This window comes from Garra rufa, chromosome 8 (assembly GCF_049309525.1).
Source record: "Garra rufa chromosome 8, GarRuf1.0, whole genome shotgun sequence".
Classification (NCBI taxonomy): domain Eukaryota; kingdom Metazoa; phylum Chordata; class Actinopteri; order Cypriniformes; family Cyprinidae; genus Garra; species Garra rufa.
In genome coordinates, this window is record NC_133368.1 from 24,853,445 (window position 1) to 24,997,623 (window position 144,179).

Here is a 144,179-nt window from a genome sequence, read left to right on the forward strand (position 1 = left end):
CTGTTTCGACCAGAGGTCATTTTCTGGATAACGACAATCAATAGCGACAGAATAACATGCATAACTTAGATATCTGTTTGGGAGTGTTATTAAAGGACAAGGACAAGAATCTAACATAAAATAAACTTTATCTCCCACATCCATTCATTTCCTGAGACTGAGGCGATGGGCCATGGCCTCCCTCTCCTAGGCCGCCTGTATGCGCAAACATACGCAAAGAAAAACACTGCCAATGTCTCCTATGTTGTAGTTTGGTGGGGTATGTGTATTCTCCTGTCATGTGTGCTCAGATTAAAGACACGAAGCAAATACCATCACCCAAGTGACCTAACATTAACACTAGGACATCGACAGATATAGGTCGTGCCACAACAAATCACATTAGATTTAAGAGATTCACCCCAAATCATTTACTCATCCTCACATCCTTTCAAACATGAATGTTGGAAAACCAAACATTTTGGTAACTGACATCCAGTGTATGTACAAAAAACCAAGACATATCTTCTTTTATGTTTCACTGAAGAATGTCAGATTTGAACTGACATGTAGGTAAATAATAAAATTCACATTTTTAGTGAACTATCCCACTAAAAAACGCCGTTTCTAAAGGTGTTCCAGCTATAGTGCAGTAAGGCCTGACCTCTGCAGGTAAAAGGTACTCACTGCACTAAAAAAATAAAATAAAACAATTATAATAAAAAACAACAGATAAAAAAAGTAATTATTACAACTAAAATTATGTAAAAACTAAAAAAAAAAAAAAAAAAATCACTAACTTGCAGGTTAGCACTGGTTTTTCAAAAACCCAGTCTAAAAACCTGAATGCAGAAAAAAAGTGCATGTTATGACAGGAACAAATTATTATATTTTTGGACAACATGTGACAATAGGCTTTTTAAGTAAAAATGCACTTTAATGAATGCTGCACTGATACTGTAAAACGTCTCAGTGTTTCCTGTCAGCTACGGAAAAACATCCTGTTGTTGGTTTTGTGAGAGAGTCTGTAGATCGTCTTTCTTATTAGTTTCATATTATTCTTGACTGTTATTGAGATGTCACTCATAGCGTTGCATGATTTGTGGTTCAGCTTCATGGGAAAATTCCCGAGTATGCAAAAGACATGTCACTGCAAAGCACACTAAAGTTATGCCTGTGTTATATATAATTGCTACCTTTGTTTGAAACTTGGATGGCTCCGCTGGTAACAGGTTCTTCAGTTTGACTGCTAGGTGAATGCAAATTGTTCGGTGCCTGGTGAGAGATTGCGCTTGTGGCATCACAGTAATGAGAACGAAAAAGACTTCAGCCTTCATTAGCCGAATGATAGCAGACAGATTTATTTCTCTTGCCTGTGGGACCTTTTGACCAGCGACGAAAAAAGCAGGCGATGGTAAAGACATTCGAAAGATAATTTGACAATTTTCCCTCAGATCTTGACGGCCCAAGAATATTCTCAGAGCCTTCCCAACCACCCACATGAAATACTTTGCCTTGCAAACTAGGATTTTTTTAAAAAAAATATATTTTTGTAAAGATTTTCAAGAATGCAACGAGTCAAAAATAGTTTCCTGTTTTATAAATAGAGGGTTTGCAATTACCTCACGATTGGATGCGCGGTCATACTGGCCATACTCGGATGTAAACAACAGCATGGATTGCACAGGTAATGTACTTCTGAATACTTGTTCTGCTAATTTATGCTGTCTAAACCACAGAAAAAACTTGTGGAAGCTGCTAAATCATATTGAGAAGTACTTAGTAAGCAAGAATGGCCACAATATTTTGACAAACTAGGTGGTAAAGATATGTACGAGCAGAATTAGCCAAATATTTCGCCCACCTGACCGGAAATTATAAGGTAGGTGAAATACGGATGTTGTCAAGATTCTTGCCCTGGAAATCCTGGTTCACTTAGGTCAACCACAAACACCTTTTGTTCCTCAGACAGGTTTTTGCACTCTTCTCTTTGATTTGTCTTAACTTTTGGCAGTCTAGTACTCCAAATGTTTTCCCTGGTCTGACCGATTAGTACAGCCCAAAACATGACAATAATTGACCATTTTCAGCAGCAATAATCAGCAAAATATGCAAGTTTCATTCGGTTCAGTTTCTGTGAAAACACATATGTATGTAGTTTTAAGCAGTGATTTTTTTAATGAGTGAATCACTGTAAAATGGCCACTGTGTGCTAAATGACATCCAGTGTAATACCAGTTACAAGGAATACATATCTAGTTTCGCTGAAATTTAGATACCATAAACAATGGCATTCAAGTAAAAGCAAACATATTGATTGTGAACTTGTGGTAACTGTTATGAAGGTGTTCAGATAAGTGCTGTCTTCACGTGGTCTGGCAGCTGATGCAGTGTTGCTGAGAATGCAAAGAATGTCTATGTACCTCTTGCACTTTAGTTCTGTTTGACTGGAGCTCTATTAGTCGATGGAGAAAGCAAAGTGAAAATCCAATACCAAATTCATAGTCTTTACTGCATCACAGCATCACCAAGGCTACAATTCCATCCTGCACTGTTGAAAATATGTGAGCCTGGGAATAAAAGGTCTGCTTAGTGGAAGCAGAACATAAAGAGACAAATGTAAACTCATTTTCATTAAGGCTCTGTCTTACCCCTGTGGCACACAGGCTTGTCAGACAGAACAGGAAGTGCAGGGACTTCACTGGACCGGTCTGGGGATGAAGTAGGAAGAACCTCTGCAGACAAGGAATGTCTGGATCTCCTTAGTCCTAAAGGGTCCCACTGTCCTCCAAATGACTTTTGTAGGTCAGTCTATTCTCTCTTTTGCTTTTATTTCTTTTTTATTTCTCACCTTTTCCTAAAATACAGGACTGGATTTCTGTTTTTGCTGGGGTAAAATTGACCACAAAAGAAAACTGATATATAAGTTAAATTATATTGGGTAACAGTCTTATTTGAGAGGAAAATAAGAGGTTCATTTCAAAAATTACCCCTATTATGTTCTTGTTTTTGGAAAACAAATCTCTTATGCTCACTAAGGATATATTGTGTAATATTTTTACAATTTAAAATCCATTCTCTATTTGAAAATGTAATTTATTCCTGTGTTGGCAAAGCAGCCTTAAGTGTCACATGATCCTTCAGAAATCATAAACATTTCTTATATATATATATATATATATATATATATATATATATATATATATTATCAATGTTGAAAACATGTACACTGCTTAATATTTTTGTGAAAACTGTGACATACAGTGACAAAAGTTTACATACACCTTGCAGAATTTGCAAAATGTTAATTATTTTACCAAAACAGGTGGGATCATACAAAATGCATGTTATTTTATATTTAGTACTGACCTGAATAAGATATTTCACATAAAAGACGTTCACAAGTAAAAGTAGTCCACAAGAGAAAATAATATTTGAATTGATAAAAAATTACCCTGTTCAAAAGTTAATTCATAATACTGTGTTGTTTCTTGAATGATCCACTTTGCTTTTTGTTTAGTGATAGTTGTTCATAAGTCCCTTGTTTGTCCAGAACAGTTAAGCTGCCTACTGTTCTAAAGGAAAATCCTTTAGGTCGCTCAAATCCTTTGTTTTTTTTCAGCATTTCTGTGTATTTGAACCCTTTCCAACAATGACTGTATGATTTTGAGATTCATCTTTTCACACTGAGGACAACACATGGGACTCGTATGCAACTATTACAGAAGGTTCAAACGCTCACTGATGCTTCAGAAGGAAAAACCATGCATTCAGAGGCAGGGGGTGAAAACTTTTTGAATTTGAAGATAAGGGTAAATTTTACACCCCTGATCAGATCCTTTAAAAGTCATGGCATTCACAAAAGAAACAGAAAAAAATACACTGTGCTTTGTGATATAAATTATTTATTTACATTACAGAAAAAGGACCCCATCAAGACATACAAATTAACTATTGGAAATATTACCCATACATAACCAAATAACAGGACTTGTCCTATCATGGTGTCCTAAAATTCTCTGTTTGTGTCCTGTGCCACAGCTGCAAGGCATCGTGTGTAGAACCCATTGTCCTCCGTTATATCTGCACCATCGTCCTCCATCCCTCCATCCTATCATCCAGCAGGATGTAGTGTCTCTGTGGGGATGGAGAGCGAGTTTCTTATTTTCTGTTCTCTGTCCAAACTACGTTTCCCATGATTCTCTGCTCACGGGCTCAAATGAGGCGGGTGGAGGCGCGCAGGGTGTTTTCAGAGTTGTAGTGCATTGTGTTCTGCTTCTGTCGGTTGATTCTGTTGGTCCGTGGGCACTTCCTGCAGAGGAAGGAAGCAAAAAAGACATCCTTATCATAAATGCAACTTGCCTTCAACAGACAACTCTACATTGTCTCTAATCAAAACAGTGCCTGGAAGGAAAAATCTCATATATTTCAGAGCTTAAAAAAGCTTTTGCTATAAAAATAGCTTCTTATTTAGAGTTTGATCTGCGATTTTTCTTCTGTATTAGTATTCATCACAGTTTTCCACCGATATGACTTGAAGCAGCACAACAGCTCACAGAATCTTTGCCCTAAAGGGGCTGTTTCTTTTACTGGGAAAGAGAATGGATAAATGAATACTGACAATGAAGCTAAATTAATAATGATTCCTAACGTATATATTTCTCTGGCCCATACAAATTTATACTGACAAATACTTTCTGACTGGAGTCTTTAAGTAATGTTATTATGATTTTATTCATAACATCTGTCAAAAGTACTATTCATTATTTTGGTTGTAATATGTTTATCGCAAACCGTTTTAGCATTTAAACCTTTGTTCAGACTATCCATAAATATATTTAAAGATAGGAAAAATTGTATTTTGACGAGTGATAATTATAATTTGACTAGTCAGAATGACAATTAGATATCTGCAAATATAATTGCACTAGTAAGAAATCGGATTTAAGATATCTGTAAACATTTTGACTAGTCAAAACTCAATTTAAGATATCTGTAATGGTGTTATAGATATCTTTAAAAGACGCGTCATATATCCGCAAAGGTAATTAGAGATATCTCTAATTCCGTTTCGACTAGTCCCAAATATATTTGAAGATATCTGCATTGTATTTACTCCTAGTCGAATCTCCTGTTGCGTGACGTGAAACTACATTTCCTCAGCACCGCCCACAGTCAGTGTTGCCAGATTGGGTGGGTTTCCGTCCAATTTGGCTTCTTTTGATCGGCTTGGACCGGAGAATAAGGCATTGGGCGGGTAGACAAAATTTGGGCTGCTTTAAAAAAAATTAAAAGCCCAATCAGCCGCTTTTTACTTCGCTTTTATCATTAGTCATGTTATTTTAATATGTTCGAGCTCAAAGTATCACAGTAATATAATGTGTAGTGCAGTCATCAACTCATTTTTGCTTAACGCAACCCTAACTGGTTTAGTTTAACAGAGACCTGTCAATCAATTTACGCCTTTTACGTTAGTGAGACGTGATGACTTGTGAGTAACGGGGTTTTGGCGCTATAACGGGCAAGATTTTGAATATGCAGCTCATTTATTCATTTTAAGTAATTGCGATGGCAAAGTGGCCTAAATATAAGTTACACGATAAAAAGTCTAAGTGACTCAAATCTCACATCGTGGATTATACGTGGTGAGAGATGAATAGAAGACTTATAAATATAATTGTAACTGAAATAAGAAAACAATTTAATGAACAGTTAATAAAAAAACAAAACTGAATATGGGAATGATGAGTCAGAAGATCTTTTACACCGTCCAGACTACTCTGGTAAACTTGGCATTGGCTGCTGGACTAAACAACAGTTTATGTTCTGCATATGTTGCATTATGTTCTGAAATGTGTACTTCATGAAATACATGCTCTGTCTGAAGATAAGGCACAAGACAAGGTTTAGCACATTATTGTTGGTAATTGTTCTTATTATTTTATTTTTTCTGTTCGATTATCATACAGTATACATCAATGAATAACGCATTTTTGGCTGTCGTGGGTGTGTGCATGAACGTAAATGCCAGCTACATTACATTTGTTTCTAATCACTTTATTGTGCACTTTTTGCACAGAAATTAGCATATTTTTACTGTGGACACTGAAAATGATGCATGTGTTTTTCCAAGGGTTAAAGTCATCGGTTAATTTCCACTTTGAAAAGATTTCTGGACATTGTAAGCATATTTTCGGACTGTTTTGATCCATATTCCTGTGAAATTGATTTATCTTTATTTTATTTTGTCATTATTCTTTTTTTAAAGAGATAAAAATGGTCCTTATCAACCTTGACATGGCAATAGGGCTGCAACGATTAATCGAACGATGTTGTGAGGCGCGTTTAGTCAATGAAGCCGGTACTTTGATTAGTAGTAAATCTCCATCACGTGCGTTCAGCTGGAGCGGCAATTCAAACACCCCGCCGTAAATCACTGACAAGCCACGCCAAATCGCGCTCAAAATCGAATTCGATTTTCAGCGCGATTTGGCGTGGCTTGTCAGTGATTTAAGGCTGTGTGTATTAACTGCCGCTCCAGCTGAACGCACGTGATGGGGATTTACTACTAATCAAAGTACCGGCTTCATTGACTAAACGCGCCTCACAACATCGTTCGATTAATCGTTGCAGCCCTACATGGCAATACAATTCTATCACATTATTTTGGTGAGCTTTTGGGCTGGAAATTGTCAACCCGATCTGTCAACACTGCTTAAAGATTAAGGCGGGGCTTAGCAAAGGGGTGGTTTGAGTACACAATTAAGATATCTATAAAATAATTTTGACTAGTCAGAATGTTAATTCTAGATATCTACATTCAAATTCTTCCTAGTCACAAAGCTGAATGCGGATATCTCCAAAGAAAGATCCTCCTAGTCGAAAATCTGATTGAGATATCCAGAATTAAATTGCAGATATCTTTAAATAAGTTTTTACTAGGAAGAATTCCAATTCAAGATATCTCTAATCAAGTTTTGCCTAGTCAAAAATCCAATTCAAGATATCTGCAACTGTAATTCGACTAGTAGTAAATTATTTGCAGATATCTACAAATGTATTTGTGGATATCTTTAAAAATGACGAATTAAAGATATCTCCAATTGGATTACGACTAGTAAAAAACCAGTTAGAGATATCTTGAATTATAATTTGTACTAGTGGCAACTCAATTAGAGATATCTCTAATTTCATTGTCACTAGTAAAAATGTAATTAGAGATATCTCTAATTACAGTTCTGCCTAGTGAAAATCCATTTATAGATATCTTTAATTACAATTTCTACTAGTCAAAACTCATTTGTAGATATCTGAAAATATTTTCCAATGGAAGTTAATGGAACAATATGACTAGTCATAAAAGCATTATAGATATCTCTAATGGATATTACGACTAGTCAAATTAACATTGTAGATATCTTCAATGCATATTATGACTAGTCACAATAACATTGTAGATATCTTGATTGCAATTATGACGAGTCAAAATTGCAGGATAGATATCTGGAATTGGAATTATGACTAGTCAAAACAGAATTATGACTAGTAAGGAAAAGAGTATTTAATGCTAAAACGGCTTGCCATATATGTTTGAGTGGGTCATTTTTGTGCCACTAGTGACACCAAATGGAATAGCAATCTTTGAGCTGCCCGAGTGGGTACAACACAACATTTGCTCAAACCAGTGTTGTTTTTGACAACCATCTTAGATTTAGTCTTAGTTTTAGTCAAATTTTAGTCACTTCTAAATGTGATAGTTTTAGTCCAATTTTAGTCGACGAAAAGTCATAAAGGTTTTAGTCTAGTTTTAGTCAAAAAAGGGGGAAAAGTAGTCTTTTAACAAATTAATGTAGGTCAGTAAGTATTTTGCTGTTGGGTAGTGTCACTTATAAGTTGTGAAAATAGCAGATCTATAGTTCAACTCAATGTGAGCTTCCGGATCGACTATTTTCACCAATAATTACAATAATGAAGGAATGGTTTTAGACATAAAAGACATATATTTGAAATAATGTGCAAACTGCCGCCATCATGGTTAATCGTCTGTGACAACAATGTGACATGTTGAGCACGTTGTGCGCTGCACGCCAGGTGGTGGGCGTAACCAAACAAGGATAGAATGCTAAAATGGTTTGCCATAGCCTACTGGTATGGCAAAGAGTATTTAATGCTGAAACGGCAGATACTTTTTAGGTTGTAATTGGCATGCACAATAAGCAGAAATGTGGTGCATTTTAAACGTCTGACGGACCACCCACTAACATTTTTGTCTATTCTCGTCTCGTCAACGAAAACTCACACACGTCTCGTCATGTTTTAGTCATCAACGAGCCATTTTTATCTCGTCATCGTCTCGTTATCGTCATGAAAAAAAGTTGCGTCAACGAAATGATTTCGTCATCGTCATCTTTGACGAAAACAACACTGGCTCAAACAATGGCATGAGTTTGGACAGAAATAGCTGTTTTACCAAATCAGACAATCAGACTTTTTGGAACTATTGTTTTTTAAAGAAGTGTCTTATGCTCACCAAGGCTGCATTAATTGATCATGAATACAGTAAAAATAGTAATGATGTAGTGATAATGGCAGTGAATGGGTGTTGAGATTTTGAAGCCCACAAACACAAACGCATCAATCAAGAATGCCTTTATTATCCCTTAAGCGCCATGTGGAGTTCTTTTTATTTTATGGATGCAGTTTTTTGGGCTTCAAAATCTCAACACCCATTCACTGCCTTTATAAAACTTGGAACAGCCAGTAAATTTTTTAATATAACTCTAATTGTCTTCGTCCGAAAGAAGAAAGTCATATACACCTAGGATAGCATTTCTGCTTAATATTTTTGTGGAAACCATGATACATTTTTTGTATCTTAGATTTCTTTTTCTTGTTTTTTTTTTTTACATTTTTTATCTTTGATGAATAGAAAGCTCAAAAGAACCACAATTATTTGAAATATGAATCTTTTTCAACATTATAAATTACATTACGGTGTCCTTGCTGAATAAAAGTATTTGTTACTTTAAAAAACAAAATCTTACTGACCACAAACGTCTATGGAGAAAGCAAAGTGTATATGTAGTATATGTAGATTGAAGATGGTCTGAGGTCTAATAATCCATCAATCACTTTTACATCTCTCATGATCCATTAAAGGGATAGCTCACCCAAAAATGAAAATTTGATGTTTATCTACTTACCCCCAGGGCATCCAAGATGTAGGTGACTTTGTTTCTTCAGTAGAACATGAACAAAAATATTTTACTCAAACCATTGCAGTCTGTCATCATATAATGGCAGTCAATGGGACCCATGGCTTTGAGAGTCAAAAAAACATACACAGACAAAACCAAATTAAACCCTGCGCCTCGGTCTGTGCAAGAAACTGAACAGGATTTATATCTTTTTTATCTCTGACCCACTGTAACGTCCAACTGTCCTGAGCGCGTTCACAACAGACGGCGCGTATCGCTTCAGTGTGCTCTGGCATAGAAGATACATGCGCGGAAGCGATCTGTCACGCATATACGTCTTTCATTGTTTAAACAGAGAGATTGTGGGTATGACGGCTACTCAAAATGTTAATTACTTTTGTTTATCCTGATTGTTGCAATGGATTAAAAACTAAAAGATTTAGTTTGTTTGCGCAAACTCATTCAGGAGTGTTGACTTTTCACTGACTCCCAACTTTTGAGCCTGATCGACTGAAATTATGGTTGCTTGCTCTTAGTCACGCGCCGACTGTTGTGAACGCGCTCAGGACAGTTGGACATTGCGGTGGATCAGAGGTAAAAAAAAAAGATGTAAATACTGTTCAGTCTCTTGCACAGACCGATTGTTTTGTGTCTTAACACCTCAATGTATCGTCACGAGCCGCAGGGTTTAATTTGGTTTTGTGTGTGTATGTTTTTTGACTCCCAAAGCCATGGAGCCCATTGATTGCCATTATATGACTGACAGGCTGCAACGGTTTACGTTAAAAATCTTTGTTTGTGTTCAACTGAAGAAACAAAGTCACCTACATCTTGGATGCCCCGGGGGTAAGCAAATAAACATCAAATTTTCATTTTTGGGTGAACTATCCCTTTAATTAGTTACCCTTATGTTGTTCCAAACCCATTCGACCTTTGTTCATCTTTAAAACACAAATTAAGATATTTTTGATGAAATCCTTTCTGACCCTGCATAGACAGCAATGCAACTACCATGTTCAAGGCCCAGAATGGTAGTAAGGACGTCAATAAAACAGTCCATGTGACATTAGTGGTTCAAGTATAATGTTATGAAACTAGGAGAATATTTTTGTGTGCAAAAAAAACTAAAATAATGACTTTTCAATAAATCTTCCCTTCCCTGATTATAGAGAATTGTACATGCATAGGTCATGGTACTCTCATGAACTTGCATCAAAGTCTGACATAGAAGTGAAAAAAAAGTTGAATCAAGTTGTTGTTGTTTTTGTTGTGCATAAAAAGTATTGTCGTAGCCTTATAATAATAATAATAATTTGTTACATTTATATAGCGCATTTTCTAGAACTCAAAGCACTTACAGTATCAGGGGTATTTCCTCATCCACCACCAGTGTGCAGCATCCACCTGGATGATGCGACGGCAGCCATAGTGCGCCAGAACGCCCACCACACACCAGCTTACTGGTGGAGAGGAAGACAGAGTGATGAATCAGAATATGGGGATTTTCGGAGGCCATGATGGTCAGAGGCCAATGGGCAAATTTGGCCAGGATGCCGAGGTCACACCTCTACTCTTTTCGAAAGACATGGGATTTTTAATGACCACAGAGAGTCAGGACCTCGGTTTAACGTCTCATCCGAAGGACGGTGCTTTTTGGCAGTATAGTGTCCCCATCACTATACTGGGGTGCTAGGACCCACACAGACCACAGGGTGAGCACCCCCTGCTGGCCTCACTAGCACCTCTTCCAACAGCAACCTAGTTTTCTCCCATCCAGGTACTAACCAGGCTCAGCCCTGCTTAGCTTCAGTGGGCGACCAATCTTGGGCTACAGGGTGATATGGCTGCTTATAATATTAGGGTTGAACCACTGATGTCAAATGGACTATTTTATCGATGTTCTTACTACCTTTCTGGGCCTTAAACATGGTAGTACCGTTGCTGTCTATGCAGGATCAGAAAGCTCTCGGATTTAATCAAAAACATCTTAATTTGTGTTCCAAAGATGAACGAAGGACTTACAGTTTTGGAATGACATGAGGGTGAGTAATTATTGACAGAATTTTCATTTTTGGGTGAAACAACCTTTTAACACATTGAACACATTCACTTTTCAGATGTGTAAAGTAAATATTGCAGTAGATGGGTGAGTTAATGCTGCCAGTGATTTAGATTTCACTACCCCACACACACTCCCTTCAACAATGACCTTTTCACGGAGTGTAAAGTGTGTTATTCTGCAGACTCCTGCTGGCAGGAACTCTCAGTCTATAAAGAGCTGCGAGTGTGTGCGATCTACCCAGGAGGTAGCTGTCCTCTGCTTTCCATCGCAGCTGCACAACCTGTGTGATATAATGCTGCGGTGTGTGTTTATACTCACCGGGTGATACACAGCACCACTACACATATGATGGCCACCTGCAGAGCTCCAATGACAGACGCGATGAGGACATAGCGGAGCTTTCCCGAGCCAGGCACCACGTACAGCACATTGTACTCCTTAGTGTCACACTGTGGACCGCTGAATCCTGAGTGACAGCTGAAGAAAAGAGAAAGAAACAGCGTTATATCCTTGTTAGATTAGAAGTGTGTGTGTTCTAGTCCTCTGTGGTTGTTTAAAGAGTCTACTCTCTCTGTAATATCTCTCTTCACACACATACCGCAGTGTTTCTCTCTCTCAAAATCTTTCCCTCAGAAACACCTGCTGTTTTACTGCAGCACCTGCCAGAGAGACTCTCCTGTTCTGTCTTATTATTTCTCTCTAGTACCTTTCTTTTGTTTTTCGGTGACTTTAAAATAAGTTTCACAACTTGAACAGCCAATTATTTTTTAATAAGCTGATGTGTGCAGTATTCCTGTTTAATACCTTCTTCTGTCCCAGTTTAAGCTGTAGAAAGGACTTGTAGATTGAATTCCTTTAAAAAATGTAACACTCAAACAATTAGTGTGTTTACATGCACATCCTTAACCCAATTATGCTTACTAAGCCAACAATGCAGGTCATAAACGGCTTAAAGGGGACATCGGATGCAAAATTTACTTTTACATGGTGTTTGTATATAAATGTGTTTTAGCAGTGTATGGATGTAACCACCCCACAATGTTAAAAAATTATTCACTTCCTTTTTTATTCCCCATAAAAACAACATTCTCAATTATCAAGCCGTTTTGATGTCATACTGCTCAGGCCCCGCCTACGACTGCTGATGGACTGTCTCGTATTAGAATATTTCCACCCTCAGCCAGTTGTACGCTGTCCACCATTTTCTCTTTATTTTCTCCTGACATCAGAGCCACTGAGGACGCAGTGGATTAGTTTTGTTTTTGATGGTAGCACACCACCAAATACACAAAAAAATGTAAGAGAGGGGCAGAGCGAGCAGTAGCTCATTAGCATTTAAAGAGTCATGCACTGAAATGGGTCACTGTGAACAGAGCTGTTTTTGAAAAGGTAAAAAGGGTATTGTTTGTGATGAATTTTAGCCAAAGTATTTCACAGAAAGTTCATAAAAACTGTAAAGAATTATACCAACTTGTGTAAAATGGGCTTTCGATGTCCCCTTTAAGCATAAGCCAGTTGTCACAGCTAGATTTTTTTGCCTCCTACTCTGATTTTGCCCAACATGGAAATACATTAACCTGCTTTCTGTTGATTTATTGAAGTGTGCATGTGTGATATGTGACAGGAACACGTCCTTACTGCGGATTTAAGTGCATCCAGACAGAGCAAACATGACAAAATTAAATTGAGTTAGATACTCAAATTATTATGTTTTGACATCACTACCAGGAAATAAACTGTTTTATACATAGTGTTGTAAACTTGGTTAACTTGCATTGCCAGGTTAATGGTTTGACGTAAACCGGGCAACCTGATCTCATGACGCGAAATACGCAATGCCATGTATGTTTGTGACATATTCGATGTGAAATGTCCACTGAGTGGCGCTGAAAGAGTGTTTGTTTTTTTTCCCCCAGAACAGATGAACATATGGTACGTTTTATGTGACGTTGGTTTTGTACATGCCACCGCAATTCTGACTTGAAATGTCCGTTGAATGGCGCTATAAGTCTAATGCTCCGTGATGTTTTAAAATAACGTTTGCACTACACCTAAACCTACCCGATAGTAAGAACAAAAGCGAATGTGATGTAAAAACGCAATAGCAAACATGCCGTTTTAGCTTGTTTTTTGATGTCTCATCTTTCAGCTCTTTCATTGTAAGTCTTGTTTTTAATGGGATTTGACGGTATTCCACATCCTAAGTCCAATTCTGTGCCGGCGGAGCAAGCTTATGTCTGGAAAGCAAACATATGGAGCTGTAATCATAACTGTGTACAAAAACAATTACAAGTGCCCACTGTTTTACTGGCTCTAGTGTTAATTTCTGTTGGAAACGGCAGTGATATGTACTTATTGGTAAGTATTTCACATCTTGTGATAATGATCCCACAGGTACGTTTTTGTTGTGAGATCAGGTAGAATCCGGGACAACAGGCTATATCAATAAGCTGATTTTTATGAGTTATCAGCATAGTAGTGTGCATGTAAAACATCCTCAATGACTGTTGGAGTCTTGGGACGGTGCTATATGTTTGTCCTATCAATGAAAGACCAGGATTAGTATAGTTAACTAAAGGTAAAACCATAAAACTTAAAAATATTTTGTTTCAGCTAGTTGCCAAGAAAACATGTTTCATTTTCATTTAGTTGAACTAAATTAAAGTAAATAAAGCACTAAAAAAACTAAAATCATAATAAAAATTCATAAAAACTATACAGACATTCTAATAAAAAAATAACAAAAATACACAACAAAATTACTAAAACTTAAATAATGAAAATGACAAATTCAAACAGTTAATAAAAAATATAATAATATCTCAATGATACTACACTCTAAAAAATGCTGGGTGAAATATGGACAAACAAATGATTAGGTTGTTTTGACTCAGCGGTTGGGTTAAATATTTAACCTAACTATCTGGGTAGTTTTATTTAACTGAACTAATTTAACAATTACTATACTTCTTGCTTAAAATTAACCCAGAATAGGTTTGAAATTAACATTTATAAATATGTTCAGTAAATTTACATTTATTAATAAGTTGAATAAAGAATAATTAAATAATACACATTTTTAATTGCTTATTAATAAATATTTACCTTTTGATTATTGCTGATGCCTCTAGTAATTATGTGTCTAATTTACAACCTATTTTGAGTTCATTTTAAGCAAGCCATATAGTTATATTAAAACAATAGTTAAGTTACATAAAACTACCCTGAAGGTTGGGTTAAACATTTAACCCAAACGCTGGGGTTGTCCATATTATACCCAGCACTGGGTGGCATTTTTAGTGTAAAATTCACTTTAAAAAAATACTAGGTTATTTCAACCCAACTTTGGGTCAAATATGGACTAACCCAACTTTTGGGTTAAAAATTGTTAATAAAAAATTTAACCCAATGGTTGGGTTACTCCATATTTGACCCAAAGTCGGGCTAAAACAACCCAGCATTTTAAATTATTCTTCTTAGCTTGAACACTAGGGGGAGACAAAGATCCATGATATAGTGTTACATACACAATCATAGAAGGTTTGTGCCTGGACACACACACTGATTCACAACGTATTTTTGTAGACAGGATACGCTGGCGTGATCAGACACATCATGAGTGTGTATGAGTGTGTGTGTGTGTGTACCTGCAGGACGGTGTTGAGAGCATGTTGGGATATTCACAGTCTCCGTGAACACAATAGTTCTTATAGTGCTCAGGGCAGGGAATGTACAGCCCTCTCGCCACCTCTGAAACCTCAGGCTTCTCCTCTATAATTCAAACACAGTGGGTCAGAGCAGCAAATTCAAGGGCACTCCAGAACCAATATGACACATATATTAAAATCAGTTTAATAAACACACAGCCACCTGTGTAATCTGTCCTGGCATATTGTCCATCTCCTGCTTTGGTGCCTGTAATCATGTCGCCTACAGGATAGAAATGAATTCAGATGTAAAAATGAACAGATCTGCTGGTTACATAATACAACATTGTTTTTTCTCATTTGTGCATTGTCATTTTGAAGATGATATCTGGGAAATTGCTATATTCTGGAGACTAATGATCATATGAACATGAATGAACTTGATTATGTAAGAGTGATTTATAATGGTCATCTTTACATGTGTTCTCTGCTGTTGTCTTATATAAATGCAAATTGAATTGAAGACAACATCATGTAACAATGTAAGAAATTACTAGATTATATAAAGCAATCATAAACGATTGTAAATCTGTTCCTCTTACCCTGACAGTGACCCAGGAACTTGACCTCGATTCGTTCCTGCCGCTGACACGACGCCTCTTTTACCTGGCAGGGGTTGTCATAGGAGCGGCCGTCCGATGCGCACACAGGGTTAAAACTGATGTGGGAGCAGTCAATGTTACAGACGCACCTGTATCGTGAGAAACAGCATAGTAAATGCCAATTACTGACAAATCAAAGACCGTGAAAAAAATCATTAAACAAGTGTCACACCTTGTTTGATCAAGCTGTCAGCTAAGAATAACACTTCAGACATGCTAACTGGGGACTCAAAGTAATTGCTGCAGGGGATTTGGTGTTTCACATCTGATATTTATGCAAAAACGTCACTATTCAATTAAGATTTTTCAGGGCCTCTGGAAATAATGCAACCTTTTTGGCCTTTTACCAGTTTTTTAAATATATTAGGAGAAAGAGGAAAGGAAATGATGGAGGAAACAGTCAAGAAATGTCACAAAGCAGATTAGAAGGCTGGTCAGCCAACTTAATCTCAATCTCTATCTCTAAGCACTATAGCACAACTATGATTCAATTGTGATTCACAGGCTCTGTTTGGGCAAAACAGATTCATTTGGGCAGATATTTGAGTTATGATGTCAATTTTGTGTGCATGTGATTCAGTGTCCCTGCTGAAAAAACAAACAAACAAACAAACAAAAAAACAAAACAAAAAACCCCCAGCTAAACCCAGCCTAAAATGGTTGGCTGGTCTTAGCTGGTTTAAGCTAGAAGTAGCTGGTTTTAGCTGGTCTCCCAGCCTAGCTAGGCTGGTCAAGCTGGTTTTAGCTAGTTGTTCCAGTTGATCTTCCAGCCTGAGCAGCTAAGGAAGTGGCCAAAACCCCTCTAAAACCAGCCTGCTGACCAGTTATGTGGATGTATGCAGCAGGGGTATGTTTTGATTCGTGAAAAAGAGGCAGCTCATCAGTTTGAATCAAACTGCTCTAGTCACAGTGGTGTTTTTGGCTTGCAGTCTGCAATGAAAACTTAATAGAAAGATGTTATTTTGTGCTACACCATCTTTTTAAAACATCATGTTATATATACATTTTAAGAATCATCACAACAAATGCATTTCTGAAAATAAAATAAAGATAATTATGTGTCATTCAAAAGTTTGAGGTTTGTAAGATTAGGCCTATTTTTATTTAATGTTAAATCGCTTGTTAACGAAGGCTGCATTTATTTAATCAAAAATACTGTAAAAGTAATGTTGTGAAATATTATAAATATTAATATTAATATTGACTGATTAATATTGATGGCAAAGCTGCATTTTCAGCATCATCTAGTCTTCAGTGTCACATGATCCTTCAGAAATCATTCTAATATGCTGATTTATTATCAATGTTAAAAACAGTTGTGCTGCTTAATATTTTGTTGGAACCTGAATCCTAAAAAATATCACAGGTTCCAAAAACATTTGGCAGCACAACTGTTGCCAGCATTGATAATAAAAGTAATAAATCAGCATATTAAAATGATTTTTGAAGGATCATGTGACACTGAAGACTAGAGTTATGACTGATGAAAATTCAGTGTTGCATCACAGGAATAAACTATATTTTAAAATATATTAAAATAGAAAAACATTATTCTAAACTGTAAAAATATTTCACAATATTATTTTTTTTTCCTGTATTTTTGATCAAGTAAATGCAGCTTTGATGAGCATAAGAGAACAAAGTTGCCAGGAATGGACAGTTTGAAGTATTGTGTGTTCTCTGTTGCTTGTAGATTCAATCAATCAAACAAACACTTGTTTTTAATACCTACAAGAAAATTGCTTTTGTAAGAGCCAGTTCTGCAAAGGGTGAACATTACGGTTTTAATGTACACCTCTCCATCATGTATGAGTGTGTAAAGCTCAGCATTTTCACAGGCGTCCTGCGAGACTACAACCCTGCGACATACACAGATTACAATGGTAAAAAATACAGACCTCTTTACAAAAGGTCTGCATCAGCGGGAACGGCAACCTCGCATAAACATTAACTGACACTCATAATTGCCCATTTGGCTTGAGGCTGGATGAATTACCATTAGAAACAGATTAACACCAACATCAACAACGCTTTTATGATGTGTCTACTCTAGAAATGTTGATAGTGGTGTCAAGATAGCAAATGTAATGAGTGGAGTCTGTTTTTCATCTTCCCGTATCAGTGTGAAGCTAGAAGGCAAAGCTCAGGAATGAATGTGGACGGGATCGAACAGGATGCTGCAATGATTTTCAATCTATAGCACATTCTTGAGTCTATCATCTTAGGGGCTTAATGACTAGCACAGAGGACTGGCTTAGCAACCATAATACAGCGCTCCTTTTCAAACGAGAAATGATGAGTTCCAACGCTTTGATGTTCCCTCGCTTGTTTTAATGGCTGCTCTTATTTACATACCTTCATTAACAACGGTAATGAACGCTTATGCGCGTACGTGCGGATGAAAGGTCGATACGCTTCTGAGAAGGAGACAAAGACGCATCGAATCCTGGACGAAGTTTCTGACATTTGCGATTGGCAACACATGCAAGCTTTGCATTTGTGTGTGTACCGGCCATTCATTTCTGCCTGAGAGTATCGAAAACCTGTCATCTAGTCTTCATTGTGCATGTTCTGTGTGTGTATATGGTATATTAGTATTTCTCAAAGGAGTTGACGAGAATTTATGGTCTGCATCTTCAACATTCAGGTGTTTCTGCTGTGGTTTTTCTCTAAAGTGTGTATGTGCTGTCTGGAACATGTTGAGCAGAAATGACAATTAAACTGCCGTCCCCAGTCACTTCTCGCTGCGGCAAACAGACGACAGTATAATTATAAATCTGTCATTATTTTTGTGTACGTGTGTTTTTTCCCTTCAACTTTCCTTTTTAATATTTCCACCCTGCCAGTGAGCTTTAGTGATGTATGGAGCTGTTTTGCATTCTAGCACTGCTGGAATAGTGCAAACTGACTACAAATGTGAGATAAAAATATCTCTTTTAAATAGAGACGTTGACTGAATTGAACTGTGGCGTGAAGTCAACTCAAGGGCAGCTTTGATTGTTTGCCATTGCTAATTGAGATCTGTAATGTGTAGTAATTTAGACACATGCCTGGGAACATTGGATGTGAGATAAAAACAAACAGGCACAGTGATATTGAGATGTATTTATTGTGAAGCACCGGTAATGCTCACACAAACACACACATTTGCTCTCCAGTATGACCGTCTGTAGTGGTCATAAAGGCTAATGTGTCTTGAGAGCATGAATATTTAATGTCGCCTCTCACGTTCTCCAGGCACACACACTGCAAATGCACTGCGTCAACAACACACACACACATACACACACGCACTTCAAAGATTTCCAATAGCAAATCAAGTAATAATGGCTTTGCGAGTGAGTCAAACTGAAGGGTTGAGATTTCCTTAAAAATTCAGGTTGTTTGGATGGCAGCGTCTGTATGTGTGTGAGTGTGTTTATCTTGTTGAGTGAGGGGATGTGTCTTATTGATTTGTACGAGCCATGTGGTTTCTCTGTTATCTAAACTTTTCCAGCATGGCCTGTGGGCTTCCTGTCTGTCCAGCTGCTCTTTACTTACACACTTTAGCCTTCCTCTTTCTCTCTCAGTGGCAGGATTATGATGACTAAGTCTATACTTGGTGAGGATTAGTCTGTGTTTTGTATCTCTGATAGTTTGGTGAAGATAGATGAGCAGTTTTGGTTTTCTGATCCCAGTGTTGCAAGAGATAGTTCACCCAAAAACGAAAATTCTGTCATTAATTACTCACCCTCATGTTGTTCCAAACCTGTAAGATCTTTGTTCAGCTTCAAAACAATTTAAGATCTTTTTGATCCGAGAGCTTTCAGACCCTGCATAGGCAGCAACACAACTACCACATTCAAGTCCCAGAAGGGCAGTAAGGACATCATTAAAATAGTCCAAGTGACATCGCTGCTCAATGGATTGAAGGTTAAAAATGCAGTTTCAATGCAGCTTCAATGGGCTCTAAATGATCCCAGATGAGGACTAAGGGTCTTATCTAGGAAAATGATTGGCCATTTTCTTAAAGGGGTCATCAGATGTTCATTTTACACAAGTTGATGATTTTTTAGGGTCTTAATGAGAAGTCTATAACATACTTTGGTTAAAATTTCTCAATGGTAGTGTAAAACAACACTCTTTTTACCTTATCAAAATGAGCCCTGTTCAGAACGAGCCGTTTTGTTGCATGTTTCTTTAAATGCTAATGAGCTCTGCTCACCCCGCCCCTCTCTGCTGTGGGATGATGAGCAGACTGTAAACTTTAGCTGCAAAACCTGCTAACTAGCACATTAGGAAAGACGATTTGCAAAGATTCATAAAAACTGTATCCTCACTTCTTCTGTAGGTAAAGCTGGATCATGAATGATTCACGCAAACATAGATGCATTTATGTAGACCGGCGGGCACATTCCCTTCAAAAACAAAAGTAACGTTTATCCTCTGCGTCTTCAGCTGCTCAGATGTCAGGGGTAAATGACAACTGCTATGTTCATTATTACATCCAGCAACAAAACATCTCAATCACTCAATCGGAGAAATTCTTGTCTACTCCTGCTCGGGTGTCGAATCAAGGGCACTCGAACTGTTCACATGTTGACGTTATGTGGATTTTTTAAAAAAAGTACTAGGTGGATTTTTATCATTATAGGGTGGTTGTGTACACACATTGCCAACACACATTTATGTTCTAACAACATGTAAAAGCGAGTTTTGCATCCGATGACCCCTTTAAAAAATGATATTTATACACTTTTTAACCACAAATGCTCATCTTGTCTAGCTCTGCAATCTGCATGCATACTCTGTGCACTCCAGTTAGGGTATGTTGAAAAACTCCCATCATCTCATTTTCTCCCCCAAATACAAAATTGTCCTTCATCGCTGTTTTACCTTTTTTGTAAACAGGGTTTGACCCTCCTTGCACGTTCACCTTGTAAGCACTGGGTCTGTACTTCTGCAGCGATGTAGGGAGATTTTGAAGTTGGAGGAAAAAATGAGATGTGAGTTTTTCGACATACCTTAACTGTATTGAACTGGAGTGTACAGAATATGCATGCGCATCACAGAGCTAGACGAGCATTTGAGGTTAAAAAGTATATAAATTGTATTTCTTTTTACTAGATAAGACCCTTAGTCCTTAACTGGGATCGTGTAGAGCCCTTTGAAGCTGCACTGAAACTGAAAATGTTTAAATGTCAATCCATTGAGCACCATTAAAGTCCACTATATGGAGAAAAATCCTGTAACGTATTCCTTTAAAAACTTAATTTCTTTGCGACTGAAGAAAAAAACGCATGAACATCTTGGGGGTGAGTAAATTAGGAAATTTTCACTTTGGAAGTGGAGTAATCCTTTAAGACCTGCACAGACAAAACTAATAAATCTGAAACTAGTGAAATGGATATAATGAATGTGTCAAATAAAGTATTTAGTCTTTTCTTCCTTTGAGAAGGGCAGACCAGAGAGAAGCCACCAGGCATTGAATTAAATGCCAGATACAGTTTATTGTGCAACCAAAATATCACTAATAACCTTGAAAAAGTTATGCATAATACTGAACATTTACATTTAAACCAACCTGGGATTCTTATTTTGAAGTGTCTATGATTTACTGCTCACTAAAAAAGATGAATATAATATGCACTCATACAACCATCCTCAACAGTGCCACGCTTTGACTTTGAATGTGCAGTGCTCACATTAATTTAATTAAATCATATCTTTCTTCAATTTTAATAATCACATTAGGCCATATCATGATTCCTGTTTTTCTGTCTGCAAATTTAAAATTTCTTAAGATAATAATTAACACTGTATATCTGTCTGCCTGTCTATCTATAGGTGACACATGCTAACCATAACCAGATTAGAGTATCTATTATGTAAGTGTCTGTCTATCTCTGTTCATATACTGTTTATCAATACTGACCAATTTAGCCCTAATTCCAGACATTCCAAGAATGCACTGCATCAAACTGATTCCATGCTAAAAATATAACTGAACGTGTAATCGAAACAGATTCTGCATAATATTTGTGTGCAAGGTATTTTATGCATCCTATTTTATCAACTTTAATAAATAAATTATACTTCTGTCTTCTCTCTCTCTCTGTCACACGCACCCAATGAGTATGGTCCTAAACAACAACCAAACAAATCCGGTGCTTGTCACAAAACACAATCAGTGCACAAACACACACAGACATGTTATTAATGCAGCTTATAGCATTGATTTTATTTATAATCTCTCATCTCATTTTTTCCCCCATAATCCTTTCAAATGACGCAGGAAGATGGAAAAATGGAGCGAGACTAAAAAAGAAGGGCTGGTGAGAGAGGTAGATGTTTTTTGGTAGAGGAACAGTGAGGTGAGTGAGTCATCTGCAGTCAAGTGTATCAGAGCGAGGGGCCTGTCATGGGACCATCCCTACGACTCAGGCATAAATGCCTCAAATCGTGCTGATATCTCTGAGGAGGGAGAGGCTGGGCTGTTTCATTCTGATGCCTCCAAACAGCCCAGCTCTCCAGCCAGTGCTTGCTGAATCTTTAGTGAATCTACAGGCTGTCTTTGCCAAGGCCGACATGTAATTCCCTTCAGACGCCCTGAGAGAGATAGGCAGGAGGGAGGAAGAGAGGCCTTCTTCTATTAAGATTAAAGGGTAGTCTCCTTCACTCTTGCTGATAGCTTGAGCTGTTCACTGACGCCCAGGGCAACGAAAACCTCCTTTCCACATCCACGGGGTAGGATTTTAAATATATCATGTGAGTCATGATTTTTTCACATGTTTACAACTCAAGCAGATTCTCTAGAAATCATAACTATTTCTTATTGAATATAGCATGATGATGTTGTTAGAAGAAAAAAGTGGATGTTGAGGGTTTCTGCTTATGTGTTTTTGAATATTAATGAGTTCTCATTGCTGGAGATCCGGAGCTAAGCGGCCATTCATCAGCAAAGACGAAACTGTCATAATTGGCCTTGTTTCTTGCTCATTTATTTTAGGCAAGTTCTTAAAGTTCATATTAAAAAACTGATATTTGTTGAAGTATGTGAATGAATCTCATATTGGCCCAGTGTCCCATATTCCATATCATGCTACTGACAGCACCAATCAATCTAAATCAATCTGTCTTTTACTGACCAGAGAAAGTATTCACATTAAAGGAACAGTTAACCAAAAAAGTGCAAAAGTTTAAACTCTGAATTTGTGAAGAAATTACTATTTTTTATTTCGCAAGGATGCATTAAACTGACCAAAAGTGACAGTAAAGTCATTTATAAAAATACTTGGAGCCATGGAGCATCAGACCAACTGCAACAATGAGTAATTAAAGCAAGTTTAGGATGATTGTAATTGAAATGGATGTAAAATCATAAATACAACTTCTGGTAATATGATTTAATGGCTTATCACTTTAGACCCATAGGTGGCACTGTTATTAAATTGAAGTGGCATGTTCTGTGTGAGGTAACAATGGCACACACAAAGTTTGGTGTCAATATGTCAAAGCTTTGTGGAGATACAGCCTCATATGCAGTTTGGCATAAGATGGTCTGAGTCAAATTTGGTGAAAACGGTCTAGGAGGAGTATGTTTTTAACATTAATCAAAATGGTGGACAGGAAGTTCATCCAATTATGTCAAAATTGGTATTAATGTTCTCGGCATAATCTAAGGAATATATCAAGACCAGTTTCATTACAGAGATTTGTAACGAAACGTTAATGTGTTTGTAAAATATAACATTTTCCACCAAATTAAAAATGGCCATTGTCCAAAATTTTCATTTTTCATATCTCCTGACCACTAGGTGGAACTGTGCCAAAGCACTGCAGGTAGCCTCAGGTTATGCTTGTTATAACACACACCAAGTTTGGTCTCAATTCGTTGTGGAGATATAGCCTCACATCCATTTTTGCGTGCTTTTCGTAGAATTTGTTTGCATGTTATTCGAGAACGGTTTGACAATTCAACTTGAATTCCATAACTTTTTACCAGCATGGTCTGAAGATGATCTAAGCCAATTATGAAAATCAGAGCAATGGCCTAGGAGGAGTTCGAAAAAGTAAGTTTTTCAGAAAATTCAAAATGGCGGAAATATTTTAATGACGGAAAATGACGTCATATAGTGCATTCCAATTCAAAAGTTATTAGCATAAACATGAGTGAAAATTGGACAAGTGGTGGCGCTAGAGAGTTTAAGTTAGAGACTCTAAATTTGCTATGGTTAATGTTGACACTGTCCTCTATCAGTGTGCCAAATTTCACAACTTTCCCGGAAGCGGTTCTATGGGCTCCAATAGACTCAAGAGCGGAAGAAGAAACAGAAGAAGAAGAAGAATAGAAATGCCAACGGATAAAATAGATGCCCTCGCACCTTCAGTGCTTGGCCCCTAATAAATGCTGTCACTGACACAGAAGAGAAAAATTGTTGAATAATGTAGCTATTTTTGTTTTCTTTGCATACAAAAGTCTTCTAGCAGCTTTCTACGTTTGAACCATTGATGTCACATGGACTATTAATGATGTCCTTTCTACTTTTCTAGGCCTTGAATGTGTCAAGTTGTGTTGCTGTCTATGCAGGGTCAGAAAGCTCTCAGATTTCATCAAAAATATCTTAATTTGTGTTCTGAAGTTGAACGAAGGTCTTATGGATTTGGAACGATATGATGGTAAGTAATTAATGACAGAATTTCATTTTTGAGTGAACTAGCTTTTAAATTCACACACACACACACACACACACACACACAAAGAATGACATTGCATCTTTATTTTCATACCATTTTTGTGATATTAGCTTTCTTACAGGTTGTTTTTGTGCTTACCAGACATCTTCGGCATCCACATCACACTCAGCCCCAAACTGGCAAATGTCACAGGTGGACGTCTCCTTCTGTCCATTCTCTGCCGAACCCTCATTCCCTGCTTAGATACATAAAGACGAGACAAGACAGCATAAGCTACCAAAGGTCTGACAAATGTTACTTGGGTCAAGATGAGCAGGCAATCACAGTCTGTCTCTCTCTCTCTCTCTCTTTCACTCACGTAAGCGTTCATAAATAGATGGAGGGAGAGACAGAGGACAGACATAATTCTCATTCAGTCTTTGTCTCTGGCTCTCATGAGAAGTTCAAATCCCCCACTGATCTTTCCTCAGCCTCGCCCCTCATTTCATCATGATGATTTCTGATTTGCCGCTCCTGCTCCCTGGCGATAGAGGCTTCCCAGGAGCCGAAGCTTAAAGCCCCTCGCTATCGCATATCTGCCCTCATCAGTGGACGGGGAAAAGCAATCCTGTACGCCATGGAATTTAAATTACGTCTCCTCCTCGGAGGATCATTGTTCCCCTTTGGATCCTGACCCTCCATTATGACGTGCTATTTTTAAAACTTAGACCGCAAAGACAGAGAGATGAGAAAAGAAAGGCAGGCAGATGAGTAAGAAAAGATCGAAAAGACCAAATAAAATATACTGCACTTCTTTGCAGAACATTAAGTCACAGGTGTTTTTTGTCATTGTTCTGCTATATTTTCTCCCCGTATTGATTTTCTTTTAAGATTTTCTTTTCTTTCATTTTGGTGTAGATGACAACCACAAATCCTGACACTGTGTCCTTTCACAGATCAAAGATTAAAAAAAAAAAAAAAATCTTTTTTTTTTTTAATTCAGCAATATCAAATGACAAAGAGTGCTGTTGTTCTAAATATTCAGACCAACAGTACAACTTCTTTTATGCAACAGTTCAATGAACCATTAATATCAAGTAAAATGAACAAAGTTAATATTAAATAACTTTTGTGCATTTGTGTCCATTGAAAACAGAAGTTAGAAAAGAACATCAAAATGTTACAAAATCAAAAGTTCTGTCTTGTTAAAGGTGCCATAGAATGCATTAATACAATATTTTAAATTGTTCTCTGATATCTACATAGAAGGTATATGGCATAGGAAGGGGCAAAAATTCTCCAGAAACGGTTTTACAGGTCCATTTACAACCCTTGGATTTGTCCTTAGAATAAAATTGTGTTATTATTTGGAAGGTTCATGAATAATAATGATGAGCTCTGCTCTGATTGGCTGTTCCACAGAGCAGCTCATTTCAGTAGCTCGTACATGGAGGAAAATATATATTTAATCATGGAGCTGGAGCCCGATTTGAATGCACGATCCTTTTACTTTCACTTTTGTGATCACACATGCTCTGTATAACGTTATACTACAGCGGCAGTACTTACCACATATTTTACAAGTTTAGATGCTTGTTAGTGATGCTCAGGATCTGTAAATCATTCGCTATCGTCCACGTAGTCATCTCTCCGTTTATGTGGTCAATGAAATCTTATGTACTGCAATGTAACAGGCTAGCTCTAACAATAAGCAAACCATGTCCCTTCGCCTTATTTTAATAGGACGCCTTATTTGTTTTCCTTGCCTTTCTGAGTACAGACACCAACCCATCTCTGCACTTAACATCCGCTGCACAACCTGGAACACAACATTTATTTCCAAGATCTGCCATTTTCGCTATTGTCCTCGCTTTGTTTTTTCACAATAACCTACCCGCAGAACTTCTGATAATTCGGCTATGCAAATGTTGGGGGCGTAACTATTAATGATCCCGAGACTGTTAAGTCATAGTCGCTGTTATGTTAGGATTAGCCTATTTTTCTATTTTTCTTTTGCAAACACCAGATATATATAAGAAGGAAACGATGGTGTTGGAGACTCACAGTATGTCATGTCCATGTACAGAACTGTTATTATTCTACTATGCCAAGGTAAATACAGTTTTCCATTCTATGGCACCTTTAAATGAATCATATCAGTGTTCTGATAAATCTTTTGAGTAAATAATTCAATGATTAACTAATTTACTCAACAGCCATTTCCATGTGTTAGTATTTTGAATGAATCACTTGAGTGAATGATTCAATGCCTCACTCTCAAAGGATTCAGAATAAAAATGACAGAATAAATATTTCCTGATAATTTACATCATGCATCAAACATCAAATGTGAGCCAACAGGTTGAAGGTCCAAATTGCAGTTTCAATGCCACTTCAAAGGGCTCTACATGTTCTCAGCCAACAAACAAGGGTCTTATCTAGCAAAATGATCTGTCATTTTCTAAAAAAAAAAAAAAAAAAATAATAATAATAAATAAAATTTATATACTTTGTAACCACAAATGCTTGTCTTGAACTAGCTCGACTTCATACATTACGTAGTCTGTGTACTCTAGTTCAAAAAGGTAGGGTAGAGTGAAAAATTCAATCTTATTCTCAACTTCAAAATCATTCGGCATCATCGTTTTACTTTTTTTTTTGCAAAGGATGTTTGACTTTCTTTGCACATTCGCTCAAGCAAATTCAAGTCGAGCATTTGTATTTAAATAGTATATAAATGTATTGTTTTTGAAAGAAAACGATAGATAAGATCCTTATTCCTCAGCTGGGATCCTGTAGAGCCCCTTGAAGCTGCATTGAAACTGCAGACTGGACCTTCAACCCCATTGGCTCCCATTGAAGTCCACTATATGGGGAAAAATCCTGGAATATTTTCCTCAAAAACCTTAATTTCTTTTCGACTGAAAAAAGAAAGACATGAACATCTTGGATGACATGGGGGTAAGTAAATCATAAGGAAATATATACTCTGGAAGTGAACTAATCCTTTATAAGACAGTAAGACAGTCACTGTTTTATTCCTGAACAAAGAAATAATAAAAATGATTGAAAGAGCTACTTGTCAATATCTACTGTCGTAGCGATGTAACATGCACAAAGAGTCACTAAAAAAATGAGGTTTGGTTGCATGGACCCAAGGGTCTGGAAATTAGAAACGTGTTGGAGCGAAGGGGCAGTAACAGTTATCTCCATCTCCCGGTTAGGCGGACCTTCTGAATTGATTTTCTCTGACCAGAAACAGTCATTGACCAACCCCCTCTGTTTTTATCCGCAACCGCTGCCAAAAAGATCCTGCTTCTGATCTTGTTTATGAATATCTACACTTTGTGTGAAAAACCCAAGGTCAGTGATTGATTTCTCAGTTTTGTGGATAATGGCTACAAAAATGTAAAGTCTTTTGTTGTTGTTTATAATGAAGAATCTTTAAAATGCTTTCATGTATAACACAAAGACATTTAAGGTTATGAAACATTACAATGTAGCGCACACTGAGCAGAGGAATAGGTTTTGCTGTAAATGGTGGAAGGAAAGAAGATACTCAAATGAACAGAAGACAGATGGTGAGTGTCCAAGAAAATGGCTCTTAATGGGACAAACCTACTTGTGCAGAAACTAAGGAGAAAGGTGGGGGTGGATTTAGGGCACAACATGGGCTGTCAGACAGATGATGAATGAAGCCACCCATCTCCTGCACACTGTATGGAAACTGACCTTCACAACAAATAGCAAGAATGACTGGAGCATTCCAGTCTGGGTCAGAGAAGCTGTATATGAACTAAGATCACATGTGAAGTGAAAATAGCACCAAGAGACTAGATAGAAAATAGTTTCTTTATCTGTATTTAGTCTTGATTTCAAGTGAAAATTCTATTATTATCATTCAAATGAAATCTTTGGAACAAATTATTAGTAGCAAATTTGTGTCCAGAATATCTACTGTTTTCCACATGTTGTGTGCAAAAAGACACCAGATATGCATTAAAAAAAAAAAAATCCAAAAAAGTAAACAGATAATACATTATTTCACGTTTATTTTTAGTGCATAATTGATTGTTATAAAAGATATATTCTCCGAAAACATCTCAGGTTACGTATGTAACCCTAGTTCCCTGAGGGAACGAGACGCTGCGTCATACAACGCTATGGGGAACGCCATTGGCGGGCAGCATTCTGAGTCATTGTCTAACAACCAATAGAACGACGGGAGTGACGTCACAGGCGCGGTGACGTCAGCGACCAGAAAGTATAAAGCACGTGCGTTTGAAGCCGGCGGCAGCTCTTTAGGAATGAAGCGAGCGCCGCAGGGTGCGGGAATTATGGTCCGAGACGCAGCGTCTCGTTCCCTCAGGGAACTAGGGTTACATACGTAACCTGAGACGTTCCCTTCCGGGAACTCGAGCTGCATCATACAACGCTATGGGGAACGAGATGTCAACGTCCCCATAATTTCCAAGCCCTGCCTAGTGTCTGCTAGGACAAGGGAGGAAGAAAGTAGTGTCTGGTGGACCTTGCCAGAGCACAGGAAGAGACTCGGCCTGGGGGAATTGCCAGGTCGCGAGTAGAATGAGCCATTGTCTAGTATTCCACGGACAAGCGGGCAATGTCATCCTCGGTCCTTGGGCACACGAGGAAGGTAGTGGACCTCTGCCTGGTCGCCAGCCAGAGCCAGTGGTACTCCTCGGCCCTTAGGCGCACGAGGAGTCTTAGTCCTTTGTCTGGGAAAGGCCAGAACAAGAGGGACCGAAATAACCATTGTCTAGTGTTCCACGGACAAGAGGGTATGTGGTCCTCGGCCCTTGGGCATGCGAGGACAGGGTACTCGACCTCCTAGAGTGCTCCTCGGCCTTCAGGCCCATGAGGAGAAGTGGTAGTCCTTTGTCTGGGGTACCCCCAGAACAAGAGGGACTGAAATGACTCGGCCTGGTGACCTTGCCAGGACGCGAGAGGTATGAGCCTTTGTCTAGTATTCCACGGACAAGAGGGCAGTATGATCCTCGGCCCTTGGGCACACGAGGAAGAATGATACACCTCTGCTTGGTAGCCAGCCAATGCAGGAGGTACTCCTCGGCCCTTGGGCGCACGAGGAGTCTTAGTCCTTTGTCTGGGAAAAGCCAGAGCAAGAGGGACTGAAATGACTCGGCCTGGTGACCCTTGCCAGGACGCGAGAGGTATAAGCCTTTGTCTAGTGTTCCACGGACAAGAGGGCAATGTAATCCTCGGCCCTTAGGCACACAAGGAAGACAGTGATATGCCTCTGCCTGGTAGCCAGCCAGCGCAAGAGGTACTCCTCGGCCCTCAGGCGCACGAGGAGTCTTACGCCTGTTTCACACATACTCCGTCTGCAGTGCGTATGCGTTGTGTATTTTTTCCGCACCCATGTTAACGGATCAGAGCGTTCACACTGCACGCGGTTGCTGTCCGTCAGTGCGTTCCAGATGCGGTGCGTTTGCAGCAGTGCAGCGATCGTTTAGGCACAGAGTCTATTTTTGCTGTGCTGCATTGCGTTGCATACGCTGAATTAAAGTGACAGCGCATTGTTCGCTGTAAAAATTAACATGGATTGACACGGAACTGTACCAAAAATGCATATAAATGCAGTCTACTGTGTTTCACAGTGAACACGTTGCTTTTTGGCTAGGTTTAAAATAGTGCAGTTTTAAATAAACAAGGCAACATAATAGATGCACTTGTCCAGGTAGAAAAGTTCTTTAAAATCTGATTTTTAATAAAGATTTAATGCGAAAGAAAGGCACAGAGAGCCGACTGTTTCTGTCTGTGGTAAGTTTTAATTTAAAATAAATATTTGTTAAAATAAAATATTTGTGAAAGCCCAATTTCAATATGAAAAGGAAGCTATAGCCTATACCTATGCTGTGTTTAAATTTGTTGCAACTTGCTTGAGCAACTTAATATACAAATCTAGAAGTCAAGTGCACTGAATAATAGCATACGTTGTTTATAATAAGTTGAGTTTAAACGTGAATATGTCTAGTATTGCAATGTCATTTTAAGTGCAATGTCATTTTAAAAAGAGTATCTCAATGCTGAAAAAGCACGTTTGGATTTGAAATTAAAATAACTGATAAATGGTGTGTTTGTGGTAAACAGCCGCTGATCAGGAACGGACTGCAAACGCGTCCTGTGTGAAAGCAAAACGAGTCCGTGCTGCTTCTGCACCACATACGTAACGCACACGGACTGCATACGCACTGCATACGGAGTATGTGTGAAACAGGAGTTAGTCCTTTGTCTGGGAGAAGCCAGAACAAGAGGGACTGAATACACTCGGTCTGGTGACCTTGCCAGAACGCGAGGGAATAAGCCATTGTCTAGTATTCCACGGACAAGAGGGCAATATAGACCTCGGCCCTTAGGCACATGAGGAAAGTGGTAGGCCTCTGCTTGGTCGCCAGCCATAGCGAGAGGTACTCCTCGGCCCTTGGGCACATGAGGAGTCTTAGTCCTTTGTCTGGGAAAAGCCAGAACAAGAGGGACTGAAATGACTCGGCCTGGTTACTTTGCCAGGACGCGAGAGGTATGAGCCTTTGTCTAGTATTCCACGGACAAAAAGGCAGTGTGATCCTCGGCCCTCAGGCACACGAGGATGCAGTTCCCTCGGGGAGAACCCCCTGGTTTTGAGCCACCACTGCAGTGGTCTCATGTGCAGCAGACCAAAAGGTATCACGTTGGATGCTGCTGCCATAAGACCTAACAGTACTTGGAACTGTTTGACAGTGAGTGACAGGCCTAGCTTGACCGCATTTACTGCAGTAAGGATCGACTCGATCCGAGCAGGTGACATTCGTGCCTGCATCGTGGTCGAATCCCAAATTACACCTAGATAAGTGGTTCTCTGTAGTGGAGAAAGCACACTTTTCTTGGCGTTGAGTCTCAACCCCAATTCTTTCATGTGAGCGAGAACAACACCTCGATGTTGGACCGCTAACTGCTCCGAGCTGGCCAGGATCAGCCAGTCGTCTATGTAGTTGAGTATGCGGATGCCCTGGAGTCGCAGAGGACCCAGAGCAGCATCCACACACTTTGTAAAAGTTCGGGGTGAGAGAGCTAGGCCGAAAGGAAGCACTCTGTATTGGTAAGCTTTGCCCCTGAAAGTGAACCTGAGAAACTTCCTGTGTTGAGGAAGGATGGAGATGTGAAAGTATGCGTCTTCTAGATCTATCGTGACAAACCAGTCCTCGGACCTGATTTGTGACACGACATGTTTGATAGTTAACATTTTGAACTTCAGTTTCTTGACTGAGCGGTTCAATTGCCTGAGATCTAAAATGGGCCGAAGCCCTCCATCCTTCTTGGGAACAATGAAGTACCGGCTGTAGAACCCGGACCACCTTGATGGCCTCCTTCCTCAGAAGAGTTTCTACTTTCTGTTCCATTACCAGACCCTGCTTGGGGTTCACCAGAGTCGGGAATACCCCGCTGAAAGGTGGCGGCTTGGTGCCGAATTGAATGCAATAGCCTTTCTCTACAGTGCGCAGGACCCACATAGAAATATTTGGCAGTAGTTTCCATGCTGCCAGAAATTCTACTAAGGGAACCAGCCTCTCAAGACTGGTTTCTGGATTTATTTGAGGAACTAATTCGGTGACCTGTAACAGCGTACTGGCAGGATGCTCCTGAACTAGTTTCTCTGAGGACCCCCTTGGGGGTTGCGAACTCTCTAGGTCCGCTACGTTTCCGGGCGGAACAGCTAGAGAATGATGTTCGCGGGAGATTGCCGCCCCCTGTAACACTGGCAGGGTTAGCTGACAGATCTCCTGAGGGCCCCGAGGGGGCTTGGTGACCATAAACTGTGGTGCAACGCAAACCCCCTCGAGAGGGGCTGCCCTCATCAGCCCTGAGGCACAACCGTCAGGGTCGTTTAGCCGAGGACCTCTTAGATTAGAGGACGACCCTCAGGTCAAGCCTCTTCTTAGAGGCCCCCGGCTTAGAGTGTTGCTGGCCCCGCCCTCTAGGCTTCGCCGGAGGGGCACGGGCGGCAACGCTCTGTTTTTGTGCCTCTCTGTATGAGGAGCTCGTACACGGTTGAGGCTGCTCCCGTCTAGCAGCCTCAGAGGAGTAAACGCGGGCGAGGAAGATATGTCCGGAACGCCGACGCCTGCTTACGGGCCTCCTGGTGCCTGGCGATAACTGTGTCGACCGAGGCACCAAAGAGGCCGGTGGGCTGCAGGGGGGCGTCCAGAAGCGTGACCCTGTCCTTCTCTTTTAACTCGGTCAGGGTCAGCCACAGATGCCTCTCCGCGGCCACCAGGGCTGCCATAGACCGCCCCACAGCGCGGGCGGTCTCCTTGGTGGCACGGAGAGCGAGATCTGCCGTACGGCGCATATCTGTGATGTTTACTTCCTCGCCCTCGCTAAACTCCTTCAGCAGGTCGGCTTGGTAGGCTTGGAGAATCGCCATGGTGTGAAGGCAAGAACCAGCCTGACTTGCTGCCGTGTACGCCTTCGCCTTGCCCATCAAGCTGGATGTTAGCTTTAGCGGCTTAGTGGGCAAGGACGGAGCCTTCAAAGACGATGCCGAGCCGGGTGACAGATAGCCAGCCAGCGTCTGCTCTACCCGTGGCATCGTCTTATATCCGCACTCCTCCGCACCCCCCACATTTCCATAATTTTCGGAGGGGTTAAAGAGGCGGTAGGAGTACGGCTTCTCCCACGATCTAGAAAGTTCTTTGTGTAGATCGGGGAAGAAGGGAAGGCTCCGTTTAGGGGGTGCTGACTTTGTCCGCAGGAAGCGTTCATCGAGTCTGCTTCGCTGCGGCTCATGGTGTTGTTCTGCGGGCCAAGAGATATTGAGCTTGGCGACCGCACTAGTCAGCACCTCCATGAGCTCCTCATAGTGAGGCGAACGGGGGGGCGGTTGGGGTTCTTCAGGGCTCTCCACATCAACCTCCTCGGAAGAAGACAGAAGAAGCCCTGAGACCTCCTTCTGGGGGGAAGAAACCGCAGTGCGGGCTTGCGCATCCAGGAGGAGATCGTTCGATCCGCTGAGTGAGGGAGGAGATAGGGGATCACCCGTCTCCATACCCTCCAGCAGATCGAGCTGCGAGCCCCACGAGTGCAGCTGCCGCTCCGCCTCGGCGGAAGCGGGGCCAGACCCGCGGGGAACGCTGGTGAAAGCCCCCTCCTCGAAGAGGGCTTTCCGGGAACGGAGCACCCGCAGCGGAAGACGCTCACACTGCGGGCAGTCAGCCTTTTCGAGGGCTGACTGTGCGTGCTCCGCTCCCAAGCAAACCACACATAGACTGTGTGTGTCCCCACCAACAATGAAGCGTTGGCAGGGAGGGACACACCGTCTATGTGGGCGCTGAACCGCCATAGAAACTTTCTTTCCCCTGGTTGTCATATTGCTCAAAATAAAGGTGTGCAAACTGGAACAAAAAACAGCAATATGAGACAGACAGACAGACACAGAGCGCTCTCGCTGAATGACAAAAGCTGCCGCCGGCTTCAAACGCACGTGCTTTATACTTCCTGGTCGCTGACGTCACCGCGCCTGTGACGTCACTCCCGTCGTTCTATTGGTTGTTAGACAATGACTCAGAATGCTGCCCGCCAATGGCGTTCCCCATAGCGTTGTATGACGCAGCTCGAGTTCCCGGAAGGGAACCTCAAGATACCTATTATCTAACAGATAAATGTGATTGTTCTACAGAGTACATTGTTTTGATTCACTCCATTTCCATGAAATTCCCTGAGATAAATTGTTTTGTTTCATATATGAGCATGAGATGGAAATGATTTCCACTTGATTGTTTTGAGTGGCATTCATCGCAATGCACAAAATGAACCAATGGATGGATGATATTGTAACTCAGGGTCATCTAGTAAAAAGCTGCTCAGATTAACACACACACACACACACACACACACACACACACACACACACACACACACACACACACACACACACACACACACACACACACACACACACACACACACACACACACACCATTTGTAAAATGGAAAGGGATTTAGAACATCAGTTAAAACAGTCACTTAAACAAAGAGATCATGTAATTGTGTATTATTTTGTACTTTGAAGATACAGTGTTACTACAATGCAATGTCGTATTAGCCAACTATAAAAAAAACAAATATGTAATGGAAGAAAAGCCTACATCCGTAACTCCCAGAAGAGAAGCCACCACACAAGAGCATGCTGAGCTCTTAAGGGACATAAAGGTCAAGTGAATCTCCACAGATGGAGAGGACACATTACATCTTTGAATCAATATAGAATGTAGGAAGCATAATGCTTACAGCGGAAAGATGATAGCCTGAAAGAGGATCTTTGGATTTCCACTGATCTCCAAGAGCTAATGATGCCACTTCTACATGGTGAATGTGACATTTAAGTTCTACGCATGAGCCACAGAATCATCTTACTTTCTCAAGAGTATCTCCAGAGTGATGAAATGGTTTTGTTTTTCCTTTTTGTATTGCAGTTATGTGACTTTTTTTCTGGCAATGATTTCGAAATTTATGTAATGACGCTGGGTGATCTGTTTCAACATATTGCCTATGGCATTTTATATGGTGCACTATTGTCACAAAGTCTTTGTGCCACACATTAGGGATGTGCACTGGTAATTAACTGCGGATCAATCCAATTTGCCTGCTAAATAAAAACACTACTTGAACAAATTGTTATGAAACAAATTAATTTTTAATGCTTTAACAAAAGCATCTTTTTTTAATACCATTGTTGTTAACTAATATACATTTTAAGTATTCTCATTATTTTTTAAACTTATTTATTTTACTTTCTGAGGGTAACTCATATATTGGATGGATTTTGTGATTGGGTATTCTAACATATATTTAAAAAACTCCTAACCCCAGAAAATTAAATTTATGTCTAAACTAGTTCTGTCAATTGATATATTTTTTATTTTTATTTTTGGGGGGGAAATGAATCGCGATTAATCATGATTAATCACACCTAACATTAAAGAAATCAAATTCATTTCACATTCAATCTTCAAATTAATGTAGAAGCATCATTAAGACAATATATATTTTTATATTTATTTAATAGCATCTTTTTTATGACTAAAGGTGAGTATTACTGATACCAATACTACTGATGTCTCTAGGAATTTGATATTTTTTTTTTATTATTTATCCATTGACTATAGCCTTTCAACATTACATTATATGTGAGAGCTATCAATTTTAACATTTATTACCCTTTAAAAAATAACAGCTTTTAATTTTAGCAAGTAGACCTCTCGGAAAACTGGCCAGTAGTGGTATTTTATGAAGCGTGTTATAGTTAATGTTTATCATTAGATGATAAACAGTTGTAATTGCAGAACTTTAGATAACGTGAGAAACACCATAATAGCGACCATAACCAGATACTAGTTGTCATATTTAAGTTTTTAGTCTTTCTGCAATCTTTCTCTCCCTATAGGAGGTTGAATGAGTTTCAGTAAAGACTGCATTCAAGAAATACAATAAAAATGTATGCTGAATGCAATTGGTTGCCTTGTGTTTTTTTAAACATTATTTCCATCTTTTCTATTATGTTAAATGCCATATTTGCTTGCCTTTTTTAATATTCACTTATGTTGTATAGGTGAATATCATAAAATAACATGAGTAATTGACTTTTTTTTTATTTAACATTAAATCGTTAAATCGAAACAAAAACAAAAAAATAGTGTTTGATCATGTCCAAATACACATTCAAATGTATTTAACCTTAAATATCACACTAACTGTAATATAAATACTATAGTAGAAAATGTTACCTTTTAAATGGTCAGGATCATTATTGCACATTATTTAGTACAAAAATAAAACTCCTCAAAATATTAACTAAATAGAACTGAACCATATATTACAATTATTTCATTGAATAAAAGTTACACTTAAGGTGTTTGGTCACATTTGAGTGCCAAAGAGTATGATAACATATTAATGCTCTCTCTTTATCACTCCTCAGAATAAAATGCGATTGTAAAGCGTATTCAATGTAGTTATCAATACACAATAAATGGACATTTTGTGTTAATAATTACTCAAAATTGCTGCAAATATAGTAAAACTGCTGTCTATCCTACTTAAACCCATTCAAACACATTGACAGCGTGAAGTTGTTTGGAACTAGTGCGGCGGCGAGATCAAAGCGTGTCACAACTCTTTCTCAACGGCTCTGGGTTTGTAGTGTATTTTACAACAGTTTGGAACACTGCTAACTAGGCTTGGGCGGTATCCAGATTTTGATACCATCAAACCTCCCTATTTTACCCCGGTATACGGTATTACCGTGAATAAAAAAAAAAAAAAATATGACGTAAGGCTCAGACAGCGTCACCAAACTGTTGGCTTGTGCCTAAACCGTTCAGAAACTGAATACCAAACACTACTGAAACAATAACAAAATAACATGCACAACAATATTAACAACTTCAACTTCGTCGTTTGAACCGTCGTTTATTAAGTTCAACAATGTAGTGCCGTTGTTAATGAAGTAATCGAGTAATAACTTCGGCTATTTAACTGATTAGAGATCTCAAAAATGCATTTGTGCACACGTACTACTCATAAACGGTGCTTATAGGGGACGCACAAAAATACATAGATTAAAATGCATTTATATTTAGTTTAAATGGAAGATATAGATTGTACTGCATGTTAGCTTGCAAATTCTGCTCAAAAACAAAATTTATTAAGTCCAAAATTTATTAATGTCTTACTAACAACAAGAAACTATGCTTCTAACCACAGGTCGAGAGCTGTAGTTCCAGCCACGTAAGTTTGCGATACTGTTTGCGAATGTTCATTTGAACTACTAGTTGGCTAACGATGCTTTTGGGAAACGCGCCACAGGTCACTTAGTGCGCGACTCGCCATCTTTTCCCACCTCTCTCTTTCTCCTCCACGCTGTCACGTGATGACAACCACGCAGAGATGCGCAGATGGCTCAATCGTCACCCGAATCCGCAGCTTCAAATAAATTATTCGCCCGCCACCCACCCGCACCTATATTTTAACCGTACCCAACCCGCACCCTATCGTCATATTACACTAATTGTAATTCTTAGTTTTGCATGATGAAATGGATGGTTCATTTTGATCTGCACATCGCTGCACACTTATATACGTTTATCACTCATGATTTTAAGCCAAATCCACGCAGAAAAGAATAACGTTAACTGACATCTGTGTAGGATTTTGGGTTACGCAAAATCGCAAATAACGATCGAATCACCACATTCCAGGAGAATCAAAAAGATTTTCCCTCCCAACCAGTTGTCGATAGTAAAAAAAAAAAATCAGTCAAGACACCCACACGACGCCAGCTAGTCTACTATTCTTCCCTAGTTTTGACCCGGCCTGCCCGGTTAACTTTAATCCACGTCAGGAGCACAGGAAGACAGTAATTCACAGGACACTAAAACAGCGATAACGTGACTTACGCGACCAGAGAGCAGAAACCGCTCTTTCATGAGTTCCCACTTACTGATAATAAATAGAGTAAAAAGGATAGCGTATAAGGTTAAGCGTATTTGGCGTGCTGTCCGGGAGAGGGCTCCGAGCTCGAAATTCGTTCCCCTGCCCGGGAAGAGGGTCCGAGCTCGGCAATCGGCCCGAACCCAATAGCCCCCCCCCCATAGAGAGGAGACGGGGTGGTGGAGGGATGTTGAAACGAGAGATAGGAAGGTAAGGCTGCTTTGATTATTTATAGTGATTCCCTTTAACACTGATTGGATAGGGAGTGATTACTGATGGTGCATTGGCCGTGTTAATTATCTGTGCGTGCTCCTCCCGAAATTTGTTAATAAAACATCATTTGTCTGAGAGCACCCAAGAAACAGATGTCCAGTTTTCTCCTGACATAAATTTCAATCATATAAACAGAAAAGGACAGATTTACACGAGCACAGGATCCGTCCAGCGTGACTCTCATGACCCCCCTCTGGACATCCCGTCCCCCCTCCTCGGACATTCCGAACACACCCCGTGTCTCAATGGAGAGCACATTGCAGAGACAATCTTTAAGAAACGATCAACTTATTAGATTGCTATTAGAGCAACAGTATCATATATTTTCATGTTTTCTTTTATATGCTTGATGTGTTTTATGTGATCGTTGGAGTTTAATCTATGCATTATAGGTATGCCTTTGGGAAAGGAAGTTATCAAATGTATTAGCATGCAAACAAATATACCCTTGTTTGATACGGAATGAATGGTCTTGACGAATGCTACACAGCAAAATGAATGAGAAGTTGATATTGTGTATAGTGTATGCATTGCAACAGTTTATTGAGGTTAATAACGAAACTTGCAGAGATCTTTATTATCGTAAGTTACGCACCAGATGAAACAGCCCAGGGGGCGTGGCTCCGCCCCACAGCAATATTCGATTGGACCATAGCACCATGGGACGTACTGAGGCGGCCTGCTTAAAATCCAATGACTCTAATAGTTCGTTGCTTTTTGCCATTGCCTTTTGCCATTGCCTTTCGTCGTCGCTTTTGGTCTTTCGCCTGCCTTGGTTTGAGTGCTTTTCACCTGCGCTCGCCCGCTCGACCAAGCACGCGATTGTGCCATCAAAACTCAAACGCAAGTAAACAAGGTCTCCCTTTTCTGGCTGAACCTGGTGCTAGATTGTTAAGTCAAATCTCTGCTTTTGTGGTTTTCTAAGGTTGCGATCTAAGAACTAGTTAAGAAATACTAGAACTTTGGGGTTCTCTTCAATTCAGTAATTTCTCATCCCCAGAACTGTATGAATGTGTGTGTGTGTTTGTGTCTTAGTAGATTAGTTTTGTGTCTTAGAGTAGTTCAATAAATCATTGTTTCATTAAAAGAATTGTCTTGACTTTATGTTCACAAAAGTTCTATCTGTATTTAGATCCAAGGTGCCTCAGCTTTAAAAAAAATTCCTAACGTAATATTTTGGTTTATTTGTGATCTGGGCCAGGAGCATAATATAAATCTTGTTGAGTTGATACAGTATACTGAATTAACCACTTCGCTGGACGAATGGTTAAGAAGCGTAATCTATTAATTCTGAATCAATTTAATCAAGTTTCGAATCTTTCGATTCGATTCATTATTTGAATCATTATAAATTTGAGCTAAATCACTACATCTGGATGAGACTCTCCACAATCTCTGACGAAATCGTTTGGGTTTTCTCTGTATTAGAGCCGTTCTGAACTTACTATTTGAACGCATGCTTGGACTGAAGTTTACAGGGGTTCACCAGTTTAAGAAATGTTTGATCGTAAAAATCTGCTTCTTTTCATTTTTAAGGTATTGTTTTCGTTATAATTGACTGATTCAAATAATCAATAATAATTATTATTATACCACTGCACGCCTATAGCCTGACTGCTCTCGCGTATGACTGAACAGGCAGCATCTGTGGACAGAGTGGGCGCAAGCACAATTGTCAAATCTATTTCAAAAGAAGCCACCACAGTCCTGACCACATCACTGTCTTTACTGGGTGTTTTTAGGGAATATTTCAATTTACTAACATGCGATTGAATTAGCTATTCATGTGGTGGACTGTCATGATTTTGGATAATGCAGGACACTACCGAATGATGCACATCAGAGAAGTGGGTACACGCAAAGCCGACCACTGTATTACCGTGCTCAATAGCATTAGCACAGACATAACTCCCTTCAAACTTTATAGGGAATGTCACTGTTTCTGTCACCAAAAACTACACAAAATGAAATCGTCTGCCTGATGAAAAAAGTACATTAAACATGTTCATGTTTTAGAAAATGTAGTTGATATTAGCATCATTATTGATCTATCTCATCCACCCACGACCCACCCGCAAATAATCAGAATGCATTTTTTTATTACCTGACCCACGGATTATCCGCAGCGCCCGTGGATATAACCGCCATCCGCGCATCACTAATACGCATTTTTAGGCATTAAATAAATTATATTTAATATTTAATCCTTGTCTCCTATATAAGTGCATTGTTTTTTATGACGGTATAACGGTATTGAAACTGATACCGTTGCTATTTTTAGATCCCGCGCTATACCATACCATATTACCGCCCAAGCACTGCTAACCAATCTGAATCAAGGACCGGAACTACCGGTTTTGTAATAAACATTTTGTAAGGATATATATTTTGCCATATGACCTCCAAACATCTCAGAAATATGGTACCAGGCTCTCAATGCTCTATTATGTGGTTATCAACTAAGCCTTCACCACATTGGGTCCATTAAAGCCTACTTCACACAAATAAGGCTGTTTGAGTGTCCTGGTCCCATTGGGAAAAGCATGTCGTAAAACCCCCTTTGGCACTTTGCCTCTTCTATCCACACCTGACAGCATTGAAGACCTTGCCAAAGACCCATTTGCGCATGTAATTACAGCAATCCGCTGACGACGGTGGCGCAGAGCGAAGGTGTCTAATTTTGTGGAGTGCTCCCGAGGCCCTTTTCTTCCACTGGTTGACAGCTTTTGGAGAGCGCTTTGAAAGCCAGATGAGGGTTTGAATTGGCAAGAGAAGTAAGAGCCAATGTGTGAAACTCAGGAAAGGAGGCCCGAAACGGGCTGCCCTTCTTCGAGGGATTAGGGAAGAAGAATTAGGAAAGGAATTAGGGCTTAAAACTTCATTTTTCCCAGCTTTGACCAGATTAAGTGCTGCTCGCTGAAAGTCTTCCATTGAGTGCTAAAAGACCCGGCAGAAGATCTACGAATTGGTTTCACTCAGGGTCATTACCCTGCACAATGGTCAGCGGTGTAAAATAAACACACAGACATTTAACACAGCACTCAGAAAGACTCTTACGATTGAATCACATATACTAAACGTACACCCAATACATAAGCACCATTTCACTTGCATTTGATACAGCTGTACCGTTTCTAAAGCCTTCTATTATTTTCCCATGAGAAGTGCTGCGGGGTTCAGAGCTTCTTACATTCACACACAAACTAACACGTGTGCTGATCTCCGGCTCTGACTATGATCTGCCCCTGATGGCACCCATAATAACACTCGCAACGGAGCTGCTCTCAGAGATATAATGGAAGAAGAGTGCAGGGGAAGAAAAAGAGATGAAGAGTTGAGCATGACGAGAAATGAGAGGAAAACGTGATGGAGAGAACATCAAATTTGTGGTGTGGTACTGTATGTAGCATGGAGAAAGAATGAAAGAAACAAACCAACAAAGTAAAAACGACAATGACGGAGAGCATTCGAAAACAGATGAAGTATGAGAGACATAAACAGAGACAGAGAAAGACAAAAAAAAAACACAAAGGGACAGAGAGAAAGAGACAGAAAAAAAACATCTCCAGCAGCTAAGCGGTCGATGGGCAGTCAATAAAGTGTCACTTTCTGCAAGCTAAGAAGCCAGCCTTGATGAGGGGATCTGACCAGGATCGAGGCTGAAATAAACGTTTGCATTAGTGGCCGCAGCAACTAGTGCTTTACCCACTGGATGACCTTCCCTAAACCACAATCTCATATTAGACTCTAAAATGCCCTAGATTAAAAATAAAAACGGTTTGTAAGATTGTCTAACATGCCTAGCTGTGGCAAAAGACTGCTGAATTTTGAAGCTTTAAAAGAAAGATAGGCTCCCTAACAGCTTTCTGCTAGATTTAACTCCTTAATAATAGTGTTGTTTTTAAAAATAACACACTTAGGCCATGTTTACACTAGTGTGTTTTTGCTTTAAAACGGTGTTTTAAAATGAAAATGATCCTTGTGTACACTGGCGTTTTCACTGTATTTCAGAAACGATCTATGTCCACACTACACGACCGAAAAAATGTCACATGACCAATTATAATAAACATGAGAGTGAATGTGTGGGCTGTCAGTTTTCAAAGGTTTCAGTTTTGGTCCGTTTACACTGAAACACAATCCCAGAGTTTTCAAACTAAAACTGGGTCTGCAGCGTTAACAAAATTCTCCTTTTTCGAGGGTCGAAAAAACTGGAGTACTGTAAATGACACTGAGATCTCATGACGAAACATACCATAATCATAGCAAAAGTTATATACGTTTTAAAATGAAAATGCAGTGTAATTGTAGCCTTAGACCTTGTTCACACAAATACGTTTTTGTTTAAAAACGCATCCTTTTCTCTCTGTCTTGGCCTTCTGAGATGGCTTTTTGTCAAGGGAAACAGAGCTTTTTGAAAACACTTTCCAAATTGGATAAATTTGAAAACTGCATTTTTTTTAATGTCTGTTCCGTCTGTATCATCTCAGTGAGCTTTTGAGCTTTTACACATGCACAGTAAGGTGAATTTAACATATATAGATTAATGTAGACACAGTCTTAACATGTATGTTTTAAACTAAAATCACGTGTCTTAAATGCTAGTGAGTTTGTACTTGTGATGTAGAAAGGAGAGGGAAAAATTAATTGATTAATCTGGAATTTGAACAAGCATGCAGTTAATTTCATCAACTAGCATTGTTCAAGTCCACTTTAATCCCAGAAATAAAATATTTTATGTATTTACTTATTTATATTAAATGTTATTTAAACCCCCTAACAGTTCTCCTGGCACACCCCCTCCTGCAGTGGATTGTGACTGTTTGAGCAGCAAGATCCTGGCACCTTGTGTTTCCATCAAACTCCCAGACACCGTGGGGTGGCACAGAGAGCAGCTGAAATGTTCCAGCGCTGTGGGTGCCAGTCTTTGCCATCGAGCCCCACTAATCCCTATGGCACCACAGTGCCAATCTTTCACTCCAGTTTTACCCGCTGATCTTTAGAAAAGATCCAAATCAGTAGAGCAAAGCAAGCTGCTGGTAAACAAGTGCTAGCTGCTAAAGGCTATTCCAGGGAGGACTGCATAAAATATGACAGAACTAGTTGAATATGTTTTCTTACATAAAAAAGCTGTTTCATTCACTTTGTTCTGATTGTCTATTTATAAAAGAGCAATGTTATTTTCCCTGAAGCGGATCTTATGAACTCATTTGACGATGAATGATTTACTAAGGACGACGTGAGATTTTCCACCTCAGTAGAACAACAACTAGTTTTTCTGTTTTTCTCTTTCAAGTTAAAGGTCATTTCACAACTCAAAGGAATATGGATTCATTGCTCAGAGACCTAAACCAAATTTAGATATTGGCCTTTAACAACATGTGCCCACCAGGGACCTTGTAACACCCAACAGTCAATGCACAAACGAAAAAGCAAATGAAAACAAATGAAAGCACTTTCACAAGAGATTTTCCTGCTTAGCAATCTCAGGTCAGTGAGGACAACCATTACACATTAGAATTGAGTGAATCGCCTTAAAGATACCTGTACTAAAAAGCACTTGACTTAAAATGACACTTTTTCTATTTTTAAAAAAACTTTTAGAGAGCATTAAAAATAAGCTATTTGAAATATACCTTTAATAAAAAAGCACTAAGATCTTTACAAAGAAATCATTTCAAACTCTCTCTCTTTCGGCTTGCTCCCTTTTACCATTGATTAATTGACTGACATCTAATTAGGCAGACTTTCGTTGTCCAGAGTGCTCAGAATACAACAAGACGCTGTGCAGTGCCAAGTTGTGGAAAAACAACTTTGCATTTCCTTCCTTTTGATTCCAACATTAGGAAAGAGTGGATAAACTTTATTTTCAGTGAAGATCCAGACCGCATCAGTAAGAGCTTGGTCCTTTGTTCACTTCATTTTACTGTGGATTCGTTTACAAACAAGGCACAATTCGACACAGGATTTTCAGAAAGATTCAAACTAAAAGGCAACGCTGTGCCAACTATATTGGATGAGACAGTAACTGCAAAAATGTTAGCCGGTCATAGCAGTGGGCGTTTACTACCAAGTCTACAATCTGCCACACATATTCAAACCTATTTGCTTTATACACCTATTAGATTTAATGAGGGGGGGGGGGGGGTTAAAACAGGACAAAAATAGACTGTTACTTCTAAATGATGGTGTAAAAATCTTAATAACATTATAAGTGGATCTCAGTGAACAGTACAAAACAATAAAAAAGACAGTTCATTTCTCTTTAAGAGACTGGACAACAAATACTAGTATGTACTCACCAATTATGCTTCTAGCCCCAAAATAAACCCTGCCATAGAAAAGTGAAATTCTTTTTCATTCCAAAACACCTCCAGCTCCAGCACAAACTCCAGACTCAAGCCCAGCGGAGCTCCTCTTTGCTCCTCTACACTTTCTATTCAAAGACAGTCAAACAAACCACCAACCTCAGCGGATTTTGCAGATGCATCCCAGGATAAATGAGCCTTTAAGAATTGAAAGCTCTATAAACAACCAAGCCCTGAGATGTTTACATTTCAACCACCAAGGTTTGTCTCCAAGGAGTTCAGGCTTTGCTAGTTCCAGTAATTTGGGAGCTGGAGACTGCTGTTATGATGGGTATTTCTGCACCACTGAGGGTTGATGCTTTACTGATTTTAACCAGAACAGATTGCAGTCGGTTCGTTTTTAGTGGCACTCAAGAAATGAAGCTCACTATTGTCAGAAAATAGTGTCCTCGTAAGATCCATGACTGGAAAGGGATTAAACTCCTCATAGACACAGCTGCAGAAAAATGAGTCTATTTTCCCCAGTTACTGTATAAATGCCTCTAGTGTTCCCTTCTGTCACCGTCTTATCGTTTTCTCCATACGTTACGTTTTCTTTCTCGTCTCCTGGACTGTAAAGCTCCATATGTTGATAGAATTTATTCTGTCTGTTGGCAGAAGAAATTCAAATATCTCTTTGCGTGTGACTTCTCTTCGGTTCTAGTGTATGGATATCATCCAAAATGAACTCTGCTCTTTTCTTTCACTTTCTCTTGTGACCTTGAGGCCATTTTGCCACTTCCTGCCATGGCTCATCAATCACAATGTCTCCTGACCCGTCTAGTGCGCTAATCTCCATATAATCCCACCATTACCGTGAACGGCTCATCTTTTTGTGTCTAGTGTGATTCCTGTTCATCCTCTCTGCCACTTTCCCATTCTCCCCAGCCTGTCCGTATCATCATATTGTATTTCCCAAAATAAATTTTAATAGAAATCCCCTTCTGCCCCAAGGATGACCCACATTAAAACAGCACATTTATTTTTTGAGCGACAGAAGGTTCACGCAGCCCCCAGTACACCTTTGTCTCATTTGATTCAGCGCCTTCCACGCTTGCCTGAGATTTACATTTCATCTGCAAAGACCCTGACTATATTAATAACTCCGGAGGTATTTGTCAGAGCTCAGAACGAATCGTGAATGAGTAGATGCTGCCATAAAATGATTGCATTTTCCCTCTTGTTGGGGCTGGAAATAGCTTAGTCTCTGAAATGGTTTGCCACAAAGACAACAAAGGTGAATCTATGTCTTGTTTGTGACAAGAACAAATGTGGAATAAGAAGTCATTTACATTTTCAATGTTATTTTCAATTTTCATACATTAAGGAAGCACTAAATCCTTTTTTGTTATGCTTCTCCCTCAGTTGTGAAGAATAAGAATACTAAAAAAATGGATTGAATGTACATGATTTAATCATACATATTGTTCCACACAAATCAATTAAGTCACATTAACGTCTAGGTTACGTAGGTAACCCTCGTTCCCTGAAGGAGGGAACGGAGACGTTACATGGGAATTCGCTTAGAATCCAATCATCTCTGAGCCTTATACAAAAGGCCAATGAAAATTGGCGAGTGGCATTTGCATGACGCGCCACGCCCCATACATACGGGTATAAATAGCGACGTCATGCGCCAGTCAGACAGGTTCTTCGCTGAGGAGCCGGATTTGAGCCGGCGTCAGCGCGACGACAGGGACGTGGCAGGGGATGTAACGTCTCCGTTCCCTCCTTCAGGGAACGAGGGTTACCTACGTAACCTAGACGTTCCCCTTCAGTCGAATCACTTCGACGTTACATGGGAACTGACCCTATGGAACAAGCCACGTCCCTGCGCCGCGTTACGCAACGACCACGTGCCGGCAGGCGGACGTGTCAACAGGCGGACGTTAACGTAACCTTCCCAACGCCCTGGGGCCCGAGAAGGGGGGTCCCCAGGGATGCCAGAAACTGAAGCAGGGTTGGGGGGGCGGAGACATGAATTCTGTTCATGTGAAAATAAGAAATTCAATATATCCATAAGGGGGTTTTTAGGGATATACGAGGGAAACAGAGGCCTTCTGGTTGACCCCTGGAAAAATATGAGAAAAATAGCCACAACCTGCGGGGCGAAGGAGACCCGGCAGGAGCACAGTCAAGAACTACTCCGCGTCTAGCCCGGACTGTGGGGCAGGAGGACCCAGGTTCGCCGGAGGGAACAACTGGGAGATAGCGCACGGATCCACGTGGGAATGGCGCAGCAAGCCGACACTAGCCGTCCTCCCGGTCACCTGTCAGAACTCGGGAAGAGACGGCCTCTAAACGAAGGTTGTAAAACCTGGCAAAGGTATTTGGTGTCGCCCAGCCGGCAGCTCTGCAGATGTCCGCTAATGAGGCGCCATGTGCCAACGCGTAGGAAGATGCAACACTCCGTGTGGAGTGGGCATGCAAGCCTAAGGGGCAAGGCTCTCCCTGATATAAGTAAGACAGGGAGATGGCTTCTACCACCCAATGCGCCAACCTCTGTTTGGAGACAGCATTCCCTTTCTGCTGACCTCCGAAGCAGACAAAGAGCTGCTCGGTGCGTCTGAAGTGCCGAGTGCGGTCTACGTAGGTGCGCAGAGCACGGACTGGACACAACGATGCTATAGCTGGGTCTGCCTCCTCCAAGGGCAGAGCTTGCAGGTTCACCACCTGATCGCGGAAAGGCGTGGTGGGAACCTTGGGCACATAGCCGGGCCGGGGTCTCAGGATGACGTGAGAATCGCCGGGCCCGAACTCCAGGCACGCTTCGTCGACAGAGAAAGCTTGCAGATCCCCCACCCTCTTGATGGAGGCCAACGCAGTCAGGAGCGCTGTCTTTAATGACAGAAACTTAAGCTCAACTGAGGCGAGGGGCTCGAAGGGAGGTCCCCGCAGGCCCTGGAGGGCGACGGAGAGGTCCCAAGAGGGTACGAGGCGCGGTCTGGGAGGATTGATCCTCCTAGCGCCTCTGAGGAATCTCACGACCAGAGGGTGCTTCCCTAGGGATGATCCATCTACTGCATCGTGATGTGCGGCAATAGCGGCAACATACACTTTGAGAGTCGAAGGGGACAGCCTGCGCTCCAACTTCTCTTGCAGGAAGGAAAGCACTACTGCAATCGTGCATCTCTGAGGGTCCTGTTCTCGTGAGGAACACCAGTCGACGAATAGACCCCACCTCAGTGCGTACGCCTGCCTTGTAGAGGGGGCTCGGGACTGAGTGATGGTTTCTACCACGGCCTGTGGAAGGCCGGCGAGGTCTGAAGCGTCCCGTCCAGGAGCCAGACGTGCAAGTTCCATAGATCGGGACGTGGGTGCCAGATAGTGCCCATCCCCTGAGAAAGAAGGTCCTTCCTCAAGGGGATTTTCCAGGGAGGGGCTGCCGCGAGGGAATTGAGTTCTGGGAACCAGGTCCTGGCAGGCCAGTATGGGGCGACCAGGAGAACCTGCTCCTCGTCCTCCCTGATCTTGCACAGGGTCTGTGCAAGGAGGCTCACTGGGGGAAAGGCCTACTTGGGCCCCGGAGGCCAGCTGTGGGCCAGAGCGTCCCTGCCGAGGGATACCTCGTTGAGGGAGAAGAACTGCTGGCAGTGGGAGGATTCGGGGGAGGCAAACAGATCTATCTGGGCCTCCCCGAAATGCCTCCAAATCAGCTGGACTGTCTCGGGGTGGAGTCGCCATTCTCCAGGGAGGGTGGACTGCCGTGAGAGCTGATCGGCTGCACGGTTGAGTTCCCCCGGAATGTGAATGGCACGTAGCGATTTCAGCCACGTTTGACTCCAGAGGAGCAGACGGCGGGCGAGTTGTGACATGCGACGAGAGCGGAGGCCGCCCTGGCGGTTGATATAAGCCACAGTCGCAGTGCTGTCGGTACGCACAAGTACGTGCTTCTGACGCAACGTCGGTCGGAAGCGACGAAGGGCCAGAAGCACAGCCAGCAACTCGAGGCAATTGATGTGCCACTGCAGTCGAGGTCCTGTCCAGGAGCCCGAAGCTGCTTGCCCGTTGCACACAGCACCCCAACCCGTGGTGGAGGCATCCGTGTAAACCACGATGTGCCTGGACACCTGCCCCAGGGGTACTCCGGCCTGGAGAAAGGCAGGGTCTGACCACGGGCTGAATAGGCGGCGACACTGCGGGGAAACGCCAATCCGGAGTGTGCCACGGTGCCATGCCCGTCTCGGGACTCGGTCGTGTAGCCAGTGCTGAAGCGGTCTCATATGAAGCAAGCCCAGCGGCGTTACCGCGGCCGCAGCTGCCATATGCCCCAGGAGCCTCTGAAAAGTTTTTAGAGGGACCGCTGTCTTGTGCCTGAATAAATCTAGACATCTCAGCACCGACTGAGCGCGCTCGTTGGTGAGACGGGCTGTCATGGAGACCGAGTCCAGCTCCACACCGAGAAAAGAGATCCTCTGCACTGGGGAGAGTTTGCTCTTTTCTCGGTTGACCTGAAGGCCCAGGCGGCTGAGGTGCTGAAGCACCAGGTCCCTCTAGTCGCATAGCACCTCTCGAGAGTGGGCTATCAGAAGCCAGTCGTCGAGATAGTTGAGGATGCGGAAACCTGACAGCCAAAGAGGGGCCAGGGCCGCTTCCGCAACCTTGGTGAAAACGCGAGGAGAGAGGGACAGGCCGAATGGGAGAACTTTGTACTGGTATGCTCGACCCTCGAACGCAAACCGAAGAAAGGGCCTGTGGCGAGGAAGAATCGAGACATGGAAGTACGCGTCCTTCAGGTCGATGGCTGCAAACCAATCCTGGGGACGAATGCATGTGAGCATGCGCTTCGTCGTGAGCATCTTGAACGGCAGCCTGAGAAGGGACCGATTCAGGACTCTGAGATCCAGGATGGGTCTTAACCCACCACTCTTTTTGGGCACGATGAAGTAGGGACTGTAAAACCCTGACCTCATCTCGGCTGGAGGGACAAGCTCGATCGCATCCTTCGCCAGTAGGACTGCGACCTCTGCACGCAGGACAGCGGCGTGGGTGTCTGAGTGGACACGAGTGTGAAGGACACCTCTGTACCTGGGCGGAGCTTTGGCGAACTGAATCGCATAGCCGAGACGTACCGTCCGTATCAACCACCGCGAGGGGCTGGGGAGCTGAAGCCAGGCCCCCAAGCGCCTCGACAGGGGTGTCAAGGGAACGTTGACCGACGTGACCGTGGTGGGGCAGCCTAGGGGGGGAACAGGAAGGGGAGACAAGCTGCTCTGAGCAGGGCCTACCTTCTTCCCAGGTTCCCGCGCTGGCGAAAGACAGCTCCGAGTCCGGCTCCGAGAGGGCATCCTGGTGCCGCCCGGAACGGGAACACGGGGCCGAGGCCCCGGAGGTGAAGGAAATTGCTCTTTTAATGAAGTTGTGGGTACCGCCGACCCGTGGGCCGGCGGCAGCGTTAAAGTGCACAACAACCCCCGGCCCTCCAGCGGGAGCGGGGACGTAGATGTTCTCGTCCCCTGAAGAACAAACTTCTCCACCTCCGGGTTGCCCGCGTCAGGGACGTTTCGCGGCTCTTTTGCGGGTGTTCTTTGCAGGTCCCTGAGAGGCGGGCGGCGCCGCGCCCCCGCGGCCGGCTCGACGTCGGGCCGTCTCCTTCTTGGGTTCAGCAGGCGACGGAGCAGGTTTGGTGGGGGCCGCGGGGGGGCGCCCTCGGCGACGAGCGGGGGGAGGCTGAGCCACCGGCGGCGGGATGGGTTTAGACTCGCGGCGGGGCAAGATGTGTTGAATGGCCTCCCTCTGCTTCTGGACTGCCGAGAACTGCTGGGCAAAGTCCTCGACAGTGTCGCCGAATAGGCCACTCTGGGAGATAGGAGCGTCAAGAAAGCGAGCCTTGTCGACGTCTTCGTTACCGAATTCCCATGTAACGTCGAAGTGATTCGACTGAAGGGGAACTGATTTTTTCCTTCTCGGTTTAGCTCAATAATTCTTTGTCAGAAAACATAATTTTTTCATGTACATTCAACATAATGGAATAACATTTTTTTAGCAGTCTCAACGTGATTTTATGTCTGTCCACAGTATGATCCATTTTCATTTGTGTTGCATTACTGAATTATATTCCTAGGTACTACCAACTAGCTATCTACCAACTAGAAAAAGAGCACAGAGAGTAAAGAACAATTCAGGATCCCATCTTTATGGATCAGAAACAGTTCTTAATCAAATCGACCCTTCGCAAAAACCCACCTTCTTTAGTCACTATTGCTATGTCCGACAAACAATGCCACTCTCACACTGCACATCATGTCCTCACGCAGTGAAAAATACACTGTGAAGCAAAGAAGAAACCGACAACACACTAGCAGACAAGATAGAGCAGGTTACTTCTGGTATGAAACAAGGTCTCAACTTTAAAATGTTGCCATTTTTTAGGAAATTCAAGCAATAAATACCGTTTTGTGGATCTTTAATGTGTTGAGACAGATCACTTTTGCTTTATTATATCAATCAACACATGAACCGATCGTCTTTTCTTCTTTACTTAAAGCACAAAAAAACATGAAGCCGTCAATACACACATGTCCACCAAAGTTAATCTACTCTCCTGTCTGATTTGTTTGCCGGACAAAATGGCAGAGATTCGGAGTTATGATTGGTCAGATTTCCTGTGAATTGTATCTGGACCAAAAGGTCTTTCAATTTTACCCTCAAAATCAAGTTCCAAGCAAAGCAAAAAAAAAAAAAAAAAAAAAAAAAAAAAACAATTGCACTGTATAAACTCGAAGATTAAATAACAGAAATTAATACCTGCTGTTACCCAACTTCTTTGCCTTGGAAGTTTAAAATAATTGTAGCACTAAGTGAAGTGAAGCACACAGTTTCGTTTTGTGTGAAAGCATGGCGGGAAAAAGGGAGTTTTTAAAAGGTTGCTGAATTATACAAATGAATATATGAATCAATTAATTCTATGAATGTACCTCTGAAGGTTCTAACTGTCTTCAGAAAAGATTCGATGGCATTTTATTTTAATCTTCGCTCCACGTAATACCTAATAAAGTGTTCTTATTCGCAATACTGCTTTGTCCACAAAGTTTAAGGGAAATGCTAGTGATAGAGAGTGTATTTACAGAGAGTTACATTTATATTCAGCCTGTGTGCAGTTTTTGTTTGGCTAAAACAGACAGAATTTGTATGCCCTGCTGTAAATTTAGACCGGTTGATGAAAAACAAGCTTATGTGGATTCTACACATTTAAACATTTCAGATAAGGTATCTAGAATTATTTATGGAGCAGATAAAATACATATAATCATTTATTAATCAGTTACCATTTTGACTTAACCCTTTTCTTTATTTAAAGGCTGAAATGTAAGGTTTACCATTTTATGAGATCTTTTCAAAGCTTTATTTGAACATTTCGAACATGTTATTAGACAAACTGTTGTCAGTCATGCTGTCATTTAAAATCCAGACATCACTGACAATGTTATTGTTTTAGTGTTTATGCAAACAAAAATTCATTTTATTTGTTGTTTGTTTATTTTAAATATACAACTTGGTGAAACAATTTATGTGTCAGCACTTTTTGAACATTCCAGCACATATTAACTATACTGTGATAATACTGATAACTGTGATAATTTTGCTCACTATAATCGTGATAAGATATTTTCATACTGTTACATACCTAATGCATAATGTTCATTAGCTCTCTTGTTTATAATAATATATAATGTTTTTTTAACAGTTTTGTTAATAAAACCGTATTATTACTTGTTTTTGATATTTTATCTGAAGTAATTATTATTGCATCATTGCTATTATATACAGTCACGCCCAAAAGTGCAAAGTATAATTAAAAAATACAAGACGTTCCGCACTGTGAAAATCTCAGATGACGTGGTCGGAAGCCAAAAGTGACACCTGTGCTGGCCAGGAGGATAGTGAGAGAGGTAAAAAAAAAAGAATCCAAGGATCACCACCAAGGCCATTCTGATGAATCTGGGCTCTGCTGGTGGCAAGAACTCAAGGCAGACAGTCCAATGCACACTGCACACTGCTGGGTTCCACAGACGCAGACTAAGGAGGACACCACTTCTCCAGATAAGGCACACAAAAGCCTGCTTGGCCTTTGCAAATGCTAATCTGGACAAAGAAGAAGACTTCTGGTCTTCTTTTTTATGGTCAGATGAAACAAAAATTGAATTGTTTGGCCACAATGATGTAGCCTTCATTTGGCGTAAAAAAGGAGAAGCCTTCAACCCTAAGAACACCATCCCCACTGTCAAACATGGTGGTGGGAACCTAATGTTTTGGGGGTGTTTTTCAGCCGGTGGGAACATAATCACAGTAAACGGCACCATGAAAAAGGAGCAATACATCAACAACAACAACATTCTCAACAACAACATCAGGCAGTCTGCAGAGAAACTTGGCCTTGGGCACCAGTGGAGATTTCAGCACGACAACGACCCAAAACACACAGGAAAAGTGGTGAAGAAATGGTTAGCAGACAAAAACATTAACATTTTGCAGTGGCCCAGCCAGAGTCCTGACTTAAATCCAATTGAGAATCTGTGGAGGGAGCTAAAGTTCACGGTGATGGCAAGGAGACCCTTCAACCTGAAAGAGTTGGAGCGCATCGCTAAAGATGAATGGGCAAAAATACCAGAGACATGCAAAAAGCTGTTCAGCAATAATAGGAAGCGTTTGATTGCTGTAATAGCCAATAAAGGCTTTTCTATTGATTATTGAGAAGGGTATGAATAATTTTGGACATGCCACTTTTTGTTCAAATGTAAATAAAAGATGAGTAATATTTTTTTCCACAATGATGCCTCTTGTACATTGTCTTATTATCTTTTGAGAGAAGCCTGTGTCATTTCCGGTCAAAAAAAACAAAAACAAAACTTGCTGGTTGAATCAAAGTAACTTTAAGTCAGAATTTGCCAGGTGTATGAATAATTTCAGGCTTGACTGTATGCATTTTAAGTCATTTTAAAGGTCTATTTTTATTACCACAAAAAATAATTATAATTATCTGAGTATAATCATTAGAGTAATTGACTGATTACTTGATTACCAAAATGTTTGTTAGTGACAGCTCTAATTGTTGCACATTTGGACATTGAATATTTGGTTTAAATTTTTCCTACACAGTAATCAGAGAAAAACATCTTTCCACAATAGAAGTAATTTGAAATGTTAATATTAATTTAACAGATGAACAACTGAATGTGTCATCCTTGAATCATTGGTTTAAAATAGGTTTCAGCCTTAGAAATAGTATATAACTAAATAACCCAAGATAAAACGCCACCCTCTCATTGAAGCAAGGTTACGGACAGGTTTTCCCAGTCCGAGAGCTTTTCAAAAGGGCTTTTTTATCAGATGAACTTCTGAATTATATCCGTTGTGAAGTTTTAAAAGCCTTTTGCAGCCGCAGTGACACAAACTGATAAACAGTGCATCTGACTCAGTAAGGACTGCAGTACAGAAACAGTGCACATGTTCAATCTCAGCTTGAATGTTAAGCACACAAACTCTGAGCACAGCCAGACACTTTTCCTTAGTCTTCACCTCCTATTCCAGACGGCACTGTGCCTGTCTTTATCGCCGCAGCTGAAACGGGGAGATTAGATTATTCTCTTTCTCATTCCTCTAAGCTTGTTACCATGGTGATACCACGGTGACTGAGGAAGGTCCTCACCCGGAGACGGCTGTGCAGTTGACTGTCGTCACCTCAGGAACGTGAGGTCATTAATTTCCCTCCGGTAAAAGCTGCCGAGTATTTTAGAACAGTTTAAGGCACGGCTTAACAACCATTTTTATGTGAAAGATCAAACGCGGTCGACCGCAGCTGCAAAGACCAAATAAACACGCGACGAAAACCAAAAGCACACAAGCCAACTCCCTTAAAGACCGCTTCCTGTGTCTGTGTTGTCTGTATTGATTATAGAAAATCTACCAAAATTAAATACATAATGGATCCTCGACGCAGAGCCCTGGATACACAGTAAATGGATTACATTTGGAAGTAATTAGAAATAATGAAGTGCTGCTGGAGCCGTACTGCTGCAGTTTTGACAGCTGAAGTGATACAGCAATTAATCATTGAATAAAATCGGGCGTTTCTCGAATTACAGCGATGGAACAAAGATGTTTGCTTCTTGAAATAAAAGCAAATAAACACAATAAAATTAGAATAAAAATTGCAATAGGAAAGCACAAATTATAGTAGTTAGTTTCATCATCATCTACTCATCCTCATGTTATATATTTTTCTCATGAAACTCAAAAAGAAAAAAAACAAGCACTAAGTAAATTAACTTAATTAGATCTAATGAGACAATTCTCAGGTGATTTCTCTAGTACTTTTCCAAGACTGTCTTTAAACATTAGGACTGCAATTAAATTAAATTAAATTTAATTAAATTAAACAACAACAAAAACATCATCTAATGTTTGGCTAGTTAGTATGACCATATTAATCTCTGCTACCTTACATAACGACACAACACGAGTCCAAACAGCATCTTTTTCCATAGGTCATGGTAATGCTATATTTAATTTTTGACAGGAATGAAAACAAGGCTGTGAGGCATAGATGTACAGTGCGTTCAATGGATTGTACTGTTGTTTAACAACATACTGTCTGTTCAGCTGACAAGAGGTATTTTTTGGAAAAAAGAAAACTTTCAGTAAGAAAAGTCCATAAAATAGCTTTGAAAGTAGTGAGCTGTGAACATTACATGATCTAGAACCTTTACCCGTGTTTAAATTCAATATGTCGTGTAACCTGATAAAAGAGATAGTTCACACAATAATGAAAATAAATATTCAACCTCATGTCGTTCCAAAACAAATTAAGATATTTTTGATGAAATCTGAGGGCTTTCTGACCCTGCATAGACAGCAATGCAACTGCCATGTTCAAGTCCCAGAAAGGTAGTATGGACATTGTTAAAATAGTCAATGTGATATCAGCGGTTTAACCGTAATGTTATGAAGCTATGAGAATACTTTTTGTGTGCAATGAAAACAAAAATAACAACTATATTCAACAATTTCTTCTCTTCTGTGTCAGTCGTCGACACGCATTCACAGGAGTACCATGAAGCATGTGACGCAGGAGCCGCGTTTTGACGTAGAACCTAGATGCGCTGCACCTTGTTTATAAGCAGAAGACGACACACACTACATAAAAAAGTCTTCGTAACCATGTTTGAAGATTTCGACAAAGAGGATGACTTGCAATTCTTTGCCCAGCCTTACCTGCTTAAAGGGATAGTTCACCCAAAAATGAAATTTTGATGTTTATCTGCTTACTCCAGGGGATCCAAGATGTAGGTGACTTTGTTTCTTCAGGAAACCACAAACGAAGACTTTTAGCTAAAACTGGTGCAGTCTGTCAGTCATATAATGGGAGTGGATGGGCACCAGACCTTTAAAGTTAAAAAAACATACACAGACAAATCCAAATTACACCCTGCGGCTCGTGACAATACATTGATGTCCTAGGACACGAAACAATTGGTTTTTGTGAGAAACTGAACAGTATTTATATCATTTTTACCTTTGATACACAGCCACGTCCATCTCTCCTGAGCACGAGCTCAGCATCCGGCTCGCTACATGTGAACGTGCTCTGGCGTAGTATATGCAAACGCCGGAAGCGATCTGTCGCGTGTGTACAACAATCATTGTTTACACAGTGCACAGAGATCGTGGGTATAGCGGCTATTCAAAATGGTAATTACTTGCACTTATCCCGATTGTTCAAACAGATTTAAAGCTAAAAGATTACGTTTGCTTGCGCAAACTCATCCGGGACTGTTGACTTTTCACTAGTTTCCCCTTACGGCGTTTGCGTATACTAAGCCAGAACGCGTTCACGTCACGAGCCGGATGATAAACTCGTGCTCAGGACAGATGGACATTGCTGTGTATCAAAGGTAAAAAATGATATAAATACTGTTAAGTTTCTCACAAAAAACGATCGTTTCGTGTCTTGGGACATCAATGTATCGCCACGAGCCGCAGGGTGTAATTTGGATTTGTCTGTGCATGTTTTTTTTTTACTGTTAAAGGTCTGGTGCCCATCCACTCCCATTATTTGGCTGACAGACTGCACCAGTTTTAGTTAAAAATCTTCGTTTGTGTTCTGCTGAAGAAACAAAGTCACCTACATCTTGGATGCCCTGGGGGTAAGCAAATAAACATCAAATTTTCATTTTTGGGTGAACTATCCCTTTAAACCAGAATATACAGATGATGAACTAAGACAGATGGACTTTATACATTAAAACGCTGGCTCCTGCACCAGCAGCACCACACGCAAGCATCATGGTAGCTTCATAACATTATGGTTGAACCACTGATGACACTTTCTTACTACCTTTCTGGACCTTTCTGTGTCAGTTGGGTCAGGGTCAGAAAGCTTTCGGATTTCATCAAAAATATCTTAACTTGTGTTTTGAAGATGAATGAAGGTCTTACAGGTTTGGAAAGACATGAGGGTGATTAATTAAAGACAGACTTTTCATTTTTGGGTGAACTATCCCTTTAAGGTCTATTAATGACCATTTAAAACTATCTGTGTATTAATGATACACCATTTTATTTGCATGCAAATGCTTTTGAATATACTTCAACGCATACTTTATCAGTGTTTGATGTGGTTTTGGAAGGTACATCCATATAGGACTAATTGGAGTCATTAAAATCCAATGTTATGCACTGCTGATGGGAATCATTATATTTAAAATAACTTGGTGACTAAACTTCATTAGAAGTAGAAGTAATCTCAATTGTTAAGAAACATTTGATAATCAGAAAAGGCAATCAACCATAATAATCACTGGCTTCTCTACACTGCATAAGTCTGACGTGTAAACCGTGTTATTTTGCCTGTGTTATATTGGAGCTCAGGGAGCTCAAACTGCCTGAGCGGCTTCTCTCTGTGCTGTTCCATAAGTGTCCAGCAGCCTGCATGCCCAGCAGGCAACCCATATGATTTATCTGCAGCCATTGAAACACATTTGATTTTTATCACACCGATAGTGCTGTGCTTACCTAAATGCTCTTCTTTCTCACTCTCTTTCTGTTCCATCCATAAACCGCAATCATTTCTCCCTTCCCTTACCCAGCCTTTATCGCCCTCATCTTTCTCTTCCTCCTCTTTACTTATCTTTCTCTTTATCGGCCTTCCATTTCTCTTTCCCTCTCCTTTCGTTTCTCCACTCATTTTATCAATGTGCACGTCCTCCGGTCTCTTATCACTCTTCTTTTGTCTCTCTATACATATTTTCTCCTCTCCCCTCATCATCTTGTCTTCTCCACTCTCACTTGTTCTATTGTTCCGGTCTGCAGAGAGCCATTTGCTGTCATCTACTAAAACAACGTCATTTTTCTAACAAAATATCTACATACTCTTAATTGGCATACTTGGTAAATGAGAAGTTCATGATCAGTTAAGTCCTTCATAAGCACTGTAGTTTTTAAACCAGGGCTTTTCAAACTTTTAAAGCTTTGGACGAACATAAAGAAAGCTATAAACACCAGTTTATATTTTGTAAGAAAATGTTAAGTGCACAATTACAAAAGGCATGTTGTTTGCTAAATAATTTGCTTTTATGTTGAACTGAAGCCAAAGTAAGCTATTAGGCCTGGTTTTAAAGACAGGGTTTAGACTAACCAAGGATTAGGCTATAGTTCAATTAGGACATTTAAGTAATTTAATGCGCCTTAGAAAAAAAAAACATTACTTGTGTGCATCCTGAGACCAAACAAAGGCACTGATATATTTTAAGATCAGTCAGTGCAAGTTTCTTTCAGTTGAAGCAGCTCAGAATTACATTTTAGTCTGAGATTAGGCTTAAGCCTTGTCTGTGAAATTGAGGATTAGAGTATTACCCAAAACATAGCATATATCTGGAAAATATTGTAACATATATATATTTTTTTCTGCTCACTATTAGTGTTGTAAACAAACCTGAAGAGAAACTTTGATTCAAATTCTTTTGTATAGTACCTTTTACAGTTTTGCAGTTAACTTAGAGTCTTAAACATACACACTACTACTATTTTTCAGTTTAAAAATCCTTGTTCTAAACAATGTTTGTCTTGCATTTAAAGTTTGGTGTCAGTAAATTAAAAAAAATTGCAGACGTTTCTATCCAGAAAGGATTAAATTTCTCAGAAAACTCCAAAGGATTAAAATCACAAAGTACTGTAATATATAAATTTACCAAACCTCCCCAGGGAAAAATAGCCCAGTCCAAATGACACATACACCAACGAAGTTTCTGCTATTTGCGAAAAGCCTAGACTACATCTAGTAAACAGGAAATGGCTGGCAAAACAAGCAGCAGTATGCAGGGGGATGTTACAGTACTCAATTAGCGGATGTGGCCAGTTTGGTTGAGAGAGAGGAATAAAAGGGTTGACTGGAAGAGCGAGAGATTAAAATCAAAGAAGAGTGACACATTCTAAGCGATGCAAATATACAGCTCGAGCCGCAGACTGTTCCACTGTCAGTCAGACATTGCACTTTGGGGGGAAGAGTGTAATAATTCTGTTTCTCTGAACAATACGGGAGTGGGTGTAATTGAATCTCAGTTTCAGTGGGCGGCTTGTGGAGGAGAGAAGATGACTGCTGACAGGCTGAGAGGAAGTGAGTGTGTGTTTATGAGCATCATCTGTGGGGAAGTGTAAACAAGTGCAGAGTGATTTAATGAGCAGTATGCACACAAATTCAGGTGTCAAAATTGCAATATTTGGAGCTGGTCTGCCTTACCTTCATCTCCTGATCCCGAACCAGCATCTGTAAAATACAAAAAGCAGGACATTACATCAGTGTCTTCTTCAAAGTCTTCATTTCTATCATTTTAGTGAATCCAATATGGTTGCTGAAATGGGCAACCCTATGGCCCTATCCACCTTCATCTTCCCGTAAGATAAATTTTACGGGTCTGGCTTCTGGTCTCATCCGCGTCCAGTTATATTTAGCTGTACAAAACAGCTGGTCTTAGTGCTTGATATTGCAAATTGGTGTGTCTTACCACATTATTTTAATTTTGTATTATCTTAATTATGAACACACTGGTTTGAAGTGCAAAGAGTTTTACCCTTCATTGCACATTGTTATTCTTCTTGTTATTTCCCTACAGCAGCTAATGAACCGGAAGTATCTAGGCTTACACTCTTAAAAATAAAGGTGCTTCACGATCCCATAGAAGAGCCTTTTTTTGTCTAAATGGTTCCATAAAGATCCTTTAACATCTTAAGGTAAGAAATAGATGTTTTTCAGTCCTTTGACTGAATGGTGAAACCAAACATGGTTCTTCTGTGGCATCGCTTGAAGAATCCTTTAAAGCGCCTTTATTTTTAAGAGTTTACTTCTGCGGTAAAGAATAAGGTGGATAGGACAAGCGATTTGGAAAATGGATGTACGGATAAACCATGTACATTATTGCTCAGTCTGGGCATACTATCCCAACATACACTACAAATGTAGTCTTATGTACTTAAAGGTTGTATCAGCGATTTCTAGCCTGAAACATAAAGTGTCAAATTCAGCTGACCTTTCATCACGATCCGCTCGCTGCCTGCCCCATAAATTGTCTGTGAAACAAACGCGTCTCTCTGGTCAGCCTTTATGACACTTTATGTTTCAGGCTAGAAATCGCTGATACAACCTTTAAACTGTGGGAGGATCAAAGGTGAATATGTGACCCATTTGGCTCATGTAGGCAGAAGTGGGCTGCACAAATGAAGCAAGAGGGAAATATTATAAATGCACATATACTCTGATTCATTGCAGTCTGATTTAGAATCACTGTTTCAACTTAAACCATAGAAACGCTAACCCTTCTGCACCCTTTGTGCATATCAGTAGAAGAGTCCAGGCCTTCATTGTTTTACTGCCACAATATTTGTTTAAACATGACTCTGAAATAGTATCATAATATAAGTGATGCCCTCTGACTGGATATGATACCCTAGTAAAAAAAATGTTAGATTTAAAATGCATTTATTTTATACAAAGTAGTTCAAGTCTATTAACATATTTACTGACATATCGCACAAGAATACTTGCAATAGTTCCACTTTAGCACAATCAAATATACTTAAGTATATCTTTAGTTGTACTTCGGCATTACTTCTGCACAATTAAAGTGCATTAAGTATAAAATTAGTTGTTCCAATTTAAATACATAACACGTAAATGTATTTGTAGTATTCTTAGCATGGAATAAATGTAATTTAAATACAGTAGGGTAGCAATGCATATGTATCATCAAACAAACACGCTACAATTTACACGTGTAGATCCATGTGTTAGATCAAGCATGAATACAAAGACATTTTTAGCATCCTTAGAGAACATAAGATGATCTGTTTTTCCTTTAGATTTTTAGTTTACATAAAAATTTCTTCTTAACATGCTATAACCACCATGTGCCCAGTAGTAAACACAAACACACACAGACACACACAAGTTTATTTGCTGTCAGTTACATTCTTGGTTCAGAGACATCGTCGCACACAATCTGTCTTTGACCATCTGAGCGATGCTCTCTGGCCATCTGTACATGAAATGCTCAGCTATGGCTTTAATGCAAAGAATATGTCTAAACCTGTCAAAATACTTTCACTTGTTTATCTGATATGCTTACACAATATCACCTGCATGTGTGCATAAAATTATAAAACATGACTAATATTAACTCTGTTAAGCCTGAGGTGTACATACGTACACATACAATATGTACATTTATTATTATGAGCAATAATCTGGTAGAAAGAACATTATTAAAATTTAATGGATTTTCACTATAACAATTGAAATGACAGAACAGGACATATAAAAATATACACTACCAGTCAAAAGTTTTTGAACATTTATTTGATCCAAAGCAGCAGCAAAACAGTAAGATTCTGGAATATTTTTACTATTTAAAATAGCTGTTTCTATTTGAATATATTTATTCCTGATTAAAATTTTATTCCTGATTTTAAAGCAATTTTTTTTTGCATCATTACTCCAGTCTTCAGTGTCACACGATCCTTCAGAAATCATTCTAATATTTTGATTTGCTGCTCAAAAAAACATTTATTATTACTATTATTACGTAAAAAAAAAAAAAGCTGAGTGGATTTTTTTCAGGTTTCTTTAATAAATAGAAAGTTCAGAAGAACAGCATTTATCTGAAATAGAAATCTTTTGTAACATTAAAAATGTCTTCAATTTAGCATCCTTGCTAAATAAAACTATACAATTCTATAATTTCTGAAGGATCGTGACACTGAAGACTGGAGTAATGATACAGAAAATTTAGCTTTGATCATAGGAACAAATGACATTTCAAATATATATTCAAATAGAAAACTAGAATATTTCAAAATTTTACTGTTTTTGCTGTATTTTGGATCAAATAATTGTAGGCTTGGTGAGCAAAAATCATTGAAAATCTTACTGTTCAATAACTTTTGACTGGTAGCGTATATAAGAAATACATATTTCAATTCCCACCCAAACTATATCTTAGTAAAATATTTTAATTTTAATTAAGTTAAATCTAATGATTTAATGATAACATTTATTTGTGTTTGGCATCATAAAATTAAATCACAATGATTGAAATAAAAATAATAATAATAATTACCTGTTGTATCATAAGTAGAAAAAATAGTTGTTGATTTTGTGAATAAACATAACATTTTTTAAATGAATTACATTGCTTCAATCAACCTATTATTTTTGATCTTGCCATTGCTTAATGAAAAAAAAAGCAGTTTCTCAGCAAACATGTATCCCTGCATAGTGCCACAGAGGCAGACATTTTGGAAATTGCATTAAAAATCCCTCTGCTTCCTGAAAAAGTATGGATAATCCACCAAGGGGCATTGATTGTATTCACTTTACTTTTCAAAGCACAAGTAAGCTATTTCCTGCGAATGTGCGAGACGGTAAACAACAAGATGAATAACAAAATGTGGTAAACAGTAAATCTATTTGCGCTACAAACAAGTGTGTTTACACTTACAATAATAAATGAAAATAATATAACAAATAGCAGTTTGTTATCGGCTGACACCAGAAGCCTTGCACAGTTAGAAATGGCAGCGCCCTCTCTTATGTAAAAAAAAAAAAAAAAAGGTACAAAATGTTTTTCAGGTATTAATCATGTTAATAATGTCATTTGAATGCTACGTTTTAAATATTATATACTCAACTTTAACAAATAAATAGTCTACACTCAACAACTATCCATCCTTGTATTCAATTCATCACTCCTTATAAAAAGTCAAACCTTAAAAAGGCAAAAACTAAACTAAACCAATGAACCTGTCCTGAAGCACTGGGTCAAGAAAGTGGAAAACCTTCAACAGCCTCAAAAATTCATGAAGTTCCCTAGTACATCAAAAAGACTATTTCACAGTGAGGCTGGAAGAGTAAAGCGAGACGAACAGTCTGTTTCTCGGCACACTTCTTCCTGTGAGACCGGACTCTGCTGAGTTTGCTGGCACGAAACAATGGCAGGAGTCTTATTAAGTGTAAGAGACCTTTGTTCCTCATTCAGAGGTATCAGCGGGTTACGCATCTCCTCTGCCTTTGTCATTTATCAGGAGGAATGTGTTATGAGGTGACTTTGCACTTTTTTATCTGGGCTCCCACGATGCAATGGGGTTGAGTGAACTTGAGCTTGAGGCTCAGAGGCAGATGGTTTCTGTCAGCAGAGACAAACGCAGCTGTGATTTAACATGCCACGGCCGTTGTTTCTACACACAATTAACTATTTCCAGAACAGCATGCTTGACAACATCCGTGCGTCAGGTAACATATCAGTACTTAATGATAAAACAGGCCTGTTGAGCTGTTTATGCGAATGTTTTGAGAATGTAATAATCATTTCCTGGAATATGATGCATACTCCCTGCATGGAGAAAACTGCTTTAGCACTACATGGAGTGCGATTACGCAGGAAGGCTATCTTAACCTCGATTTCCAATGTTGAAAATGAACTGCCTTCTCCTCTCTACAGTTACGCACCACTAAGCTAATGGCTAGCTGCCCCGCGCCGCACTGAAAACTCAATATAAGCTCGTGGCCCGTCTCCTTAATCAGCGCATTATTCACACTGATCTTACAGCAGCACAGTGGTGAACTTGCCACCGTTTGCGAGGTAAATAGCCCACTTATCAATGCCAGAAAAAAAAGAGAAGCATATACTCACCTCTGCGGTACTTCTTAATATTTGACACGTAAGACCCTTCTGAAAGTTTCAACGAAGCACAGTAAGGACTTCAGTTTGGGAAACTAAGCTACAGTCAAATTTCGGTAGCCAAGTGTGATGGAGGAGAGGTTTGACACAGTAAAGGATGGTGGAATTACTTAGTGAGACAAGGGAATAACATAATTTTACTTCCAAGAGTATTGGAAGTGACTGTTGGCGAATGGGATTACAGCTGAATTTAGTGACTATGCTAGTAACTCATGGACTTCAAACAGTACCATAACTATTAATGCTGACTCTAGCACAATGGCACTTTTGAAACCATTTAGTGTCATTTAAATTGCAGAATGGGATTCAGCACCATGGAGAGCACCAAACACAGGCCAAATCTGTTTTTTTTTTACAGAATTTAAATAAAATCTCGCTCCATCCAATTAGTTGATCAAAAGTGACAGTAAAGATATTCACAATGATACAAAACTTTTTTTTTCTTAATATTGCTAAAAATGATTACTCTGATGGCAATTTAGCTTTGTGTGGAAGCCTGTTTCCGTCACTGAATTTAAAATAATTGTGACTTATCTCGAAAGTCTGACTTCTTTTCTCAGAATTGTGAGATGTGCGATTACGAGTTATAAATCAAACCTGCGAGCTATAAACTTGCAATTGTGAGAAATAAAGTCATAGTTGCGAGATAAAAGCTTGCAATTTTTACTTTTTTCCTCGCAAATGCAAGTTTGTATCTTGCAATTCTGACTTTTCTCAGAATTGTGAGATATAAACTCACAATTGTGAGTTACAAAGTCCAATTCTGAGGGGAAAAAGACTAATATGTTCTCAGAATTGCAAGTTTATGTCACATTTCTGGAAAAAAAAAGTCACAATTGTGTTATAAACTCGCAATTCTGAGAAAAAAGTCAGAATTGTGAGTTTATATTGCGACTTTATTTCTCACAATTGAGTTTAAATTCTGAACTTCTAAATTCGCAATTCTGAGTTTTTTCTCGCAACTCTGAGTTTGTACCAGCAATTGAGAAAAAAAGTCTGCAATTCTGAGTTTATAACTTTATGTGTCACAATTCTGAGAAAAGTGAGAATTGTGAGTTTATATTTCACAATTCTGAGAAAAAAAAGTCACAATTATGAGATATAAACTCGCTATTCTGAGAAAAAAGTCACAATTGTGAGTTTATATCTCGCCATTCTGACTTTATTTTTTGTCATTTACAAAGTCCAATTCTGAGGGGAAAAAGACTAATATGTTCTCAAAATTGCAAGTTCATGTCACATTTCGGAAAAAAAGAGTCACAATTGGGTTATAAACTCGCAATTCTGAGAAAATGTCAGAATTGTGAGTTTATATCTTGCTATTCTGATTTTATTTTTCAGAATTGCGACTTTATTTCTCAGAATTGAGTTTAAATTCTGAAATTCTAAATTCAAGTTTTTTCTCGTAACTCTTGAGTTTGTACCAGCAATTGAGAAAAAAAGTCTCAATAAGTTAATATCTCGCTATTCTGACTTTATTTTTCAGAATTGCACATTTAAATTCTGAAATTTTACATTCACAATTATGAGGTTTTTTTTCTTGGAACTCCAAGTTTGCACCATGCAATTCTGAGAAAGAAGTCAGAACTTGAGTTCATATCTCGCAATTCTGACTTTATAACTAGCATTTGTGAGTTTGTCACAGTTCTGAGAAAAGTCAGAACTGTGAGTTTGCATCACATAATTCTAAGAAAAAAGTCACAATTGCAAGAAATAAACTTGCAATTGCGTGAAGAAAAAGTCAGAATAATGAGACAAGTTTGAAACAAGCTTCCATGGCTTGTCATTACAGCAATAAGCTGCGTTTTAACATGTATTAACATAGTTACTGTAAATTGAAATAATATTTCACAATATTACTATTTTTACTGTATCATTATTATTATTATTTTTACTTTGATTATATATATATGCAGACTTGGTAAGCAAAAGATATTTCTTTCAAAAGTATAAAAAATCTTTCTGACCCCAAACTTTTGAACGTTTGCTGCATTCATCTCCACATGTACTGTATATACTGTAATGATTAAGCAATTGCAGGCTCACTGGTAAACATCAATTTTCATAGTGTAAACTTTGTCACAGATTTTTATATGGCAAAAGGTGCTTCCTAAAGGCACAGGAGCATTTAATTCTAAATTCTAAAGACAAAGGGTCGGAAATATCAATGGAAAAGACCCAGATAAAAGGTGGGAAATATGTACGAAAACCTAAAATGTAACAAACTATAAAAATGTAATATGATGTGATATGACGCCTTTAATACTTCTCCGGTTATTACAATCAATGTCCTATTTCCTGGTGCATGAAGGTGCTCAGTTATGATATTGATGTATGAATAAAGACAGAGAAGCCGAGCTGCAACCAGCCTTGGAGAAATAAAGAAAATAGCAGAGTGTGATACACTTCACTTATCTCTGTAGGTCATCTGTCAGCTGCTGGATCATTTGCCAGGGAATTAGTGGAGAGGAAATCAGTGTCAAAGAGTTAGATGAGCTGGTACAAGCATCAGAACTGTGAGGCAGTCCATTTCTCTGTCTCTTTCCTCAATGTCCTCAGAGCTGAAAGTGTGAAAATCTCATCTGGCTCTGGGTATATTCTTTTGGTCTTACTTAAAGCTCTTTTCAGACAGGGCTTTAAGCATTTAGCAGGGTTTCAGGTAAATTAATTTTTTTGTTCAACCACATAATTTAATCCTCAACATAATGATGTGGGTAAAATGTACTATTAAATCTGAATTGAACATAGCTAAAATCAAATTGGTAAGGAATTAAATAGATCTGTTGAGAATGTCTGTTGTGATTCAGGTTTGAATTTCTACCTTCTCTACTATAATATGTTGAAAAACTCCATCTATTTTTCTAGTTGTTTAAGCATATTTTACAATGAAGATTAGGGAGGCTGTATATACAGTCAACCAAAAATTATTCAGACACCAGGTTATAATTTTTACTAGTAAGTACAGGACACTATAGTTCATTTATGTAAGTGAGGATAGCAAAATAAAGTAAACTGTGACAATATTATACCCAAAAATTCTTCATACAGTGGACTACCAGTAAAATTGATAAAAATGTGGGACCAAAAATTAATCGGACACTTTGAACTGACCATGTTTTGCATTTCTTTAATTGCTAATGTGACCTTTTTACACCACAGACTGAACAAAATTAAGCATTGCTTGGTAATTGGTCAACAAAGTATTGATAGTTTTTGGCTGACTGTAATTAATTACATACCTTTCTTTCAAAGTTATCAGACATCATCAAGATGATTTTTTATGACACAGTTTAACTCTCTCAATCTTCTCATTTTATTACCATTTTCTAAACTATGTTGAAGGAATGTTGAAGGTGTCTAAATAAATTTTGGTTTGACTGTAAACACTACTTATCATACAAAAGAGGTTAGTGAGATCTTTTTTTATATATATTAATAAAACAGTTCTTTCAAGTCCTTGAATCTGATGAGAGGAGTGCAATATTTTACTGATATCAGAACCATTTTTATCACTTAGCTTGGAGTATTTCTCACAGTGAGTGTCATTGCGGATGCCCAAAGCCACTATAATTTTATAAATAGTAGTGTTTTTGTGCAACATATTGTAGTTTTAAGATTTAGGGAGAACTACTTGCTGTATTTGTAAGGTTTACTGCATCAAACCATTGAAACATTGAAAAACTGATTTTTTTTACAGCACTTAGCATGTAAACAGGACATCATTGATCCTAACTATAATTTTAACTTTTGTTTTCAGAGTTATATCCATGAGGTACTTAAACCAGACTGGTCTGATGTACATTCAATGCATGAACGTAAAGAGCGAAATAAAAGCAAAAGATAACAGGAAAGCGTTCAGACAGATAGATGAAGCCAAACAGAGAGATGATGAGCGATGATTCAGTGGCGCCATTCAAGCTTCACAGAGACAAAGACAAACACTCTTATGTTTTCTGCAGCTTGTTTCAGTAAATTAGCTTTTACCTTCCAGAACACCTACAGACAAGTACATGCTCATACACATTCGGGCATAGATGAGAACCACCATCCTGCTGGGACTGAATTATGACAATACCTGCATACACGCACGGCGTGAGGAGAACATTTCATTCTCTAGATGCTCCATAAGCACAAATAGTTGCCTCCCACACTCTCTCTCTCTCCCTAGAGATCATTTTTAGAGGTTTCAGTGTGTTTAGGCACTGTTTAATGGAGTCTGACTCAGCAACTCCCAGAGCACCAAACATCTGCTTTAGTCTCCGCAACACACCATCTTACTGACCACAGAACAGACTTTCGTTCGTATAATTTGGTTTTTGATTTGCCATAAACATGCAATGCTTATTCCTTTAATATAAGAGGAAGAAGGGGGAGTTTTTCTGAAATCATATACAACAACGATAAAGGCTTGTGAAACAGCCTTTGTGCCTTACAAGCTCTGAATGCAGGTTTTAAAACACAGCAAAAGAGGTAATATATGGTTCTAGCCTGTAAAAGGTATTATATATATTGTCTGGCTATTGTACAGTATAACATGTTTAACACAACACAGATATGAGTCCCTGTCAGATTCAGACCTGAGATGAGTAAATTACAGTTCTGCTCAATCTTATAACCTCATACTCACATTTTATGGGCAAATGATTAGGTTGTGGATTAACTTTCAAGAGACAACAAACACATGACTGAACGTACCGGCTGGACAGGATCCTTCGGAGACCACCAGGATCTCAGTCTGTTGTTTGCAGGCGTCTCTCCGCAGAAAACACTCATTTTCATAGTTTTCGTTGTTGGAGCCGCACACAGGAACATAATCATTGTTGCACTGAAAAAAAGGAAAAGTTGAGAAAAATTAGATGTGGAAAACTAACATTAAAAATAGCATTATTTCAACTTTCTGATTGAGTTTGAAATGCACTGCTGTTCAAAAGTTTGTGATCAGTAAGATTTGTAATGTTTTTTAAAGAATTCTCTTATGCTCATCAAGGCTGCTATTACTTGATCAAAAATACAGAAAAAACAGTAATATTGTGAAATATTATTTCAGTTTAAAATAATGTTTTTCTAGTTTAATATATTTTAAAATACAATTTATTCCTGTGATACAATGCTGAATTTTCATCAGCCATTACTTTAGTCTTCAGTGTCACATGATCCTTCAGAAATCATTCTAATATGCTGATTTATTAAGTTTATTATCAATGGTGGAAACAGTTGTGCTGCTTAATATTTGTTTTGGTACATGTGATTCTTTTCTTAGGATTCTTTGATGAATAAAAAGTTAAAAAGACATACATTTATTCAAAATGGAAATCTATTCTAACAATACAAGTCTTCAATCACTCCATACAAATTTAACACATCCTTGCTGAATAAAAGTAGTAATTTCTTTCCAAAAAAGAGCGTTACTTACCAGTGACCACAAACTTTTTAATGGTAGTTTATATGGTTACAAAAGATTTCTATTTTCAATAAATGCTGTTTTTTTTTTTTACTTTTTATTAATTAAAGAATTCTGAAAAAAAGTATCACAGGTTCCAACTAAATATTAAGCAGCACAACTGTTTTCAATATTGGTAATAAATCAGAATATTAGAATGATTTCTGAAGGATCATGTCACACTGAAGACTGGAGTAATGATGCTGAAAAATCAGCTTTGCATCACAAGAATAAATTACATTTGAAAATATACTCGCATAGAAAACAGTTATTTTACATTGAAATAATATTTCACAATTACAGCTTTTTTCTAAATGTTTAATCAAATAAATGCAGCCTTGATGAGCATCAGAAAGTTCTTTAAAAGAAACATTAAAAATCTTAATGATCACACATTTCTGAACAGCAGATAACAGCAATAAATAATTGTAAATACATTGAAATATACTGCATATTAATATTACACTACAGTAGTTTTCAGGGAAAAAACTACAATAAAATTCATATTTTTTTCTAAGCACAGCGTGAGATAGGAACAAAGGGGTCTTTGTTGAAATGTATTACGCAAGAATAAGAATTAAGCATGAAACTGACCTATATATCTCTCACAGCCTAATTGTGATGTTTTAGCAGTGCTTTATTTTGGGGGTTTTAGATGAGCTTACAGCAGAGAATAAGAATTGCGTGATCTGAATGTGAATAAAGCTACTGTGAGCTCTGAGGGCCGAAATTCAGCCTGCCAACTACACTGCCCACGTTCCCGAACCAGCCGAAAAAAAAGATGTTTTCAGTGTATGAAAATACCAGGAAGGAATACATCACAAAATATTGTGAAACATTTGCAATTGCAGGTTGGTTGCAGGTTGTTTGGTTAAAATTGGATATACTTTTTAAAATGAAATTTCGGTTTGAAGATGTGATTATATTCTCCACACAATCTAAGCAAGAATGTTTAATAAAAATGTATTCTAATATGAAAAGATAAACTGACTTTAATAAAAAAACCTGACAAACAAATGAAACTAATAATTAAGTAAACATGGTCATAACAAAATTAGTTCTCTAATTATCAAGTTTTTTTAAAAAATCTGCATCAGATATAATTTTAATATTGGTGCAACCCTTCAAAGAGGAAGACAAAGATCTACTTCAGCACTGAAAGGCTTCTCAAATATTCCAGTGAATCTCTTGAAAACCCTCTAAAGTTTGACTTCATGAGAAGCAGGTAGTTTTAACTCACTAGGTGGCCTGGTGGAAAATGAAGCTGTTCCAAACCTCACGCAGGTATTTTGGAAGAGTCTGACCACACCGCACACACACATGCACATGAACACACAAAGACACACAGTGTCTGGTCCAGCAGGCATGGTCTGTCTGGCCCCTGGGGAGCTGGGTACAGTGCAGGGCTGCAGTGGTCTGTCAGCTCACATCTTGGCTGAGGGATTGTGTGGCTGGTGGCCAGCTGGTTGGCAGGGGTCACAGGAATAACTGTGCCCATCGATTCTGGAGCAGGATTTGTACTCGCTGTTTTATCGGCTGAGAAGCAATATTATGCAGGATGAGAGAGCTCTGAGCCAACACTGGCAAGATATCCAGAGAGAGGGGGGTGAAATATGGGGGAAAAAGAAAAACTAGGTCTACAGGAGACGATTATACTGGTTGGATAGAATACAGCAAAAAGGAAAAGGATAGACATGGATGGATTTTTTTTAACAAACAGAATTTAACAAATTTATGGTGATATACATAAAAAATAACACTACATATATATAAAATATTAACTATTAACCACATCCTCTGGTAAGAAAATACAGCATTACAAAACTGCCAAAAAGTCGAATCAAGTTTGCAGTCAGTACAACTCCAAGATGATACTACAGGCATTCAACAGCAAGGCAGAGAGTGTAATATTCCCAAAGTATTCCGATAGACAAGTTCATACTGAGTAACTTAATACTGAGCAGCAATGTGTCTGCATTGGGTATGTCTATTGCTGCATTGAGGGCCATTTATACAAAATGTTCTTTATGTTTAAAGGATTTGTTCACTCCTGAATTAAAATTTCCCGCTAATTTACTCACCTCCATGTCATCCAAGATGTTCATGGCTTTCTTTCTTCAGTCAAAAAAAAAAAAAGGTTTTTGAGGAAAACATTCCTGATTTTTTTTCCATATAGTGGACTTCAATGGGAGCCAATGGGTTGAAGGTTCAAATTGCAGCTTCAGGACTCTACACAATCCCAGCTGAGGAATAAGGGTCTTGTCTACTAAAACTATTGGTCATTTTTTAAATTAAAAAAAAAAATTTGTATACTTTTTAACCACAAGTGCTCATCTTGCACTAGCTCTGCAATGTGCTTCTATGGGTGAGTTCATACATGTCATATTTGGTTTGGTTAAATGAATCACTATGCCTTTAGTTTCAGTATCTTTAGGTTCCCTGTCAAAAATGCCAGTGTGAACGCCAAGCGGATCAGGACCTATATATTTTTTTTTCTCTTTTGGTCCAGACCATATGCACCAAACGAACCAAACTACAAGTGTGAACACACCCTATGACTTCAGGTATTATTTATCACGTTGGAAAGGTCATGCACAGTTAGTTTTTTCGTCTGTGTACTCCGGTTCAAAAAGGTAGGGTAGGGCGAATCTTATAATATTTTCTCCTCCGATTTCAAAATCATCCGTCACGTTTTTTTTTTCCTTCCTTTTTTTGTAAAGGGCATTCGTAAACACTGGGTTGGTACTTCTACAAGTGACTTTTCCAACGTGATGCGGTAATGCATGAGGTCGAGCTGGTGCAAGACGAACTTTTGTGGTTAAAAAGTATATATATTTTTTATTATTTTCAGAAAATTACAGATTGTTTTGCTACATAAGATCCTTATTCCTTGTGTGGGACCATGAAGAGCAATTTAAAGTTGCACTGAAACTGCAATTTTGACCTTCAACGCGCTGGTTCCCATTAAAGTCCACTATATGGAGAAAAATCCTGAAATGTTTTTCTCAAAAACCTTAATTTCTTTTTGACTTAAGAAAGAAAGACATGAATATCTTGGATGACATAGGGGTGAGTACATTTTCAGGAAATTTTTATTCTAAAGTTAACTAATCCTTTAAAAGTGAAAACAATGCAGTCTATAGATGCATTTTTTAAAATACGAACTTCTTTTAACTTAAGTGTCGCATTTTTAGAATGCTGTGAAATGCAGATGCTGCTGCAAAAGTTGTGAAACATGACTGCAACGATCAAACACATCAGTGTCCAGCGCATGTTTACATAGAACAACAATGGAGAAGTGTAATACAAAAGGCTGTCTACACTGGACGTTTGTCAAGCACCACCGTCAAAAGCCAACCGAACTCATTATAATCAGTAATGGGTTATGTGGTGCGATGCGACAATTCACTGACAATAAATGGATGACCATTATATTTCATCAATGCTCTGCATGCTCCACTTGTATCCAGTGGAGACAAGATTTTACATTTTAGACACAATATTGCCTTACTTCAGGGCTATTTTAGTTGGTTGAACAAAAATAGACAAATGAAGCCAAAGCAGAAACAACCAATGCGTCACTGAGAAACACAATATTTAGTTCCTATGATTCAGCATTTTTGAATGAATTGGTTGAGTAAATAATTCAGTAAGTCTCATTTGTTTTATTGCTGAAGAAATTGGCATTTTGAACAAATCAATTTAATGAATGATTCAATAGTTTGTTCAAAAACCTGTCACAACCTAATGGTGTACTGTTGCAGAAAGAGAGGAAAAAACACCAATAATGCACAGACTGACAGTCTGAATAAATAAGCTTTCCGTTGATGTATGGTTTGTTAGGATAGGACAATATTTGGCTGAGATACAACTATTTGATACTCTGAAATCTGAGGGTGCAAAAAATATCGCCTTTAAAGTTGTACAAATGCTTAGCAATGCATATTACTAATCAAAAATTAGGCTCATATATATTTACGCTAGGAAATTGACAAAATATCTTCATGGAACATAATCTTTACTTAATATTCTAATGAGTTTTGGCTTAAAAGAAAATACGATAATTTTGACCCATACAATGTATTGTTGGCTATTGCTACAAATATACCCGTTTGACATATGACAGGCCAGGGTCACATATATGAACTAGATTGATAGATTGATACGAATATTTGGGTTGATAACTAAAATACTGTAGCCAATCTGTGATCTAATGCCCTTGACCAGTGAGTTTGTGTTCCCCCCCCCCCCAAAAAAAAATCCTCATTCAACCAAGGTCGAATGCGATTTGAGTTCTCTTTGATACAAATATTCCACTATTAGCGCATCTGAGATGGAGAGTGAAAGAAAAGACTGAGTGACAGTAAAACGCAACCGAGAAACCAGAATAGAAAAATAGAATGAAATCTCAGAAGAGCAAAGCATTGAGATGATCTCAAAATAAACACAGAAAGAATGAGAGGAGGAGGATAGAGCAAAATGGATATTAGCAGCATTTAAACCTTTTCATTTTTTTGACATTTCTACAGCTTCAAGTGTTCAATCAATCTTTTTTGGCCTGGCATGATGCAATAGTGAGAAAGGCTGCCCGGCCCCAGGCAGCCCCCAGCATGCCCCGAGAAATGCCTGTTTTGCCGAGCCCCTGCAGTTTGGTCCTTTTAACTTTACCCCTTGAGGGGAAGGAGTGCATTAGAACTTCATCTTTGAGAAAAATAACTGGTGATTATGCTGAAAAAAGTTAATTGAAATAAATTCAGGCCAAGTAATGAGTGTCTGACACACTAACAGTTAAAAGAGCAGACAGACTCTTCAGCTATGACAGAAAAAAAGAAAAAAAAAAACGCTTTTCGCTTGCAGGTCAGAGGAGTAGGATTTAAGTATTGAAAGTATTGAAGTACTGACCTTGAAATAGCTTAAAAGCATGCTGATAGATATAATACACATATCTATTCCACTGCAGGAAATGTTTGATCTTTTCACAGTCAGCTGTGATACAAAAAGGCATTAAACAAGTCCCTGTTTTGTTCATTTCAAGAACATAGAGCTGAAATATGGACTAAAAAAAGATTACTCATCCTGCACTACACAGATTTTTGTCCAATCAGAAGATCAGAAAGAGAATGCTCCACCCCTTAATTATAAATAACACATGCAAATTGTGGTTCACAGCTATGATGTAAACCAAAAGATACTGGCTATCTGTCTCCTTCACAAGACATTAACTGATGAATTGATAATGTGGATTGCATGATGTTTTTATCAGCTTTTTGAACTCTCATTCTGACGGCACCCATTCACTGCAGAGGATTCATTGGTGAGCAAGTGATGTAATGCTAAACGTCTCTAAATCTGTTCTGATGATGAAACATACTCATTTACATCTTGTATAGCCTGAGGTAGATTACATTTTAAGCTAATTTTAATTTTTGGGTGAAGAATTTCTTAAGCTTTTTTCTGACACCGTACATTAAAGTAAAAAATGGCCACGACTGCTCTTATAAGATAAAAGAGTACAACAAATTCTCAACTAAAGTGATAAATATTTGGATCATTACAAATCAAGGTTGGTAGTTGACAATGACACATTAAGGCTAAGTGCAGGAGAAAATGAAACTGGAAGACACAAGAGACAATGAGAGAGGGACAAACACAGGGAGAAATAGACAGACGAGAGATAAAGAAACTTGTAAGAGACGGCCATAAGGCTGGACAGCATGTGTTTGAAAGCAATCTAATGCAATGAGCTTCCCAACAGAGGCCAGACAGACAAACACTCAGGGTGGATGTCCTCATCCAATAAACAAAATGACACACTACACATTTTGGCTCTTAAGTACCTTTAAGTCAAGTCAATTTACTCAGTAGGCATCTCGCTAACACACTCGGCAGCTCTACTTTTATAGAGTGTTTTCACAACGCACCATCAATCGGCCATACTGGCGGCACTGAGCGTAAACAATGCTGCTGAACCGAACAAAACTCGGATATTGGCTGATTATTGCAGCTAAAAAAAGATTAATTATTGTCATGTTTTGGGCTGTCCTAATCGGTCGGACCAGGAAAAATATTTGGTGTTCAACAGACTGCCAAAATTTATAACAAATCAAGAGAAGAGTGTAAAAAATTGTCTTGAGGAACAAAAGGCATTTGTGGTTGGCCAAACTGAACCAGGATTTCCAGAGCAAGAACCTTGACAACATTCGAGTTTGTTCTTATCATTTCCGGTCATGTAGGTGAAATATTAGGCTAATATCTTAATACTGCTCATATGTATTTTTACCACCTATAAGCTTAGGTATGTCAAAATATAGGCTTTTCCTGCTTCTAAGTCGGTCTCTATACGATTTAGAAGCTTCCACAAGGTTTTTCATGGTTTAGCAATTTATGCTGTTGATTACATCTGAGTATCGCCAATATGGCCATGCATCTGGGTAACCAAATCGTAACGTAAGTGCAAACCCTCTAAAGGGGAAGTCTGAAATCTTACTGCCAACTTTAAGAAATCACAAAAAAAATGTTTTAAACCTGTTTATAAGGATTAAGTGCTTTAAAAATAAAATGTATTATTGTTAAGCTGCAATAACATTTTAAGCAATAGAATGACAATAATTATATCGTACAATGTGCCTCTTAAGCTCAAATCACACTAAAAATAGTTTTTAGTCAGGTCCAGCTAATGTCGAGTTCAGACTGTATGATTTTAGCCCCGATTTTGACTCGCCGACAGGTTTTGAGAAATCGCCGACAAATGCCCGAAATCACAGGCAAATCGGTGCTCGACAATCACACAGTGTGAACTATCAAAGACGCGATCTGAGAGAATCGCCGACGTGTCGCCGACACCCGTGAGATATTTGGCATGCTAAATATCTGGACCTGTCGCCGATTCAAAATCATGCCGTGAAAGGTGATCTGACTGAAAATGACATAGGCGATTACCTACAGCCAATGAAACAGCAACATCCAGGCCAACGGGAAGTTGGGGGAGGAGTTACGAAGGTATAGACCACAATATCAACAAGAATAGCTTCGGCTTCTTTTCTTTTCGCTGCAAATGAGTGCACATGCAATTTGTATGACAAGCTTCTTGCGGGCTGCCATTTTTTAATAATAATCCCAGTCTCACATGAGAACTTGCACGCCTGACCTCGTGTTGTTTCCATGTCACTTGTCGTGTGTGTTTGGTTGTGAGACGTAGAAACCCCCTGTCGCCGATCCATCGTGCAGTGTGAACACAGCAGTGACGGAATGCTACCCCAGATAGTCATGCAGTGTGAAAAGATCTGTGACGCGATTGCTTTGAAAATCGTGCAGTCTGAACTCGGCATAATGCGCATGTGATTCTAGACTAAAAAAACAGGGAGGGTTGCCAGATCTGCTTTACAAAACTAGTCCAATGTCCAATCAAAAATAGCCCAATGACCATATTCCAAATATCAAAACTCAGAAGATGGAATTCCCATACACAAAGTAAATATTTTACAGTCACTGTTGAAAACCAATATATCTTTGTGATCATAAACACAGTTGGCCCTCCTTCACAAAACTTATCTACCGCAATTTTATCATTGCATTTCAGTCAAATATACTTTATGCAATATGTCAAACAATTAACTCACGGAGAGGAAAAAAAATCTACTTGCGGCAACAGTTTAAAAGTTGCCCAACTCCATGGGAAAACCGCAGACTTGGCAACCCTGCAAACAGGTAATCGGCCCTTTTAACTAAAAGGTGGTGCTTTCACTCCTGCAGGTGGCATACTAGGAGTTCTAATTTGTCTCAATAATTTATCGACAAGTGATCCGTCTACTTCCCTTATACTACTCCCTGTGCATTTTGTCTCCAGAACCAAAATTTGACAGTGTTTCAAAGCCATTTGTGACCCTGCTCCACAAAACCTGTCTTAAGTAGCACTGGGATATTTGCAGCAATAGCCAAAAATGATCAGATAATGTATACATTTCAGATAATGTATAAATCTTAACATAAAAAAAACAATTGACCCCTGTGACTGGTTTTGTGATCCAGGGTCACATTTGTGTGTGTGTGAGCAGGTTTCCTTGTGTAGAATAATTGCTATGTGTAATATTAGCAGCTTTAGCCTTTGCAGCTCAGAGGAACTAAAACCCATCATTCTAATGGATTGTGTTTTGGTTTCTCTGACTTTTAACCACAATTGGAGGTGTTGCAGTTCCCGTTTCGTCCTGCAGGGGCTGCTGTGGTGCTGTGCTCTGGCTTACAGCGAGGTCTTGCTTCTGCTCCAATTTCCCTCATTATCTTACTTATTTTAAAGCCTCTTTTTCCTCACAACATCGACAAAGTACTTGCAAACATCACTCAGAGACACCTGTGTTACCACGTTTTAACATTTCATTCGCACCATGCCTAGTCACACTTAATCACAGGCAGGAAGCCAACAGAAAAGTGTTGCAGTATTATTAGAGCGAGTATTAGAGCAAGCACGTGGCAGCCCATTAATTCCTTGTTTTTTACCCATCCATCAGTTTTTTTCCCTTGATCCAGCCATTCATTCAGGCATCAGTCAGTCCATCTATTAGTTGATCTATTCATCTATTCAGAGGCACAAATCAGCCATTCTCTTTCTGACAAGTCAATCCATCTATGCTAGGCACCGCTTGTACTGCCATAGCCTACACAAAGAAACTTCTCACACAGTAGGGCTAGACTGAACCAAGACAGGCAATTAAAGTCAGACACAGTGAGCAGCAGAAGCGATCGGTGCGGTGATAAGACTGACTGTGTACTGCGTCTACAGTTCTGTAAGAGGAAGAGCTAACAGCACTGAAAACTACCGAAACAGCTGCTGACATGTTAAGACAACACACTCCCATAAGGAAACGCCACTCTTAAGATTTGTATCCTGCAACACCTAAATGTCACTCCTGTGCTGGATTCAGAAGTCATTCAGGCCCTGTCTTTAGCTACTTCTGCAGTACTTCATTAGTTTACCCAAGGTTTTTTAAGAGTTAAAATGAAAATTGTTATTATTTAATAACCTCAAGATGTTTAGGATCCTTTTTTATTCTTCAAATGACAAAAGCAACATAGATTTATTTGTTTGTTTGTTTTGAATGCAACGCTAGCTTCTTTGGCAATTTTTATTGTAAAAAAAAAAAAAACATACTTTAATTATTCATATTTAAAATGGAAACAAAACCATTTTTTGAAGTTGCAAATAAAGCAAAGATTAAGTATATTTACAAGACAATGCTACTTTCTACTTTCTGTCTTTGTACTTCAATATTAGCTTTTGATTCAATTATTTGTGACCCTGGACCCTGGTCTTAAGTTGCACGGGTATATTTGTATCAACAGCCAAAAACTGTATAGGTCAAAATTATAGATTTTCCTTTTACGCCAAACATTATTAGGATATTAAGTAAAGACAATGTTCCATGAAGACATTTTGTAAATTTCCTACCACAAATATATAAAACCTCAATTTTTGATTTGTAATATGCATTGCTAAGAATTTCATTTTCATAGTTCAATCTCATCCAAATATTGTCCTATCCTAACAATCCATACATCAATGGAAAGCTTTATTCAACTTCAGAATATCTATAAATAAAAAAAATGACACTTATTACTGGTTTGTGGTCCTGGGTCACATTTGTGAAATTTACTGGGAATCTTTTATCAAATTTCAGCGTAAATTTCTTGTTTTTCCCCTAAAAATTCAAAAGCTAAATTTGCTGTCTGAGATATGCATTGACATTGGCCATAATCTATTCCATATTAATTTGACTAAAAAAACCTCAATCTGTCTGAATAAAACAACTTTTCTCAGGGGTAGAAATATATTACAAACCAAAAAATATGTTGGACAGATAATGGGCTCTGAAATACAAGTAGGTTTTCTCTTTTCTCTTAGTAAATATGTTTAAGTCTTGTGTGCCCTACCTTGTATTTTGTGTAGATGATGTTCTCAACAGTTATTAAAAAAAAGTACTTCATGTCCCCAAAACAGGATAGTATCAAAGAAATATCACAAAAAAAAATAATAGTTTAAGTTGTGTGCTTTCCATGGAGAGAAAAAACACCCACCATTATACAATATCTTATAATATACTACTATACTAATTTTAGATTATACATTTTAACATGGATGGGAATCACTATAGTAACATCTCCCTTAAGAAAGCAAACAAGTGAAAACACAATTGGCTTGTTTGGCCACACAAAACCAAAAGTCATGCATGTTCATTGTACTGTTGTACTGTGAGGGAGTGAAACACCAAATACAAGGATACCTGCAAGGAAGTGTGAAATCTAAGTGTCATACTTAAAACAACAGAGTATCTTGGGTGCAAAAGCAAAACTCCCATATGGTCCAACAGACTGAGAAGCGCTAAAAGAATCTTGATCTGATATGGAGTAAGAAAAGCAAATGTGTATACTTGTCTACTTTCCAGTGGGTACACAACAGCTTGAGATGAAACAGGCATAGCGTTTTAATTATGCATCGTGGAACATGATATAACCCATTTGATTCATTAGGCATTATGTAGAATTTCTTTTCACCCCTGGGCACATTATGAGGGCTGAAACAGCACGACTCGAGAAACATGAGAGGCCAGAATGATGCTCGGAGTGCACCGTGAGTGAGCGGCTGTGACTGCAAACAGACATAGCGTGCACACGCGCACAGCTCAATCTGACATGTGCAGAGACAGTCACAGACAAGAAGTCTGCCCGGCCTGTTTTTTCTCTTCCATTAAGATAACGTAAAGCCTATCGGCTGTGTATCAGTAACATCAGCTGATCCTTATCAGGAGAACGAACCTGTCAAAGATGGAGTTGAAGCCCTGAGGAACGGAGAAACAAGTCAGGACATCGTCTGTTTGAATTCCAGTGACATCCTTGGTACTCCAACCACCGTTTCCTTTGAAAACACAAAGCTGCCCGCACCTTCCAATCTAAAAATCTCAGACGTCACGAGTGCCACTTGCGCTAAGAAGACTTAATGTTCCAGGCACTTGGAACACCTGTGGTTCGTGACAAAAGACAGAGATAGCGTCTTTGAGTGGCCCTGTCAGCTGGCCCTGTGGAGTGATGGATGTCTGGCACAGCGTTTGTGACAGAGTAAAAGCTCTAGGGAACGACGACGGAAAACTGGGCCTTTCTGTCAGATCATTAGTTCCGTACCAAAGGGATGAGTTGACCTTAAACCAGTGGAGGAATGCGAACGGGAGAGGCTCACACAAGGACGCAAGGGTGTTCATTCACATGCGATTTGTTCTCTCATCAGTTCAAAATGTTGCTCGCTTCAGTTGACAGACTGGAGAAATGCATCGTGGGGTTGCTGTCCAAAATGATTAATTTAAAAGAATATTTTGAGTTCAGTTAAAGTTAAGCTGGTTACAATGGGTCAACAACATGGATTAGATAATAGTATCCCTTTTGAAAAAAGCAGCATATGCTGGTTAGGTATGTTTTGTAGCATTACTGCTGGTTTGAGCTGGTTTAAGCTGGACCTTAGCTGGTCATGAGCTGGTCCTGAGCTGGTCAACCAGTTTAAACCAGCACAAACCAGCAGCCATGCTTTAAAACATTTTTTCAACAGGGATGGGATCAATTTTCTGCCAAAAGTATTGAAGTCACGGATAAAAAAAAAAAGTGTGAAACCAAAATTTCAAAACGCAAGCAAAATTACATTACATAACATGCAAAAAAAGAAAGCAAAGTTTTCAGAATAGCAAACAATAGTCATGTATCCTTGGTTCTAACCTTGGATTTTGTGTGTAGGTCGGATAATTTCGCATTAATATTTCAGTTTTGTGCAATATGATTTTAAATGTGTTTAAAGCTTTGTTTTTGTTTAAATGTGTTAACTTATTATTTTTCAAATTCGTGACCATTGATTACTATTCTGAAAACTTTGCTTTCATTTTTTAAATTTGTTCAATATATTTTTACTTGCGTTCTTAAATTTAGATTTTTAGCTTATAGTTTTTTTTTTTTTTTAATCTGTGACTCCAATACTTTTGGCGGAAAATGAATCCCGTATGATGGGCAATGTTGATGCGTCTTCAAAAGTAAGGTGGTGGATGGCAGATATAAATTATATCACATTATTCAATATAGAGGTAAAAAGCATCAATTGAAAACAGCATAGACTAAAACATCTCGGATGATCAAAATAAAGATGGATTAAAAACGAGAGATCAATGTTGCGATATTGTCAACCTAGCCATAGCGTACACACAGCCAACAGCCGTTTACTTCTTGTTGCTTGTTCACATTGTGTGCACAGAACACTAACTAAACATCACTGTTTTGGTCAATGATTTCGGACAGCCTGTTTTAGTCTAAACCAAAAACTATTATTATTTGTTTTTTTTTTTGGTTGCCAAAACTTGTTGCACTGCTTATTCCATTTATCATTTTCTTTCCTTGTTTAAAAAGTTGTGAAACAATTTATTAGACAGAGCTGTTAAACAAAGAAAGTAAACCAATAAAGATGGAGAATCTGCTCTCAGGTGCCAGCATTCTTAGCGCTGTCAAGAAAAAAGCCCTTAGAATTAACACTTAGAAGTAAAACGTATTGGCTGATGTTAATTAAAAAACATTCATTAATTTACAAGTTTAATAGAATATGTATTTGATTATTATAAAATGTATTATTGATGTAAATGCTTTTAAAACTTGATATTTCTGCTTTTAAATCCTCTAAAAACTGGCCCCATTCACTTTCATTGTACGTGTTGCCACATCGCTGTCATCTGAGCTTAACTTGTACTGAACTCGCGATACTCATTTAACTACAGTTTCATCTGGAGAAGTAAGAGAGCAACTGCGTCTTAGTGCATTTGGATTCAACACTTGATTTCTTTAAGAAGCACATTATCTGTGACAGCTCTCAGGGAGGGTGGCCAAAAGGGTCACGGGAGGGGAAAAAATAGAAACAGATCAGGCACGATATCCCGGAGAGGCACAAACAAAGAATCTGGTGCATGTCTCACCAGATGATGTATTTTTTGCGCCCCCTCACACAGAGACGTGCCTGTCATTGTGTGACTGAGTGACATTCCCCATTCCCAGGATGCCCGCGTACGTGCCGTTTGCCTCTGATGAGGGTTGGGAGGAGGCTAGCGGGGAGGGCGGAAAGGCTCCTGCCTCCCTCCTTAACCGCTTGGCAGTCTGCTCTTGATTAGAGCGACGCTCTTCCCAGCGAGGAGCTCCCGGGCCCTGTCAGGGGAGCCGGCTCTTCAGTAATAGCGTCTGACAGGCTGAGGGGAGCCGCGCGGGGACCGATACAGATGCTGCTATCCTGAGTGGCATCAGGCTCAAGCCAACATCACCTACTTCGGTTAAAATCCCCACACCACCGACTCTCCAGCTGCCAAACCGTCAACCAATCTCATGTCTAGCACATGCCAGCCGGGGGTCTGTGTGTACATGGGTGTATGACACATCCTGCATCTAACATAGCCAGGAGGCAAAAACAGGTGCTGCTGGTACAACTGCATTTTCAATCCCACCAGACTGACTTTTAACAGGAAACTGGACCTAATTCCAACCTGAAATAACTTCCTTCCTGATTTTAATTGCTTCATTTTTGATATATTGGTGGAAGTTATCTCCTGTGGCAGCTCATGGTGAGAAGCTATTAGGGGTGATAGACGTGAAATAAAGAGAGCAAAAGAAAAATAAACCCTAGGGTTCTTTTTTTTTTTTTTTTTTTAAATAGGCTGAACGGAAAAATACTCATGTATGGGCAGCCATGAAATGCTGGTCAAAGACTACTGCGTCACCCAAGATGATTCAAATGCAATTCTCCTTTTAAAGTCATTTAAAGGAAAAGGGTGAAATTTCTACACCAGTAGTGGCAAACACAATTGCCAAAATAATCATTTTTAAACAGGTTCCAAATACTCTGGCTGCATCCGAAAACTGAGAAATGCTGCCTTCGGAGGACACATTTTAAGGAAGGCATCAAGGCATGTTCGAGTCCAATGTTACCTTCACTTCCTGCTTTCTGAAATACCTTCATCTGGTTCTCATTTAATTTTTCGCCGCCTTTGATATCCCACAATCCTGGGCGTTTTATATTTTATCTTATATTTCTACTAATCAAAAGCTGTGATAAGTGACTAATCAAAAGCTGTGATAAGTCATGTGAATCTTGTCAATGTAGCACAGCTGACAGTGAACTCCAAATACGCCCTGCAGAAGAAATACAGGAAAGTTCTTATTATAATTTAATTTTCATTATAAAAAAGTATATAATAATGATAATAATATTGATTATATCGTTTCTGATTATGAATGCAGCTTTGCATAGATGGTCAGTGAACTATGCTGCCCTACAAAGGCAAAGTGCAGTAACTACGCCAACATTGAAACTGAGAAAAATGCCTTGGAAGTTTTTATATCAGCCAGTTAAACATGTTGTGGGTAGATTACTGGTAATGCATTCATGTAATGCCTTCTTAGGAAGAAATTTTTTATAGATAAAAACCATGACAACCGATGTGACCTTTGACCACCAAAATGCTTATACTGCACTCTGCCTTTGGATGACCTGAAAAAAACTAAACACTACTGCAAAAGCAAAGTGCAGTATCTACAAACTAAATGTGTTCATCCAACTTTCTTGTGTTTCTTACTACATTGATTGTTTTTAATAACTTTATTAGTTTCATTGATGTTTGCATGCTGTGAATGTTAGAGTTGCTCTGTAGTACGCCTCAATATTAAGAGTCTTCTGCTCCTTTCACAACAGAGAGTGTTTTGCTCATTTTATTTAAAAAGTAATTCATTACAGACCTAGGTTGCTTTAAAAAAATAGCTGGAAAAAAAAAATCACACAATTTAAACAAAAGAAGAACAACAAACAAGTAGCCTAGTGTGTGTAGGCTATTCTCAAAAGTGTACATTTCCTATTTATGCTATCTATACCCTTAAAGCTATAATTTGGCTAGTAATTAAAATTGAGGATTCTTATGTATTCTTAGCTATCTGTGAAATCCAAAAAAACTGATTGGCAAGATGGACTCTGACAACTGAAATGCAGATTGTTATTCTTGAATATGACAGGACACAAATTAAACTGCCCAGTTCTAGTAAATTTACTGATTATGCAAAAAATCCATCATCATAAAAGCAGGTGCATCAGTCTTTTAATTAGGCTGCCATTTTAAGGCTGACTTATTCTAATTCTTATTCTTTTAATCATGTGATCTAACATGGTTTGCAAATTGCAGATTGCATACACAGGCGGATTGACAGCTATTTTAATACCGTTGATGCCGGGGGTCCTAGTTCGGTTGTCACTTTGCTGAGGAGGCATAGCTAACTTTGCCTAACAATATTACTTTACCGGAGCCAGCTAATTTTTGAAGGAGTAACCACTGTCACTGCAATTTGATCAGCTGCCTGAAACGTGGAGAGATGCCCAAATCAAAAAACATTAACATGATTATAAATCCGATTATTGTTATGTTGTCAGAGTGGATAATTGCCTTCAATGGAGCAGTGCATGTAGGCTAAAATTTTGTAGTTACTGCAATTTTGACATTTTCGTTTCTCTGAAACGGGACAAAATTGAACAAGGAGGCTTTGCCACAAGACAAAACAGTTGTCACAAAGCCCATTTTAAGCCTTAACTAAATTTTGACCAAATGTGTAGTTACTGCACTTTGCCTTTGGAGGGCAGTATGGCTCTGTGTAGTAAATGCTGCTCCATCTGAAAACATGCATGTGATGGAGATTTACTACTGATTACAGAACCAACTTTAAGATGCGAGACATCAGTATTATAGTAATTAAATATTCCCTTAGTTATCACCATTTTATTTTGTTGTAGCTCGTTAAACTGTTGGGCTGCCTCTGAAGCATGTCTTTGTGCATAAACGCTTAATTTCTAAAGTGACGCTACAAAGAGAAGAACTGCTATAAAAAGTCTATAAATCCATACACCTACATTAATTCTAGAATAATCTATTAATATTGCTTTTACTGTAGTTATAAAAAAAAGTATTACAAAAAAAATAGACCTCATTATTAAATAAAAGACAATTGTGAAAAATAACATTTAGTTATTTTTTAATTTGTTTATTGGTGGAAACACTGACAATTGAAAAAAAAAAATGACAAGGAAAGAAAAACTTTAAAAGGGTCATGAACCGAGAAATCATAAAACCCTTGATCTTGTGACTTATAAAAAGTTGCTGTATAACATCCTGTAAGCTTCAAAACTCAAAACGTTCTTGTTACTCTAAATACAGCTTATATTGAAGCCAAAACGATTGGTTGTGGAATCGCTGCCCATTTAGCCTCACCGTATTGCAAAAGTAGTGTAAATAACGAAAGAGACAAATGCAGGTCTATGCGGAAACCAAATGATAAAGATGGCTCCGAAGACAACAAGATTCTGTACAGTGCCAAGTTGTGGAAAAACACAGTCTTTGCATTGCCGTTCTTCTGATCCCAACGTTAGAAAAAAGTGGATGAAATTTATTTTTAATGAAGTTCCAGACCACGTCAGAACTTGGTCCTTTGTTCACTTCATTTTACTGTGGATTCATTTATATTTTTTAGAAACACTGAAACTAAAAGACGATGCTGTGCCAACTATATTGGATCCGACAGTAATGTTGCACTACACAAGCGTAACTGTTTTTATTATGTGGCTACTCTTGCTTTGTTATTACAGATTGTTTGATATGTACTGAGTATTTATGCGTTTTTATCCTAAATTACAGTAGCTTCCATCTATGAAGGATGTAGGCTGTCAAACATACACAACTGTTAGCCAATCATAGCAGTGAGTGTTTACTTCTGAGACTACAATCCATCACACCGGTTCAAACTGAACATTCTGATGAGGGGGGTTAAAAACAGGATAGGAAATAGCAAATTACTTCTAAATTATGATGTATTTTTGATGTACTGTAACAACATTAATAACTTTATAAGTGGACCTAAAAAACAAAGGCAGTTCATGACCACTAGTGTAGCAGTCTACACTAACTTGATAGAATCTAATAGAATTGCTACTCCAGTAACACAAAATGGATTAAAAACCAAGAAAAAAGCTCACAAGAGCATGTGTGAGATCCAGATGGTGTACCATAGATGCCAGATTTTAAAAGAAATATGAAATTAAGTAATCAAGAAAAAGCTTTTTATTGCGTTATTCAAAGCCTTCCCTTGATTATTAACCTTTTTATTGCCATCTAATGTGCACTGCGTGCTTGCAAATTGAAGAAAATTGTGTTGTTATCGAGTCAAGGTACTCTGACTCATGCTGAAAAACACCCTTTACCTGTACTAAAATCACTGTATCACAAAGCGGCCTACTGCTTTATTCATCCACACAAACATTTGAGGATACACTCAAATTAGCAGTTGCAGGCACTCCAAGAACATTTTCGTATCGCACCTGTACAACATGATTCATGGTCGTAGTCTTGTAGGACTCTCTAATGGCACCAGGGAATAAAGCCCCACTTTTAATCTGTCTCCAGCCACGGTGAAATCATGTGACTGGAGGATAAAAGGATCACAAATGCATGGAAAAATATGCAAAGAGGTCTGGCTGAAAATGGCTCTTATGATGGGCAGCCGAAGGCCCGGAGGGAAGGCATCCACCTTCTGCTACTGTCTGCGCGCCCTGTGAGTTCATTCCCAGAGTTCACGCTAAAGGAGAACTGAAGGAGATGCTGTTTTTCACTTGAATGCTGCACCTTGGCTAGAAGTCAAACTAGACGGGGTTTGTTACGTCAGCCAGGCCACATCCATCTGAAAATGGCAACACCTCAGTCATCCGAGGATGGCCGGAGGGACGGCGTATCAAGCAGAATCAGAGTGTGTGAGAGACGAGTCAAGCAGAGAGTAGATGGCTGTGATAATTGATCAGTCAAGTTAAACTGAACCACACATCAACAGTCAAGGGACAATGGCATAAACTAGCTTGCAAACAAGCCAAAAAACAAAAAGCCCAGGCAGGCTGTGGCTAAGCAATAACCCCCCATTAGAATGAATCACGCGAGTAAGCAATGAAAGTGCACATGAATGACTGAGCATCAGAGCTTTGGATCAGAGGTGTCATAACACAGTGAGTCATCAGCACGAGCATGACTGAACATGCAGAATCACAACACGATCCGTTATGACATGATGGTACATGTACAGATGAGGACAATCGAAGAGTTGCTAGAAAGAGGGCAAAATCTGACAGGGCAGATATACATTCTTATGCTGCATTTTCAGCTATTTCAAGTCACAACAGCTGGCTTGCCATTAACTTGAAATTAGTGCTGTCAATCGATAAAAAAATTATAATAATCATGATTAATCCCATGTAACATTACAGTTTTTAAATATACTTTAATATTGCAATGAAGTCACATTCAATCTTCAAATTAATGTAGAAACCTCAAAAGACTGTATATATACTGTCATAAAGACAGTATATTTTTAATATGTGTTTAATTTTTTTTTTTGCGTGAAGGTGAGTATCACTGATACCAATACTACTGATGTCTCTATGAAATTGTTCTTTTTTTTCTTAAAAAGTCTTAACCATTAACTATAGCCATTCAACATTACAGTATAATTGAGAGTTATCAGTTTTAACAATTCTTAGACTTTGAAAAATAACTTCTAATTTAAGTGAACCTAAAACAATCTTCACATAAACCCATTATTTACCTGTGCCCTTCAGCAAGTATGGAATCTACAGAAATTGAATGAAGTTATTGAACACTAAATACAAAATGAAATATAGATGAATCTTCAAAGTTACAAAAGTTATTGATTTCCTCTTTTTTTTTTAAATATAATTACTTATAATTAACAGACATCACAGCAGCTGGGTTATTAAGTTATTTGGCTGCTATTACTTTAAGAGCTGCCACTTCTGAACGTAACATGGATCTGACACACATGCTTGTATTTTAATTTGCGCTTTAATATGAAATGACACGGCTACAGCGTGCGCCACCGTATTTGTGTGTGCAATTGAAGCGTGCATGTTAAGAGCATAATGTAACTGCTAACAGGACTGGTAAATTAGTTTTTACTGACATATGGCCTGACAACATCTCATCTGACCGCAGTTCACTGTTGTTCTACTAAAACTCCATCATTACTTGTACCTTTCCTGTGCTCGTTTGACTAGCATCTGGCACTGTAGTGAAGTTAGAGTGCACATCTAAAAAGTCTCCTGTTTGATGTGGTCGTAAAGACGCTCCGCGACTAAATAAACACACTTCTTGTCAAAAAAAAAGAGCAGCAGTTGTGAGTGTGGTGACTAATTCTAGCCCCACCCCTGTGTTAAATATTTTAACCGTTATTCACCGTTAAACTGGAAAAATTAATTGCCTGCATTAACACACTAATTTTGACAGCACTACACTCTTAAAAATAAAGGTGCTTCACAATGCCATAGATTAGAAGAACCTTTTTTGTCTAAATAGTACCATAAAGAACCTATAACCCTTGAAGAACCCTTCTGTTTCACAAAAGGTTCTTTGTGGCAAAAGAAGGTTCTTCAGATTATAAAAGGCATTAAAGAGATGGTTCTTTAATGAACCTTTGACTGAATGATTCTTTGTGGAACCAAAAATGGTTCTTCCATGGCATCGTTGTGAAGAACCTTTTAAAGCACCTTTATTTTTAAGAGTGAACTTGAAATATATCTATAGAACAACTGAAGTTCAAAAAGTTTCAAATTATACAAAGATGTCTACATTTAATCACCCCCAGTCATCTAAACCAGTTTTAACTTTATTTCTTCTGTGGAACACATAAACATTGCATTATATTTTTGTTTTTTCCATACAATGAAAGTTAATGGGGTCCAATGTTTTTTTTTTTTTGTCAGTTGACACTTTCAAAAATATTTGAAACATTTCAAAATATCTTCAAAGAAGAATTAAACTCAGGTTTGAAACAGCATGAGGGTGAGTAACTGATGACAGAATTGTGTTTTTTTAAGTGAAAGAACAGTTTAATGATCTAGGATTTGCCAAAAAGAATACGAGAGACTGAGAGTTCAAAGTTTGGCTGCTTAGCATGTCCCTCTAAACTCCAGCTGGTAGAAAACATAATTACACCATTCTGGCAGCAAATGCGAATCTTGCAGTGTGTGTTTGCACAATAAAATAAATAAATATAATAAAAAAATGGACTGCCTATGAACAAAAACAAAAGATTTAACATCTCATACTTCCAGGGAGTCATGTGCCAGATGAGAAAGTGGCTTTGAAGTCAATAGAAATGCTAACAGACCTGTCTTCTCCAGTTATTACAGAAGGCCCTAAATGTAAAAGTCAAAAAATTTGGGAACATCCTAAACCAATTCATGATTGTGTGCTTGTGATCAAGTCTGTGGCAGTTTGGATGGGACCTTGATACCGTGGCTGTACCTTACAATATCTACTGTGCAGACTCCAAATGATGCCATCAGCAAGTCAACAGCGGCCATTTGGGACATTTTAGCTTTATGTTGCAACCTGATCTCATGACAAAAATGTACCTTTTGGAAACGGTTTGGCAAGATGTAAAAATACGTACCAATAGGTACATATCACTGTAGTTTCAAACAATAATGTCCACTAGAGGAGGTAAAACAGCAAGCACTTGTAATCATTTTCGTACACAGTAATAATTGCATCTCCATATGTTTTGCTTTCCAGACAAAAGCTTGCTTGGTAGCTCAGCCGGCACAGAATTGGACGTAGGATGTGAAATTCTTGGGTACGAATCCCGTGAAAAACACGACTCACGATGAAAGAGCTGAAAGATGAGAGATCAAAAAACAAGCTAAAATGGCATGATTGCCATAGTTGTTCATACTATCGGGTAGGTTTAGGTGTTGCCACATTTCAAGTCAGATATGAGGTGACACATATAAAACCAATATCACATAAAACGGACCATATGTATGTTCATCTTTTCTGGAAGAAAACTTTTAGCGCCACTCATTTCTGTTGGAAACTGCAGTCATATGTACTTATTGGTACATATTTTGCGTCTTCCAAAAACATTACCACAGGTATGTTTTCGTCATGAGAACAGGTTGTCATTTTTCAATAGTGGAAGGAAATAGACATCTTTTTTTTTTCCAGTCTTTGTCCTGAACATAACACAGAATCACTCTTATGATTAAAGCTGACCTGTCACTCTGTTCCAGAGCTCCTGCTGCTGTGTCAAAGACATGCATCTTTAGTAATCTTACCCATTATAAGCTCTGATGGAGAAACCTTACCTCACCGCATCAAACTTGTTTCAGAAAACCATTTATGTGATTCATGTTGTGTCCCCAGGTTTCAAAGTTAACTTGTTCAGTGGTCCAAAGACATACTGCAAATTGCATTATATAAACTGAGAGCTACACTGCATACTTCCCAGCAGGTAAAAATCACATGAAAAAATGCTAAATTGATTTTGGGGTTAACCAACCTCTCACAATGGAATAAGGTACTAAAGAAAGTTTTTGCAAGTATTACAAGTACTTACAAAAATGAAATGACTTTCATTTCTGCATTGCTCTCAGTTTCTGCTTTCCACTGGCTGTAGGGATACTTTGGTGCGTTAGATTAAATTTTGCATTTAACACTTCTTTTTTGATCTTCACCATGCTTATTCAAAAATGTATGGATCATAACAAAAACAGAAAACATAAACAACAGGAAAGATAACTAAAACTTTACCATGTTTCAATCAAACACCACATACTTCAAACATTACAGTGCCATTCAAAAGTTCAGGGACTATACTTTTTTAAATAAATAAATACTTATATTTAGCAATTAAACTGATTAAAAGTGACAGTAAAGATGTTTACATGTTACGAAAAATTACAAATTACAACATTTTTTGTATTTTAAATAAATGTTGTTCTTTCTATTAATCATAAAATGATAATAACCAAATCAGCACATTAAAATGATTTCTGAAGGCTCAGGTGACAATAAAAAAGAAATCAGTTATTTTAAATTGTAATGATATTTTAAAATAGCACTGCTTTTGCTGCATTTGTGATCAAAGAAATGCAGATTTGAGATCTTCTTTTAAAAACACACATTAAAAATAAATAAGTATATGAATAAATAAGCTTAAAGACCTCAATCTTTTGAACCGTTGTGTACTGTATACAATTCCTATTTTGCTAAATTATTTTACCACAGAAAATTATTAGTATACACAAAAGCCATTCAGCTTCGCTTTGGGCTCAGTTTCTAAATTATAATTCAGCATGGAATGACGAAGCAGACTTACAAGTGTAAAATGAAATACAGAAGATGTTCAGACTCCTGCAACCTTGTGTTGTGAACCATGCAGAAAGTGGTCAAATTCAACTAAACAGCCAGACATAATGAATACTTAAAAAAACATTAAAGAACCAATCTTAAGTAAACATCACAGTATGAGTGATGTGCCAGGCGCCTCTGAGAGCTGGTGTGAGGTGAATAAACATCACTAAATGAACATCAGGGGCTGAATGACCTCTATTCATTCCTCTTTTCAGCAACGCTACCTCCCTGACTGTAGACTTCCCCGGGCTTCATACCCGTCACAAGCCCCTCGACGATCCTTCTTTGATGAATTATTTCACTTAATGGAATAAAGACATTGACCATTATTAGGTTTAAGCTAGCTGACGCCAGAGTTTCACTTGCACACATGTGGCACACAGTCCAGGATGCCTAAATCAAGCCGATCCTATTCTTGCCGATGGCATTAGTGCCTCACTTGAAAACAAATTAAAACAATGTGACCAGACACAGAATGGGGTTTGTCCTAAAAAAAATGCAGCACCATCATAAGTCTGAGTCCTATTTGGACCAAAAAAAAAAAAAAAAAAAAAAGATGAGGGGATGGGGACAAACAGGTAATGCTATTTATCTCACCAAAGAAACTAATGTTCCTTCGCAAGCTGGGATAAAAATAACAGACTCATTGAGTGCCTATGTGCTCAGTGCCTTGGAGGGACTCTAATGCATTTTCATTTAGACCAAACTCAGATGTTATTAGGACCGACTCTCTCCATCTTCATTTCACTGTGATCTCAAGGCCAAAGCAGACAAAGTGGGCCACTTTCTAGTAGTCCTCTTAAAAATCGTTTAGACAGAAAAAAGCGAAAGCCAGATATACTGAAGCATATTTGAATCACTGTTATCATGGCATCAAAGTCTTATTTTAAATTGTGTATTAGCCGCATATTTTTATTTTTTATTGAAGGCCATTGGTTTTAAAATTGTAAAAACAACTGTAAACAGATCTAGGAGTAGGGCTGGGCCGATAAACGATATCATATCGAATCGCGATAAAATTTATGTTAATAACGATGATAAGCTCTAGACATTTTTTGCTCGATATGGATTAATCTAAGAGCCAATCACACAGCAGAAATATGCGACAGCGGCCAATCAGCTTGCAGCGTGCGTGTGCACGTCAAAGTACAAAGTTCATTTCCTACCGCACTTTGCGAAGCAACCCTACACCAGGACGACAAAAAAAGAGTGGAAGCAGCGACGAAAGAGAAACTAACCTCGATTTATTATCCAAAGATGTTGAAGTTGTCGACAAAAAAAGGTAGCACGAATTCCGTAAGTGGTTTGACTATCTGAAAAGTGACTCTCACCTCAGCTGAGAGTTTGGCGCGATTGTTAAAACTGAAACCGAAAGCAAAAAAGCAATTTTAATCTCCCTTGTTTAGAGAGTGACTCCGCAATGCGCGCAAATTAGGCTAAATGACATATCTAGGCTGTTATCAGAATGTAGACTATAATAGGTTGTGTATGTCTATAGCTCTGTATCATGCTTGAAATATTCCGTCTCTGTTTGCACTTTGAATAATGAGAGAGTAGCCTACTTTGATTATGGCTGAATTGTCTGCACTTAATACGATTAAGAAAGAACTGTGTCGTAATTTTTTGATATTTATTTTGTTTCAAAATGCAGTTGTTGCCTCTAATTTAAATAGCTCAACCTATAATAGAGAAAATAAACAATTGTGTTTATAATAATAAATAATAAAGAAATAAATAAAATTATTGTAAAAACATAATTTGTAATACATTTATGTTTACATTTTGTACATTTACTCTCATTTACCATACTCTATCACAACTTTTATTTTTTAAATTTTATTTTTCATTTATTTTAGTAAGTTATTTTAATTTTTAAGGCCAAATCTGTAATCTGCTTTTGTTAATAAACTATACTTAAAAATGTAATTTAATGAATCCTTTAATTTTTGTGGCTTTAGTCATTGTTGGGATACTATTTTAAAGCTGGCAACATCAACAGCTTATATCGAAATATATATCGTTATCGTTCAATATGGGAAAAAATTATCGAGATTACATTTTTGCCATATCGCCCAGCCCTATCTAGGAGTATTCAAACATAATTTTTGATTAAATTAGATTGTACAATTATTCTGTATCCAGTTGCTGGTTGTGATCAAGGTAGGGTTTCGGCAAGCATTGTGGCTGCTCAGTGAATGAAACACAGCACCAATACTTCAACACAGCAAAGAATCTGCTTTGATGTTTTCAATAAAATCTTCAAAAACTACATTGAACAAATATTAAAAACGTTTTAAAGACCTTGAGTTACTTGAGGTATCTTAAATAGTGAAAATCACAGGTCTGTGCAGTATGACAGTTAATACACGTTTACACGTCTTAGTCTTTATCTTGAGATGAAAATGCTTAATAGTCTTAGTCAAATTAGTCATTCAAGTCTTTCATAGCTTCAGTCTAGTTTTAGTCGATGAAAAGTCATTGCATTTTTGTCAACTTTTAGTCATTACTTTTAGTCAAACTGCAGTTACCAACATTTATTTTGGTAGCTATTTTATAGTCTTCATATAAAAATAGTCAATAATTCTTCTCTCTTTAGACCAAATCAATTATGCTTATGAGAAATTTGAATCAAGGATTGAATTTAGAAAAACTGGAATAAATGCTGACAATTTTCATTTCTGGGTAGAGATGCAAATTAAACTAATTTTTCAGATACAGTAGGTTTACTTAACATGTATACATTTATTTAACATCTTTTGTTGGTTAACATTAATTACACAGGTACATATTTAATTTACTTTAAAGGAATGCTGTCCCTTTAAAGGAACACTCCACTTTTTTGGAAATAGGCTCATTCTCCAACTCCCCCCGAGTTAATAAGTTGAGTTTTACTGTTTTGAAATCCATTCAGCCGTTCTCCTGTTCTGGCGAAATTACTTTTAGCATAGCTTAGCATAGATCAAAAACTTGACTCTTCTGTAGTTATATCGTGTACTAATACCGGTGGAAAATGTAAAGCTGCGAATTTCTAGGCCGATAAGATTAGGAACTACACTGCCATTCCGGCGTAATAGTCAAGGAAGTTTGCTGCTGTAATATGGACGCAGCAGGCGGAGTATTATCACGCAGCTCCTGAAATTAGTTCCCAGCTAGGTTAGCATTTGCACATGTGCAGGCGCAGCAAACTTCCTTGACCATTACGCCGGAATGGAAGTGTAGTTCCTAATCTTATCGGCCTAGAAAATCGCAGCTTTACATTTTCCGCCGGCTTATTAAAATTATGGTTGAACCACTGATGTCACATGGACTATTTTAACGATGTCCTTACTACCTTTCTGGGCCTTGAACGTGTCAGTTGTATTGCTGTCTATGCAGAGTTAGAAAGCAGGTTAAGAAAATTAGAAATGTCCATTTTGATTTCATGGTGACTAAGACATTATTTCTAATGAGAAGTCCCAAAGAAATCAAGAAGAAAAAGTTCTGCTTTGTGTAGCTCATCAGGCCTATATATTTGCAATGAAAGATGTCTTGCAAAATTATGAAAAGCCTTATATTTTGGTTCAACCCAAGTCCCAAATACAAAAAAATATAATGTGAAGTATTCAATTTATTGAATGTTCCAGTAATAGACATTAACTAATGGTTTTGTAACACATAAACCATTAGGTATTGATGTAACCTGGGTTAGCAATGCTGGTTCATAGAAGAAATGTTCTTACCTTGAAGTTGCATATACATGTGATTATGTCCCCAATTCTGAGACACTCGCCGTCAAACTTGCAAGTGTTGGTGTCACAAAGGAAAAGATCTGTGTCCCGGTCATCATCCCCTGCAACATGAAGAGCCAAAAAACATACTGAATTTCTGCATAAACACAGCAGCCTCAAGACACAACCAGCACAAGCAGGATAATGTTCTTTCAAACACTTCTGATAAAAATAATTCAGCAGAACTAACAGAATGAACACGTCATCCAGCAGGCAGGCTGGCAGGGCTTCTGAAGGGTTCATCAAGTTGTGATGGGCACCTCCTTCCGCCAAGACCATATTTTGCTCTTGAGACATTTTCTTATCGGGAATAAAACAAGTGCTCATAGAGGAATAATGATTCAGCACATGGTGATCTTCTTGGAATCACTGCAAGTGAACCTTATTCAGCTTTTATAATAAGCTGAGTAAAGGCTCTGCAAAACATTCTCATTTTGCTGAGGAGCCGGACAGAAAAAAAAAAAATCACACTTCATCAAAAGTCAAGAGCTTGCAGACAGTTTAAGTCCACAAGGATTTCTTAAGATGATTACTATTAAGATGAGTTGTTTCCAAAAACAGGCCACCGCTGAGTCAAAACCTAATTTTACTATTCAGCATACAAAAGCTGACTGCTGTACATTTACCAATTAAGTTCCCAAAATAATGAGTTTACCCATTAGGCACTGCATTATTCAGCTCTTATCTGATACCTTTTATAATTATGCAAGAAATAAGCATCTCTATCATTTGCTTAATATTATGAAAATGACACAAACATTACGCAGAGAATAATATCTCATGATGCATTCCACATTACCGGCATATATTCAGACTCAAAGCGCCATATATCATCATAATAAGACTATACGACACAAAACAGTGGGTCTGCTCATGTGCCCTGGGATTTTTGCTGTCAAAGCAAATAAGCTTCTTGCAAGTGCTTCACAGTATTTTTACCCTGTGTTATCCAGAGAGGCCTGCAAGCTAGAACGAACCAGAACATTGCTCATTGTAACGACAACACCAGAGGACATGCAGCTACTTTAGGCCCCTGCTAAAGGGCCACATACAGCGCGGAAATATGTCTTACATAACCTTGTGGCTTATTTGCATTTCAGCTAAAAAAAATTATCAATGGACCTCAAACGCTACAGAGGGGCAAAAAGAACAGCAGTCTTGCAAGACAGTTGCGATATTCACATTGTGCGCCTCAGACAGTTCTGGAGACCTTGAGAAATGATGATGCTGTTTGTGCATAAATCCCTCGTGTAAAATTAGTAGCTGTTCATGCTTTGCAGCAGGAATATTTCATTAAAATTCATCTTGTTCACAATCTGTTCTTAAGGAGCTGCGATAAACTGACATTCAATCAATTCAGCCTACTGAAGCAACAAATACTAGTCAGAGTATTTGCCAAAGCTAATTAGTCAAAACCTTCGTCAATCCCGTGGCTTACTGATAAAATAAGAATTTATGCTTTAATTTGAGTCTAATACCTCACACCAGACATCCTAGATCACTTGGTGTGTTAAACCCACAGGTCACCAAAGAAAAAAAATGTCATCATTTACACTTAGGGCTGGGCGATAAAACGGTAATGTTAATTATCAGTAATATTATTTTCCTTGGTAAAACGATAACAAAAGCTAGATAAATGTTTGATATAATATTTATGCACCAAAAGCAGAATGAAACAGCGCTATTCATTTAATTCGCACCACACAGACCATTTATCAGCTCGGCTCAAAGTTCAAACGGCAATGCAGCATGAGCTTACAAGAGCAGATGCTTTACTTGCTGATAAGACCAATGCCAACTCTTGACCAATTTGTACGTATTTTTTTAAGAAGTGTCTATTTCATACAAATTCGTATGATCTCACTCATACGAATTTGTACGATTCGACTAGACCCCAGTGACGGGTAGGTTTAGGGGCGGAGGCAAGTAATTCGTACAAATTCATACGAATAGGGTATATGTCGAACGTCACCTCACCAAACCCAAAACACAGGTCTCAATACTTTCGCTTGCCTGTGAATGTGCTAATAGCCGTATTAAATAGTCCAGTTAAACTAGCTAGCTGTTTTTATTGTTCACATTCTATTTGATTTTTGTATATAAATGTTAGTGAAAAGAATAAAAATAAAAAAAACTTTTATATATCAATCCACATATGTGATGGACATTGGATATGATCATCTTTATAGTGTCTACTTTGAAGGCATCTTGAGTAAATCAGCTTCATATTTAAAGGGGTCATTAGATGCCCATTTTCCACAAGTTGATATGATTCTTTAGGGTCTTAATGAAAAGTCTTTGCTTAAAATCTCTCAATGGTAGTGTAAAAACACCCTTTTTAACTTCTCAAAATCAGCTTACTCGTACAACTTTACTCGTATGATTTGTTAGGTAATTTGAACGAATTCATGCGAATTGGGGAACTCAAAGATTTTATGGATTTGTATGACCTCACTCATATGATTTTGTACAATTTGTCTAGACCCCAGTGATGGGTAGGTTTAGGGGCAGGGTTAGATGTAGGTAATTGGTATAAATTCATACGAATTGGGGAACTCATAAAATGCATAAATTTAACCAAAATTTTAAGAATTCAAAAACGTGAAGTGTTTTTTATGTCCTGACCATAAAGAGTAGTTTAAAACCACAAGTAGCAGTCTGGGCCCGTATTCACAAAACATTTTATCTTACCATTAAGAGTTCTCCTAAATAGCAGTAAAAGTTTTTAGCTAAGAGTTTTCTCAAAGCTATTCACAAAGCTGCTGAGACAAATTTTAGTAAGGAATACAGAGAAGTTTTCAGCTATGAGTAGGGGCGGGGTTGACCTCATTGCTATGGATGATGTCAGCATGCTTATTAACTATGCACACAGTGATTGGCTGATGATTGGGGAGGGGTCTTTGTCAGAGACTTGTTCATAGAAAAATATAAAGATTATGCAGACTAAGTGTCACTAATTCAACAAGTGTATGTTTAGCTAATTGTCAACCTCTCACATGTATACTTCTCGTAAATGCATATAAACAGTCTTTTAAATAACAGAGTAGAATAATCATGGCTGATAGTAAGACATGCAAATGTAAAAGAAAAACAAACTGGATGCATGAACAGCTGTTACTTCTTGTCCAAATTTTTAATAAAAACAAGGATGTAATCAAAGGAAAATAAAAAAAATGCAGCGTGTTTCTAAAATTGACGGCAACAGCCAAAAAAAAAAAAAAAAAAACATAATAATAATGATAATAAAATAGAAACCTTCAGATAATTTGTAATGGTTTTACTGGTTATAATAGGAATTTTACTGGTTTTAATGGTAACTTTAATGGTGCCTATTGGTCTCTACTGGTAATTGCTCGCCTTCTATTGGTGGATTGTTAAAACCACTAAATTATAATGGAACGTCCCAAAACACAGTACAAGAAAACATTTTTAAATGGATTTAATGGTTAAAAGTTGATCGTTTGTAATGGTATTTGTAGTGAAAACCATTAGAATTTCTGTGATGGTTTCTATTGTTTTGTTTTTTTTTTCAGCAGGGAGGATAGGCCTAGTTTGTGATTTGGTATTAGTGACTTAGGAGTCCTCTTCACTACTCCTAACGTTTCACAGATGTAGGAGCTAGTTTTAGCACTAAAACACTTTGTGAAATACTCTTAGAGCAAAAATGTCCTAAATTTAGGACTGAAACACCCATTATTTTTAAGATTTTCTCTTAAATCAGCAAGTTATGAGCTACTTTTAGCCTTAAGATGTTTTGTGAATACGGGCCCTGGTTTCTACAATTTTCACTATAAGAAATCTGCCTTTAAACAATTTATTGTGATAATTAACAATATCGGCTGACATGAAACACCTCATGGCAATTCATACATATATTACGAGGTGACTAATTCGTACAACCTCACATTTTTTGCTAAATCGTACTCAGGGTTGTACTCAGGTGCGACCTATACTCAGGGTTGCCAGGTCTGCGACACAAAACCAGCCCAATTGTTAATCAAAACTAGTCCAATTATGTCATTCTGGTTTTCCCTTTTGTCAGAGGTTCCCATCAGTCAAAATCGTGCTCCGGAGCAGCGCACTTCAAAAGCACACAAAATTGTACAAGTGAGGCACCTCATAAAATACTTACAAATTGGTTGTGAAATAGCATTGAACATTTTATTGTGATATCGCCCATCCCTAGTCACACAATGTCATTCATGTATGACGTAATTACTTCTGTGGAACACAAAAAAAATATTCTAAAGAATGTTTTTGTCCATACAAAACATAATTGGACCCCACTGACTTTCACTGCATAGATTAAAAATAAGGAGATCATGCAACTTTATTATCAAACATACAAATAATTGTTCTGGAAGTTGCATTTAAGATCCACTTGGATCATAAATCTAATGTGGCACATTGCTCTTCGGTCTGAGCGGGCATGATGCATCTGCTTGCATTATTGATGCAAGAGCTCCCTCTGCAAAGGCATACAGATGCAAAGCATTTTGTCACACCTCTACTGCTTGGCTGCCCTTCCATAGCTGTGTCATAATACAGTTTGACCTCGCGACACAGGTAGACACATTTGAGTGCATGTCTAAAATGTGCAGTATTCAACGAGGCACTTGGCAGCAGGAGCAGGAGGGGGAAATGGTGTAATGGATTGGAGAGGAACATGGAGATCTGAGTCACAGGAGCTTTTCTCTCACCAGACACAAAATCCCTCTATTCGGTCTAATTAATCTGAAGCATCCTGTGTAGCGACAAAAAAAACAAATTCCATTAAAAAACAACACATGAGGTGCCACAGTTTCAGAAACTGTGTAAGAAACTGACCTTGAAAAGATATTCTCTGTCTAACACACACATACACAAACACACACACAAAAAAACACTGAATACATTAAGAATGATTCAACAGTCAGGGCCGGTGTTTACCAACCTCTTTGTCTCCTGAGCTCTCACAGCCACACAAGTAAATCTTAAGTGCCCTTTCATCGCCAACAAACCAGGAATAAGTTCCTTTTACTGCATATTTGACTTTTTATTATTTCCTGTTATGTGCAAAAGTTGTTTTGGACCCCCTCGACGTTCACTGTATGACAGTTAAAACTTTCTTCAAAATAACTTCTTCAAAAGAAATAAAGTCACCGCTGCTTTAGAACACAATATTCATTTTTTGGGTGAACCACCTCTTTAAGTAACCTTTAAGAAGCTTCTTATGTTCCCCCTGACGTCCACATTCTCCTAGTCCGGACCATCAAAAAGTTCAAAGCCATATAAGGTTAGGATAGGAAAGTAAAAACAGAGACTGAGGAAAGTTATCAAGTCACACTAGAGGAAATGAGTTCTGGAAACAGACAGTGGCATCCTTGCAATTTTATTACGGTAATTCCTTCATCAAGAAAACTCAAAGGCCTCTAAATGCTTAACCAGATTTTAAACTTAACCAAGACATCAGTCAGATAAATACGCTTTTAGAAGTTTGTTTAAAATGCTTTTTGAGCAAGGGGAGGCCGAGTTACCATGAGCGGAAAGGAATTTTGTTATGCTCTCTTTAAAGTCTTTCTGGCAGGACAATCTTTCAGTAGCTGTCTACACAGATAGATAAGATCTGTTTTCCTTTTCTTTGTGAAGTAAGCACTGTATGTGTGTTGGAAACACAACAGTAAGAAACATCCTGAAAATTTCAATAAAAATTCCTCAAAGTCATTCCTTGAAGTCACAAAGCAATGATTAGAGCAGACAAACAGGAAATTACATCTTTCATCCTAAGATGCTCTGACGGCCCACAAAAACAAGTTAAAGCAACTCTTCCTGAATCCAAAATAAGATTTCTCTTAGTATAAAAACAGCTGGCTAGAGTCTTTTGAACTTCAAGGTATATGTATAGTAAAATGAGACGTGCAAAGAGCCTGCAAGACACGCGGACTTAAATAAGATAACAGTTGATGCATGACTATCCACAACAATGGTTTGCAGAGTCAATTCTTTTGGAGCTGTCACAAGCAAGGCAAACACTATATTTAACCTCCCAACAAACAGCCTTATACTATCATCAAAACAAACTGGAGCAATTTATTTTTTTTGTTTCTAAAATAAGACACAAATTAATCATTTCTAATTCTTTAATATTTTAGAATACTGATTAAAAAATGTGTGTAATATCTGTGCCACAAACATTATCAAACAGAATGGGGAAAAAAAAAAAAACCTTTTAGGAATTAGTTTGGAAAATAGTTGAACAATGATCCTCTACAGCAGGGGTCCCCAAACTAAGGCCCGGGGGCCGAATGCGGCCCGCCCCCACATTTGGACCGGCCCTCTGAACAATGCCAGAGACATATTTTGAAAATAAAAAATTAAAAGGAAAATTTTAAATATGATTTACTTATATCTTGATAATAAAGGTTGGCTTTCAAACTAAAATGTGTTAGTTAAGATGACAAAATGACACAATAGCATTTGAGGTGAAACTAGCACTGCTTGTGGGATAGGTGCAAAAGCAAGACTTCACTTATCTCCCAGTTACCCAAAGTTTTTCAGCTGAGATACCAGTGGCCCCATTCCCAGGTGAAAAGTCTGTGGAAGCGCTGAAAATGATGAAGGCAGAGTTTGACGTGTGATTCAAAAAACACAGTGGATTCTTGAATCGATTTTGCTTGACAAGCCTCTCAAGGCTGCGGTTCTCTTGATTGGTTGTGCATCTTTTTCTTCTACACTTTTTCCTTCCACTCAACTTTCTGTTAACATGCTTGGATACAGCACTCTGAAAAGCCAGCTTCTTTGGCTAAACAATGTTTGTGGCTTACCCTCCTTGTGAAGGGTGTCAGTGCTTGTCTTCTGGACAACTGTCAGATCAGCAGTCTTCCCCATGATTGTGTAGCCTAGTGAACCAAACTGAGAGACCATTTTGATGGCTCAGGAAACCTTTGCAGGCGTTTTGAGTTGATTAGCTGATATGTCACCATATTCTAATTTTTTGAGAGTGAATTGGTGTTTTTTTTTTAATGTGAGCCAGATCATCACAATTAAAAGAACCAAAGGCCTAAACTACTTCGGTCTGTGTGCATTCAATTTATTTAATACACAAGTTTCACAATTTGAGTTGAATTACGGAAATATATGAACTTTCTAATTTATTGAGATGCACCTGTATATCTTTTGAAAAGAAATTATCCTTTTTCTGTGTGGTGCATAACAAAATAAACTATTCTAACATTAAAAGGTAGAATAAATACAGGTAAAATCATAATAAAATAACTAGTAGTCAGTCCAGCCCATGGTATTTTCTTTTATAAACCGACCGGCCCCCCATTAAAGAAAAGAAAATTATGTGGCCCTAGGGCTGGGCGATTAATCGAAAAGTAATCGAAATCGACATTCAGAACCTATAATCGTTCAAATTTTTCCAGGACGATTATTTCGATTACTTTCCCTTTAAAAACACCGAGGCGCCAGAGTTCACAGAGGGGGGCGCGGGGCCGGGAGCTGAAATGCTTAGAGATAGAGACCTGTGCGTGACAGATTTTTCAGTCAGCACGGAATATGTTATCTCGTCCCACTCCTGCCCGTGAGATTCATGTTTTGTCCCTCTCCCGCCTGCAAAAGCCTGCATTGTGGTTACCTATACATATTTTTTGAGTACATCGATCTTATTCTCAACAGAAAAGCAAGCATGGGCTGCTGTGTGCATGCATGGCAGAATGCGAGCAAACAATGCTCCCTGCCCATCTCAGTTCATCGCGATCTCATACAACTCTTATAACACAATGAATATTTGCAAAATGAATATTTAACAGTGTCTACACTTCGTGTGTTGCAATGAGTGGATTCGTGCGCACGCAATATTAAGCAGTGCGCAAGAACTTTCGGTGAGTGGATTCTTGCATTCCAGAAACTTCCTATTCTTGCACCTGTTAATCATTTTGAAGTTATATTAGTTGTTCGTGTTGCTTTTGTGTAATAGATGAATAACAATTTGTATGTTTTTAGATATTTTATGTTTATATATTTCTATTTTCCGGGAGTCCCTCCAATCATTTTATTCTCCCGCATCCCGCACACACACGAGTTTCTACCCACTCGCCGTCAAGTTTTGTCCCGCGCCGCACTCTGTTTCTGTGCAGGTCTCTACTTTGAGGTCAAATAAAGATGTATAAAATGTTTTACAAATAATTTTATATAAAAATGTTTTTAAATCATTTGCTTACAATGCCAATATAGGGCAATTAAAAAAAAAATTTAACAAGTGTAATTGACAGTATTCTGACGATCCGGCGTTTCAATCTACAAATCACCAACGTTTACCATGGTTTTACTGTAGTAACAAAGACAGTAACCATGGCATGGCAGAAAAGTAAAATATTCATATAGAATTTTATTATACTTATAATGTGCTAAATATATTAAAGGAGTAATGGAATATAATAACAATATATATATTTTTTGTAAGTCATTACAGTTGTTTGTTGAACATTTGTAATTATACTGAATGTCTTCAGGATGCTGTTTTTCATTACAAATTCTTTACCGTGGTAGTGGTAATCTACAAATGTATGCAAATGTATGAAAGATGAAGCTGTTGTTATTTTTACAGATACTCACAGAAACAGAAGCTGTCAACTCTGCTACTGTCAAATGTGCATTTCTAAAATCTAAAACTTGTGATATATATGCATACATACATACAATAGTAATTTTATTAAGAAGAGATACTGCTTATTTTCATTGAAACATTGAAAATAATTTATTTTGTTTCCAAAAGTGCAAGTTATTTATTTTCACTAATTTAAGAAAAATGTGACTGTTCGTTTTAAGCAATGTGTGCTTTAATTTCAGTTGTTCAACACTGATGTTCAATAAATAATCGTAGATAGTTTATAGTGTGTGTTTCCTTCAATTATTTTAAAATCAAGTAATGCACCCTTCATTCAAAAATCTCTCACTTGTAATATGTGAGCATATTTACTGTACAAAACTTGTCAGTGAACTATGAGGGCCAAAAAATATATATATATATATAAATATAATTAAATATAATTTTATTAATAAAATTAATCGAGTTAAAATGTTCAATTAATCGAGATTTTGATTTTAGGCCAAATCGCCCAGCCCTATGTGGCCCTCTCAGAAAAAAGTTTGGGGACCCCTGCTCTACAGGTTAAAATATTTTATTATAACAAAAAAAGTAAACACTTTAAAGTCTTCTACATCTATTTTGTAAATGCATGTTAAATACTGTATTATATATTAATAATATTATATACACTACCAGTCAAAAGTTTTTGAACAGTAAGATCTTTAGTTAATCTTTTTTAAGTCTCTTCTGCTCATTAAGCCTGCATTTATTTGATCCATTTTTAAATAATTTTACCATTTAAAATAACTGCTTTCTATTTGAATATATTTTAAAATGTAATTTATTCCTGTGATTTCCAAGCTGAATTTTTAGCATCATTACTGCAGCCACATGTTCCTTCAGAAATCATTCTAATATTTGCTGCTCAAAAAACATTATGTTGAAAACAGCCGAGTATAATTTTTTACAGGTTGTTTTGATAAATAGAAAGTTCAGAGGAACATTTATCCGAAATAGAAATCTTTTGTAACATTATAAATGTCTTTACTATCACTTTTGATAAATTTAAAGCATCCTTGCTAAATAAAAGCATTAATTTCTATAATTTCTTTCCCCCAAAACAAATAAATAAATATATACAAAATATATACAAAAGCTTTTTGTTTCAGATAAATGCTGATTCTTGGATCTTTCTATTCATCAAAGAATCTTGAAAAAACGGTTTTAAAATATTGATAATAATAATAATAATAATAATGAACATTTCTTGAACAGGAAATCAGCATATTAGAATGATTTCTGAGGGATCATGTGACGATATGAAGACTAGAGTAAAAATGCTGACAATTTAGCTTTAATCACAGGAAAAAAAACAACATTTTAAAATATATTCAAACAGAAAACAGTTATTTTAAATAGTTAAAACAATATTACTGCTTTTGCTATACTTTGGATCAAATTAATGCATGCTTGGTAAGCAGAAGAGACTTCTTAAAAAAAAAGTAGTTAAATCTTACTGTTCAAAAACTTTTGACTGGTAGTGTATGTCATCTGCTGGAATGCCAGCGCAAATGATAGTTAGCTGTAAATATGTATATTTTTCTTACACAAACGCATAGCTTCGTTTCAGAAGGCCTTTATTATGATGGATGGACGCACTTTATTTTTGCTTCAATCTGGACCACAACCCACTGCCATTATAAAGCTGGGAAGAGCCAGGACATTTTTTTTAAGATAACTCCGATTGTATTCGTCTCAAAGAAGAAAGTCATATACACCTAGGATAGCTTGAGGGTGAGTAAATCATGGAGTAATTTTCATTTTTCTGTAAACTATCCCTTTAAACTCCATCTCAAAATCCTATCATCATCAACAGATGGATAAAACCCAAGTCCCTGAGCTTTCTTTTTTTTTTTTTTTTTTTTTGTTAATTCATTGCACACAGATGCACATTACCATATGGAAGAAAAGATCTTTCACTATTTCTGTTTCATTGCAGATATCCTATATAAGGCCAAATATTTACACACTGCTGTGCAAGTAAGTGTTCACACCAAACAAGTCAGATTAAGATTCTAAAGCAACAGAACTTCATAATCAGAATAACCTTGGTAACTACTTTTGAATGGGTGTTTGGAGCAGTATAATTTGTCCTATGGCTTGGCCACTTTTGCATAATAGCTATTTAGTAGCTAATGGAAGGCAATTTAAAACAAATAGGTTGTGAGCTACAGCTGTAGCTTTACAGTGGCAAGGTGAAGGGCAGATTTATACATACAGAATAGGGAATGCATGTAGAACTTTATAATTTCCAAATACGTATGAAGAACACAAGACTGTACTAATTAATAAATCCACCTCCAATATTATAATTAGCCAACAACATCCACTTCATCAGTAACAGAGCTCTAACAGTCCTAATTAGGGGTGTTGCCAGCACTACCTCCAGCTGCTTGTTTCTTTCTTTCTGCAGTGAAATAGGAAACTTTGTTTGGCTCAGACACCTGGTATTGCAGGTCTCCTCGCTCTCCTCAAGAGTGTCGTAATTTTATCAAAACAAACGAGAAGTGTGAGCCAATGTTACGTCTCACAATGTGCCAAACGGGAGAGTATCGAGGGAGATGCAGATTGTTATTTCTGCCTTGCCAGTGAGGTGAATAATTGAAAGAAGCAAGCTGGCAGAGACACAAATATTCTAAAGGTGAAGTGTAGACAGCTCCTCTGAGTGAGACATCAGACCAGTTGTCTGGCCATTTAAGAGCTGGATTACAAACCCCAAGACATTGTTAGCAGTTGAAAATGGTTTTAGCTTTTATATGAGGTGTAATACAAAAGAATCTGTTCAGAATTCTCTGCTTTTTAGAGATAGAGGAGCAGAACAAGTGTGTTTTGAAAAAAAAATCTGGTTACTTTGTAAAGAACTTGAAACATCTAATGCCGTGTTCCAGACAACCCGTAACTCGTGTTTTTCCGACCTTCTACCAGTGAAAGTGCACTGAAACGGCAGTCAAACCCGTGACTTCCCACTCGTGAACTCGTACTAGATCGATGTACTCCCAGTTCCGAGTTCTGACGTAACATAGCCCGCGAAACAACAAAGTCAGCCCTAATGCGTGCGGTGTTTATGCAAGTGGCACACGGTGGAAAAATAGAGCTTAGGACAATATAACGTTGCAATCAAATTAATAATAATATAAAAATAATAATAATTCATTAATGTGCCCAGGCAATTTGGCGTGACTTGCCTGCCTGGAACGCTACAAAGTCGTAAGTCGTGGTTTGAAGTGGTGATTTACCAGTTAAAAAACCTGCCTGGAACGCAGCATAACAGTAAGCAAAGGTTCAAAAAGGTAGTTCACCCAAAGATGAAAACTCTTTTTTCATTTACTCAACCTCATGTTGTTTCAAACCAGTACAACTTTCTTTTGTGAAACACAAAAGAAGAAATTTTCAAAAACGCTATGGTCTAAACAACAATTTTCATAGTATACACAAAAAACCCCACAAATTTTTGTGTACTACAAAAGAAAGTCAGTCATATAGTACAGTATTTTTTAATAAACTATCCCAGCCAGACTTTAATTGAACTACCAAAAACTGGCAGTGTATGTTGTTTTGTCTGTTCCAATTCATAAAAGTCTGCTGTCTCCTCTCGCCTACTTTGTTTCTGCATGTCTCGCCTTCTTTGCAGCTGATATGCAAAAGCCCTCAGTGAGCCAGCACTGCACAAAAATTCTCCAAAGGAGAGCTATTGACATCTATGAACAATACAAATAAAAGCTTACGGCCCTTTGGGCAGTGAACTACTTTTGAGGCAGTAGCTACATAAAATTTATACAAAATAGCTTACAGAGCTGACACTGAATTCTAACCATGAACAGAGAAGATGCTTCAGTAATAAGGCACTTACTTTGCAAAAGTATTCACCCCACTTGTGTGCACTGCCAATGGCCTTAGGTTAAGATTGTTGACTAAACAGCTGGCTTGCATTTGTTTTGCTGGACATTGTTGCTGAGTTCAGTGCATAATTCTGTGCTGGGGATTTAAACTATATTCAGTCAGTTGGAAATTCAGGCTTTATGCCATAACACTGCAGGTTCCTCTCGCTCTCTCTTTTTTATATCAAACCTGATAAATGCAATACAATGTTAGAATATATGACCATTCTGTTTGCACTAATTCAGCAATGGAACCGTTAACCTAAAAAATGAAAATCCTGTACAACTTTGGACACCACTGAAAATATTTTTTTTTTTTACAGAAAAAATAAAAGCTTATCAAATGTACTGACAGCTGTTTGAGTAACGGTCACTAAATGCTTTTAAATGTCACTTCTGACAATTAGATCAGCTATTAAAAACTCACTTCATAATTCCAAATGCAGGCCACACCTGTTTGAAGAGACTATTAGCTATAAACCTGTTTGATTCTGGCAATTAGTGTTTTTTTTTTTTTTTTTTTTTTTTAGTATGCACTAGCTGTGTGACTGCATTTGTAGTCAGGATTTACGAGGAAAAATTTATCAACACCTTTTTGTAAATCATGGAAACACTAAAGTGGCCTTCAGGCATGCCTGTGGTAGAGCTTCCCACGTCTCCTGCATGCCATTGCCATGAGTTGTATAAGTGCAAGCAAGAGGCAAGGATAGACGTTTTGGAACGACATCTAATTGCCCACGGTGACCTGCTGATTGATCGTCAGGCGCCACGGCGGGAAACTGAGCAGAAATATGCGACGAGTTCCGAGCGTCTCTCGCGCCTCAGGGCGCGCATGATGATTATTTCACGTGCACCCGCAATCATCAGAACGGCGACTGACAGTGAGGGTGAGAGGTCGGCCGCAATCCAAATCAAAACCCACTTAATATCCGAGTCTACAACGGACTGATGCTCGAGATTATTATCCCGTCTTGGTGGAATTGTTACCAAGAAAAGCTTGGCTTCTTACACGTGCATTCTTCAAGACTGCAAGCTTTTAAACTTGACCAAATATCGTTAATTGTTCACTCGCTGTATAACTTAGGAACGAGAAAAATCCGTCCAATACCAAGGTAAAAAAAAAAAATCTATACAAACTAAGAAGAATTTTGTGGTATGAGTATAGCCTATTAGAACATACATGACAGTAAGGGATCGTTCGGATGTGCTTGACTTTTTTCCACAAAATCTAAAAATTTGAGTTTTAGATACATGCGAAAAGTACACTTTGTTCTAAACACGGAGAAAAGTTTTTTTTCCATAGAAACTAATAAGTGCCGCTTTTCTAGCCACTTATTTTCATATTTGATAATCTGTCTGTTTCTTCAGGGGTGAAAGCGTTTTGTGTTTAACGCAGACACATCCGTTTTTCCTTTGAACGCACTGAACTTGAAAAACAGGTCAAATTAATGTAGGAAATGTGGTATCAGCGACTGTTAGCAGACTAATCACGGTTTCACCCGTGCGAACAAGAATGAGCCATTTAAGCCGCAAGCAAAACAATATCTAAAAACAACAACAGTTGACAGTTTATTGACTTTATTGCGGTGAATAATAACGATTATAGATAGACTGGGTTATGCTACTCTCATGAGGCGAATAGCTGAGGGAGGGACACTATTTATCTTTGTTGCAATGAAAATATCATTATTTACATATCGAGTGGGAAGAAAATAAAATAAATAATAAACTATTTACAGAGGAACACACCAATCCGCTCGTTCTAATCAGCAGTACACTAGCTGAAACAGGTTTTCAACATCTTTTCAGCAGCAGCGGACTGCAAAAGATTGCCTCACCACACATTAGGATCAATTTAGGTCCATAAGTTATGCTACTTGTATGATAAACAGCCGTCTTCCGTTGCCAAGGGAACGTCAAACCTTATTCCCTTCAACGGACTACTTGAACATCTTACCCGAGCAATTCCATCCAGTTGGAGTCTGGCAATCGCTGAGAGAGGACGGGAAAGCGCCAAGTTGTTGCACGGGGAAAGTGGCGAGAAAGGACAAGACTGCAATCCATACCCAGTGTCCCACTCTCCGGCTCCACTGGTGCGGACTTCGGGGCTCGTGTAGGGCCGCCGCCACCGTGACACCCATCTCAGTTTCCCCGACACTGCTCACAGACGCGCAACGACAGCCCTGGTCCTAATGTGGTCAACTTTGCCGGTGCGCTTAGGAGCCAAGAGAGGGACATTTTCCGACGGAAGGAGTGTGCCCCATGAAGCAGTTGTTTCTGGATGACCAGAGCGAGGATCCGCCCGAAGCGAGAGGGTGCAGATGCGGAATGAGAGAGAGAGAGAGGTCTGGGTGCGATGACAGGGGAGGAGATGGAGGGAAGTGGGTAAGCGAGATGTTCAAAAAGCAAGGCAAAAAGAAAAAGACGCGAGGGGTGTTTTTAAGGAGCAGAAGTGGGGCACAAAAATCATATATCCCATTCGAGTGACATGCCGAAGTTACAACATCCACTGAGGCGCGGTTTAGAGAGACTGTCCTCCGTCCTCACTCCGTGCGCTCGCGGAGAGCCGTGAGTTTGTCAGAGTCTCGCGGAGGGCCATTCCTCTGTACCTGTGAACCACAATAACGCACTGAAGGCGAGCGGCAGGTTTCCAGACCGCTTCGGATCACGTGTTCGTAAGGAACCGGGAGGGGCGGGACGATGCCGCGGCGCTGATTGGTCGAGAGGGATGCAGGAGTGTCAGGAGCGAGGCGATGGTCCAGCTCGAGCATATCGACGGCCAGTGCAGAATAGTGTACCCTGTAGTCTACTTTAACAGGGCTTTGGTTTGCAAACGCGTGGGCGAATGGCCATGCCGAGAAAGTCTTCTCAGTAATTGAGCACTGCTGCTCTGAGCACGATGGAGCAGAAATCGATTGGAAACTTGCAGCGTTGTGAAATGATCCCCGTGTCCTAAACAAAAGACTTACAGCATTAGATGAGAGAACCGAGGGACCAGGCGGAGTTCACGACTGTCTGCGACGCTCCCGGATGATCTCGGCGGTGAAAATGGATATGCAGAGACGCTTGAATGGATACAGAGCAAAAGAAACGACCGTTTTAACGACATTTAATGACGCACATTTCGTCTCAGAAAGGCTACTTTCGCAAGGCGTATTGACGGTGTTAAAAAAGCAGTTTCTATTGCAAGCAAATTGTATGTTATCTCTTACGCAAAGGACAGCTGGTTAGGCTACGTTTTCTCTCACTTAAACACTCCAGTAACGTACTTGTGTTCTTGAACTCGAGGCTCATATAGGACAGTACGATACTTGAATAGCCTACCTGATCAAACTTCAACGGAGTGCAACAAAGACTAAACGACCAAAACCCCCAGAGAGAGGCGCAGCGAGAAAGGCACAAAATATAGTCCCTTATGCCTAATTTAAAATATATGCCATTATATAACAAAACATCAAATCAATCAGCATTTATATATAAAAAAAGTAACCAGAGGAAAGCATTTGTGACTGAAACACGTGTTTGCAACCGATTAAAATGTACAAATACAGTGGTGGCCAAAATTATTAGAACACTAGAGTATGTCCACCAGCTAAAAATGGTTTTAAGTCAGTTATCTCTATCGTTTGCTGTAGTGTGTCAGTAGGAAATATCAGTTTACATTTCCAAACATTCATTTTGCCATTAATTGTAATAATTAAGTGAGATTTTTGTTTGCATAAGGAGTCTGACAACAGCCAGTGCACTGTAGATCAGATCAGAGATGTGATCTCATCATCCAGTCTGTCTGGAATGACATGAAAAAAAAAAAAAAAACAGAACAAACTGAGAGAGACTAAATCCATTAGAACTGTGGCAACGTCTCCAAGAGACTTAAGAAACCTACCTGCAAAGCTACAGTACTGCTGACAAAAAATAATTTTCTTTATCAATTAACTTCTATTAACTAAATTAAATCAACATTTGGTGTGACCATCCTTTGCATTTAAAGCAGCTTTTGCCCTAGATCCATCTTGAAGTTCTTCTGGATTTAGTCTGTCTCAGTTTGTTTTGTTTTCTGGATGATGATAAGATCAGATCTCTGTGTAGAGCACTGGCTGTTGTCAGACTCCTTGTGCAAACAAAAATCTCACTGGATTATTACAATTACTGGCAGAAAACAATACAGCAAAATATAAAATATCCGACATAAAACCATTTTTTAGTCAAAATTTTTGGTGAACATATAGGGTTCTAAAAATTGTGGCCATCACTGTACTTTGAGGCCACTGTTCCTTTGTTGCACAATGTTTCAAAAAGCATCAACCCCTATGAAATGTTTTATGTTTGAACCAAAGAGGTTAAAATGTGAAATTACAGTTATTAAACACCACTGAATCATTTTTTTTTTTTTTACAAAAGTCATTTAGTAGATGCATCTTTTGTCAGCAGTTACAGTCTTGGGAATTGGTCTTCATTACCTTTTACTCTCTCTCTCTCTCTCTCTCTCTTTCAGTTTGCTCCCTTTTATCAGGGGTCGCCACAGCGGAGTGATCCACACAGCCGGTTTGGCACGTTTTACGCCTGATGCCCTTCCTGCCGCTGCCCAGCCCTGAGAGTGCACCAACTTGTGCAACCCCAGTGCTGGGACACTAACTTTTACTAGCCTATTATTACTTATTTTTCCCCATTTGTTTTAAAACTGCTCAAGCTCAAACAGAAGGCAAGGAGATTGTGAGTGGACACTGGACAGCCTTTTTCAAGTCAATCAATAAATCTGCCAATTAGTCTGATGGCCAAAAGCTCAATTTTGGACTTATGAGACTGTAAAACTTTCGTCCAGCTGGATTCATAATTCTCCACATGTCTTCTGGTAATCTGTAGCCAAGATGTCATGTGAGTTTTTTAACAGTGGCTGTCTCTTTGCCACTTAATAAAACTGTAAGTGGCGTAGCACGGTTGCATAAACATAGCCATTATCTTAAGACTGTGTCTAAGAATAAGCCTGACCAACTAAAGTCAGTGGGGAAAGACTGTTGCATAAAATAAGTACATGGTTGTCTCTAGTAAGACAGTCTAATTTGCACTGCATTGTGGGAAAAGTAAGACGCTGAACAGCTTAAATAAAATGGCCGACAGTGGGCGCTCATTGCAGTTTTCCTTTGCTGAAAATATTTGCATATTGGAGGAATACAATGCTGCAAAATCGATTTTAATGAACAAATTTAGCAATTACAAACAATGAAAAAACACAAGGCTTGGTCCACAATAACGGATAAAGTTAATAGTATAAATCCTAAAAGTCTACGCTGTTTAAAAATCTGTCACAGCTGACAGTTGGTTTCCATGGCAACATAGATTGTAAGGAAAAGTTAGCCATGGGGTAATCAGTCTAACTTTTTGGTCTTAAATTAGACCAGTCTAAGATTTTATGCAACTGGCTTACAAAGTAAAGACCCGTCTTAAAGAAAAAAATTAGATGACTAACTTGTAAGACCAGTCTTAAACAGTTTTATGCAACCGGCCCCTGGACAACAGTTGTTGAAGGCAGAGTTTCTCCAAACTCAGCCTGTAATTCCGTCAGATTTGTCACTGGTCTCTTGGTGGCCTCCCTCACCAATCTCCTTCTGAGTTTGTAAGAATGTCATTTACCCACCCTCACTGTTACAAACTTGTATGACTGAATTTCTTCTCTGTAACACAAAAAATACAATAAATACAACTCTTTCCCACAAAATGAAAAGCTTCATAAAAGTTTAGGTTTGGTTACAGGACAAAGGAGAACTAGAGTTGTTTAATGTTAGTGATGCCAAACCTATGGAAGGCAATTCAATCTAAGCCAGAATGTATTTTTTGGTGTTTTTAGTCCTTACAGGTTTGGAACTACAAAATTTTCACTTTGGGGTGAATTATTCTTCTTTTCCCAGAACTTTTTAACTCATTGGCCTTTGTGAAAATAAATACTCTGAGTTTTCCACTAATGTAACTCACTTTGAAGGCTGTTTGAGTGCAGAACCAATAAATGATGACAACATGCTGACATGACTCGTCTATCAAATTCATGTCAGGAAATAAAAAAGATGAATGAACTCTTTTTATTTTCTTAGAAATGTTGTCACACAGTATGTGTTTCCCAATAAGATGTCTTTTGACAACTCTTTAAGCGAAGAGCACATCTGAAAAAGAGGATTGAAAAGTGTTGCTTTAACAGTTTAAAGTTGGACTTCTGGGCATGTCCTTAAGAAAAATTGTGATATACTTTCCACTCTTCATTTCTCTCCTACCTGATCATTCCCACATTTCTCTTAGAGTCTGGCTCCATACCAGCTCAGTATTATTAGCACAGTTCAGAGCTCCTCTGGAGAGCAGCTGGCTCTGGGCTATCACCGACAGACACTCTTGACAGATAAAACAACACACCCTAGGATTTCTGTAGTTTTCTCAATGCAGTATCATGTATCACATGATGGATCTGACCTTGTAATTAAGACTATGGAACATTAATTAATCATTCGGGTTTGTAGGAGACATGGAAAGGTTCATGTCCTTTATAGAACCTGTTCAGAAATAGGAAGAAAACTGCATTCTAAAAATGCTGGGTTACAACACAACCCGACTTGGTTTATTTGGCAAACCAGCACTAGGTAAATATTGGACAGAACACATGCTGAGTTATTTTGACCCAGGTGGTTGGGTTAAATATTCTACCCAACATGCTGGGTTGTTTTATTTAAGTCAACAATTTTTTTAAAATTATTATATTGCTGGCTTAAAATGGCTGAAAATGAAAAACCACAAACAGAATTATAGAAGGCAACAGCAACAATCAAAAGATTAACATTTATTATTAAGCAAGAACACCCGTGGACAAAAATATAAGACAAATTATATTAGGGTGAATACAGCATAGTTTACAATATTACATTTAAACTCATGTAACAAGATTTTTAGAAATAATAAAAATGTAACATTTAAAAGTAGCAATTTAATTTGCTGGTGTTTTGCCAAAATCTACGCCGGTCATGGGCTGCTTTTCGCCAGAAGAATTACAATATGAACCTCAGACCGCCACCTCACGTTTCACTCATAGCTGAAGGATGGTGTAACTGTCTTCATAACCTGCCCATAAACAAACAGTACTGAGATTAGAGAACATATTTTAACATCAAATTAAATTCAGTATTATAACGAATAAAGTTCCTGTATGGGTAACACTTCATAGTAACTGCATACTATGAACAATTAGTTAAGCATTAGTAAATGGTCAATTAATCATTTATAAATCATTATCTTTACATTAATAAATGGTAGTAAGCAGTTTATAAATGCAGCAATAAATGCCTTATTCTTGAGCATATTTATAATGTGTTTAATAATTTTATTTTCATACTTTATTAATGATCAATTTATAATTTATAAATTAAGTATTACATTATTTACCAACCAATTATGTAGTTGCAATCAGTGGTTCATAAGATCATTTAGAAAGTGTAAATGATTAATAATGTACATTTATATATATTATTTAGAAATATATTAATAGTGTGTTAATAAATGCTTTATTAACATGTATTCCTACTGTAATGGTAAATTCAGGCAGTTATAAACATTTAGTAGTTGTCAGTTAACTGTTTTTGTGAGCTCATCTAAAGTATTTTATATATTACCTCGTAAAGCTTTTACAAAGAAGATTTAAAGGCTCAGTTAACTTCTAAAGAGAAAAAGGATACAAACACAACAGAGTAATACAGAACGTGTATATATATATATATATATATATATATATATATATATATATATATATATATATATAGTGAGTGAAGATTCAGTGCAAACAGTCACAAAGAAGTGCCAATTGTGGCAAATTTCAAATACATTCTACACGTCAAACTAATGACTCACAATTAGCAAATCAAATATATTCAACAAATTATCAAAAATATTTTTTATATCATATTGCAGAGGCTTAGATTCATGTTACTGCTAAGTTATATTTTCTGGAGGTGTACAGGCTTTTTATTTTTTCATTTTATAACAAGTATACAGTCTTGTTTTGTTTTCTTTGCATCTTGAAATAAATATTTCAATGTTCTGTATCACTCTGTTGTTTGTTCCCTTTTTCTGTTTAAAAGATAGCTGAGCCTTTAAATCTCCTTTGTAAAAGTTTTATGAGGCATAAATAGTCCGCACTTTAGATGAGCAAACAAAAATACTTCTAAATGTTTTATAACTACCTGAATTAATAATGAATTACAGTAAGAACATGTGTTGATAAAACATTTATTAATACACTGAGTAATTATTACTGTAAATAATATGGATAAATGTACATTTAAAGTTTATTAATCATTTAGTTACACTTTCTAAATGATCTTATGAACCACTGACAATTCTTAAATAACTGGTCTGTTAATAATGCAATACTTAATTTAGAAATGATTAATTGATCATTAATAAATTATGAAAACACAAAAACATTATAGATATTCTTATAAATCAGGAACAAAACATTTATAGCTGCATTTAAACTGCTTACTACTTTCTATTAATGTGGGGATAATGCTTTATAAATTATGAACTGACCATTTACTAATGCTTAACTAATGAGCCATAGCATGCAGTTATTATGAAGTGTTACCAATTTGGGTTATGTAAAGCAAAAGGCATTTCCATCATGTGAAACAACCACAGCTGATGCAGCTGGCTCGCCCTTGTATGTTGCGTTGCATAAAATGACAATTTACAGCGCAGTACTATTTCGATAAAGAAGTGTGCCAAATCTGCTGCGCTGAGAAGCGCTCTCTCCTGTAGAGGATGCAAAAAGCCCACGCTCTGACTGTACCTCAGTAGCTGGGTTGTTTTGTCTGAGACATGCTCAACCCAGCGGTTGGGTAGAAAAAAATAACCCAATATGTAACAACCGATTAAAAATGACCCAGCAGCTTAGTTACAGAAAACCTACCCAGCAACTGGGTCAAAAAATATTCAAAATAACCCAGCATTGTATAGAGTGTAAGAGATATTCAAACCAACGGCAATGTTAAAAAGTGGAAGTTTAAATGACTAGATTGCATTTTTATGACTATTATTTCACTAGAATTGAGTCCTGAAATCTTTATTCTTATCGGAGCCATAAGAAATTAAACACCTTTAAAAAGGAGTCTTGGCAAGTCTCCCTCAGCTGCTTTTAGTTATTTGATATAGCAAAAATATTCAGGATCAATGAACACCAAGAATTCAACATTTTCAAAAGAAATATACGGTATAATGTGGGTTTAATTAAGTGTATGAACTAGTAATGGTGTCAAAGATAAAAGGATAAATTAGCTTTATATAAGCTTGCCTTTGTTCTCTCTAGACTCTTTAACCTGGACTTTTTTCACAGTGCCGTCCTCAGTATATTCTTCCCCTCACGGGTAAAGGCACATTTACTGTAGTTTGTGGGCCACTGTTCAGTCCTAGCGTTGGTTTCTGCATTACAACAACTGTCCCCATTCCACCCAGTTAGATCCATACCTTTTATAAATCATTTACATCACATCTAACATGCCATCTCTCACCCGGACTGGAAAAATCCCCCGTGGAACATACTTGGAGAGTTGACATGGCAACTGGAGTCTCATGGTTTCATTATATGCAAGTCTTTGCTGGAGGAGTATATGGTGAGCAGGGTAATGAGGAAGGCAGCCTGGGGACCGGTGAGAAGGTCACATCTCTGGAGGGAGCGTGTGGTGTTTGAGTCTTCTAGCAGCGTGGGATCCGTTAATGATGCAGGCGTTTTAAAACGCTCCCTTAAAGCTCTATTGGTGCTTCGGTTGTCCTGCTGAGAAGCTCTTCTCTTTATCTGTGTAAAATGTAAAAAAAGGGAAAGCATATCTCGTGAATAAATTATAGATATTGATCTTCTTTGCATGGGATTGTTTAAGAAATGTTCTTAAATGACTCTATAAAAAGATACATTCTTAAACTGATAGTTTCAGACCCAAGATGACTGTAGTTTGGTATTATTAATCATCTCCCATTAGAACAATAGCTCAGTAAGGAAAATTGTAAATCACTTATTACATAACAACTGTGCCACGGGCATGCAGTCTATAATCCATATAGACTCTAAGTGAATAATGCAGTCATTTGGAGGTATGAATTAATTGATTTGTTTTAACAGTTCAACTCCTGCTTACCAATGGAACAGTTTTTCCTCATTTTCATATTACAGAGTCGACCAGATGTTTTTGTTCTCTGCTGCTGGATATAGCACACAGATTTCAGCACAGCTGTGAATTTTCTCAGCAGTGACAAATTGATTGCTATTCTCCTTCTTGGACAACCTAGTAGACAAATGCTATAGAAATGATATGGCTTGTTGGGAATATTTATGAATTCACTGATTTGCATCCACTTTTGAACTGTTCAATGCAACATGCAACATTTGTTATAACTATTATTAGTGATGAAAGCCTATTCCTGAAATATAAAGGCAGCTAGCTATATACACAATACATTCATAATTCAATTTCCCCTCCAACTTCAAAATCGCCTGACATCGTTGTTTTACCTTTTTTTTATAAAGGGTGTTTGACTTTGTAAACATTGGGTCGGTGTGACCTTTCTAATGTGACAATGTAATGTGTGAAGACACAGAGCTAGTGCAAGATGAGCATTTGTGGTTTAAAAAAAAATATATATTTAATTGTTTTTTTTGTTTTTTTTAGAAAATGTTGATTGTTTCACTAGATTAGACTCTTTTTCCCTGGCTGGGATCGTGTAGAGCCCTTTGAAGCTGCAGTGAAACTGCAATTTGGACCTTCAACCCATTGGGTCCCATTGAAGTTCACTATATGGAGAAAAATCCTGGAATTTCTTTTTGACCTAAGAAACACAGACATGAACATCTTGGGTGACATAGGGGTTAGTAAATTACCAGGAAATTTTTGTTTTGGAAGTGCACTAATCCTTTAAGATGAGAATTTAATTCAACATTTTGATTAAACTGTTCTATGTTCATCAGTGCAGTATTTTAAAATGTTAAATGTAATTGTGCAGTACTGTATTTCTTCAAAAACTGAAATGTGTACAATTTTCATTTTATACAACATTTATACAGACTTTGTATTTTGTCTTCCAAAATAAAACTGTTAATTTACCACGTTGAGCATGCTTTGAAACTTTACTGAAGGTTTTTGATTGTATTAATGTGTAAAATGACAGTGTTTCTCTGTAGAACATTTAGTGCTGTCATTGTAATAATCTAGGGAAAATCTGTAAAATAAGGGTTTTACACTGTAAAAAGAAATCTTATTTTAAAAAAAGGAAAAAACTGTCAGTAGTGGCTGCCAAACAAAAATGAAAATTAAAGTAAAATAAAATCCCTAAAATAACTGTTTTTATGTAAATATTTCTGTAAAAGTATTGTTTTTGCACTTTATTTCAATTAAGAAATTTAGCTTTAATTACACAGTTTTTGTTCGGTGGACCCTGCGGCCAGTAATTTGATCTTTTTACGAGAACTTTTTTTTTTTTTTTTTTTTTTTTTTACAGTGTTTTCATGTATAATGACTAAGGTTGGGTATTGAGAACTTTCTAAATTTCCAAGAACCGGGTATTCGATAAGACAAGCATTTTGATTCCGCTTAACGATTTCTTTGTTTGCATTTTAAAATTGAAAATCAAACGATTTAAGTGCAGGAAGGAAAAGAACTTACGCATTGTTTGCATGCCGTTCGAACCGTTCCATGCATTTTTACTGCAGAAAAGGTTGTTCCGGGCCTGATCTGACTTCTTTTCTTAAAGGAGAGGAAGTGAAGTGAGGCCAAGTATGGTGGCCCATACAAGGAATTTGTGCTCTGCATTTAACCCATCCAAGTGCACACACACAGTAGTGAACACACACACACCGTGAACACACACCCAGAGCAGTGGGCAGCCATTGCTGCGGCGCCCGGGGAGCAGTTGGGGGATCGGTGCCTTGCTCAAGGGACTCACCTCAGTCGTGGTATTGAGGGTGGAGAGAGTGCTGTACATTCACTCCCCCCACCTACAATCCCTGCTGGACCTGAGACTCGAACCTGCAACCTTTGGGTTACAAGTCCGACTCTCTAACCATTAGGCCACGGCTGCCCCCACATTTTTCACATTTACCACCAAATATGCACAAAATATGTCGGTATATCATCATAAACACAGTTGTTTTTTAGTGAAAGTAAACCGATGAGAAAAAAAAAAAAAAAAGCTCATGTACAATGGTATTCTTAGATCTGCGTGTGTTCGGTGTTAAAGGGGCAGCCTAACAAACATGCTGCCTGTTATTAATATTAATCCAATAACAAAGGGATATACAAACTCTATACAAAGCAGTGTTTGCATATAATTTGAATAAGAACTATATTGATCACCTTCTTTGTTGCAAACAGTCATGTTGTTGGCATATTGGAATGCTCAGGTAAGATTACATAAAATTAAAACGGGGTCCTCTTTGCATGGGTCCTCTTACTTCGTCAGTTGTTTTTTTTCTTGTGCACTTGCTCACTAAGTTGAACAGCCATTCAGACTGAGTGAACACGCTAAATCGGCTAAAAGCTGCAGATTGTATGAAACACACCACAAAAACTGAGCTGACAGATTCTCAAGGATAGTCCGACCGCTAGTTTGGTGTGTCATGCGTGATTGTGTCTGGCACAGTATCAGAATGGTGGATTCCTTCACCTAATTTACCAAATGAGCACATCAAAGCAACAATTAGCACACTACCATGAAACTTCACACCTCTAAACTGATGGACCACATTATCTCAACAAGCTTGAACATGGCCTGTTTCACAAGCTCTTTAATCACAGCCCTGTCACACCATAACTTGGCTATGGGTGAGTCTCGCCAATCAGCTATAGTCGTGGGTTACTGCCAGTTCAGAGTCTTATCGACAGCAGTAAAAAAATAACAGCACCTCTGGCAAACTGCCACTTCCAGCTGTCGGCCAGGGGCCCTGAAGGCCTGCTGTGGCACAGACTGACAGAGAAGGCGCTTGTTTCACACAGGATAAGAGATGACGCTGTGAAATGCAACTGAAGATGAGCGATATTGACTGGCAAGCTGTTATCTGAATGACTGCTATTTGTGGACTACCAAAATGTAAACAATAACTTGATATCAGCTTGTTAAAGCTACGCATAATCTATTTTAGCTTGTAATCTATTGATCAGAAAGTCCCTCACCAAGACGTCATGACCTCGTGTGGCTTTTAAAGTATGATGATCAATACTTACGCTACAAATGCTTCCATTTCCAGCCATGATGGTGAGCTAAACGCAAACACAGACATTCTTATCTGAAGCGGAGAAGCAAATTATATTTTGCTGTCATATTTTTAATCACTAAATAAAATTAAGCTAATTCCTATGGTACAAGTGACATAATCACTGCAGTTGTAGCAGTTGTGCTATTTAAAGCAAAGATGACTCAGGTTTTGAACCTGAAAATGAGTGTTAATGTTGTAGCACTCCAGCTTTAAAAAGACACTTGGATGAAAGCCACTGTTCCTGAGCTTCTCAATGCACTTGATAACAAATTTGTAGTGGACAAAGTAGTGGAAACTGGAATAAAAGCAAAGGTGTGAAGGACAGAAGACTGCCATAATAAAAGTGCACAAGCACTTATGTCTATTAACCTTCAAATCAGTCAAGGACCAAGCACCCAATTAAAAATGGATTTTATATTCATTCACGCATAGATTAAACTGCTCTACTGATCAACATTCAAGACACCCAACATTGCTACCTGGAAAAAGTACAGTTTTCCAACAAAAATGAACACTGGAGGCGGTAAAACAGCGAGCACTTGTAATTGTTTTCATATACAGTTATGATTACAGCTCTCTTTCTGGACATAGCAAGCTTGCTCGGTAGCTCAGCCGGCATAGAATTGGACTTGGAATCCTTGGGTACGAATGCTGTCAAAAATCTGACTCACAATGAAAGAGCTGAAAGATCGAAAAACAAGCTGAAACAACATGCTTGCATCTTTTGTTCATACTATCAGGTAGCTTTAGGTGTAGTGCAGACTGGACGTTATTTTAAAACGTCATGGAGCATTATATAGCACCACTCAACAGACATTTCAAGTTAGAACTGCGGTAACGCATACAAATCCAAAAATCACAAAAAAAATGTACCAAAATGAACGTTTAGCTGTTCCAGGGGAAAAAAACGAACACTCTTTTAGTGCCACCCAATGGACATTTCACATCAAATTGACATCGACATGGTGGTACTTATTTTGCTTCTCGCAAAAAGGTTCCTAGAGGTACGTTTTCATCATGAGACCAAGTTGCAACTTTAATTTTGACATTAAATTAGTAGTCTTCAGAGTCAACTTCATTAGAACTTTTAACTACAGTATTTAAGTTTATTAAATGAAGTGAGGTGAATGAGTTTAGTATGATAATGAGAGATGAACTTGGCCATTTTCATTTATGGAGCCAAAAAGTAAGTCTGGCTCCACAGAGGAAAGGAGGAGGTTGAAGACACTTTCAAGCATTTTCATTTCAAAGAGGTGTCAGAACTATTTCTTTGAACATTTTTAATAACATTACCATTTCTATTTTAATAACAGTACCACTTACAGAGTTAGAGATCAGTGATTTATACACATGATTAAGCAGATCAGATGTTCTCTGCGGTAAATTACTTCAATTTCAGGGTTTGAATTTACATTAAACCTGTCATTTGAAGTTTTCATCATTGAAATGAATGGTTTAAAAAAGCAATAGTGAGATTTATGATGAAAAAAAAGCTACAGGCACTTTCAGGATTTCTAAACTTGTAAATTTGCACTTGCTGAAACTTTTATTTTCTCAGTTTTTTTTTATTTATTTACCATCCACTGAGTGTAATTTACAGCAAGTGTAACTCGTCCACAGTAGGAAAAAAAACATCACAGCAAAGTGTTTGTTTGGAAATCTGAGCGACATAGAGTTTTCTGATACTTTGTGAGGCTGAGCGAGCTGCCTGCAGAAATGTCACGCTCTCTGGCTGTGAAATCCAACTCCTCCTTCTCCTTTTTCTGGCTAAGCTGCTACGATGAAAAATATTGATTCACCATGGGGACACACAACAGCCTTATCTGCCGAACCTTTGTGCTCCACAGGCTTTACCCATCAACCCCTGCACAGCCTCATGGGTTTATTGCAGAAGTCTTTAAGCACCCCACACTGCCTCTTGTGGACATTAAAGCAACTGCAACAGCACTTGTGAACACTACTCACCAAAACAAAACAACTATTATATATTAAATAGTTTAAAATATTTCATAATATATATTTTGAAATTTTACTTTTAACTTATAAAGCACTCAACAGTTTGGCTCCTTCACAACTTTTAGATCAACTTCATTTAAATACTACTTCCCATATTTTAAAATCTGCTTTTGCACCTACTTTTGTTCTTCCATACATTCTGACAACTTCCATGGGGTCACAATCTTTTGGTTAAGCGGCTCCCCTTTTATGGAACTTACTTCCTGTAGAAGTTTGCAATAGTTGAAGTAAGACTTATTTGTTTAGGCTGGCTTTTATGAAATGTCTGTTTGCTGTATAGGCTTTTATTGTTTAATTTCATTGTTTAACTTCGGTTTTATGGACTTGAGTGCGCCTATAAATAAAATGTATAATAATAATAATAATAATAATAATAATAATAATAATCTTAAATTACGTTGCTTCGTAAATTTTAAGTTAATGCCATTTTCAGTTAAATAAAAAGTGTATTTTACATGGTCAGAAATTAAGGGGCAATATTTCAATTTGATTTCTAGAGGCATTTTTTTACATTTTGTAAGGGAAATTTTTATAATCACCTTATTATTATAAAAACCATACTACGTTGGCATGAATGTCAAATACTTAAATTTACCTTACTTACTTTAATCAATATTTTAAACTGTTGTCAATAACAATAGACTGTTTAAAAGTGTATCTAAATTATACATGTAAAAAACAGGAGTTTATAGGGCTGCAATATTATGACAGAAAACAATGGTTATTGCTCTTTATATCGCAATAATGATTATTAATATTGATATAGAAAATCTACGAAATTTTTGTTTCATTCTGGGAATGTCACATTCTGGCTTCATAGACAAACCTGTCAGTTTAGCCAAGTCTAGCACAAGTTATGCAAAAACTCCCATTATACAGTCAAACCAAAAATTATTCAGACACCAGATTTTTAATATATTTTTTTACTAGTGGGTGCAGGACACTATAGTTCATTTAAGTAAGTGAGGATAGCAAAATAAGTAAAATGTGACATATTATACCCTAAAATTCTTCATACAGTGGACTACCAGTAAAACTGGTACAACAAACAACTTTGGGACCAAAAATTTGATTTGACACTTAGACCTGACCTATTAAAGTTATCGGACATTATCAAGATGAATTTGTTCTGATACAGTTTAACTCTTTTTTTTTTTTCTTTTTTTTTACCATTTTCTAAACATTAGGAAATAAACTTTGATAATGTGAGAAATTTTGAAGGTGTCTGAATAAATTTTGGTTTGACTGTAATTCATTTGTGATTATCAAGATGAATTTGTTCTGACACATTTTAACTAATTTAATTACCATTTTCTAAACTATAGCAACAAAACTGATAATGTGATAAATGTTGAAGGTGTCTGAACACATTTTGGTTTGACTGTATTTACTGAAGCTACAAAATTCATCTATTATTTACATCGTATCTGCACTGTGTTGTTTAGGATGAGGGAATTTGTGAGCATTCAACAACAGCTCGGCGTTTCACCTGACTAATCCAATACATTCCAAGTTCAACAGAAATGCATTTGATTGGTTATAGGGCTCAGCGCTGAACAAAACAGCGCATAAAAGCAATCTGATGTAATGTGAGCGAATCTAATGTAATTCCACGAATTGACACTTTTTTATTAAATTTTCACATTTCATTTTATAATACATTCTTGGCCCCTTTGTCTTGAATTTATGGGGCATTTTTGTTCATTTCGGTGGCATTTTTGCCACAAGTCCTCTTTAATTTCCGACCCTGGTGTTTTGCAAGCCTATTCACATATATAAGCTGTTGTATAATATCCATATTCTTAAATATTTCCTTGTATTATTGAGCTGAACATGCCCCCACATACATTGTGTAAAAAGACTGCATCACTCTGCCCTCTGAAAGAATCTCCTAACCTGAACTTCTAAATCATGAACTTTTCAACTAATGTCTTTTGCTCCTATCCTCCCACTTTATATGAAACATTTGTTAACATTTAAGGCATTAAGTGTGCATTTTCTTATTCAGAGGAACTTACAAAAACTTCAGCTTTACTTCTGCTCTGTTTATCAGTAGCAGAAAGAAATAATATGTTTCTTTATAGCATACATTTGAACTAGGACGTATCTTGGAGTAATCATAGAGCATTTAAATAGCTTAATGTGAACAAAAGAATTCAGCCTCTGCCGGCATTCAGTACAGCTCTGTTATTAAAGCTCTGGTGTAAAAGCAGCAGTTAAAATGTCATACTACAAATAGGTGTTGTGGATTGTGCAATAAACAGTGAGCATTTCATGAGAACAATCAAAGACTGCCAACCACGAACAACACAGCAATATGAGGGCCGCTAAACTGCCTTTAACAGGGCTGTTTAGTAACACTTTATGGCTCCTTCTCAGTATCCAGCAGAGCCATGAAAACCACTGAATTTATGCTTTAAGATATCAAATGTCCTATTAATATAATATATTATGTACTAAATATAATATACTGTATACTGCATCTAACATTTAGTGTGTCAAAAAAAAGGTCACATCATATGAAAAACGTAGGGAAAAATGGACACCCACAATGTTTGGGGTTAAAAGAAGGGATTTTAGTGAGGTTCTTTTAGGTTGAGATTAAAAAAGAAATTAGTTCATTCAGGCGTGGATAAAATCTTTCATACCAGGTGATCACGAAACTCCAAAGTCTCTAAAGACTACCTTCCTTTTTCATCCTTTTATGTTACCAAGCTCCTACAGTTCCTTATTTTTGCAGACATTCAAATTAGCCTTGCGTCAAATACCGAACCCCTGGTGTGAAAAAGGTCCGCTAAAGCTCTTTGTGTGGATTCAGTGAAATGTTGGACACAGACCTATGCAGGCACGTTTCTTCGTGTTTCTCTACAACGGCCGTTTTGAAATGCAGCGGTGCAGTCTATCTCTAACTCACACACTCACTAGTAATTAAACACCTCAATGAACAGATTAAGAGTTTCCCCATTTGGAAATTTCATTACCATTGCTGTAATTGGATTCTAAATTTAATTAGCACTCCTCTGCGAAACAGCAGGTGATGTTGTGGCGGCAGTCAAAAGCTGTCCAAGTACAGAGAGGTCACTGGAAGAGTGTGGCCACTGCTATAGCACAGAATGAAAAATGTTACACCTGAGCTGATCATTTCTGACCTGTTGCTCCACATAGAGTTGTATAAACATACCGAAATTTGTAGAAGTAATAAGGATTTTTGTAACAGAAATAAATGTCCACACAAACCCATACTTACAAAGAAGAAGAATTTAAAATATATATTTTATTATTTATTTTAAATACATTATAAATTTACCCACATTTACAGTTACCCTTTCAAGACTGGAAGTGTATTTTCTTGTCACTTGAATTACATTTTGTAATATATTTTAAATATTTAAAATATATATATTTGAAAAATCAGTTAAAGTTATATTACATTAAGCCACACTGTTTACAACATATATAGTATTAAATAAATAAACAAACAAACAAATAAATATTTTTGCTATAAGTTGTAAGTTTACATACACCTTGCAGAATCTGCTAAATGTTCATTATGAAGAGGGATCATACAAAATGCATGGTATTTTTTATTTAGTACTGACCTGAATAAGATATTTCACATAAAAGACGTTTACATATAGTCCTCCAGAGAAAATAATAGTTTAATTTATAAAAATTACCTTGTTCAAAAGTTTACATACACTTGATTCTTAATTCTTAATAGTGTGTTGTTTTTCATGAGTCTCTTGTTTGTCCTGAACAGTTAAACTGCCCGCTGTTCATCAGAAAAATCCTTCAGGTCCCACAAATTCTTTGGCTTTTCAGCATTTTTGTCTATTTTAACCCTTTCCAACAAAGACGGTATGATTTTGAGATCCATCTTTTCATACTGAGGACAACTGAGGGACTCGTATGCAACTATTACAAAACGTTCAAACGATCACTGATGCTTCAGAAGGAAACAAAGCATTAAGAGCCAGGGGTGAAAACTTTTTGAATTTGAAGATCAGAGTACATTTAACTTATTTTGTCTTCTGGGAAACATCCAAGTATCTTCTGTAGCTTCTGAAGAGCAGTTCAAAATGAAAAAAAATATGATATTTAGGCAAAAAAAAGGTACACATCTTCATTCTGCTCAAACGTTTACACCCCTGGCTCTTATTTTTATGCAAAGTGCATCGATTTGCATCGTGTTTCCTTCTGAAGCATCAATAAGAATTTGAACTTTCTGTAATAGAGTTGGATGTAAACTTTTGAATGGGGTTATTATTTTCTCTTGTGGACTATATGTAAACATCTTTTATGTGAAATATCTTATTCAGGTCAGCACTAAATAATAAATAACATGCATTTTGATCCCTCTTATTATGGTTAAATATAGGGATGCACCGAAATGAAAATTCTTGGCCGAAACCGAAAAAGAGGAAACCAAGGCCGAAAACCGAAACACCGAAAGAATTATGCCAATTATTAGTACCATTGCATTTATGGCTATGACTGTGTACTAATTTTACTAAAATCAAGGCATTGCAATTGCATAAATTAATATTAAAGTTTCAAAGAATAAATCAATTAATTTAAACAATTATTATCAATCAAGTATTATATTACTTAAATAACATATACATATATTTTACTGCCTTTGTTTAAATTGTTTAATTGTTTAAATTTTTATAACACATTATCTTGTGGATCCATCAGTTCACATTTACAACTCTACGCGTTTCTCTTCCAGCAGGAGGCGCTTTCAGAATGCTAGAACACAAAGCAGCGCAACAAATGACTTTGAAACGTGCAGCGCTCATATTTATTCAATGGATAGCCTTTTAAAGTTTCATCGCAATTCTTGTCTTTCAGTCCCCACATTTAAGACCACCTGAAATCATGATTAAAACTTTCTTAACCCCTAATAACACTGCAGTCATCAATGAAATTTAAGAGCTTTATTTCAAGAACCGACTTTTAAAAACAAACCTTACACAAAATACATTTATTTTTATTTTTTTCCCACCATGTTCGGGGCACAAGAAAAATATTAGGTGACTAAATAAATATCAGCATATTAAGTATAACCGTCTCTCATTGTCTTTGAGAGAATGCACGTCAGATGCTGAAAGCACTGTCAGTTTTTACTTTCACTTTAACATATTGCGCAGTTTTCACGTTGCTTGTGTGATATCCATTGGCTCACCTCCATGGTTTAAAACATACATTTTTATAAAAATACAGTATATAAAAAAAGACATATCTTTAAAATATTGCGACATAACACCAACATAAAGCCATTGTTTTTCACTCGCTGAAAGCTACATCTGTCTCGATCTCTGCTCTCATCACTGCATGCACAACTGCAGACACACACCCTCTTGAAATTTCGGAATTACAAGTTTTGCAAATCGCTATCCGTGGGTCTTTCTCAGATATACTGAAATACGTCCACACCGCAGACGTGTTGCTTCAAACAAGCACGTGCAGGCTGCGTTTTCTGTTTGCTCAACTTTCAGCCGCAATCTTTCGGTGGCCGAATATTCGGTGCATCTCTAATAGTAATAAATAAAAATAAATAAATAGATATTTCTGCTATATACAGTTGAAATCAAAAATGTACATAAACCTTGTAGAATCTGCAAAATATTATTTTACCGAAGTAAGAGGGGTCATAATCAAAATGCATATTTTTTATTTAGTACTGACTTGAATAAGATATTTCACATAAAAGACTTTTACATGGACGTTTAATCCACAGGAGAAAATAATAGATTTAAATTTATAAAAATGACCCCCTTCAAAAGTTTACATACACTTGATTCTTAATACTGTGTTGTGAATGATCCACAGCTGTCTTTTTTTTTTTTTTTTTGGTTTAGTGATAGTTGTTCTTGAGTCTTTATTTTGTCCTGAACAATTAAACTGCCCACTGTTCTTTATAAAAATCCTTCAGGTCCCACAAATTCTTTAGTTTTTCAGCATTTTTGTGTATTTTAACCCTTTTCAACAACTGTATGATTTTGAGATTCATCATTTCACACCAAGGACAACTGAGGGACTCATATGCAACTATTACAAATGGTTCAAATGCTCACTGATGCTTTTTGAATTTTAAGATCAGGGTAAATTTAACTTATTTTGTTACTTATTCTTGAAAACATGCAAGTATCTTCTGTAGCTTCTGAATTACACATCTTCATTCTGTTGAAAAGTTTACACCCCTGGCTCTTAAAGGTCACATATTGTCAAAATTGAAATTTCCTGGCTTTTTTCATGATAACTGAGGTCTAGGGGCTATGTAACTACCATATGAGTTTCAAAACAGTCAATCCACAGTAAACTGCAAACAGCCTGCTTAAAGTAGCTGTTCATTTTCACGAGCCACTGTGACTTCCGCAAAGATGTGACGTCCGATCTACTCAGTCACCGCCCCGAGCACCAATCACGTCCCACCCTCCTTTTGTCAAACCCAGACATTATCGTGTCCATAACATTGCTAAGCAACAACACGAAAACAAGTCGAGAAAACCCTGTTCAGTCAATAGATGTCGAAACTACATCATTGCACATGCTTCAGAACAACGTGAATATAAAAGACCAGAGGCACGTCAACTTCAGCCTCTTTCACTCAGCGATTCCGGTAAATACACGGATAATGTGTCCCATGATTTGTTCCGAAGTTGTTTGGTTCATTCACAGTTGTTTTCCGGAATCTGTGTGTGCTTTACACACAATCCATAAAGACATGTGACATTTGGATGTGAGATGTAATGTGATGCGTACACTGAAAAAAATGATTCATTGAATTTACTCAATTTTTTTAAGGTAAGTGGTTGCAATCAATTGATTTGATCTAAATTTAAACAAACACATTTATTTGGATTTAAACAATTTTATTTAGTTAACTTAGTATTAAAAAAATGAGTAATTTCAGCCCAATTTAAATATGCTACTTCCTCTTAATTTATTTAATTGTTTCTGAAGAAAAAATATTCATTGAATTTACTCAAATTTTTTAAGGTAAGTGGTTGCAATCAATTTATTTTAGCTACATTTAAATAATCACATTTTGTTGACTAAATTTCAAAATTGTTTTAATCACTTACCTTAAAAAAAATCCTTTTCTTAAGGAGAGGTTCTTAAATGGCTTTGCAAATACACACAACAAGTTTAATGTTTTGAATTTATTTTTAATGTCATCAAATGTAAATTCAGTAACAGTTTCTTTGTATATACAACAAGTGTTTGGAAGACAAGTGCTTACTTAACGTTGCACATTCACAAAATAAAAATGAACAAAAATTCACAGGTGAAAGAGGCCACATTGTTGAGTGCGGACTTGGAATTGCAAAATTAATAAAAATATGTGGAAACAGGCAACAGTATATAGTGATTAAACAGTATATTGTATTTTTTCAATAGTGAATAAAACAATAATGCTAAAACTGTTCATATGTCATGCAACAAACTGCAATTTGTAATGGATTTTACAGGTATGCCCATGGTGATGTGTTGTGGGTCTTTCAAGGAGTCATCTCTTTGACTGTCCTATATTTAAATAAAAAGAAACTGTTATTAGTAGGGTTGGGTATCAACTGATATTTACCAGCCAATATGCACAAAAACAAATCAGTATGTCATCATAAACAGCTGTTTTTTTTTAAGTTAAAGTGAAAGGAAGCAGATGAGAAAGAAAACTGACAAATCTATTTGTATATCTCCCACATGTTGTTCCTAATCTGCAAATGGAACACAAATTCAGATATTTTAATGAGATCTGTGAGCTTTCTAACCCTGCATAGACAGCAACGCAACTCAACTGAAATGTTCTTAGGCCAAGAAACACATTAAAGATATTGGCAAAATAGTCCATGTGACATCAGTGGTTCAACAGTAAATTCATGAAGCTACGAGAATACTTGTGCGCAAAGAAAACAAAAATACAGACTCCTCCGCGCCACCGTCTGCCATTCATGAGAGTACCATGACACAAGTGTTTGGTGTTGCTGACATGAACATGCATGGGCTGAACCATGTTTATAAGCAAAGAAAAACACACGCATATGTCATTGTAGTCTTGACAATGGAGGCAGGAAGAAGAATTGTTGAATAAAGTTATTTTTGTTTTCTTTGCACATTAAAATTATTCTTTAGCTCTGTAAAGATACGGTTGAACCACTGATGTCACATAAATGGTTACACTTATGTCCTTAGTACGTTTTTGGGCCAGTTATATTGTTGCCTATGCAAGTCCAGAAACCTCTCAGATTTCATTAAAAAAAATTTTTTAATTTTTTTTGGTTCTGAAGATAAACTAAGGTCTTCTGGGTTTGGAAAGACATGAGGGTGAGTAATTAACGACAGAATTTTCATTTTTTGGGCAACTATAACCCTTTTAGTATTTGAAATTTAAGTAGAATTTAAATTCAAGCAGAGACATTTTTGTCTGGACACTGTATTTGACATCACTGTGTTAAATAATAATACATATGGGAAAGGAAAAGACACTTGATAAATGAATACATACCTCCTGTAAAATGCCGAAATATTTGACCATTTTCCTCCCAGTAAGACCTCCTTTCTGGAAAACAGCAGTGATCTGTGGAACATAACATATTACATTATATGATATATTTCATTAAAGTCAACTGTTTATTGTAAAATGCTTTAATACTTACTGTGCATATTGCTGGAATAATACAACTTCACGAAAGTGGGGAACCTGGAAACTTCCTTTGGCATCAAGGAAATGGTATGTGTCCTAGTCACAGGAACATGCAGAGTCCCTCAAATGAAAGTAAAAACACAATAATTATTATTGCTAGTTTAAAACAGTTTACATGCTGCACCATTAAAGCTAGCAAAAAGGGGCATGTTCACATGATTACAATTGTGAACACTAAAAACATTCAGAAATCCAATGTTATATTGTGAGATTTACTGATAGGAACTAACTGGAAATTCCCCTCATAACTTCATGCCTTCGTCCATATTTTTGATTTCCCGGAACTTTCTATTACAAGGCATAGTTATTTGGATACGCAGTTAAGGATACGATCTGCCCATCATTGCTTTAAATGCAATAGTTGCCACAGAAGTTAATAATTTTTTTTCGGTATCACGCAAGCACTACCTTACCTTCAGCCAAAACAAACTGCTCTTGAACAAACAAGTTAAGGACATTAGATGACCCGTCCAAAAGGATTTAACGATAGCCTATATGTCATGTTTAACCACATTAGAAGCCGGCAGATTCCCGAAGGACTGGCTGTGGTAACGTTGTAACTTAGGCGGGAACACCAATAACGTTACCGGCCTGAGCATCTCCGAAAGCGCTTAAGCGCATTTAAATAGACGCTATCCTTTCATATAAACGGCGTATTTTAGGCTTATACAACTACATTTTCATACAAAAATATCTTAAAAGTACATTCTGTCACATAAAAAAGTATTATTTGTGTTATTTGTGTAAGTTATATGTGACCATCCGTTGGTCGCTGTGGAATTTCTCCCAAAGACTCATTTTGCAGATATTATTTATACAGCGAACAAACTATTTACTGTAATAAACAGTGCTACACTACATTATTACTCACATAAATATTACTCACCGTGTAAATCGACCGAATGATGAAAACTCCGGGTCCGGAATGAAAAGTTCCCACCGTGAACCTGACTGAGTCGTGACTGGAAACTCCTTTTGGCGCCAGGGAGAATGTGCATTTGTGCGCATGCACAGAAAGTTTACTTAATATTTTCTAACTGAATTTAATTAATTCACATGGCTTGGATTTAAAACACATGTAATTCGCTTAAAACCAATTAATACTTATTAATTAAAATCAAAAACTAAATTTTTATTATTTAAACTAGCGAAATTGAATCATGCTTAATTTAATTGGGGCCATAATCATTTTTTTCAGTGTACGTTTCACTAAACTGAAACTAACCTGAACAAACTGTGCTTCAGCGCTGATAGTGAGGAGCTGGCTCTGCCCGATCGCTGCTTCATTCCACTTTGCACGTATTTTTTCGTTGTGAAGAGTCGCATGATAACATGCATCATCACTACAACACTGCCTTTATGGTTCTGGCTTTTGTTCACACAGCGCTCGTTCCCGTAATTTTCCAGAATCAGCCGCATTGTGAAAGGGGCTTTACTAAAGCAACAGTTATGTAGCTTACTGCATTCGGTGTTTGAAAAAGAAAAAACATTAATGATCATTTTGAAATATCCTGTTGAGTATCAGCAGGCTAGGCTCTCTCTACGGCTCTGGGTTCGGCTAAAGCATACATGACCGTAGTTACCTGTGTTTGGCCTGCCTGTGCGTCACTCAGAAAACAACAGGCCAATCAGAAGAGAGGCTCATGAATATTAATTAGATGGGCCAAAATCGACCTGTTTTTGACAGAGCTCCTAAAAAAGGAGCTGTAAAAATATATTGAGATGGATTTTGGCACTTATACCGCAAATAAATATTCTTAAGGACATCAACAACTAAAATAAACCTCCAGAAATGTGTACAATATGGGACCTTTAATGTATCATTTTCCCTTTTGAAGCAAGGAGGTTCTCGTTTAAACCTTTTGTAATAGTTGCATGTAAACTTTTGAACGGGGTCATTTTTATAAATTCAACTATTATTTTCTCTAGTGGACTATATGTAAACGTGTTTTATGTGAAACATCTTATTCAGGTCAGTACTAAATAAAAAGGAACATGCATTTTGTATAATTCCTCTTATTATGGTAAAATAATTAACATTTTGCAGATTCTGCAAGGTGTATGTACACTTTTGACTTCAACTGTAGGTTGCAAAAAAGTTTGGAGAATAGTGTAATTATTTCATCTACCAGCAGGGGCTAACTGGACCATGCTAACCTTGATCTTGGCACAGTCAACACTAATTTGATGATATGTCCTTTTCCCAAGAAGCATTCTACGGATTTTCCAAGAAACACACTTCTCCTTAAAATAGCAATGACTTTTCTGTGAGAATTCTTATTATTACTGCTGAGCGCCAGGAGTAATTTACAAAGCCCCTGTGGAAAACAATATATTGGTGATGGCCCTCTGTGATCAGGGTAACAAATGAAATCTAAAACCTATGGGGAAACGTTGTCAAAGTAAATCCAGAGCAGATTGAGGCAGGATGACAGAGATAAAAGAACTACCATGAGGCGGCAACCGGTATAAACCTTAATGGCAGACATCATGGGATCTGTAATTCATTTAAAAGGAAAACAGAAAACCTCCTGAAGATGTCTCCTGGGCGCCTTATGTTAGAGGTCAAGATCCTCAAAGCAATAATTAATCATCATTTATTAGCCTGGGAACTTTATGGTGACTTTCAGTGTTATGTCTGCTCTTTGTGAGTCTGTCGACTATAAAACAGATCCTCAATGTAAAAAAGGAAGGCAACAGTTTAGATCATACATATTACCTATAAGATTTCTTATGTTGGTTCAACTTAATGCACAGCTTTAAATTCAGTACTATGTACTTCATCTCAAGTGTTCAATAAGAAATGGAGAACAAACCACTTTAATTAATGACAACATTGCATGAACACTTCTCGCATGACCACTCAACACAACAAACACTTAAAGTCTTGATTCGCTACACTCAGACCACAACAGTAGATGAAACAAGAGGACAAGGATGACAATCAAATTAGCAGTTCTTAAGTAGAGGAAAAAACACATCTTGACATCACAAGACAAGAAGTTTATAAACATGACGGCAAAATCAACAACTACACCGTTAATAAAACTGACAAACTAGGCATCCATATTATTTATTCATTCATTCCCCAGTGCATGCTGGGAACTCCAACACTTAAATCAATAATCTACTTTTATTTCAGCATTTTAATGTATTTCTCTAACATTATTCACTGTGATATAGTTAATAACAGTATAGATAAATAGTATGAATGTAATTTATGAACTGTGAAGCCTATAGGTGATATTTTATTTATAGCATTTGATATATTCATATATTCCAGCTAGCAAAAGTGAAGTGCAAACTAACTTCTTGGGTCATATACATTGAGGTTCACACTTACAGTTACAATTTATTCAGTGTTTCACGCTACTTAAAGAATAGTAGCTAGATGTAAAGAAAGTCTAGCTAAACTTCACTATCAAACTAAGCAATCTCTTGTTGAAAACTGTGTGAACTGGAGTGTTAACTTCTTAAACCTGTGTGAATTTCACACAAGCTGCAAGGAATGAAGAGAGCTATTGATCAGAAAGGCTCATTTCACAAGCCCTGGAGGTGTGCGTTGGAGACCACCAGGGACATCAATGAAAGCCCCAGCAAATGACATGGAGATAAAAACATGTCCATGAAAGCCATTTGAACACACATGGAGGATCAGTGGGCGATAACATGAGAAACAAACACTCATTCTAAGCTGCTCAGGTTCTGGAGGGAGAGAATATATACAGGGAGAGCAGTTCTATTTGTAGTTTGAAAACCTGAAAGAAAATTACCATGGTATAAAGACTATAACTACCAGTTTACATGCTTGACAAAAGCAACATACTTTGTAGTCCTTATGTAGGAACATATTAGCAGCTTTAAAATTCATGTTTTAAGCATGATTGTGTGTCATGTATGTCATAAGCCCTTCAAAGACCCTATTTTACACAGTAAAAGAAAAGTGTTATTCGAAAACCCTTTAGAAATTCCCAAAAGAGCCTTGCAGATTGGTCTGCAAACTGCAGCTCAAAGAGCTCCATCACTCCTACTAATAGCACACTTTATTTTGCATGTGCTGTTTATATTGTTTTAGCATGGGATTCACTAAAGGAATTATGCAAATTATCTCCCCTATCCACCTTATTTTTCAACGCAGAAGTAAGCCATTTCCTGTCAATGTGCAACACTTTTGATTTGTTATTCACTAGATGAATAACTAGAAGAATAAAGTGCAATAAACGGTAAAACTATTTCTAATATAGAAGAGAAGAAATTGTTGAATATGGTCAATATTTTTGTTCTCTTTGCGCACAAAAATTATTCTCGTAGCTTTATAAAATTATGGTTGAACCACAGATGTCACATGGACTATTTTAATGATGTCCTTACAACCTTTCTGGGAATTGAACGTGTCAGTTGCACCACTGTGATCTTACAGGTTTGGAATGACATGAGGGTGAATAATTAATGACAGAATTGTTTTTTTTTTTTGGGTGAACTATCCCTTTAAGTTAAAAACAAATGTTATATAAATACATTATATTAGGCATAACATACAGGTGCATCTCAATAAATTAGAATGTTGTGGAAAAGTTCTTTTATTTTAGTAATTCAACTCAAATTGTAAAACTTGTGTATTAAATAAATTCAGTGCACACAGACTGAAGTAGTTTAAGTCTTTAGTTCTTTTAACTGTGATTATTTGGCTCACATCTAAAAAAATCCACCAATTCACTATCTCAACAAATTAGAATCCTTCATAAGACCAATGAGTTTGCTGGCCAGTCAAGTACACCAACACCATGGTCACTTAACCAACTTTTGGTGCTTTTGGAAGTGTGGGGAGGTGCCAAATCCTGCTGGAAAATGAAATCAGCATCATTAAAAAGCTGCTCAGCAGAAGGAAGCATGAAATGCTCTAAATATTTCTTGGTAAACGGGTGCAGTGACTTTGGTTTTCATAAAACACAGTGGACCAACACCAGCAGATGACATTGCACCCCAAATCATCACAGACTGGGGAAACATAACACTGGATTTTAAGCAATTTGGTTTATGAGCTTCTCCACCGTTCCACCAGACTCTAGGACCTTGGTTTCCAAATGAAATACAAAACTTGCTCTCATCTGAAAAGAGGACTTTAGACCACTGGGCAACAGTCCATTTCTTCTTCTCCTTAGACCAGGTAAAATGCCTCTGACGTTGTCTGTGGTTCAGGAGTGGCCAAATTCCTTGACACGCCAGTGTGTGGTGGCTCTTGATGCCTTGACCCCAGCCTCAGTCCATTCCTTGTGAAGTTCACCCAAATTCTTCAATCAATTTTGCTTGACAAGCCTCTCAAGGCTGCGGTTCTCTCGGTTGGTTGTGCATCTTCCACACTTTTTCCTTCCACTCAACTTTGTTAACATGCTTGGATACAGCACTCTGTGAACAGCTAGCTTCTTTGGCAATGAATGTTTGTGGCTTACCCTCAAATTGTCAATGATTACAATCTTCTTCTGGACAACTGTCAGATCAGCAGTCTTCCCCATGATTGTGTAGCCTATTGAACCAAAATGAGAGACTATTTTGAAGACTATCAGGAAACCTTTGCAGGGGTTTAGAGTTGATTAGCTGATTGGCATGTCACCATATTCTAATTTGTTGAGATAGTGAATTGGTGGGTTTTGTTAAATGTGAGCCAATTAAAAGAACCAAAGACTTAAACTACTTAAGTCTGTGTGCACTGAATTCATTTAATACATGAATTTCACAATTTGAGTTGAATTACTGAAATAAAAGAACTTTTCTAGGACATTCTAATTTATTGAGATGCACCTGTATTTCTGTGCGCAGAAATCAAAACAACATAAACTACAGATTTCCTTTCCTTATTTAGTTCGTTTTAAGATGTGGTTTTCAATAACACATCTTGGTAAAGCCTTCATGTGCTCATAGTAAAAAATATCCTTCAATGACAAAAAAGCGAACTTGTCAAGACAGAGTTGAACAAATGAAAATGTACTTCCGGTACAATGTACTTTTTCCTTCACACTATCTGTTTAGCCTCTTCTGTAAGTTCTGCATTTACATGCTAATAGAATCAGAGCCAAATACCAAGTCAGAGGTTTAGCTAGCGTTTAGCCACAAATCCAGTTTGACAGTTCAATCTTGAAGCGTTCAAAACAATTCCAGCACTAACAAATTAAAAGAGGAAGTGACCTGTGCTCCTGCATTCAACTGAGAATGTCAAGTCAAGCCCGACTAGCTTATCACGGTGGACGGACTGAAGGGAAGTGGACAACAGCTGACATTTATGAAAGATGTGCTTCATAAATCAAAGCTAATACAAACGACCAAACAGCATATTGTTGGCTGGCATTCACTTAAAAAGAAGTGGAGTTGAGTGAAATTGCCTCTTGTTGATCATTTCCAATTTAACTGCTTGAAGAAGTGCTTTGGGTAGTTTGCTGACTATAAATAACATTTATTACAGTGTATCAGTAATCTAAGGGACTGGAGAATGATACACTCACACTCAAAACACTGAAAAGTATGTGTTTACAAGCGCTGCATTGTTTACTGTTTGCCGTTCTCCCTGTCAGGAAACTGTAGTCACAATTTCTGCAAGCCCATCATGATACGGAGCTTCATGTCTCGTCTTTGAAGCATAATTAATAAGAGGAAGCCACGCTGTGGTTAATTACATTTTCAATCCATTTCATGTAACAGGCACATTGTTTGCATGCCCAGCAGTTGCACGTCACTCAAAGTGGTACTCGATCAAAGGGGGGCTCACTTTGAGCAAAGTGACAGATGAGTTTTAGTGAGTAGCAGCAGGAGGGACGCCCATTGCCGTCAGCACTTTTAAAGCAAGTTTCCTCAAAGTGTAACATCACCAGTGATTCTTGTGACATGAGACAAAACATGTCCCACAACTTTAGCTGCCATCTGTTTTTTTTTTTACATCAACATATAAAATCAATCACAGATGATCTCTAGAATGTTCTTAACAGAAATATACCATTTATATTATATAAAAAAGGCATGGCATCACTCACTCTTAAAACCCTCCTCACCTCAGGCTCAATATTTCATATAATCAATACTGTTTATGATTATTATAATAACAAACAATATTTATAACATATATAACATTTTACAATAATAAAATAAGTAAAAGCAGCTGACACTGCAAGCCTCGCACATTCAAGTTAAAATTCCTGCAAGTGGATAAAAATAAGTTTTAAGGAAATAGTCTCATTCCGTGTCAAAAATTTCCCAGGCTCAAATTTTTAATTTTGCGAATATTTTTTTTTTAAGAAAGATACACATGTATAGTGATGAAAGCCCAAATATTATATGTCATGGATGTATATTTACTTAATAATCTACTACTTTGTAGTAGGTAGTCAAAATGACAATTTTCGCCTGAGATTTAGAGCTAAATTATAAGGGGGTAAAAATAGGGCTGTCGTGATAACGCAATATCGAGGATGCACGCTAACTGTTTTATATATATTTATATATATTTTACAAATATACATATACACACACACATATATATATATATATATATATATATATATATATATATATATATATATGTGTGTATATGTATATTTGTGTGGCATGTGTGTGTGTGTGTGTGTGTGTATGTATATACACACACACACACACACACACACACACACACACACACACGACGGTAATACCGCATATCGCGCTACTGAGCCACTCAAAATTAAAAATCATATTGTGATATCATTAATACTTCTTAAAGGAGAAGTCCGGTGTGATATTGACCTAAAGTGTGTTGAATCATGATACCGAGTGTGAACTTACCCTTCATAGCTCATCTCGGCTTGTCCACTGCAGTCCGAAATCTGGCGTTAGTTAGCCGATACTAACAACAGGTTGTCAATGAGAGTGAATAGGGCATCAGACTAGCCATGTAAATAAATCACTGTTTTACGCCATTTACGAGGCACAAAGTAGCGCCACACTTCATTGGTAGACTTCCAAGGGCCCTGACATTTAAAACGAGACATTGAGAACTTTGAAAAAGCACTGGTAGTTTATTTACAAGAAGATTTATACAGACATTCCCCTTAGTGAAATTTACCGGCGCCATCTTGAATTTAGTCACGATAAGTCGAGTGACGAGCAGGAAGGAACTTATCAGGTTATCAACTTATCAGGTTGTAGTTTCCTTCCTGCTCGTCACTCGACTTATCGTGACTAAATTCAAGATGGCGGCGACCGAGATGAGCTATGAAGGGTAAGTTCACACTCGGTATCATGATTCAACACACTTTAGGTCAATATCACACCGGACTTCTCCTTTAAGTTATAGGTACACAAACTTTGGAAAAATAATATATTTTTGGCAGTCAGACACACAGGTATGATCAATGATCAGCTGTCTTGACAAAAGAAAACAAAATACATTTCTAGTTTCAACACTGTTTGTTCTTCAGACATTCCTCTTTAAAAGAGAAAAGTATCTTATTTTTGCAAAGTGACCCACATTTGGTTTTTGACAACTGAAAATGTGTACAGTTTAACAATTTACTGCTGGAGCCATATTGAAATTCCAGTATCTTTGGAAATGATACCAGGGCTTAAAAATGAAGATGTCAAAAAGAAAGTTTGTTAAGATCCAAATCTAAAAGGGCATTAAGATATCTTTAATATTTTTGAGTTACAGGCATGCAAACTTCGGAGAAAAAGAAAACTTGAAAAGTGTAGTTTTCCCATTTTTGGATGGTCACCATTGGCATATAATGCAACACAGATTGCTAAAGTCAACAGATATTACAGTACTAACAGACCCATCAACCTACGGCCTACTAACACGCTGTAATTTGACTCTAAATCCGATTAAAAAAATAGCCATTTTGACCCCCTTCTACAAAATAGTAAATTACTCAGTAAATATTTATCCTTGACATTTAATATTTTGGCTTTCATCACTAAATGTCTATCTTTGTTCAAAAAAAAATAAAAAAATAAAAAAATTGAAAAATCAAAAATTAGAGCCGGGGACCTTTGGTTGAGTTGACATAGAATGACCGAATACTGTTTATGTGCAGTACAAAGAAATCTAGACATAATAAACTACAGATTTTCTTTCCATCTTTACCTTATTTCAAGAAGAGGTTTACAATAACATACTTTTATGTTATTTTTGGTAAAGCCTACTCATCTACCTCTGAAACTTCCTGTCCTCAGACCAAAATTCAGTACTTCATATAAATTTAAATATATATACTACCGTTCAAAAGCTTAAAGCCAGTATTTATTCATTTGTTTGTTTGTTTTTTTAAAAGAAGTCTCTCATGCTCACCAAAGCTGCATTTATTTGCTAAAAATATAGTAAAAACTGTCAAAATGTGAAATATTCTTAGAATTTAAAATAACTGTTTTCTATTTTAATGTATTACAAAATGTAATTTACTCCTGTGATGGAAATGCAACATTTTCAGCAGCCATTACAGTCTTCAGTGTCACGTGATTTGACTTCACTTTCAAACAGGTGAAAACAGTTGTGCTACTTAATATTTTTGTGGAAACTTTGAAACCTCTATGAACAGAAAGAACGCCTCGGGTTTCGTATGAAACCCTAGTTCCTCTAGGGAACGAGACGCTGCGTCACTCCGCTTTGGGAACGCCTCCAGCGTGCCCACGCTCTGAATCACGTGTGAAATCAGTCCAATAGAGAGTTACGTATGACGTCACGGACGGGGTGACGTCAGGAGCCAGGAAGCTATAAAGCACATGCGGTGAATGCAGCCGGCAGCTTCTGCCACCAGGAGCGCTGCAGGGATGCCAGAATTGTGGTAAGCGACGCAGCGTCTCGTTCCCTAGAGGAACTAGGGTTTCATACGAAACCCGAGGCGTTCCCCTTCGGGAACGTCGAGCTGCGTCACTCCGCTTTGGGAACGATATGCCCACGCCGCCAGAATTCCAAGCCCTGCTCTGTGTGGAGCGGGTGGAGAGAGAAGGGCGAAAGTAGCCCATGAAAGAAGGGCGAAAGTAGCCCTGAGTAATGTGCGGCCCTAGCCGTCTTAGAAGAAGGGCGAAAGTAGCCCGAATGGAGCGAAGGCCTCAGCCTCTCCCGTCAAAAAAAGGGGCGAAAGTAGCCCTGAGTATAGTTGCTCTCAAGCATAAAGCGGCCTCAGCCGTGAATGGATATCAGCAGGGCGGAAGTAGCCCGAGTGATGCGAGGGCCTCAGCCTCACTCGCAAGCGGGCGAAAGTAGCCCGTGGAAAAGGGCGAAAGTAGCCCAGAGTAAGGGGCGAAAGTAGCCCAGAGTATAAATGCTGCCAAGCATGACACTGCGGCCTCAGCCGTGCTGGAAATAGGGCGGAAGTAGCCCGAGGTAGAGGGCGACAGTAGCCCGTGTTAAAAGGGGGTGACAGTAGCCCCTGGTAGAAGAGGGGGCCTTAGCCCACCTGAATATATGGGCGGAAGTAGCCCAGAGCAGATAGTGTCAGCTTGTCTGAAGGGCCAAAGTGGCCCGAGTGAAACGAGGGTCTCACTTGCCAACGGACGAAAGTAGCCCGTGGCGAAAAGGGCGAAAGTAGCCCGGGGTAGAGGGCGAAAGTAGCCCGTATTTAAAAGGCGAAAGTAGCCTAAGATGATATCTCCAGCCCCCGTTGGGAAGGGCGAAAGTAGCCCAGTGTAGTTGTTGCTATCAAGCATGAGGAGTCTGCTGGAGTAAAACACAATTAGACAGCTCTGCTCGTAGAGGGAGCGTCAGAGAGGAGGGCCATAGAGCCCGGAGTATAGGGGAGATCCAGTTCGTAGAACCTGGCAAATGTAAGCGGCGTGGACCATCCCGCAGCGTTACAGATATCTTGCAGGGGGACCCCTGACATGAATGCTTTGGACGCCGCAACTTTGCGGGTCGAGTGCGCCTTGGCTTCCAAAGGAGAGGGAAGACCAGAGGACTTGTAAGCAGTTGAGATGGCATCCGTAATCCACCGACTTAGAGTCAGCTTAGAAGCTGGAAGACCTCTATTGCGAGGACCAAAACACACAAATAATTGGTCCGTCTTCCTCCACAGGGCAGCTCTGTGGACATATGTGTCCAGTGCTCGCACTGGACACATACAGTTAAGCTTCTGCTGTTCCGGCTCCGTGTATGGGGGAGGACAGAAGGCCTGAAGCACTACGGGCCGTGGCACTGCTGACGGCACCTTGGGTAAGTAGCCCGGCTTAGGGTGCAGAAACGCTTTGACCATTCCAGGGGCAAAGTCGATAAAGGAGGGGGCCACTGAAAGGGCCTGTAGATCACCCACTCTCTTGAGAGAGGAGATCGCCAGCAGAAAGGCAGTCTTAAAGGACAACAACCTGTCCGAAATTGCTTCCATAGGCTCAAACGGAGGGTTGCAAAGAGCCTCAAGTACCACGGCCAGGTCCCACGTAGGGACACGTGAGCGCAACGGGGGCCTCAGCCTCAGTGCACCACGGAGAAATCGTGACACCAGGGGAAGTCTTCCAAGGGAAGTAGTACCGAAGGGAGCGTGGAAGGCATCTATGGCCGCCACGTAGCCCTTCAAAGTAGAATGAGCATTGCCAGCCGAGAGGCGGGCTTGCAAGAAGTCCAGCACTGAAGCCAACGGGCAGTGAACTGGTTCGATTTGGTGCTGCCTGCACCAGGCGACAAACATATTCCACTTCCTGGTGTACGTCTTTCTCGTAGAGGGAGCTCTGGATTGAAGGATGGTCTCAACGACCTCAGTCGAGAGACCGGAATCTAGGAGTCGTGCCCCCTCAGGGGCCACGCCCACAGTTTCCACAACTCTGGGCGAGGGTGCAGAATTGCCCCTCCTGCCTGTGAGAGGAGATCTCTCCTGACTGGGATTTCCCATGGCGGGCCGTCTAGGAGAGACCTCAGGTCTGAGAACCAGGCTCGACCCGGCCAGAACGGGGCCACCAGCAGGAGGCGAATCCCGTCCTGGCGCACTCTTTCCAGAACTCCCGGGAGCAGAGCGATCGGGGGAAATGCGTACAGGCGAAGCCTCGGCCACGCCTGTACCATAGCATCCAGACCCAGGGGAGCTGGATGACACAGAGAGAACCAAAGGGGACAATGTGTTGTCTCCTGGCTCGCAAAAAGATCCACTTGGGCTTCCCCAAACTTCTTCCAGAGGACTTCCACCACGTCTGGGTGGAGTCTCCATTCCCCGGGCCTCAGCCCCTGTCTCGACAGGACGTCTGCTCCCACATTGAGATGTCCAGGGATATAAACTGCTCTGAGTGAGAGGAGCTTCCCTTGGGACCACAGGAGGATCTGGCGCGCCAGCTTGTTCAAGGGGCGCGAACGCAGACCTCCCTGATGATTGATGTAGGCGACCACTGATGTGTTGTCGGTGCGAACTAACACGTGGTGCCCTGTGAGGTCTGGTAGGAAGTGTTTTAGAGCTAAAAACACAGCACGCATTTCCAGGCAATTGATGTGCCAATTGAGATGGTGCTCGCTCCACAGACCTTGGGCTGAGTGGCCACTCATGACCGCTCCCCACCCGGTGAGCGAAGCATCTGTCGTTAGTGTTACACGACGACAAGGAGTTCCCAGCACCGGGCCTTGGGACAGAAACCAAACTTTCTTCCAAATGTTCAGGGCACGAAGGCAGCGCCGCGTGACCTTGATC

The 144,179-nt window shown here is 38.2% G+C and overlaps 1 protein-coding gene across 2 annotated transcripts; it reads right to left on the reverse strand.

Moving 5' to 3' along the window:
• Nucleotides 1–3,883: 3,883 nt before the first annotated feature.
• Nucleotides 3,884–111,922, reverse strand: tmeff2a (transmembrane protein with EGF-like and two follistatin-like domains 2a). 2 transcript variants are annotated; one of them, XM_073846302.1, is made up of 10 exons: nucleotides 109,518–111,922; nucleotides 95,003–95,112; nucleotides 68,250–68,379; nucleotides 59,063–59,089; nucleotides 24,362–24,458; nucleotides 15,488–15,636; nucleotides 15,109–15,168; nucleotides 14,886–15,009; nucleotides 11,557–11,715; nucleotides 3,884–4,291 (listed from the first exon to the last, which is right to left on the reverse strand). In XM_073846302.1, exons 1-10 carry the CDS (start codon nucleotides 109,699–109,701, stop codon nucleotides 4,195–4,197), a joined length of 1,137 nt encoding a protein of 378 aa, XP_073702403.1. In that variant the 5' UTR covers nucleotides 109,702–111,922; the 3' UTR covers nucleotides 3,884–4,194. The 2 variants fall into 2 exon arrangements, with proteins under 2 accessions (XP_073702403.1, XP_073702402.1); XM_073846301.1 differs by having other exon boundaries at nucleotides 24,362–24,461.
• Nucleotides 111,923–144,179: the final 32,257 nt, after the last annotated feature.

What these genes read in the sequence shown, in the direction of transcription:
- tmeff2a (XM_073846301.1), bottom strand. Translation starts at nt 109,701, where the DNA reads ATGGGTGTCACGGTGGCGGCGGCCCTACACGAGCCCCGAAGTCCGCAC. An exon ending in AACTGGATGGAATTGCTCGG is followed by an intron (nt 95,113 to 109,517) that starts GTAAGATGTTCA and finishes TTCATGTTGCAG; the next exon opens with GGGATGATGACCGGGACACA. An exon ending in GTGGTGCTGTGTATCACCCG is followed by an intron (nt 4,292 to 11,556) that starts GTGAGTATAAAC and finishes CTTCCTCTGCAG; the next exon opens with GAAGTGCCCACGGACCAACA.